The following is a 141,935-nucleotide window of genomic DNA, read 5'->3' as shown; positions in this document are numbered from 1 at the left end:
AGTAAATAAAATAAGGAAAACCTCTCTTTTCTTGTCACACTCAGTATCACAAACTTTCAACTAGCAACTTTGTAGAGATTATTTGCCCTGAACTTCAAATTGAATAAGAAAAACAAGAAAGAAATAAGAAGGAAAGAAAATACAGCCTTTTGGGGGATTTTGTTTTGTTTGTTTGTTTGCATTTTGCAGGTGAACATTGTATGTACTTAAAACTTTTGTATGAGAATTTTTATGATTAGGGAGATATTGATGTCCCAGGCTAGATAGTAAGATAGGGAGGTGCATTTACTTGGATTCCAGTAGCCAGGCTCATGAAGAGAAAGTCTCAGATGCGAATAAAAGACTGTGAGGTTGTCACCTGATTGATTAGAAGCAAAGAACTGTCAGACGTCTGGAGTGTGCAAAGCGTAAGACTGGCCTGTGATTTCTCAACTTTGGCAGTTTTGATGCCACTTGTACTTTAAATTAGTATTAATACTTGGGGGGAAAATGCAACCTTTCTCTCTTTAATCTTTCTCTCTTTAACAAACAGTTTATAACTGCAGTAGCACATTTCAGATTCAGTAATGTATTTTTATCTGGCAATTGATTAATGTGCATTATAAGATGGATAGGCCTGTGTGCTGACGTTCAGAACAGTGACACACAGCATAGTGCTGCTTGAAAAGGAAATAATCTTTTTTTTTTATTATTATTTTCATTAGGTCTCATAGCTTTGGATATCTATGAAAATTAATAGCTGCTCTTAGATGGATACGACGTATTTCACAGTTCTAGTACCTGTAACTTATGTAGGTATTTGTTTCTGATTATTTTTGAGGAAACATCGTTTCTATGCAGGATTAGCTTTACAATCAAAGCCGGTGTTGAGAAGAACACCTTGCTCAGGTTACTAAGCAGCCCGTGAGGGCGTGGAGATTAAGACAGGAGGTGGCAGCCTTGAGTAGTCGCACTGCTGTCTGTGCTTAGTTAAGCTCAGATCCAAATGGAGTCAGAGCTGGGCACAAATCACTCAGCATCTCAGCCCTTTTTCTTACATATCACAACGGCAAGCAGCCTGGATAGTGAAGATGGCAACAAGTAGCTTTGTCCTTTTTGCCTGGTGATTAAAAATGTAGCTAATTAATATAATATTTTAACGTGAAGCTGTACGAGTTTTCTTAGGTTTTTTTTTAATATTTGGATCAGTAGTTGTAGCAGGAAAGACTGCAGCACACTGCAGAGGCAGAATTTAATCTGGGTCTTTTTCTTCTAACTAGGAAAATCACGTTGCAGACAAGAATAACTAATAAAATGTGGAGTTGATTTATTCAAATAAAAGTTGTGCCTAATTCTGGTCTCATTTTTCATATCCTGGAATGTTGGGTGATTCTTTATCCCTTAACTGTGGTGTACAAGCAGGTCATGAGGTACTCCTATCTCCCTCATAAACTACCACACAGTAACGGCAAGATAACCTACTTTTATTAGCAATATCACTGAAATGTTCTAATCCCTAAATCAACAGAAAACCTTGCAACTACACAGTCTCAATAGAAAGAGGAAGTTGATGACATCATTGTTTTTCCCCTGTGAAAATGCTTAGTTGGAAAAAGACAAAAAAAGATTAAATTAATCAGAGTAGCTCCATGCAACCTCCCACTTCTAATCTTTCTGAAGAATGTGAACAGTACCATTCACTGGTAAAAAATGTAACCAAGAGAGTTCTGCAGTGTTGTTCATTTCCACTGGATATTCATAGTAGGAATTATACTTGTAAATTTTATTATTGTAAATTTTGTGTATGTATTGATTGATTTTTCCCTACAGCTCCACATTTTAAAAATATGTACTTTGGGCCAAATTTCAAGTTACAATTTTTTCCTTCGGATGCATATGAAAAGTCTTCATTTGAAAGTTTGATAAGCAACAAATTCTTCAAATAGAACAAGTTGCAACTCTGCTCTGCCTGGAAAGTACACATGCATGTAAGTCCATAACAGAACCAATTTTCTGAGCTTGTTTTTTGTCACAGTCTGTAGGCAAAAAATAGCATTTTCCTCTTTTTCCCCTGTGGCATGAATCCTGCAGTTAACCTGTGCATGCACAGATCTGTCTGCTGCACACAGACACCATAGTTTGCCTGGATGGCTCTGAATGAGAGACCACATTTTCTGTAATAGTCTGGTCCTGTTAGGCACAGTAGACATTGTCAGGGAACTTTCTGTTTAATCTTTTTAGTAAGCAAATATTTCCTTAAGTTTGCATAAGCAGTCACCCAGCCGTGGCTTCCACACAATCATTTAATAACTGGCAGTGTGGGGTGATTACATTTCCTCAGAGGCTTCTCCTCCATCTGACTACCAAAAGTCATTTATTCGTCAGTTAACACCATCACTTACTCGTTTTATTTCTTCACTTCCTTTGTCTGTCACAGGAAGGCAGATCAGGGAGTTAATAGCTATCTTTTTAGTGCAAAAAGTGGATGGGGGATGATTTTTTGAGCCATATTCCCTAAAGAAATAAGGCTTGTGTTATCATTGTCTGCTTATTCCAACACTAAATGTGCAACACTAATAACATGGAACCCCATTGGCCATTTCACTTCATGTGGAAGAGAAAGAGGGGAATTCAGTCTTCCAGCTTCTTAGCAATTTTATGGAAGTGGATGGCTGGGGGGAGGAAAGAGAGCCTACTATTACCTTCTAATATTAAGGTACTTGTTAATTTAGGAGATACATGCCAAGTTTTGAATATCAAAATACAAAAAAAATATATTTATTTGGAGTTAAGATGAGCACCTCCCTTTTTGTGTGTTTGGTTTTTTAATAGGCCACTGAAACTGAAAGAATGTGCAAAACTTGCTTGATATAGATGATCAGTACTGGTCACTACTTTTAAGTTGAAGGCTGTCATAACAGTTGTTCTATGCCTTAATTTAATTTTCACTCCTTCACGGCATTTATGGATTTGGAAAATGTGTCAAAAAGCGTTTTGTTCTATGAGGAAGCGCAGTAAACTTGGGCCTTATCATGTCTGTGTTGCTGGAGAAATATGGTTTTCTTTTTTTGAGTAGGTAGTTTTGGAGTCTTAAGTGCTCTCCTTCTGATTGTTGCTTTCTTGGAACAACAGTAGCTGCAGCCGTGGCTGGATTAGGACATGGACAGATGTTTCATTACAGATGCAGCTGTGCAGAGGAAAGAAGTTTTCCATCCACAGTCACATGGATGCTTCCAGCTGCTACAAACTGGCCTGTCATGGAGAAGTTTGTATGGGTTCTCCCTAATTCATACTAAGCACAATTAGGTGTATCATTTTAAGCAGTGTAACATCCTGATCTGAGGTATGGCAGCTGGCTCTGCTTCACCTGAGTTAGCAGTACTGCCGTGCACTTCTGTTAGCACCCTCAAGAGTGGTTAGGAACTTCTGAGGTGGTTAATCCCATCCACTGGCACTGCTAGATGTCGAAGAAACCATCTCTACATAGCCTGAAGCCCTTTTGGTAATTCACAAGCATGTGGCATCATGGGCAGGACTTCCACCGGCACAAAAGGTGAGTGAATACCATTTGGGGATTTGAATATCTGAGCTCAACAAACAGAAAGAAAAACACTGACTCCTATGCTTTTACAAACCAGTTCCAGAATAGAGCCATTTTAAATTGGGCCACATGTGAAAATGGCTTCTTATGCTGAGAAAAATTGTAGTTATGTGGAAAAGATATTTCAAGAACTATTTAATGGTTTGGGGCACTAAGAAGATCTATTCTGAGAGTATAGCTTGGACTGTGAATGGCATGAACAGATTTTTAGGGAGCCCTAGCCATGTGTAGGGTAGAAAAGTCTAAAAGAAATGAGCAAGAAGTCTATGAGCAATGGAATCATTGAAGCCTGGTTTCCAATGGGTTTGTTCTTCATGCAACTTCTCCCCCTGGCCTGCATGGTCTTTGTCTTAGATGGATTGTCTGACGCCTGGTAAGAATGAGGCTTTTGCTACACTTTTCCATGGCTAGAGACACCATCTGGATCTCCTCTTTTTCCCAGCTGGCTGCTGACTTTCACTAAACTTGGGATGATTTTGTGTCTTGAAACCTGTGATTCATTTTCAAATTTAGCTGAAAATCAGCATTGGATTATGAAGTTACTCTAACAGGAAGTGAAGACAGCAGAATAGGCACTCACACACAAAATACAATACACATACAAAGGCCTTTTTTTCCTTAGAGAATCAGAACAGTTAGAGAAGGCACTTCCTTCATATTTGCTGATTTCCAGCATTGGCAAGGTCACCTCATTGGGACATAGAAAGGGCAAATGGAAGCAGCTTTCTAAACTTGAACTTGTTTTCATCTTGCAGCCCTGTTTTATAGAGAACTGAGGAACAGGTTTACAATATTGTACTCTTGTGGATCTTGTTGGCATTTATTTGGAACTTGGTTATTCATTAGGTGAAAATGTGCTAGAATTCCAGGAGTTGGTCTATATCTATATGTAGATTGCATTTTTTTAACTGTTTCTTACATCAGTATTACTGATATGATTAATTTTGCTTGTCACTCCAAAATTACGTTATTTGTCTAGTGGGGATGAATGAGAAAACAAAATCCATTAGTAGGTGCACAAAGCAATCTACCTGAACATGTAGTGAAGTTTAAGAAGCACATTTTGTGAACCAGAACAATTTTCTGTAGTTCTTATCAACATCTTCATCTTTGATCTTCATCTCAGTATGTAAGAACTCCATTGTTTTGCTAGTGCTTTGGCTGACTTGAAAAATAATCCTCCTTTGACTATTTGAGAACATGTAGCTACAATATCTGGTAGTGGCAAGCTATGCTTTTGTCCCAGGGAAAAAAACCACAGAAGCTTAAATGGAAAATGAAAGAGGAACCTATCAGAAGAACTGTTCTGAATAAACAGCTGTGTGCATATCCTATCTGTCTCTGAAAATTTCATTTAGCTCCAGGCATGGGCTTGAATAATGTACCTCATGTTTACTAGCACCAGCTAAAAATTTATTCTACACAGAGAATATACACCTTTTTATTTTACACAGGGAATGTATACCTTGTATCAACCTTAGTAAAAAAGAAAGGTGAGTTTCATGTAGATTATGTCATTGCCTGTAAAAAAAGATATATCTTGATGGCAGAAAACAAAAGGGCTTTATCTAGGTTCTTAGCCAAGTGCAAACATATTTCCACCAAATAGAAAATATCTGTTGACATAACTAGGATGGAAGAATCTGTATAGAAAGGTGTGATGAAAAACCTTCCTTGCCTCACTGAAATTCTCAGTAAAAATGTACCCTTCAGTAGGGCTTGTAATAGAATAATATTTCAATTAAACAAACTGTAACTTACGGTTCTAGAAATTAATAAAGCTTCTACAAGTACTATATGTACAGTACAACCTAGGATGTGTTGTCTAACAGCACAGCTCCTATCCAGGGTTAAATACTTTTTGAATCTAAAGAAGTTAATTCCTATTCCCCATTTTTATTTTATTTCTTGCTATTACTCTATGATATAGCAGACTTCGGCATTAAATTCCTGGCTGCTTGCCAATTTTAATAGGCAATCAGTTTTCAGGGCATGAGGCCTTCTTCCAACAGTCCCAGTTTATAATATTGAACAACACTGAGGCAGTGAGATCAGTATTCCCCTCTGTAAGGAATTCGGGGTGGTATCAAACGTGCCAAATGACTTTCACAACACTGGTACAGGTGGTGTGACCGGGGTGTTTGAGTGACTCCTGCCTGAGCCGTCCTGGCCTTGTAAACTAGCACAGGTATCTTGATTGCTCAGACCTGCACTTACATAACCTTAGCCAACATCTGAATCGGCTCCAGGGCCAAGAAAGGCAGTAGTGGTGGGTTTCCCAGGCTCTTTAGGCCATTTTCCTGCACACAGTGTTTGGCAGCAGGTTAGAATTGAGCCTTGTGTATCATCTATGAGTGTTGGGTATGCATGGGAAACAAGAGCTGTCTTCCTAAACAAGAGCTGTCTTCCTACAAGGCCTCCTTTAGATTTCATGAAGCTTAAGTGCCTTCTTTCTCTTAATACCAGCAGGTCATCTACTACTACTGCCTGAATCGAAATGATTAGTTTGAGGTGATCTTCGTACCAATTAAAGTATGCAAATAAACTGGTTCTTTTGACTCTGTGAAGGGAAGGGGTTTGTTTGTGCGACCCTAGGAGCAGACATGGGTGTGTGTTCCTGGCTGCAGGAGGAACAAATGGTTGTGGAATTTGGAGACTGGGAGACTGCTTATGAGAAGTATTACTACATGTTCATCCTATCCTGGATAGCCATTCTTTGGAACTTCCACTGTATATTGGAAGTGTCGTGGAAAACAAGTTTTAACCACAAACGCTGTGTGGAGTGTGACACTGCTGCCTGACAGCAGAGACCATACCCAAAGCAGCTGTGGTCTTCCTCTTAACATGCTCAGTGTAAGTCACAGCACCTCAGGTCACATTTTCCAGTGCTGTTTTCCATGTTCCTTGGGTAGTATGTAGAATATTATCAGCTTAAAAATTAACTGTTGCCCAAGAATATTTCACTAATTTCACTGGTGAGTATCTAAGAAAATCTGAAGGCTACAGGGCAGTCTTTCATTTAATTTCTTTTTTCTTTCCTCCTTGCCCCATTTTTTTCCCCCTTGAAGCTGGCACAGCCTCAAATATAGAGATTTTTAGTCTCTGATCTCATGCCCTGTATGGATATGTATTATGACTTCATCACTCCAGACCAATTTCTGGTAGTCATTTAGCAGTACCTCTTCTAAATGGGGACATGTAAGTTAACTGTGGGGACAGTAAAGTTAACAAAAAGCATGTAGTTTAACTTAGAGAACCCAGCTAAAACTTTGCCAAAGCATGAAAACTTTGGGTTTTTCCTAATGAAAATGAAGAGACTGAATTATTGAGACAATAAAGATGGAGTCTCACAATCTTTTCACAAGCTTTGCTTTTCTTATTACACAGATTCACTTTTCTTATTGAAGAAAATAGAAGTAATTGAGAAAGTAAAATGAACCACCCTCTAAAGTCCAGCCAGCTTCTCTCACCAAATGGTCAGTAGGCAATAAAGAGAAACAGGCAATTTAGAAGATAATTCCTTCTCTCTTCCTTTGATATCTGTTTCAGGAGAGAGGAATTCATCCCTCAGAAGAAGAAAGGGATGCAGTCTTGTATGTGCAGCTATCATTGCTTAGCTTTCAAATTAACACTAACAACCTTATCCAACCTGTTTTTGTGACTGGAACCTAATGAAAATGCAGTCAATATTTGCAAATGCAAAGCTCTGCAACTCTACTATATTTCACCCTGCTCCACAGAGCAGCAGAGAAGATTTTTAATTTACCCACTAAGAACGAAGTGCTGATTTGGCTCTGTGTTTCTTGGAAACTGTCTTTGCTCTGCTATTTCCTGTTATTTTCTCAAGTTTTATATTTCAGAAGAGAACGGGAACCAACTCAAAATCTCTTTATGTTTGTGGCAGTGTGAGGTGATTCCTTGGACAGATGTAGATGGATGCTATTTGCAGGTGAAAAGGGAATGAGGGGCAAAAGCACAGCAGAAAGTTTTCTCCTTTAAGTTGTGAGGCTTTGATGCCCGGCTGCCAGCATGCCATAGCAAGCAGCCGCCCACAGTGCTGACCTTGCTTTACACGTTCAGCAGACACTGCTAAATCTCGTTTCTTCAGACTTCCAGCATTTTTCATGACTGTTCCTCCTTTCATGCCAAGACATGAGCCATGAGCCAGGTCGTGCTCGCTCTGGAAGCTCCTGTGACAGCTCAGCTATGTAAGTGGCCTTATTTCAAACCTTTCTGGATGCAAAGTTGAATAAAATACTTCCAGAATCTGCAGATGACCTGGCAGGAACTGAATGAGTGTCCATAAAACCATTTGCACTTTTTGTTTTGTGCCCTTGACAGACCAGTGGTTGGGAAATTTGTTTGCATGTCTGCACCTGCTAGCCTTGCCATGCAGGAATAGGTCATTTCCTTTCCAAACATGACTGGCTTCTGATATCAGTGGGAAATTGGCAGCTCTTACATGAAAACAGTAGATTCCAGTTCCTCTTTTGATTTTCACTGACATAGGAAAGGAGTTGTTATTGTTATGGTCTGAGTGCACTGTCCAAGTTCTCTTCCCCACATAACTGCTTTTTCAGTTATTCAAAACCAATTTGTCAATAGTATACAGCATCATATCTTTTGCTTTGTATGAGATTGTCACGAGATCATTTTTTCCCCAATACCACAGGCTTCATTCTAAACAGAACTGCACAACCTACAGTGAAAATACGTCCTTTTTTTGTCTCTTGGTCTTTCTTCCTCATTTCTGTGAAAGAATAAGAGAGTGAAGAATAAAGTGTCTATCTGATACTGGTGGTAGGGCTTAAAAAACATAGAATTGGAATCATGGAATTGAAGTGTACTTTTTGTCCTATTTCTTTGTCATATCAAAGCATCGATGTCAAGTGTCACTCACAGTGCTTTCAGTTTTCTCAAATGGCAGAAAGCTGTTGCAATGACTTCTTTGTAAGGGGTGTTTAAATCAGCAGATACAGAACCAGTGGTGCTGGACAAGACGTGGGCAATTGCCTCATCTCCAGCCTCAAGTATCACCTTTGAAGAGAGTTGCAAAGGAGTTTTGTTGCTGACAATGAGATGGTGAATTTTGTTGCTACTCTAAACAGCATAAAGCAGCTGCATTGGCTTTACAAGTGATTCAAAGGTTTGCTCTCCGTTAAAGTTGGGGTAAATTTTTTGAGCATCCAATACGTGCCACGTGTCTTTTTCCTCCTGTCAGTTACTGGAGATGGAGACAGAACTGTGGTTTTGTCTGTGTTTTCATGTAGCATTATTAATGAAACAGGTAATCCTATTTTTCTAAAAATCAAGGCAAAGATCTCTTGTGTTCTGTCCATCTGTTCCAGACACCAACAGCATGCTCATCACCATGGTATTGGAACAGCCTGGTACACAAATAGCAATCAGCAGTTATTAACATAATATTGTTACTTGGTCCATAAAGCTAATATTGGCAGAGATACAAGACATCACTCACTGTGAGACAGTTTCTTGGGTGATGTACTTGGTTCTGCCAGAATATGATAATATTCTGTATAAAAATCAGTAAAGGGATGTGGTTTTTTGTTGCTGTTTCATGCAAGCAGTAAAAATTGCCAGTATCATATAAATACATCAAAATTTTGTCTTTACATCCAGTAATTTACAATCCATTGTTATCTAGTTGTAGAGCAGCATTCTTTAGAAAACAAAAGGGCTTTTCTTTTTATATATATTAAATCAAATCAAACCACTGAAAGTTCCCCTTTCCTTCCTTTCTTCCCCAACTGCTGATATAGACTGATACAGAAGTGGCTTTTTGCATGCAGAACACCATTTATCTCAAACTGGACCTAGACAAGTTCAGGTCTATTCAGCAGGTGATCTGTAGTACTGAAGGAGTGGCACATGATTGCAGCCCACCAGGAATCTCCAAGTCTCCCAAAACATCCTGAACACCCACAAAATTTGGATGTTCCTTATTTGTTCTTACTCTCTTTCATACATTTCATTTATACATGTTCAAAAGCCCAACTTCAAATGCTTCCTTTTTGTTTGGTCACTTTTCCCTTTGATATAACGTAAGGACTTTTTCCAGAGTTGAACAGACCCACCTTTAAAATCCCTGGTATTTAAATTTCTGGTTGAAAGGAGTATATTCCTCTGAAGTGGTATATTTGTGCCAATCCAGTTAAATTAATAGCCCATCTATCATTCTTCTTCCCTTCTGTTTTGGTTCGAAAAGAAAGGTGTTTGCTAAGGAAGGCAAGAGTCTCTCTTGAAATGGAAAATGTAAACCACCTCCCTCTGAATTATTATAATTTTTAAATTAAGGCGCTCTTAGGCAAAGATATGGGAATAGGAATAACAGTTCTTTACTAGGAAAATTAAAATAAAAATACAGTAATACAAAAAACCAAAACACTGACAGAATCAGAATACTACCTGACACCCTGTTGGTTAGGGTGCTGGTAGCAGTCTGATTAAATGGTGGCTGCAGTCCTCCTGGAGTGACAGATGTGGTTCTGCTGAAGCAATGATCCTGTAGAAGGGTGCAGTTTTCTTCTGAAGGCCTAGTGGTGGTGTAGATGGGCCTGGGGTTTTTTGGGAATTTAGTGGAAAAAGGTTGCCTTGGTGTGTCAAATTTCAGATTTTTATCTAGGTAGGAACTGCTTGGCTCCTCCCTCTGGGTAGAGCATCTCACAATGGGATGATGTAATTTTATCAGTCATGCAGTGAGACTAAATGGCCTATTAACAGAAGATATCTTTCTGGACAGAGGACGGGTTGTGGAAGAGATAAAGAAAACTGCCCTACCTGGTTTTAATAGCTGGTTTATGAACAGAGGTTATTCTTTCCAGAGTTATGAGGGATGGGTTATGAAAGACATAAAGAACACTGCTCTACTTGGTTTTAATAGGTGATGATAGAATACAAACTTCTGGTTACATCTTGCATTGTAACCTAAGACACCTCCTTAATCAGAATATATTCCTGGGAGACCTATTTTGTAAGCTTGTCTACAGAGACTTCTGTATCACAGCAAGATGGAGCTTTTTCCTCCTGCATCTTCATAGTTGTACTGTTGCAACCATGAAACAAAAGTGAAACCAAGGCATTATGGTTCCTGGGTTTTATACACAATAACTTTTGCTCACTCTAGAAGGCAAACTGCTGCTAAATTAACATTTCTGTAAGCACTATAGTGCCCATACAAGTGCTGCTGTAATGAGAGGGAATATCTTTATCTGAGCTGGTTGTGATGATGTCAGTAGGAATGAGCAGATTGTGTCAGCAATTACTACTCTTTCAGGGAACATGAAATTTAAATTGTTCATGATGTTGGTTCAGTCTCCATTTTTATATCAATAGCTTCTTTTTTTAAAGTTAACTATAATAACTAACTACTATTAATAATTAACTATTAACTATCACAATAAACTAATTAAGAAATGTAAATGGAATCTTAAGGATGTTGTTGCCAAATGGAGCCATCCCTTTGTTTGGAAAGGCCAACGGGATCTTGTTTTAAAAAAGAGGATCATTTTCTGCAGGTCAGCTCTGTCTTGAACACTTTTTGTGTTTAAAATTAATGAAATTAATAAAATTAATAAAAACTAGCTTTTGGCTCAGCTAAGGGAAGGAGTCTAAAGTACTGAGTGATTCTAATACATGTCTAGATGCAATGAAGGGCAGAGGGCAGCATTTTTATCCCTGTTATCACTTTTTAAGCAGTTATTAAGCAAGTGGTGGGTATTAACATCAACTTTGCCTCAAACATTTAATAGATATGACTTACTAGACAATGTGCATGTGCCCCATGATATTTCTTTCAAGGCCTGTCTCTGACTGGATACATGCCAGATTGTCCTTTGGGATATAGCCCAGTGAGAAGGAGAAATGGGGTTGAACTTGGCAAAATGGCAATAAGCATAAAGGTACAGTTGGAACTTTCTTGGAATACTCTCTCCTATCTTATTATCCTAGGCCAGTATCTCAGTTCTCTGCAGCCAAATTCTTCAGAGCAATGTTATGGAGAAGAATGAGTAATTTCTGACTCAGTTTACTAGACTTATCAGGACTGAAAAAGCTACAGCTGGACTAAATGCCGTGTCCGCAGCTTGTTTCATTAGCTCTTTTTGTCAATGACCAGTGACTGCCCACCAAAAGAAAATGAAGATGCATTGCTTCAGCTTTTATAAGAAAGATCTGTGGCAGGTTGTACCCCTGAATAAAAAATGTTTCCAGGGGCTGTTAGCTCTCTCTGCTCCTGTGCCTGCAATGAACATTGCAACAGTAGATGTTATCACTGCAGTCTCTCCTTGTCCTCTTCATTTGAGATAGGATGCATCCTCCTTAGTAATCTTGGAGATTAGTGATTTACAGCATAAAATGTAACGACTAAAATAGGGCAGATGGTTTTTCTGTACAACTCTGAATGACTAGTCAAAGCAGGATTTGGGGATAATGTGTCATAGTTTTGTAGAACTGGGTGCCTTTCAAAATAGCTGCTCAGAGTGGGGTGCTGATTCAACTCACCACGTGTTACATTGGCACACTCTAGAAAAGATCAGACACTGCTTTGAATTAACAAGGAAGGCTGGGATCTCTGATATTGTTAATTATGTGTTGATGGAAAGCATAGTAGCCCATTGTGCTTTCTGAACTAGAGTATTAGAACAAAAAAAAGCAGCGAAAAGTCATCACTGCAGAAGTTGTTACCCTTGTTCCCTTGTGTGCTCTATCTCTTCTATGGGGAGGTCTCATGGATACCAAAGAGGAAAGCAAATGTAGTTGTCCTGATTATTTCCTTTTTCTTCAAATCCCATCACACACAATAATCCTCTGTGTCTTTCTGCCCCACATGATGTTTTAATGCTCTTGATTTAGGTATGATGTTGCTATGTCTTTTGAACCATGCATTTTAGCAGATTTTGTATTTGGACATAAAAGCGTGGATATGGAATTCATATTACACGGGGCAATATAATGCTAGAAGACAGTGAATTTAAGTAGTTAATCTCACGTAGTCAAACTGTCACCCTTTTTAGCAGGGTACAAAAGGAATCTTGTTAATGAATATAGGCAATGCATGCAGCATGTAGGGAATGACTGCATTTAACTATGAATTACTTGAGCTTTGAAAAGCTTTTTTTCTTAGGGTAAAAGAAAGAAATAATTTCAGTACCTTATCTCAAATAATATTATTTGTAAATATTTTTCACAATAGCAAATGGAATGTGAATAGGTAATGGTGAATTTATAGGTCCTGAAATTATATCTGTTCTCTCTCCTTTTGCTTGCTTTCAGGAAGAAAGTGGAGAGCTGCTTCATCAGTGCCAATCCATACCATGGCTGGTGTCATGAAAAAGCTCATATTGATGAATTAGTGCATCTACCCTCCCAGCCATGGAAGAATACCTCATACAAAAAAATCCATAGGTGACTAATAGATGTGGTAAGCAACCTGTGAGACTTGGGAGAAACATTCTGGTGTACCTGGAAATCAACCTAGATCTAAATTACCTGCCATTGTGAATATTTTAGACTTAATTCATGTTTTTCCACCACAATTCTGAACATGTCCTTTATCTGAACAGCTTTGCTTTCTTGTTTGTTTTTTATGTTTGTCAGTCATTACACAGTGCTATTTAGAATCAATTTAGCACCCTTCTGTGTGTTAAGTAGTTGTGGTGAGTGATGATCACAGGATTAGCCTGCTAGTAATTAAATGTTGCTGCCTCTTAGCTTGAAAATGAAACATCTCTATGGAATTTAAGAATTTTTTACTTTATTTAGGTTGGGTGTTTCTAAATAGTATGGGTAGGTTTACCAAGTCAGTGCAGGCACAGTGCAATCATTTAAAAAAATAAATTTAAAAAGCAAAAAGAAGGGGAGGAGTAGAGAGAGAGGAAGAAGAGAAAAAGAAATTGAGAAAGGGAAAGAATTCGTTGATCATTAAAACTTTGAATTGCATGGGAAATTTTCCACACTTTGCTGAATCTTGGGTACAATTTCCTAATTTTGGCTTTGTACAATCCAGATAAAGGTTTCCTGTCTGGACTAATTTTTACTCACAGATGGGTCTTCAAAATTTGCAAGTGTTAAATTGTGTTTGTTGAAACCTAGAGGGGTACCTGTCTCAGTAAAGCAGAGGCTGGGTTCCTTACCATTTGTTGACCCAATTAATGCTTGATTTTCATACTGGCTTTACCACTATTAAGAGTTTTACCGCTCGAATTCACTGATTAATGTTTTAAGCAGAATGAAGCCCTTTTTAATTTTTTTTCAAAATCTGCTACCAAAAATCACATTATTTCACCGTTCAAAGACAGTTCTTTTCTTCTTCAAAGACTTATTAGACTGATCTATCCCATGCTCCTCATAGGAGTGTAGCAGTGTAACCTCATATGATAAAAAAGATGAGCTTCTGTTTGAAATAATAGGGATGATGCCTAATCCTAATTCCTTCTGATGAACAGACATCAGAAGGATTTTAAATCAAGGTTGTCACTGAGAGGCCTGTAAGCTACCCTCACTTTGTTCTGCCTGGCCTATGTTAGGGTGAAGATGAAGGCATTTTAATGTCTTAATCAAAGCAGAGTGTGAGCTTTTTACCTTGAGCTCTTGTTACATTTAAGGATTCATGCTGAATAACAATAATAAAAATGAATCCCATCTGGTTTTCTGTTTACTGTTAGTTTAATTTAGTGTATGACGACTCAAAGTTTAGTCTGCCAGCTGACAAAGGTATGCAGTTATCAACATTACTGATAGGATAAACCAATTATGTAAGCTTATTTTCAAATCTCCCCAAATCCCATAATACTTAACAAAGTAAAACCCTTGAGCTAAAATGTACCTGTTTACAGAAAGGTACAACATCAAATAGAGGTTTCATTCAGAATTTTGGGTAGACTAAGTGGCCTTGTTGGCTGCTTTTTTTTTTAATCTGTTGCAATTTTTAGGCATAAAATATATAAAACTAAAAAGAAAGTATGGACAAGAAAAACACAGTTGTAAGAAAGAATTCAGAGAGTTTTCAGAAAGACTCCTTTGTTTGCAAGGCTGTGGAAGCCTAAGCCCTGAACAATATGTTCTGTGCCTTGAGTGTCTAGCTAGTGCTGCATCTTTGAGCTGTAACAGTATTTCCCAAACCCTGTGTCTAACCATCACCTTGGCAGGACTCCAGATTAATCCTGTGGGGAGAGGAAAGTGCCTGTGGAGCTTGGCAAAAGTTGCTTGTCCTTTCCTCCTGAAGATATGCAATTGTTCCTGGGTAGTGTGGGAGGTGGCTCCTCCTGTCTGCATTTGTAGCCACCATGGAAACAGCTAATTTCAGAAGACGGTCTAATAATGCAATTGCAGACCCAAATGTCATTATAGAGGTCTGAGACTCTCTCTTCTGACACTAAATTGTACATGAATGTGCAAGCAGTGGCCCAAGTCTGCTCATAAATGTCCCAAACCAAGTCTCCCTCGAAGACTCCAAGGGATGAATGGGGTGAGAACAAAATGCCAAGGGCCAAGAAAGACAAAAAGGCACAAAGAGATTCAAAGTTTAGGTCATGGAAAGTGTGAAATAATATTGTCAATGTCAGGCCATGAGACAAGGGAGGCATTCTGTTGTTGAATTGTACGTTGTAGGCCCCTGTAAGCGTGCAATACAGAAAGTATTGATGCTGTGCAAGGCAGGTGTGGATGAGCAAATAGAGGAGGATCATGAGCAAAGAAAAATTGAGAAGAAAGTTTTTGAAAGAGCAAGAGGTCAGAAGAGATCCTGGTGGCACAAAAGCTGATAGGGAAGAAAAGCAGTATGGCAGTAGAATGAAGGCTGAAAGAAAGCACAGCCATTGATTAAATTTCCTGCTTTTCATTATAAATTTATCCTTTTGCCAGTTCTGGATGCTATGCACATGTGTAAGAACATATAAGCTTTGCAGCTTACCAGAGTGAAACTGCCTTCCAGAACTCTGGTATCAAAGGCACCTACAAGACCCAATAAAGCCACCTTCAGTATTAAATCAATGTCAGTGTTCAATAACATCCAGTGCCAGGCAGGGAGATGCCAGCCCAGCTGGGTGAGTATGTGCCAGAGCATTTGGATGGTAATTGGCTGATGAATCAAACTCTTAAGCAAATAGATACCTAGGCAAAGAGCAGAGGGCCAAATTCCAGGGAGCACTGCCCTGCTATCTCCCCTGTCTTGCAAAATCTGTGAGTCAGAGAGAAAAGATAGCCCTGGGCAGTACCTGCAGGGAGTACTCTGACCCCCACTCCAGCAATCCTTGTGTTTCTGGGCCTTTTTCAAGTGTGCTTCCAGGCAGGACTCTGCCCCAATGTCTGTGAGGAGGTGAACCAAGGTCTGCAGCAGGAGCAAATGGTTCATTAGCTGAAAGGAGGCGAGTGTTTCGAGCAGATCAGGAGACAGCACTCTCAAGGCCCAACCACCTGTTACAGAGTTGTGGTCCAGAGTCTGAGCTGCCATTATAAAAACAAACAGGCCAGATCCTCAGCTGGCACAGAGCCACAGAAACTCAGCATATTAACTCAAGCTGTGTCTTCTTTATTGCCTGGGGCACTGAAGGTTATGATTGAAAAGATGGCCAGGATGAAACAGATGAAGTTAAGTGTACTGAATTTACCAGCAGTCTTAAGTAAAAGCCTAAGTTGCTTAATTTATCCTTGGAATCATTTTAGCTGTGAGCTTTTTTTACCTTTCTTGTGGGTGCTGTCATAAATGGCCTGTGGGAACAGTGGAATTGTCATATCTGGATGTTTTCAAGAATATCACTATTGAGATTCAAATAGATGCAGCTGAAGCAGAGGAACTACGTAGATCATCTCTTGGAGTCTCTTCCAACCTACTTTTTTGCATGATTTTAGCAAGTCTGTTCAGTTGCTGTCCTGAGGCAGCAGTATTACCCTGCTTCCTGAGCTTGTGCCCCAGAAACTCCAGCTCCCAAACCCCTCTACTTCCTCCATGGCTACTCATACAGTACAAAATGTGGTTTTGTCAGTTTCACAAAATATTGTGAAATCAAGATCTGAACCGTGGCAACAGTGTGAAGTAAAAGAGAAAGATACCAAAGTTAATAGGTAACCTGCTTATTACAGTGCTTCATGTCCTGCTTAACATAATTTTCTACTTCAGATTTGACTGACGCCCTAAAAACACAAGTATGCTCACAGCAATACTGAAGCCAACTAGGCTTGAAGAAAGGAACCAGAACAAGGTGCTAGATCTCTTCTAGGAGTTTCCCAGAAGAGATGTAGCTCACCGGGATTGGACATCTGCTCCCCGAGCATCCTGCTATCACTTCACATCCAAGTGCTCTTGACTCTCTCCCCTGCCGGTACCTCTTGTCTCCTGCCTGTGATTGGGACCAATGAGAAACGTTAGGCTCCATTCCTCTCACTGTAGGAGGTGAAAGCACAGGCCAGATGTCTAGCCAAAGTGAGAGAGCTGGACATCAGCTGCTTCCTGGTGATTCACAGATCAGTAAATTCCCTTTAGTAATGTGTGATAGTGGACCAGCTCTGTTAAACAGTTCCAGAATACCATTGTCATCTCCATGATTATGTTTTGGACATCTTACTACATCGGAGTATGTGTACATTTGCACTTTCCCTCCCAGGAGTACCATAGGTCCATCAGCGACTTTATTTTCCCTTGCCCTTTACTTTCTAAATCCTAAGAATTAAGAGAAATAATTTGTTGACACCATTTTAGGTGTGCTGCTAAAACATCCAAAATGGTCTAGTTATATTGTCTAAAAAACACCGATAGCTGACAAGTCCTGCAGAGGAATTATGCAGATGGGAGGACTGTGAGCGAGGCAAGAGAGGCACACTGCTATTGATAAGCTAAAATCAGTGTTTGTTCCCCAGCACTCCCAGGATCCAAACAGCCAGTTGCAATGTTGTGTGCTCCTGGTGCCTGACCTTCTCCCGAGGCTGCTGTGCATCTATTAGCCTTTGAGCTTCCCACTCCATGGACCAGACACTGAGAAGGGGGAGGGGAAAGGAAGGGCAGAGAAAGGCAGAGGAGGGCAAATAAATAACTGTATTATTTTTTTTCCTGATTTTACACACAGTCCAGGGAAAAGGACCTAGCAGAGGAGGGCAAATGATTTCTGAGCACTGCTGTGCTAACATGACAGCTTTATGGGGAGGTAGTTCTGGGTCAGGAGCCCAATTCCTCTTACCTTTGGTTGAAGAACTGTTACACAGGGGAATGAAAGACATTTCCAGAGTAAAATTGTGGTAGAGTGCCAGATAGCACCCCTGAAACCTTCCTTTGCCCTGTGACTGTTTTCCTAAAATAATAAGGGCAGAAAAGAAAGGCAGAATGGATCCCATGCAGGTTGCTGCTCTCTGCAAGGAGGTCCCATCCTAGTCCCACTGACAGCTCCTGTGCTCATGCAGCTGTGACATTTCTCCTCCACCATCTGTGCTGTTTTTCCTCCTTCCTTTCCCTTCTTACACCTGACTGCAGCCACTGAAGTTTGCTTTTTCATTCCCTCCCATCCTCTGTCCCCTTGTCCCCTCATTCCCCAGAGTTCCTCTGGCACAGGCCTTTTGTGGCCTGGGAAGGAGAGAGATGGGAGCAGGGGAGGGAAGATCACCTGAGTGGAACCAGGAGCCAGCAGAGTTCAGCCTCAAAAACGTGAGTTAGTGGGTCAGGATGCTACTCCAGAGTGGAAAGGACTGAGGAAGTTGGTTACAGGTGGAGCCAGTCTGTGCTCATGGCTTGAACACTACAGCTCAAGCCGAAGGAAATTCTGCAGCTGATTTTACTAACAGGATAAAATAAACCTCTCTTTTCACGGGCAGAATTCAGCCCTGAAGGTACATGAATAATGTCTCCCCAACTGGCATCTGATACTGCTCCCTGCACTTAGCTCCCGTTAGCAGGGAAACAAGCAAGGCCCCTCTGACCACCCAGTGGTTCGTGGTGTTACAGACGAAGCATGAATAACCCCTGAAGGCAGGAGGAGGGACAGGACAGAATGTGATAGAGGGTTATAAATAATTGCTGCGATCCCAGATAGAAACCAGGCAGGGGTCCTGAGCCTGCTCATCCAGTCAGACGGGTGGGTACACGTGAAGACACTCAGCTGCAGATGGTGACACAACAGCACCAGGTGACACCACAGCAGCAGGTGACCTCAGCCCACCACACGGGAAGCAGAAAGCACTTCCTGCACCTCCTGCAGAGCTGGAGGAGACTCATTTCTTCCCTCTGCCCTTACATTGCAGCTGCTATGGCTGCCATGCTGCCTGGACAGCCACACAGATTAAATACTCTTTTAGACATGGAAGCTGTTATTTCTCTGAAATGAAACAGCTTCCCACACTCTTATTAACCTGTGCCCTACTTCAGAATTAAATCTAATTTGCAATTTCCTAGTTAGCTGGTGTTGGTGTTGGTTTGTCCCTGCGTCTTCTCTGATTTGGCTGGGTACATTTATGCAGCACCATATGTGGCAGAGTCCTATTTATTGTGGCTTGTGAGCATTATTGAGTAAGGAAGTGGGGTGGTTGGAGCTTCTTGTTTCACTGGGGTAGAGAAAAGTTAAAGCACAAATATGAAAAATATCCCTGCAAAACCAACTTTTGTATTCAGCAGAGAATGAATTGCTGTCTGCTAAATGAAGTTTGTCATCTGGGCTATTCCTGCACATCTCATCACCTTCCATGGAGTGCCATGGAAGAGAACTACTGTAACAGAGAGGAGAGCACATTTCAAAGGCTTCACAGGATTTCTGATGGCAAACATCAAACAAAACGGGCATTGTTTCACAGATGCACAGAGTAATAGAGAAAGGGAAGTGGAAACTTCAGCAATGACCCCTACAGAAACAACAGAATGTACAGCAAGTTATGTAGTAGATTCAACTGCAGATTGTGTTACCTAACCAGCAGTGCGAGAGAGCAGAGGAAACCCAAACCCTGTGTAACCAGTGCTCAGTGTTTCCTATTGCAGCCAGCACACTTTATCGACTTTTTGTAAGGAACTGAACATAACTAAAACCTCTAAGATGTGTGCAGCATGAGTGGCGTTTCTTCATTTTATTTTGGGGAGAAAAAAGGACAAGAGCACAATTTCAGTTCCTCTGGGGCTTTAGCTCTTTTCTGATGCTGTCCAAGTGAGAGACACCCATTTCTGTCAGTTATTCCAGTAGTCCCTGGGCATGGAGCACATTTAACATCTAGACGTCTGCAGTAACACCTCCCAGCTTGTAGCCCAAGTCCTGCACACACACCCCTGCTACTGGACATCTCAGTGATCTCACAGTCAATTTGCAGATTGTTTCTTCTGTCCTTTGAGCTGGTTGGAAGATAAACTTTGGTCAGTGTATTATACTATGCCCCTTATAATGAAATATCATCGGATAATATGTATTTAGTGGTGGGATTTAAATTCCCGGGCTGATTACAAGGAGCTGTTAAGACTTGTGAGGTTCAACAGTGCCCCGTGTGCGAGTCTGGAATGATGTGTACTGTTGCAGCACTTGTGCTCTCACTGATGCTGTTGAAAAGGCTTTGCTAGGAATAAACTTGAGAACATCAACAACTGAAGTGTCAGCAATACAATTCGATATTCGGTGAGACTGTTAAAAGTGGTTGACTAGAAAACCAGTCTCCCGTACTGTGAAATCTTCCAGCTTTAACAGGTTGCTTGCTCGGAGATCCCAGGCTTGTGGCAGTCTCTCCATGCCTGCTTCCCAGCCGTCACTAGAGCGTAGAAGTATCTACTGTGCCTAAAGAATGTAGTGAAATGTGATTGATGCTTGTAAAGAGGTTTTGATAAAAGATGCGAAAAAGGACAGTGATGTATTCATGCAGGTGAAGAACACAGGCCTTAGAGGAGCTAAAGATGCCCCGTACTGCTCCAGATGCGCTTCCCACGTTCAGTGCAAAGTCTCATCGCTGCCCGCCGCCGGCGCGGAGGGGAGCGGCTGAACGGGCGCCAGAGCGAGGTCTCCCTTTCCTCGCTGCCTCCCAGCAGCCGCAGGCCTGCCCGCATTCCCAGCGAGCCTTGTCCCGCACCATGTCCCCTCCGGGGCTGCCTCCCCCGGCCCTCCGCAGCCCCGAGCACAGGCCCTGCTAAGGCAATGACAGCCCGACCGGCCGTGGTTCCGGACCCTGCCGGGCCCCGAGCGGGGCTGGCGCTCTCCTTGTCGCCCGCGGGGCGCGGAGCAAAGGGAACCATCGGGAGAAATAACGCCCTGCCCAGGCCGCACCGGGATGGACCGAGGGCTGCTGGCAGAAACGGAGGAAGGGACGGGAGGGGGTACTGAAGTAGCGACGCAGCCCGGGATGGAGCACAGCCCCGCCCCGCTCCGCCTCGCCCGCCGAGGCCCCGCCCCCGCCCCGCCCGCGCGCTCACTCGCCCGAGCTGCCACGTCTGCTCGCTGACGTCACCCCCAGCCGGTGCCTCCAGGCCAATCAGCGGCGCCAGCCGCCGCTCCGAGTCGACGGGGCCGAGGGAAGAAAGGCCAGCTACTGCTCATGCGCCGTCGCTGCCGCCGTGACCGCCGGGAGAGCGAGTCCACAGGAGGGGGCGCGGCCGGGAGGAGGCGGCAGTGCGGACTCGGTTTCCCGTCGCACCCCTCGGCCGCCCCCCTGCCGTGTAAGTGCTGCTCGGCGAGCGGCCGCCCCGTTTCCTGGTCGGGCTCCGGCGGCCATTTTGGGCTGAGGCGCAGCGCGGAGGCCGCGGAGCGGGCGCGGGCGGACGGGCCGAGCCGAGCGCCGGGCGATCGCGGCTCCCTCGGACCAGCGCACCGCGGAGCGCCTGCCTCGGCGGCGGGAGGTGCCGCCGCACCGCTCCCTCACAGCGTGCTCGCCGTCCTCGGGCCGCGGGCCCCACGGACATGTCCAGCATGAACCCCGAATAGTAAGTGCGGGACGGGGCGGCCCCGGGTTCGTGCTGGAGGTGCCGCGGGGCGCGCGGGGGCCGCTCTGGGCCCGAGGACCCGAGTCCCCCCTCTCCCCCCCACCCCCGCGGAGCTGCGCCCCGGCCTGGGCGGTGGCGGGGGAGGAGGGGGAGTGGGCGGCGGGAGGCAGCGCGGCCGCCCGGGGGTGGGTCCCGGCGGGACCGTTGGGGGTTAATGGTCTTCCCGGTGGGAACCGGCATCCAGCACCCCGGCAGCGCCATCGGGCGCAGCCGTGGCAATTTTCCCGAACCCTAGGAATGCACATCGGGGCCTTGACTCCAACAAGTGATCGAGGGGACACCGGCGCCCTGTGAAAGCCAATCCCCCCGGCCGGTGGCGGCTCCGTAACCAGGGGTCCACCCTTCGCTTTTGCTGCAAGTCATGTGTGTGTCACATGGCTCTTGCAAAACACTTCTTGCCTATGTAGATTTTGCAACGCTGTGACTTGATAATAGAGCCATCTTAGGGCTATTTCCAGCTGAAATAGCACTAACTTAGAAAACCTAGTGACGACACAAGGGGGTTTTCGGGAGGTCGTTGTGTCGGTATGGCCTTTTTCTTTAGTTTGCCTGCTCGGGCGTCGGGCTGTGTGAGCTCTCTGCCCGGGGGTTGTCTATATTCTGGAAACTCGGGGAACTGTGTCCTGCCCACCAGGCCGTCGGGAACAATAAACTTTATTTTGTTAATGACTTTCTTGTGTGAGTTAGAGGAGGGATTTAGGCTTAGTTTAGAAAGCAGTTCACAAAATCAGCTACTGTGCTTCCAACCCTTTAGCCTTGTAGGGTGTGTTTAACATCCTTTCACAGATGCTGGTTTTGCTGGCACTCCAGTTTGGGGTGGTGAAGCCACTGCCCCATCTGATGCCACTGGAGTGGTTCTGGTTCTAAAATGCACGTGTGGTGTGACATTGTGCTCTGGATATCCATTGACACTGCTCTTGGAAGACACCCACAATTTTGTCCTCTCAGCTGAGGCTCCTGACTCATGTGGCCATGGCTCCTGTGCTTTCCACTTATGTCAGTGGGGTTGGTTGCAAGCACTCTGAGTCCACTAAAATCACCTGAGGAGCAAACAAGTAGTCATCAGCTAGTGAAGGAGTTGGTGACACCCAAGAGGTACAGCCAGGAACTCGAGTTACATCTTGGCAAGATTACATCACAAACTTCCTCATGTAGCTTTGGAAAACACCAAAACAATAACTGGAGTTGGGCAGTGGATGAAAAACCAAGAAACTTCTGATGCCCCATGGTCCTAAGGGCTCTCAAGAGTTAAACTCAAATTTACCTTGTAGACTGTTGAGTTTGGTAGTGGGAGAACCGCCTGTAGGGTGTTAGGTCACTAAGTGAAATGAGTTGGAGAGGGCTTTTTACGTAGTTGTTTTTTTTTTTCCCCTTTCTTGCAGTCTGTCAGTCCTCTAGACTGATGCAGAGGGTAGTTCCCTGCAACGAAGTACTGGGTGCTGAGGACAATGTTTTCAGAGAGACTCATTTTCAGTGAAGAGTGCTTGGTCCTGGTGAGCACAGCCGTGTTCTTGAAAGTGAAACAAAGAGGAAAAGCTGTAGTTTTGAGATTAACTTGCAGCGTTAAATTGCCACTTCCTCAGAGGGTGGCAGCAGGATGAGGGGAGGAGATGGGGGAAGGGTGTGGTGAGATGGACAGAAAATACCTCACTGTGATGTGTGTACTTGGATCCCTGTTAAAACAGGAATAAGACTTAAGGGATTATGACATTGCTCCTTCTAGTTCACTGTAAGAGATACGTCTGTTTTTCCTCTCAGAAGTGCCTTACTTTTAATGTAACACATTCTCACTTCCCTATCACAGCTTCAGATTAGGCTGCAGCTGCAAATCCTCTCTCCTGGGCATGCCAAAACTCCGTCAGAAGTCAGTAGGAGAGCTAGTTAAAATCTCTAACAGAAGAATACTTCCTTCAGCTTTCCTGATAAAGCTACAGGGTTAGGTCCTACTCATGCAAAGGCTTGAAGGGGAGTTGTGCTTCTGAAAGCTTCCTTGAAGCTTTAGGGCTCTGGGACAGTTGAATGGACTGTTAGGTTTTCGACTGACTGAAGGAGCTGAAGAGGGGTAGATGAGATAGTAAAATTAGTGTTTGGAAGCTAAATTCTGAAAACACCTGCCCACCCAGCACTGGGATGTCTTCCCTCTGTTCCTCCCTCCCTGCCAGCGTTTGAGTGAGCAAAATGTCAATATTGACTCTGTTGTGACAAGATCATGTCAGGTTCAGCATTTCCTGCGCTTCTGCAACTTGCATGTAGCATAAACATGCTGGTTGGGGTGCATGGTCCATAGCAGCAAAGTGGTGTCAGGAGTTCATCTCGATCAGATCAGTGTTCTGCCTGGATCTTGTTCCGGGTACCTTCCAGCACAGATGAGGAATCTCAATGGGTTTTTTGCATTCTTCAGAAGTGTTTGGGAATACCAGTGAGGTGGGTTTTGGTCTTGGGTAATGGTGGTTAGTAGATGACAATTGCGTGACAGCTCCTGGGTTGCTGGAATCATCTGAAAGTGTTTGTGTTCTAACCTTTCTAAAAAGTAATCTTCCATGCAAAGTGGCATCGTGTCTTCTGGATTCTGTTTACTTACACAAGCAGTGTGTAATCAGAGTGACAGTCATGCTCCTCTTCAAAATTTCTGGGGTGGTAGAACAAAGAGTGAGGATTGAGGCTGCCGTAAGTACCTGTTTACAGTAAACCTGCAGCTGACATCAGTGATTAAAGCCAATTCCAGCAGTTACTTTTTGCAGATGACTACCTAGCCTTGTCTGTTTTGGCATAAACCATTCCTGGCATTTAAAAAATCCCCACATGCCTCCTTATATAAATTAGATAAATAGCAGTATCTTAGAGGCCCACAGGTTCCACAGCTTTGGCTAGATCTGTCCTCAGCTTGATTTCCTGGTTTTCTGCTGAACTCGCTGACATGGGACATGTGTGTATCAAGAGAATGCTGCTCTGCTCAAAGCATCAATCCAGATGTTTTGGAGGTGCCTTTTTTTCCCTCTTTTAGCAAGAGTCAGTTACATTTAACATCTTTGTCCTTTATCTCTCTGCTAAGAGGAAGTTATGGGGAAGATTTGAAAGCCTCGCTCTTACTCACTGTACCCACCTGCCTTGCTGCACATGCTCTTCCAGAGTACTTTTTTTAATGACCCAAGTATGACTGGCTTATGTAAATGGTAAGAAATAATTGAATGATTAACCTGAATTCGCACTGTTTTCCAAAGAGTGTGGAGAAGGCTGTGCTGCATAGCTCAGCCAGCTTTATGAAGGCTCCCTAAACTGGAAGAGCCTGATGAGTTTTAAGTCTCCATGTCTTTATACATGGAGATGTAAATTCTGTGGCTTCAGAAATGTGGCTCTTCAGGAGTAAATACCAAATAACCTGTGTGGCTTGTTGGATTCATTGCTACAGTTGAACTCTTTTACCCAAATAGTCTATTGTTGTAGCTCAGCCTAGAAATAGGTTTCTGCAAATTTTTGTAGCATTTTAAAATTTTATTTGATTTAAACTGGTGCTGTACCCAAGAGCTGTCTCAAGCATCACACTCTAACAAACTCCACATTTGGTTCTTACGGCCCTAAATAAGTACCTGCTATATTTTAAAACGTCTTGTGAGCTGTATCTTTTAAAGCTTTAAGCTGTGCTTGGAGAGGAAGGCACTATAATATTGGAATATGCAGTGTTCTAAAAAATTAAAAACCCTAAGTTCCTAAAGTCTTACTTACATTATTCCCAAACTGATGAAAGTCACCAAAATTGGGTTTTTGTGACACAACACCCATTTCTAACGTCAGAGACAGAGCTAACTCAGTAAAGGCTGGCCCTGGTTTTGGGGGGCTGAGGCAGGTGGCTTAAGACCACTCTGTCTATGGTTGTGGAAATACTGAAGCCTAAAGTGAGGGGACAGCTGAATAGCAAAGATACCAAACCCAGTATTTAAGACTTCTGAGTTCTTGTTGTGTTAGCTTAGCATTTGTTCTGTGTACACATTGTTACTGTTCTTGTTTGCTGCTGAAGAGTAAGAGATTTAATGGGTAGGTTTGGCTGGGAGCTGTTCTTAGTGCGAGGAGTAACAGAGGAAGACAAGTTTTTGCATATTTGGGACCTGGGGGCACCCAAATTACTCTTGGAAGCAAGTAGAGGTTTTTAAGTGGATCTCACAGCTGAAGCCTTACCTCTACCAGGAAGGAGTTACTTTTTTCCCCACTAATTTTAGTGAAGACAATACAGTGCTAATATTTGTGTGTTAATATTCTCAAGGAGATTATTACATGCTGCAAGTAATAATCTGACTACAGGATTGCTGAAAATTCTGTGTTTGTAGGGAACTGAACAACCCAGACTTCCTGCTGGAGTTGGAAGGAGCTGAGTGAAAGGTGAGACACAGTGGTGGGGAAGAAGGCATAGGGGTTAACGGTGGTACTTTACCTTGGTCTCCAGGTTACAGAGTTTCTGCTGCTCTTGGGGGTGAGAAGTTTTCTGGTCTGTAATAGTGCTTCAGCTAACTCGAACCTACTGAGAAGTGTAGGTTGAGGGGTAATGTAACTTATGTCCCCTGAACAGTTTAGATTAATTGTCATTCTCCTAAAGCCATCTTGCCTTGTGGTAGTACATGAACTGACAGGTCGAGTAGTGAATTCTGTGACTGTCAACTGCTCTGTATCCTCTGACTTTTTTTTTTATGCCTTTAGTGGTTTTAGCTGAACACTCTTAAGAAAGGTTGCGTTTTTAAGGATTGAGGTACTAGTTGCTATATTTAGCACTTCTGACTCCTCTCTAAGCCTGGCAGAAGTGCTGCAGAGACTGGAGGTTTCAGCTGGGTGTGTTTTGCAGCTTAGGCCCAGCCAGGTGAGAGGCACTTGGGCACTCAAACAGAGGAGTGGTGAGAAGCCGTGGTTGGCCGTCTGCTTGGCTGTTATCAGCTCGGGATGGATGCAGTTTCCTGTCTGGATTCCTGCCAGCCAGAGGCAGTGGCGATTCTAGGGAAGAATAGGTGGGGACAATTGACTCCAGGCACTTCACATATCCTTAATCTTTACTCACCTTGCTTAAGTGGGCATAAAAATATGGCTATTGAACTGTTATGGTTAAGTCAGAATAGGACTTAGTTCTTAGTTTGGCCATTACAAGGCCAAAGAATTTGTGAACTGAGAATGAGTTAGTGTAGCACTTGAGAAACAAAATAACTTGTGTAAGTGGTGGGTTGTTGTTTTTCTCTGTTACTTGTTCTCTAGCATGAAATTTCCCCATTAGTTTTAGGACTAACACATAAGCCTCATATTTTGCTAACAGTGAAATCTTCACTACTCTTTGAAGTGTAAATATAGGCTGGTCGGTGACACCATGCTCGTTCTTTAATGTTGGGAAGGCTCAACATTAAGCACAAGATTTGTCAATTCTTGCAGTGTATCTTGAGAATTACTAATACCACACCTGATATCCCGCAGAGATGTATCCTCATCTAGAAATCACTTGAGCTTTGCTTTAATTCCTTGGAGGCATGTGTGGTATTGGTCACTGCTCATAGTCTGTGGTGCAAGGTGGGTATTCAGTTGTGCTGTTGCATTCTGCTGGAACTGAAATATGAGTAACTTGAACTGAGGAAAGAAATGGCTGGATTTGGCAGCTCCCTGGTGTTGATGAAGTGGGGCAGTGGAATCAAACCTCTGAGTCCAGAGAAGCAAAGATAATGACCCCGGAGGGCAGCAGGCTGTTACCACCACCTGTGTGTTATTTGAGTTACTCAACTAAACAAGGGGGCTTGCACTCAATTGCAAAGCACGATTTTCATCTTAGCTAGACTACAAAGGGCTGAGGTAGGTAGAACTGTGCTACTCCTGCTGATAGTCCCACTATTATCCTCAGAGTAATTTCGCAGGAAGGCACAGTTCCACACAACAATGCTGTGTTCAGAGCATCTACCTCGCACTTCCCTTACCAAGTAAATTGTGAATTTCTAAACTGAATAGAGAAGCTTGGAGTTGTAGGTGATTACCCTAGCAGTGAATTAATTTACCCTTCTCAAAAGTCATAATATACTGGCTATAAGGAGCTTCATTGTTGACAGTGTTTTTCATTAAGTGACCTAATTTTTTTTCCTTCTGCAGTGACTATTTATTCAAGCTACTTCTGATTGGAGACTCCGGTGTTGGGAAATCTTGCCTTCTACTTAGGTTTGCAGTAAGTGATCATGCTTGGCAGCTATGTAAAAGAGGTACTTAGCAAGAACTTCCCTTCAGGTAGCAGGGCTGATGTCTGACAGGCCTGGTAATACCAAAGAATAAGTATAGTATTGCAAACTCCTCCTGTCTTCTGAAATTTGTCTATCTGATGTAATTGTTTGACTAAATTGGAAAGAAATAATATCAATAATATGTCCAGCTAAGATTAATTCTAATTTTCCTGTTACTTGAGAACAAGATACCTTAATTTAACTTCCATCATTACAGTAGTGGTAGAATGCTGAGGATGGAAGGAATTCTGGTGGTGTCCCCTTAGGCATGAGAAGTACAGACCTTGATCAGTTACTACTTGATAAGAACATTTCAGCCACATGAAGTTTGATATCTGCAGTAAAAAGACCTATCAGTTGTTTAGTCAGAGAAGTAATGTAAATAATATTCTAGGAATAATAAGGCCTTCTGCTTTTTTTAGTCAATGTTAAAATTGCTGGTGAGCTGTTCGGGCTCTAGTTTTCCTGTCAACAAGAAAATGTAAAATGGGTTTGACAGCTCTTAGTAGAAAAAGCTGAAGTCCAGTGAACTTCTTATCTCTGTTAATGCCAAAGTGCAGCTTTACGTTGCCATGGGAGGAGAGGAAGGGAAGCAGGATATGGGACATGAACTTAGAAACTTAAGTGTGACACTACTGCAAGATGATGGCTTTGTTTTTGCAACCTGAGCAATTCCTCTGGGCACCTCTGGAACGAGCCTGTTGTACCTGATCCTATTAATATGAAATGGTGATCTGGGTGTACAGACAGCCTCAGTTAAAGCCATTATGGCTGCTGTTGGTACTAGGACAAACAGGAGGATGTCACCTGCTCTGCTCACAGTATGGAGGCAGTGGGTTGGAAGTGATGCTCAGCTGGAGCAGCCCTCCTAGAGCAGTCTAGCCTGCTTCTCTTGCAGATATTTTTGACTTCATGTGAATAATCCAACTCCTCTTTTTTGATAGCCAGCTTAAGTTTGTGCTCTGTTATCGGATGTTCCTTCAACTGAGTAGCCTTTTTCCTTTCGAGATGTGTTTTTCCAACTAAGCTGTTTTACCCTGACATAAGGAATTACCACAGCATACCACACCTGTGTTTTCTTGCTGCTGTAGTTTAAATTTCTTCATGCTTTTTAAACATACCCTTTGGAGTACTGAAATGTTAAGGAAATAAATGTCATGTCATTCTGAAAGGCTTAATACTTTATTCTTACTTAGATGTATTACCTGAGATGTCTTCCATTCACAGCCCAGAGGAATCCTTTGCTTTTATGATACGTACTGGTTGCATAAAGCCTTTTGTGGTACATTGTACGTGAAGTTCTATCCTTTGGGTACTTTACGAATAGAAACTTCCTTCATGCTGACAAGCTGACAATCACTAGAAGGTAGCAAAGACTGACCCAGCAGTTTCTGTGTGCCTTAAGGCTGTTGGAGACTGCAGTTAGGTTCCTGCAAGCTGCTGAAGCAGTATTTTTCCTCCTGTATCAACACAGGCTGCAGAGCAGAGGCCTCAGCACAAGTACTCCAGCTGTAACTCTAACCTGCCTTAGCAACCAGCTGGAGCAGCAGAGGATCTGACACTCATGTGTGACTGAGACAGAGCCTCTGACTTGTTCTGGGTACCTTCTGTGTAACACAGATGAAAAACCATCAAAGGAAAATAAAAATGTCACGTGCTTCAATAACCTTAGTGGTTATTCTAAGTACCTCTTCAGTCTCCCAACACGAGGAAAGACCATTTCTTACACTGCAGCTCACAAGGACTTGACACTACAGGATTTCCCGAAAAGAGGCTTTTTTCTGATGGGTTTTTGAAACACAAGTCTGGTTGGTGCTTTTAAAAGCTGCAGAATTTTTGAAAAGTAAATACTTGGTGGAAATGTTTGGCCACCTCCTGGACTTTGCCATGAGAGATCAGGCTGGTTTTACAAGGAAAATAAGTACCTTTGTCTGACTGGTGCATAATGAAGTAGGTGACTGCAGAAGAGGCGCAGCTGGCTTGACTTATGTTCACTCTCTCTCCTAGGATGACACGTACACAGAAAGTTACATCAGCACGATTGGTGTGGACTTCAAAATCAGAACTATAGAACTAGATGGGAAAACAATCAAGCTTCAGATAGTAAGTAGTATTTCTCAACTCCTGTGTGCTTCAGTCTGTTGGATCACATAGTTATATCCATAGCTATTGGTGGTTATCTTTGTACTTTAAAATATATTCAAATTCAAGGGGTATTTTCCCTGTTACAAGAGGCGAGGCAGTTCTCGCAAGATTTCCTATGACCTGTCATTAAAGAAGGGTGCTTATTATCAAGGCTATTTGCCTGGAAGAGGAGATCCTGTGTGCTCTTGTATCAAAACTGGTGTAGTTCTGCAGTACTTAGCCAGGATTTAAGTGCAGGAATACCACACAGTTGTCCAAGATGCCCAAATTCCACAGCAGCTGTTACTACCAGGCTGTACTGTCTTAAGTGCTGGAAACTGCTTTTGCTGACCTGAATGGAAAAACTGACACACAGGCTTGTAACTAACTGGCCTGGCTACCTTAGCACTTGCCAGTGTATTCTGGCTATGCTTTTGGCCTTTCACTTGGAATAAACAGGGGGAGAGACTTGGCAATTCTTTAATCTTGAAGCACACTAAAAGGGTGACTGGTGTGATGAAATCTAATATCTGTGCAAGGTCAGACACTCCTTGTCAGCTACTGCTTCCAGCTCAAGCAGACTCTCAGAACTTGAAGGCAATGACTCAGGGATTCAGTGTTGCGGAGCAGTCCAGCTTACAGCCAGAAGCCTGAGCCTCCAGACTCTTAATGTAACTGTCCTGAGTACAGAGTAGTCCACTAGGAATGCTGTCACTGCTCAAATCTGTCTGAGTCTGTTTTTAATACACAGCCAGCCCTCTTCTTGACACAGCTCCAGGGAGAGAAATATTCAGGCGAGTTCTGTTCCCGTCCTGGGTGGGAGAAGAGGTCAAACACCTTATGTCCTTTCTTAACTCTCCCAGCAGGACAAGGGAACCAAGTTTGTTACCCTGAAATACCTTTGCTGAAGCCTGTGTGCCAAGGAAGTTGGAGGGAGTGGTCATGTTAGAGACCTGCAGCTCTCTGACCTTATTCCTAGCAGGTTTTCAAGTCCTGGGTTGTGTTTGCTCTTTTGACCACTGAACTGTGGCTTCTTCATGGGTCAGAACTGCTTAATGTTTCTCCCAGAGACATCTCTTGACTATGCCTGGCTGAAACCAAAGAAATGAGAACTTACAAAAAGTACCTACAAAGTGCTATTCTCAGTTAAAATATGTGATCTCCTTGAATCGTGTTTCATGTATGCAGCTTCAGAGCCACTGCTGTAGCTGTGACGTGGATGTGGTTGTAGTTGGATGGCTGCTCTGCTGAGCTGTGTTTCTGGAAGCTAATGTAGAGCACTGGCTCAGCCACGCTGCAGGAGCTGACACTGTCACTTGTTTTGCAGTGGGACACGGCAGGACAGGAGCGGTTTCGGACTATCACTTCCAGTTACTATAGAGGAGCTCATGGCATCATAGTTGTGTATGATGTTACAGATCAGGTACGTGCTAAACCTGTGCCTGCACAGTTTCTCCAGGCTGATGAGTAAATGGGGAATTTAACAGCTGGGCACATCTTAAGGAGACAGTGACAGTTCTAAAGGCTGTGTTAAGGCTTATCAAGCTACATGTATATGTTTGCCTCTGGTTTGGCAGAAGTAAGACATAGAAATAAATAGAGCAGTGGGATTTTTGGCTCCTAAGCCTAAGATACAATTGCTTAACCTAAAACTTAGTGAGCAGGTAACTGATTTTTCTGTGTGAATACATCTCATCATGCCTTTGGTAGTAGGAAGTTGGAGTTACTGATGAAAGTTGTTGAAAGATTTCTGAATGTACTTGAACTCTGGTCTACAGTAAAGACCAGCATTTGGAATAGAAAACTGTCAGCCTGTGTGCGGGATACAACTGAGCCAGTGTTTTCTCTGAAAGGATCTCTGAAGAACTGGTGCAGTTGTTTGAAGGGCACTTGGGAAGTATAGAGTTTCCTGAATTAATAGAAAAAGAACACTTGTGTTCAGTCACTAACTGGAATATCAGTCCAGCATTTCTGGAGTCAGAGGTTGTTCCAGCGTATCTACAACAAGGTGGCTTGCACCTAATACCTGATGCTTTTTAAATATGTGGGATTCATCTGGTTTCAGCTGTGTGCCATGTCTCTTATCTCTGCTACAAGAGGAGGAGGAAGAGTCCCAGATGGTAAATGTTGAATATTCAATATATGGAGCAGGGAAAAATAATAGGGGGAGGAGTGCAGGAAGGGCTGATTGTGTAGGACTGGGAACAGGAGCTGTATGGCCCCTGTGGTGACCAGCCTGTCCCGAGGCCATAGGGGAGCTAGGCAGCATTAGAGAGTCCTGTCCCATGGTTGTGAATCACATGGATAAGTGCAGTGCTTCATATTCTTTCCTGGCCATGGCCAAAGGGATAGTGCTGAACTTTCCTCTTTATCTAGGGCCTTGCTTACAATTCTCTTCTCTCATAGGAGTCTTTCAATAATGTCAAGCAGTGGCTGCAGGAGATAGACCGTTATGCCAGTGAAAACGTCAACAAGTTGTTGGTGGGGAACAAGTGTGATCTGACCACAAAGAAAGTAGTAGACTATACAACAGCAAAGGTATGTTGGGGCTCCAGTGCTTGCTTGGCTGAGTCCAGGTTCTGGTTTGTCATGCACAGAAATTCCAGTGCAGGGATGTCCTTGTACCACAGATGGGGGCAGTTTAATGACCCCCTGCCCTGCAAGTCATCATCAAACTGGAGATGGGGTGTGGGGTGGGATCCAGGAACTTGCAGGTTATCCAGTGGTGCTCCAGGAAATAAGGTGAGGTATGAACCTGTGTATGAGCTTACTGTTCACCGTTTCTCAATTTGCAGGAATTTGCAGATTCTCTTGGAATTCCGTTTTTGGAAACCAGTGCAAAGAATGCCACAAATGTAGAACAGTCTTTCATGACCATGGCTGCCGAGATTAAAAAACGAATGGGTCCGGGAGCGACAGCTGGTGGTGCAGAGAAATCCAATGTTAAAATTCAGAGCACTCCAGTCAAGCAGTCTAGTGGAGGTTGCTGCTAAAACTTGCCTCTCCCCCCTTTTGTCTCACAACAATGAATTTGCAATCTGAACCCAAGTGAAAAAAAAAATTGCCTGAATTGTACTGTATGTAGCTGCACTACAACAGATTCTTACCGTCTCCACAAAGGTCAGAGATTGTAAATGGTCAATACTGACTTTTTTTATTCCCTTGACTCAAGACAGCTAACTTCATTTTCAGAACTGTTTTAAACCTTTGTGTGCTGGTTTATAAACGTGTAATCCTTGTTGCTTTTCCTGATACCAGACTGTTTCCTGTGGTTGGTTAGGATGTATTTTTGTTTTGATGTTTCTATTGGCATGTTTAGATGTCAGGTTTAGTCTTCTGAAGATGAAGTTTAGCCATTTTGTATCAAACAGCACAACAGTGTCTGTCACTTTCCATGCATAAAATTTAGTAAGATACATGTAAGATCTGATTTGCTAGTTCCTTCTTGTAGAATTATAAATTGAGAGATCACACTATCTGATTAATAGTTTCTTCATACTCTGCATATAATTTGTGGCTGCAGAATATTGTAATTTGTTGCACAATATGTAACAAAACTGAAGAAATGTTTAATAAATATTGTACTTATTGGAAGTAATATCAAAACTGTATGGTGATAAATATTGTCTTAATTTGTATGGCTAAGGGGGAAATCAGGCTTGCATTGTGCACAAAACAACCTATCTGTGTGTGCAGCCATGGCTCTCAGACCTTCCCTGCAACTTGCCCAGTGACTGTGGCCCAAAGCCTGAGCTGTCATGGTGCTTAAAAGGCATGAGTGCTGTACCAGAAACACCCGGCCAAGGTTTAGGAGGCATAATGCACTCTGAATGTACAACAGTTCCCTAACTTAGTCTTGGAACTTTAATTTATTTCTCAAGGACTCTATATAGGGAATTCCTGTCAGCTTTGCATAGCAGGGGAGAGAACAGTATTTCCCTAACATGAACGATTTCAGCAAAACCTTGAGGAGGTATAACTTTCTACCAGTATATTATGTCTTTTCTATATACTGCTAATTCCATCCTCTTTTAATCAATATCTTCTGACTTAGTGCAACAGCTTAGCTTCTATTCCCTTCTGCAGCAAGGCACCAGGAGGGTGACATGGGGAGAGCAAGGCCCCCACTAAACTGTTGCTCAAAGTAGGCTCTTTTTCAAACAATTTGGAACTAACCAGCAGCCAAGAGGTTTTGGATAGTGTGTGATTCTTTGTACAGAGCTAATCAAATCATTAGTGCCTGATGTCTAGCTAAAAGCCACAGGAAAGCTAGCCTATAACACTTCCTATACATGTAAAATTGTTCAGCTCTATCTAAACTCAAATGTTCAGCCTATTCTGTAAATAGTCTCATGTTTGAAAGACCATGTAACATTCCCCTAGTAGTAAATATACCCTGTGATAGTAAAAATATAGCCTAGGTATGTTGTGAGGTATAAACTAAAACTGGTGCAAATATCCTCTGATTTTTTTTGGGGGGGTGACTTTGGCTAACAGCTTTCTTCAACATAGTTGCATAAATCAACAGGCAATTGTAATACATAAAGTATTGTCATGGTTAAGTTGAACTCTTCCACTTGAGACCTTCACAATAAAGTGATGTGCTTTCTAGTAGAGATGTGCTTGTTGGTATAATTCATTATAAATGTGATCTGCTGCTCCTCAGGAGCAGGAGGAGCAGTGAGTGCTGCTGAGATCAGGAACTAAAGCAGAAGGAGGTGTGTTGAGGGTAAAACATTTTCCCTGCAGAGAGTGCACAAATGAACTTCAATGTCAAGATGCCTGCTACATACTATCCAAACCAATGTTAATATATACAGTAATAAAAGCATTGCAAAACCAGTTGGGCTACACCAGGTGTTTGGTGGTTCTTTGTTTCCCCCTCAGTCACAAATCGGTCACTGGGCTGGTGCTGTTCCGTGCTGAAGCCTGGGGTTGTCAGGCTGAGCTGACAAGGGTAGAGCAGGCCTAAAACTCCTGGCACTGAGTAAAGGCACTGTCGTTTCTTACCTGTGAGCTGAAATACTGAATACTTTTGACACAATGGGCCAAATATACTTGCCCTTCAAGCTGAGGATGTAGAAGATGGGAGAATATCAACCCCCGTCACAAACCCAGTGAATTATTTGTTGTAACTGCTTCAGTTTAATTTTGCTTTCACCTTCTACTTGTGCAGAACAGAAACTTCTCTGTGTTCTGTTCACAGGAATGGGAGGAAATTATGTATTCTGCACAAGAACATGACAATTAAAGCCAAGTACCAACATTCTGTAACTTTTTTTGGCCACTTACCTTATGCTGCTTCAGAGCTGCCCTTTTTCTGTTGGAGAAAGGGTTTGGAAACCGTTGAATGTTCTGAGCAGTGATTTAACTTCAGTAGCTGGAAGGGGAAAGGCACAACTCTTCACCCCGGGAAACCAGCACAGCACTAACACAGCTCCTGCCACCAGCAGCTTACAGAACCTGGCTCGTCCCTGCCTGAACTTGCTTGTTTATTATTTTAGATTCAGTATTATGGTTTTTTGTCTTTATGAATAACAAAATGGAAAGTTAAATAGGCTCAGTTTCAGCAGGGAGTGGTAATTATAAACAGGCCTTCAGTTTGCTCCCAAGAATCAGAAGGAGTTGCTATTTCTTGGCTTCTCACACCTATTTTTGACGAGCATAAACAAACCATGAGAACAGGGCTATTAAAATCACACGACTTTACTTAGCAAGCTCACAGCACACTATGGATTGCTCAGTTAAAAAACTCTGTTCCTGACGTTTTGCTAACACAGAACAGCCCACTTCAATAAAAAAAAAGGGACGCTATGTTTAAAAACCCGAAAAGGCCGTTCCTTACACAACTCTGGACATCCCAGCACATCTGCTGTAGGGGGCACCTTTCTCAAGCCATGGCACAAATCCATGCTGCAATCAGCCCCTTGGGCAACTGGACACAGACTTTGGCATCTCTGGAGAGATGATGGAGGTGATTTGGTGCTTGCTGCCATTCTTAGCCTTCTTGAGATGGGCTAATGCAGCTTAGGTCTGACAGATGCAGCACCTGAAATAAAAAGAGGTGTTAGGTGCTGTGCTTTATCTGTAGTCTGACAAAGAAAGAAACCCCCATGCTCTACTCCCTCCTCTCACCAGTGTAGAGGCTACGGCTGGATAGAGGCAGCAATTCAAAAACCACAACAAACCAAACACTACGTAGGACACTGTTTTTCCTCTTCTAAGAGGTTGGCACCTCTTAAACACTTGCCTTCAGTTTTCTTTGAAGGAAGACAAGAAATAAACAAGTTTTCTAGCCCCTATATTATATCTGAAATCACTTGCTTCTCTCCCACCATTATACAGCAACCAGAATGTTTCTGAGAAAATACAAAACCAAAAAATACCCATTCTTCATCTCCTCAGTGCTGTGCAAGAGATCTGGGGAGAGCAGGTGTCTGTGCTGGACTGCTGCCGTTGCCCAGCCCTGAGTGACAGGGACCTGCCATCGATCCCCTTGTGCTCTTGGGTTTCATCAGCTGGTTCACCCGCACTGTTCTTTCCCTGACATGGTTAAACACGACAGGGCATCTATTTTGAGTCTCCCTCCTGCCTTCTCAGGCTTTCCAAACAGAATCAGAGAAATAACAATGGAGCCTGATGTTCAGTGTTTGCTAATTCGAGTGTTCCTCTTCCTATGTTTCCCCCTGCTCTTTGCCTGCTGCAGCAAGGCTGGCTTGCCCCTGCTTACCCAGGGAGCAGCCGTTTGCCGCACCCCCCTTGTCGTGCCCCGCGTCCTTGCCCCGTACGGGGCCCACAGCAGCCAGGATGGACTTGTACAGGTGCTCCGCATGGCTTTCGAGCTCTTCCGACTGCTTGGCAATCAGACCCAGCGTGTCTTTCAGAGCTGGAAAGCAAAAATGTCTGAATGGAGGTGACAGGAATGTGATAATTGTCTCAGAGCTGAGAGTTCTGGTCATCCAGGCAGACTTTGGAAGGTAATCAAGTGTTAAAAATCAATAATGTGCTGTTCATCCCATCACCACTGTGATGCAGCATTTGCAGGGGGTGGGGACTGATCCAGGAGGCTTCAGGTTCATCACGAAGATGGAGAAATAGGAAGTCTTAAAGAAAACCTTCAGAATTCTATAAGAAAGCCCATCCATAATGCAGCACTCGACCTTTAAAGCCCCTTTGGTGCCTGCAGTTACAGCCCACCCTTTAGAAATCCCTTCTTCTGAGTCACCAGAGCAACCACTCCTTGTGTGCTGTGGTGATGGCCAGGCTGCGCCAGGGATTTTGGGGGCCAGATGCCATGGCCAGCATCACCTGTGTCCTCCTCCTCACCTGGTGAATTCGATGACATGCAGTCCAGGAGAGCTTCCCCCCTCTCCAGCACGCTCTCAGTCAAGCTCCGGTGGTTGGCCACATCCTTCCTGAACTCCTGGCAAGTCAAGGAGAAGAGCAGCGTTTCTTAGAAGGGTTTTTGAAACACATACCTGTGGAGGGTTGCCCAGGGAGCAGTTTCCTCCAAGCAGGTTCCTGGTGCTCCCAAATTTGGCTTTGCAAACCCAATGCACCCTGGACCATTCCTGTGACGCCTGGCTTCCCAATGCTTGTTGCCTGCAGCACAGGAGAAGGGAGGAAGCAGAGCAAGGGTGATACCCACCAGGTAGCGGTGCAGCGACGCCAACACGCTTTCAGCATCCGGCGAGGGTGGCACCCAGCTGCTGGTGACATCCACCACAGTGTACAGCCAATGGATCAGCTCCTCCAGCTGGCAGCAAAACATCTGCTCAATAAAGCATAAAAAGGTGTCACGGATCTACTTCTGCAACAGAGACAGCAAAGGGACATGAAAAAGTAAGGGAGTGGTGTTTTGGAAAGCACCTGCTCCCTGTTCCTCTCCGACCCCAGCAAACATCCCTAAACTTGGGAAACCAAGAATTAACTTAAGCTCCTGAACACTTCCAACACCCACTGTGTGGCAAGAATTGAGGGTCACCATGAAATGTCTGCATGGAGAGATGCTGGAGGCTGGTAGCACCCAGGCTGAAGGAAGAGGTTGGCCTCCACCACCTCCCAGCCCAAGAAATATCCTCATCCACCTCCACCTCACCAGAGCCATACAGTTAATTTTCAGTTGCACTTCCCCAAGGGATTGTCTTGTTCAATTAAATGTTTTCATTTATTTTAAAAGTGTCTCGGTAAGGGATTATTTTTGCAAGATGCTGCATGAAACCCAGGGGCCTCTGCTGGCACTAAAACCAGGCTCAAGACCTGCTCCTCAGGAGTTTGCCACAAAGCAGTGCTTTTCTCTGGGACTGCAATTTGGCATGACAAATACAGAGAAGATCCTTTTAAATCAACAGAGTTATTTCCATACCAGAGGAGGGGATGAGTTTGCAGCTATGTGCATAATAACGCTCTTGTGCAAACAGTCTGGCATCATTTTCAAATTCATCCCAGCACTGGGGTGGGAAGAAGATGGAGAGGAGGGTGAGAGCACAGTGCTGGGACAAATTTAATAATCCACAAAATAATCAGGAAACCCTTCAAGGTTGCTGCAGCTCCTGCCTCCTGCCTGGTGCAGCAGAGCTGCAGGACAGGTAGGCTGGGGGACCCAGCTGAGTGCCACATCTCCACCCAGCCTGGCCTGTGACACTGAGCCCCAGGGGAAAGCAAGATGGGCTCTTGCTCCATCAGAAGGAATTATCTGCTCTGGTGAGACCCCCTGCATAAATTACCACCAGCTGCCAGGCAGGACACATAATGCAGAAGGGAAAGCTTTAATTAATCGTGCCATAAAGACAGGCACATTTTATGCAAGATCTTCCCAGAATAAACGTTATTTCTGGTCTCAGCCTACCTTAACACACTGGATAAGGGACTCGCTCCCCTGGCTCTTGTTTGGACGCCCCTTGACCCGTGGTTCATTTAGGCACATCCCATCCAATGTGTCCCTGAGACCAGCTGGTAGATGAAGCCCCTGGGGAGGATCCCTATGGATCCAGCCGTACGATTCTGTGTTTTCCCAGCCGGGTTTTTGGGAGCTGCGGTGTTGCCACAGCCCAGAACAATCCTCGATATTCCCCCTGTCATCCCTGCCTCTCACTTCTCCAAAAGGAGCCATCCTGGATGAAAGGGGCTGCTTGCTGGTGCTGTGATGTGGAAGGTTATGGTGGTCATGCCCAGGCATCCTTATAGTTAAGGAGAGATTGGACAAAAACTGAGCCAACTGTTCCAGCTCCTGCAGTCTTGGAGGCAGGGAAAGAAATTCTTCATCACCCTCCCACTCCTTCCTCAGGGGGAGCACGCCTGTGGTGGGTAAAAACCTACTGGTGCTTTTCACCTGCCCTGTGTAGTTTGGGCAGGGGCTTCCTCTGGTATCCCAGCTTCTCCCATTGGCAGCGGGGTGCCCAGGTGAGCTTGGCCCAGATGATTCCATCCTTACATCCTTAGCAAAACCTCTGGAAGGATGAGAGGAAGCACTCCTTGCAAATGATGCTTTGGCAATACGTAAGGTTTCATAGGAAGAGCCACCTCCTGAACAGCCTCTTTTTCCAGGCCTTGGGGTGGAGAATCTCTCTGCAGAGGTCACAAACCCCCAAAGTCCGTTTTCTCTGCTTCCCCGAGCCTGCCCAGCTCGGCCATAGATGCTGGTGGACCTGGACATGCCCTCAGGAGAAGTAGAAAAGCTGTCCAGACCTATTCCTGAATCATGGAGGAAAGGCTCCGGCATCCTTCCCAGCCTGTACCTCGGCTTCAGCGGGTAAGCATAGTCCAGCAACTCCTCGTACTCTTTGTTGGGGTTCCAGTGGGGTGAGCTGCGGTCCGGAAATGGGAATAGTGAATCCGGAATGACACAGGCCCAGTAATCGGCTTGGTAGGAGGAGATCTCCCGGACGCGCCCCATGGTGCTGCGATAATCAAGCAGAGGAGCCGGGGGCTCCCGCCTCTGCAGGGCCCTGCTTTCCGCTCCCCCTCGGCAGCGCAGGTCCTGGGCAGCCGTGGTGGCCGAAGGAGAAGAGACATCCGTGCTGGCAGGCAAGCTTCCGGATGGCTCCTCGGAGGGGCCGTTTCCTTCTGAAGACAGAGCGGAGAGGCTCAGCATGGAGCGGCTCTGCAGGGCGCTCTCGGGGCTGGGCGGCGTTTGGGGTCGCAGGAGTTCTGGGGTTGAAGGACACGGGGACTGAGCTCCCAGACTTTGTCTCCGACGGCCAACATGGGCATCGTGGCGGCTGCCAGACAGGATGTTCTCCCTGGAAGAGCTGCGCTCGCTGGGAGGACTGGACACTGGGTCCCAACAGCCCAATGCCTTCACCTGCTCAAGGACAGGATAGAAAAGGAAAGGGAGAGAGAGACGAGCATGAAATGAAGCACAACACCCAGACAAAAGGCTCCTTTGTGCCGGGATATGGAGATAAAAGCCCAACCCTGGATCTGCCATGAGCTGAGGCTGGAAGTGGAACCCTGCTCCATCTGTGGGACAGCCTGCAGCTGCTCAGAGCAGGGCTTGTTTTTAAGGAAAGGCATCTCAAGGGCTTGGGAAGCTGCACGAGTCATTTGGCAGCAAGAGGCTTATTTAAAGAGCACTGTCCTGAGCAAGTTCCCAGCTCTGCACTGGCAACACGGAAATGGAAGCAACAGCTTGGGCACTGGAGCCCAAGCCCTTCCCCACGACACACCTTAGCCTGGGCAGGGGTGGAGAAATGGAAAGCCCTTACTGGGACAGCCCTGACAAACAAGTCCCCATCTCTCCTGGGACCTTCCCATGGTGCAGTAACACCTGCAGGTACAAACCGTCTCACCTGCTGTTCTGAAGAGAGGAACCAGTGGCCAACTCGACAAGGCACAGGGCTACCATCAGCAGCTCCATCCACTAGCACCCCTTTCCCTGCTCTTGCTCTGGGAAATCCGGATGCAGATGCTGAAGACGCTTCTGGGTGACAGCTTGAGCCTCCCTGGGTAACACCAGTGGCCATGTGACTGTGTCTGCTCACTGCCTCGCTCTCTGTCCCTTGCAGGCTGGGCTTAGTTTCCTCTGTCCCTAAAAGCCGGTGCAGGCTCCCTGCCAGCTCCGGGAAATCTGTCTCCATGTCTGCACTGTCCCACGTCTCATCGCCCTCAGTCTTCCTGCTCAGTGACTCTTCAGAAGGTGATTTTCCCACATCCACGGCCATCAGGACAGAGCTTCTTCCGCAGGACGATGCTGAGCACCGGGCTCTCTGGAATACACAGCACGCAGCAATGGCATCTCAGCATCCCCTCATGTCTCCATGACAAGAAACTGGGTTTGCCCAATAACAAAGAGGTTAAACATGATTAAGGTGAGACCCTAAAATTCATAAAGGAGCATTTTGGTATGCCAGGTGAGATGGTGGAAAGAGCAGACCCTCACATCTCAGCAGCATTTTCTGTTTTTGAGGATGTGACACACAGGGAAAATCTCATTCCAGCCCTAGCCATGCCAAGAACAAACCTGGGCTTTATACTAGGCACTGGAGTCCTGCACTGATGGCCAATGTCACCAACAACTTTGTGCACCATGAGGTCACTGGGCCCAAATGAGACATCATTAACTCAGACATGAAGCACCTCCTGGCATGACTGAGCCCTGAAGGCTGTTGGGGTGGAAAGCTGAGTGTTTTTCAAAGATACAAACCCAAAATCTTGGAGCGAGAAGCAAGAAGCAGCTATAAAAAGTTAGAGGGGGAGGTAGGAGGCTGTGAAACTCAAAACTGGCACTCGGCTTTGCAGCTTCTACCTCAATTAATGAAATTAACTCTTCGGGAAATTAATTAATGGAAATACTTGCACTGACTGGGCTTGAGTGAGGAGCTGGAACAGGATAAGCCATGAGCCAAATGAAGGAGATCCAACAAAGCCTCCTCTAGCAATTCCAGCCCAAACCAAGGTGCTGGCAGAAGGGAAATGTCAGCAGAGTGGTTTTGCTGGTACTCCCCTAGCTGGTGCCAGCAAAGAGACCAGCCAAGGGAGCATCAACAGCAAACTCAACTAAAAGGAAATTTAAATTAAAATAAAAAGAGGCGAAAAATAATTCCCAAACAATACTTGGAAGTGGGAAACAAGGTGATACTCACTCCCTCTGCCAGCTTTTTTGTCACAGTCTTGTTTTATGATCCACCCCTCCCTCCGACAAGCGGGGTTTTCCCGCACGGGAACAAAGAGCAGCGGGAGGACGCGCCGGGTCTCCAGGGGAGACCAAATTCCCAGCGCAGGCACAACCTGCGGCAGCCCTCGCAGCCGCCTGTCCCCTCCCCAGAGCCGGCAGTAGCTGCCGAGGGGACGAGCACAGCCCGGGCTCCGCCAGCCCCCACCCAGTGGCCCCCAGCTCACAGCTGGACCCCGCCCAGTCCACTCCTTAAATTGTTACCAAAGCCAACCCTACGCACATCGTCTGAAATGGACTGCGCTGCTCTCTTCTGCCCTAGGAAAGGTTGTATTTCCACACAAAGAGGTGCGGTTGCTGTAAAAAATGTAATCAATAAACCTACCCTTGTTACGTGACTTAAAAAATATATATAAAAGAAATAAAATATATTAACAAGGCATCAAAGCAGCCTCTAAAGTTTAAAAGTGAATGTGCTGTAACCAGAAGTCGACCTCAGGACAGCTTTATTTTTAAGATGCCACGTTAAATTCAAAGGGATTTGAACACCGTTATCTTCAGCAGATTTGGTGTTTTGAGTCAGGTGTCAGCCCAGTAAAAACAACTGTAAAAAACATCGAAGTTCGACCTTAAGTCTGAAAACCATGGGTTAAGCAACATAAAATAAAACTTAGAGGTCATGACCCATCTGTTATTCTCCTAACTGTCTGGAGAAGGGCAAACTTAAGATCACTTGTTACCTTATAAGGGCAGCATGATGTGATTTACATTTCTATGCTGGCATTGGTCTTTAAAAAAAGAGCAAGTGCTGGTTCACAGGTTCATTAAATCTCCAGAAGCTAATTGGATGCTAAAGAGAAACCAGGAAACCTGGCAATACACAGGAGTGAGAGTAAATCTGCTTACTGCAGGATTTCTAAGGGTATTTAAAGGGACACCAGAGATCTCACTGCATTTTCCAAAGTCTCTAATTCAGCTGATTTCAATTAACTTCAGAGAAAGCTGCACATCCAAACCACACCCGGACACAAACGAGATGGGGATGTCACACACATCCCACACAAAGAACAATCGGGCAAAAAGTCATATTTAACAACAAAGTGAGAACACTACCGCCACTAAGAGCAACTCCCAGCTACACGAGCGTCTAGGAAACAAGCTTTCTCACCATTTTCCAACAAGCCTAAAAAAATTCAGAGGTCAGGTTGCCTGTGGCAGCGACGCACCCAGATTAACCCTGGCGACGGGAAGAAGCAATCCCAAATCCTCGGGCAGGACTGAGGAGGGATGTACGACCACAGCTTTCGGCACGGTGGAAACTTTCCACTGGCCTAAAAAGCACGGGAAAATAGCCCAAACTCCCAGCTACACCCAAGCCCTCAATTGTCTCACAGAAACGATACCCGTGGCCATGTTTTTAGACAACAGAGGAAGACAGTGGGGCTGCTTCATTCATTTCAAAGGGAAGGTCCGCAGGGATCTCTCCTGAAAAGCGATCCCTGAGCTTTTTCACGCCGTCAGAAAGGACCTGCACAAAGGCCGGCGGACAAGTAGGGCTCTATCCAAGGAACGGCTCCCATCGCCCGTGTGGATCGCTTGGCTGATGGAATGCAGTGAGCGCAGCGGATGCTGATGGAATTTCCGTCTCCCGCCAACTCCGCTTTGGCTGGGGAGCATTTCCGAGGTTGTTTTGGGGAAAAACCCACACCGCTCTCGCCTCTCAGGCCTGCGGGATCTGAGGGTTGCTATTTTCAGCTCCTCTCCTTGCCCGCTTTCTGCCCCCCTGTCCGCCGCTGGAAAAAAAGGGCAACTAACCAAAAAGACAAGAAATAAAGGCAAAGAGGCCGAGGAGGCGCCGCACCCCGGGGTACCGGGATTCCAAAGGGAAAGCGGCCCAGGACCCCCCCTCACGCCGCGCCCCGGCCCTCACTCACCGAGCGCCGGCCCGGCCGCGCTCCGCCCCTCCCCGCCGACAGCCAATGGCAGCGCCCGGTGCGTCAGCACGCGCGCCCCGACGCCCGACAGCCAATGGGAGCGGAGCTGGGGGCGGCCCCGCCCCGCGGCCGGCGCTGACCCTGGCGCGGGAAGGGCGGGGGCGACACGTGCCGGCCCCGCCCCTCGGTCCGCCCCTCGGTCCGCCCCTCGGTCCGTCCCGGCCCGCCCCGGCCCGCGTCCCGCTGGGAAGCGGAGGAGCGTCCTGAGACGCCCTTAAGGAGCTTGTGTCAACAAGAGGGTGTTTCATTGTACCCCTATATTGACCTTCCCGGGGCTGAGCTGTGCCCTGGCAGCGTTACCGCGCTGCAAACCGACTAAAATTAGCCCTGCGCGAGCCGCGACTGCCCGTGCCATGGCCAAAGGATCCCGGTATCCTCCAGGCACAGCTGCAGGATGCGGTGCCGGTGCAAGATCTCCCCTAGGGGTGATCCCTGTGGGATGCCGGCCATGCCCTGCCCTCGGGACAGCTTTCTAGGAAGATCCCCAAGCCATGCTTTAAAGCAGGCTGCTCTGGGGTTTGTAACCTGACCAGACCTATCCTTGGTGGCTGGAGTGGACATATCCTGACCAGTGTCCATATCATGCAGAAATACAAACCTTTCTCCTTGTTGCTGTCCATTGGCTGATTCTGGCTTTTGTCCGTGTCACCTACTTCTGGAGATTATTTCTTGGCTAATGCTGAGATTTTCTAGAGATCAAGTAACTGATAAAGTGCTTTATGGACAATATTGTTCCCAGCTTTAGGCCAGGAGGGATCAAAGAGACATTCTGGGTTTGCTTATCAGTTTGACAGCAGGGTGAGGGGAACAGCACAGGTATCCCAAGTCCCTGGCTAGTGCTTTGGTCCTGACCACACTCCTTGGCCCTGCTCTACCATTGCAGTGTTATGGTCCAGATTTCCACTGGCTTTAAACTGGGTTTATTCTGCTGCACTCGGTGGAGCCAGCCCCATTTACATCCTGGAGGACCTTTTGCTTTTTCTCCCTAGAGAAACACAGTGGGAATATATTTTCCAGGGCTGCATCAAGAAGCGGAGCTGTAACGCTGCAGTAGGACATGGTGGGTGCTCTCAGAAGAACTCACAGCCAAGAAAAACTCAGGATCATCTCTGTTCCTGCGTAATATTTCTGTATTTTGGGTTTCTTTGATGAATGTTACAGTAAGTCATCTGGCAGGCTGCACATCCCTCTGTCTCGAATGCACACTTTCTAGAGTTGGCTTTTTCTTGGAATTCACACAGGCAAAGCCGTTGTGAAAGAAAATCCCTTTAAAATGTTGTTTATTGCTGGTTCTCCAGGGAGCCGCTTGCCTGCCAGTAGAGGCCGTGCTGATTTCAGGCCTCTGAGTGGAAAGGCGGAAGCAAACACGGATGCGTCATGATTCATCCCCAGGCTGGGCTGTTTTTAGCCGGTTTAAATTACTCGGGAGCTGCCAGGCATTGTTCTGGGAGCTGAATAGCACCGGCTGTGGCCTCGGTCCCGGCAGGAAAGGTCTGCGTCCTGTTCCACCCCTGATCAAACAAGTGCCAGGATGTCTGCAGGAACAGCCAAAGCATCGAGAAACCTTTCCCCTCCCCTTGGGCTTGGGCTGAGTGGGTGTCAATAAACAAGGGGGGAACCAGCTGGGGATCTAAATGAGAGGTTATTTAAGAAATTCAGGGGGACAATAGCGATTTTCTTCTGCTGGCATCTGGCCATATTTGTTAGGAACTTTGCTGAAGAGAAATTGGCTTATTTGATCTATAGAACAGGGTCAACCCAGCCAAACTCCCACCCAAAGTCACTAAGGCTGGCAAAGAACAACAGGATATTTTCTTGCTGATTTGAGACCTCAGGATTCTTCCCAGCAAAGACAATGGATTTCTCCACACCTATGGATGCAACAATTCAGCAGTAATCTCCATATCTATGATATGAACTAGAACTTCCTTACGATGATCAGATTTGAAAGCAGTGTACTTCTAATACATGAGAAGTTACCTTTTTGGTGAGAATATGCATGTTTTTTGCACAGAACTGGATCCACCATGAACACCAGCTGTATGTATTCAGAGTTTTAATATGCCCCTAACTGCAGTGATCTGCAGTTATCCAGTGTCTTTGGCACATCAGTTTCTTACTTCTTTCTACTCTGAAGGGTTTCATGCCACAAGCCAGTCATCTCTCTGGAATGAAACCTGAAGCCTGGAAGTGCACCATATGTTCTTGCACAGCATCTGCACTATCTTCAGCATCAAATTTCAGTCTTGCAATGCAAATGTTTGGCATGGATGAGATGTCAGCAAATGCAGGGCTTGGACCTAACCTATCTGTTCCCCGACTGATAACAATATTAATTAGTCTTTGTACAAACTGCTCAGGACTCTGTTTGGTCTGCCTAACCCTTTTCTGAAAGGTGTTTGCAGGTGTATGTCCTTCTCTTCTCAAAGCTAACAATCCATTTCCTTTCCCCAGAGGTCAGGCTTTCCACATCTTGGACCATTCTCTTTGTTCTCATATTGATTCTCATTCTTTCGGCCACATTTCTTTGAAGGTCAACACTGGTCCAAAGCTCCAGCATGGGCTTGGCTGTACTTAGGCAGAACATGTGTGGTAGTCCAGGCTGTGATCCTGCTTACACACCCTGGAACAGGATCTACCTTATTCACAGCACAGGACTCCTGCTTTTGACTGCCCGTAACTTCCTGATCCTGCTCCTTCACCTACGGTTTAACACCAGTATAAGTGCAGGTCACTACTCTTACCTAGATTAATTCTTTCCAGCTTCTGTTTCCCAGACTTTCTCTCAATTTTTCTGATGTTGCTGTGAATTTCAGCCCTGCACTTTTCCATTCTTTCAGACCTTCTTCTCCAGGTAAGGCGTGCAGATTTTCTCAGTTCTGAAATTTGAAGTCACTAATCAGCTACTTATGGTCCTGGAATTACAGCAAGCTCCCAAGGAATCCAGTCATTCAGCTGGACAGCTGCTCTGGTAATGCCTACATAAGCAGGTTCAAGCTCAGTCATGTTGCTTTAGCTTCTTTATAAAGCCATGAGAAGACTTGCCTGAAGCCTACACACTTTCAATCGCTCCTCTTGATCATCACCGCACTATTACTGAATATTTCCTAGAAAATCTAGCTGCTGCTTTTTCTTCCTAACTTTGCAGAACCACGTGAAAATATGATTTAAGCACACCCGTGGCAGCTGACAAATGAAATATGTAAGGCAAGATTAAGGAAGAACAGAGGGAAAGCTGGAGTGACAAGTATTTTAGCGTCAGCATAGAAGCACGGAGTTGGGTGTGTTTTCCAGTGCTAGCATCTGGGCAATTTGAGTCCTTTTACCGTTTGTTTGCACAACTGGACCGAGTGGCAGGATTTAGCTCAGGGAAAAGATCAAACAGAAACTGCACTTCTCCTTTCTGGCCACACGATGTGTCCATCACACCACAAACACAGCCTGGTCAGCCCGCCAGCAACAGCAGATGTAGCCACAAAGGTGGGGAGGTTCCAGGGCTCTGTATTCCCTCACAGCACTTCCTTACCTCTAGCCAGGCCCCCTAAAACACTCACACAGCTGCAGATCAGGGCCAGGTGCCATGGAGCAGAAGGTGGTGAATGAGATGGAGATGGTGTGGTCCAGATGCTTTGCTTTTGAGGAAGGTGACAAGTTGCTGTGAAGGAAATAGGAGCCAAGTGGTCAAGAGGCAGTGGCAACTTTTCATTAATGTGAATTATAATGGACAGTGAATATTTGGAATTAAGTTTACTTACTAAATGTGTTATTTTACTTCTGCTTTTGGTGGGGAAATATGAGCAACTTATTTTTCATTCTAATTGCTGGGATGTCTTGACTCTCTGTCATTTGTATGTTCTCCTGGGCAGAACCAAGAGGCTCTTCAAAACCAGAGCTGGCATCTGCAGGAACCAGTCATCAGGACAGAGATTTGTAAAAGAAATATTGGGATTAGTAGAAATTAAAATCTGTTTATGTAAGGGCCAAAGTGGCTTGAATTTATAACAAATGTCACGAGAAAAAAAATTGGGATTGATAATTTGAGTCATTGCTAAGACCACAGGACACACAATTCACTTGAGGGAGAGCGTCCTCTCTGACAGCAGGAGGATAGGCATGTCCCATTCCCCTCCCTTGCACCCAGGCAAGAAGAGAGACTGCAACAAAGGATCATCACAACAACTATTGATTTTTAAAGATTACTAAACACCTGCCCCAAAACTGGGAGGTTTAGGGAAGAATTCACAGGCATCATCCCTTGTGGTGTATGTCGCACATAAGTGATTGGGGCTGGACAGAACTTGTTGCTTTAGAGTGAATGAAATCTGTAAAAGAACCAGTGCGGGTGGCTACAATGAGCTTAAAATGTAAATAAATACCATATTCCCCTTCTGTAAGATCTCCTACAATGGTTCAAAGATACTTCAATGCTCATAATGGGGACATAACAGAGATCTGACTTTCAACAAACCTACACATTTTAAAGGTGACCAGTTAGTGAAGCTGTACCACACAACCTGTGTGAATCAAACCATTCATGTCAGGGCAGAACAAATGGTATTGTCTTCTAGTTAACTCACAAAACACTTCCCTATAATTCTATCTACCTTAATCAGACAAACTGAGGATTAAAAAAAAGAACTAATCTGCTCATTGGCCATAATTGCATTTCCTCTGCAAATATTAAGTTAGAAAATAGCAGTGGCTTTTGTAATAAATTTACTTTTAAATGCTTTTCATGTGAACAAGAGAAATGCGTGTTGCCTGCCTAGAGCTTAGAAGAAAGAAGTGAGGAGCATTTTCCCCAAAATGCTCTTTTTTCCTCTTAAAAAAATAAAACAAAACCCCAAAACAAACAAAAACCCAAATAAAACAAAAACAACCCCCTGCAAAACCCAACAAAACTAAGAAGTTGTAAAGCAGGTGGTCAGATTTGTAGGTGGTGGTGGTAGAAAACCAGAATAAAATAATTAAAATTTAATTAGAACTTATCCAACTTTTATCTCTTTGTTGAAATATTATAGGAAAATATCTCTTTATCCATAATAATGCCTAACAAGTGCTAATAATGTCTGGCTGGAGGCAGCTGGGACTCAGTCTAAGGCTTAGCTCAGCTCTCATTAAAGACAAGCAATCATTCCACCTTTTACATGAGTCTCACAAAGCTTCATGGGTTTCAAATAGCAAATCACTATGGCTATGACAACCACCCCAGAAGACTTCAGAAAAGCTGTATGCAAAAGTGACATGGGAATGGCTCCAGACTCTGGTCTCAGAGGATGTCTCCCTGCCCTAGCATTCCTCCAAGTATCTCCTCAGGGGTTTAGCTAGGAAGTGAGAGGCCAAAGACACAACCATGAAGTCAGACAGGCTCTTTGGAAACCACCACATTGATGGTTTTGTAAGATTCACATTCCAGGGCATAACACCAGTTACAATTTTAAGTCATAAATGGTAAGGTCTTTCAAATTGTGGTTCTTTCTTTTGGTGTTTTTGCCCCCTTATTTGTTCTGGGAGTTTAATGCTTGAAACTAACTAACCTACACTTACATAGTAGATGTTTTTCCCTGATTTGTGACATTATCCGTGTGCATCTCAGGACAGACTACTCCCTTTGGAGCTATATAAGCTTTTAATAGAAAAGCTGTATCAAACCCAGTTAGATGGCAAACCCAGGCCCTCAATTCTGAGACCAGCACACAGCTTAGATGGGCTCTGTGGCAAATCTAAAAGTACCCTGAACTTACCAGCCTGGCTGCCTACTGAAAAGCATTTCCTAATGATTACTCCCATTTCCCAATCCCTCTCCAAGGAACAAAGTCAGTTGGCTTGGCAGAAGGGCAGCAGATGTGTCTGTCAGCCCTTCTATCTATCCCACCACTGCGTAACTGCTAATCCAGGCTCGCCCAAAGACCCTTTAGAGCCCACTACCTGTGCAGATGGCTTGGAGAAATGCCAGTAGGGAAAGGGTTAAATGCTGACAATCAGTGATGCCAGCATGCAAACAAAGGGCAGGGTCTGGGAAAGTGGAACCAAACACCAAACTGCACCATTCTCATCCAAGGACATTTCCTAAGAGTCTTTGCTCAGGTGGCACAGCCTGATCCAGCAGGATGTCCCACTGCCTGTGCAAGGCTGACTAAAAGGCCGGGTTTTCCCCAAACAAAGACAGAAACGTGACTTCTTTTTGGGGTTGTTTTTATTTCATAATGAGAAGCTACACAAAGAGAGAACAAATATACGTTTCCATGAGAGAAGGGAAAAAATAAGTATCCCATTGTGTCACCCTCCTAATACAACAAACCATCCCAACCTGAGCCACAGGACTGGTTGCACCCCAGGCAGGCAGGGAGTTCTTACTCCAAAGGCTACAGCACACAACAAACATCTGTAACATCTGCCCCAGGGTCACACACCCCAGACACAGCAGTACGGTCTTTTTTTTGCATATGTACACATACATCTGTTCTTGGGAGACAATGGAAAGGCTGATACAGAGTCACATGGGTGAAACCCACAGCTTTAAAGGAGGAACAGCTACTGATGTGCACAAGGATCAACACACCCACATGGCACAAACACTTCCTCAATGGAGTGGTTACTCTAAGCACAAGGTTTTAACCTGAAGGCAGATACATTTGTATCAGTGATACTGGATTGTACTGGAGTGGATGGCAGTGAATTTCAAGTTCATCTTTCTTTTTATTAAAGTAATTAATCAAATGGTTCAGCATATAAAAATACAATAATCCTCCCTCCTAATTACAGCAATTTGTGTTCAGGTAGAAATAAAAGCACACACACACACATACACACCTTAGGATTGCTGCCAGAGAGCTCACAGGATAAAGAAAAGAAAACCATTTTCCTTGTCTCACACCAGGACATGACATTCTCCCTCCTGTCTCCAGGGATAACGGAGTCTTTCAGCTTTGGCGCATATTTGAAATCCAAACATAAACTTGGAATTTGTCCTGAAGGGAACCAGAACAAGGCACCTTTAAGTATAATAAGGCAGAAGGGGACTCATCATGTGCAGGGGTGGTCCTGCTATCCCTGAATCTGTGAGATTAATCAAAATCTAATCAGTCTCTACCCTCACAAAGTGTGAGTGAGTCAGCCTCAGTTTGCTGTAACCAAGAAGCAGTTCAGGAGCAGAGGTTTGCTCAGCCATTTGCAGTGCTATATATGGTCTCCATCCTATACAGCACAACCTTACAAGAGTGCAGCCAGGATAGTAACTGAGAAAGTCTAAGTAAGATTCTGTTCTTAAAATAATGGAATTCTCATGGATGGCAAACACATCACCTCCACAGTGGCCTTCAGGAAAGACAAGTCAACAGAGCATCTGCTGTGGAGCAGAGCAGGGAGGCAGCAACGGCCGGGCCTCCTTATTTAACTAATTAAGTGTAAAATGTCATTAAGGTATTGCCTTAATGAAGCAGGATTTGTTCAGTCCAGATGCTCTCCAAAGCTCTCCAAGCACGTCTTTGTCCCCTCCTAACAGGATAGGAAACAGTCCATGTCCTCACATGGGGCCAGAATATCTTTAAGCTTGATCTATGTACCATAGGAGCCTGATCCTGGTGGGATCTGGGCAGACTCCAAGGAGCACAACAGACTCTGCAGGAGGGATACAGAGAAGGCAAACTGAACAAAACATGAAGAAGTTTCCTCCTGCATCAACACCAACGACTAGGAAAATACTTTTTTATTAGAGGCACCACATCATAAGAATGCTCTGAGCATGTAAAATGCCTTTAGTTACAGCCAAGAAGTTTTAAAAACATTGCTTTACTGCTGCTTTGTTGATCATGATAGTCTTAAAAGGCCCACACCATTCCTCTATGCTGCTATGACAGTATCTCCATCAGAAATCCAGAAACCATGGAAAGCTCCGGAAATTACATCATTGCACATCAGTGAAGGCCCTGGCCTGTCCTTTATGGACACCAGCAATCCTTCCGGTTCTTAAAAATGCTGCAATCCAAACCAGTTAATATCTGGAGTATTTTTTATGGTTAAGCACAACTCTTTCTGTGGGAATGTAATCTCGGGGATTCAGACGTGTATAAACAATTCCTTGAGAGAAGAGCTCCCTTAGCAATTTCCTTCTGCAACATGTAACTGCAATTAAGTTGCACGCACATGCCATATGCAGTTTAGTTTCAATAACTAAATACATGCTTGGCAAAGAAGAGCATTACTTTCTCAGTGTTGTTTTACCAGAAAGAGCAAGTGAAAGCTATCCTAAGGAACATCTAATACTGAATTTCTTGGTCTCTGTGGCTTAAAACCACACTCTCAACTTTGCATTACAACAGAGTTGGCTCAAAATCCATTTCCTCATGCTAGTTCCTGTTGGTAGCCCTGCTTGCCTTGCAAGCAACATTTGTGGCCTTGGAAGATAAGTATAAATGTTTCTTGAGCAGGATTTTACATAAAAGCTGTTGGCCTGCTGAAATAACCACAGTTCTCACCTCCTGCTGGCACCGAGATCTGAGGTTAAATCCAAATGGGATTTGATAACTGTTAAGGATGATACATCTGCTGACACTGAGATAATTCGGTAAGTAACCACACTGTGAACTCTTGAATGAAAGAGATTGTTTTTCCTCTTCTATTAAAATCTCTGTACAGAATCAAATATGCTTATAAACCCTCAGATGTGGATTTTTTAAAGGAGGTGACAGTTGTTAGCTAACAACGAACCTGGCTTTGGGACTCAGAGTCTGCTCCTAGCCGGATTGGCAACTCTTCATATGATTCAAGAGTTCTTTCACCTTTTTCTGTATTCATTCACTTGTACAGCTGTGAACTGATTCCTGCTGGTCACAAATGTCTGTAAAGACCCCAAGCGGAAAATGAATTCTGTGTTAACATTAATTTCCCAAGATAGTGCTCATACGTGAAGACCTATGAGAGCCAAATAAAACTCTTGATCACTTATTGTCAGAGTTAAAATATTCAGGGCTAACTGTCACAATGTGTTGCCCAAAGTCTGGAAAAAGTTTCAGATTATTTGTTAAACCCTCTTCCCTCCTGCCAGAAACTGAAGCAGCAAGTGAGCATGGCTTTCATCAATATGCTCCCGTAGATAACAAGTTGGTCTTTGTCCTCGGAGAATAATGGTCTCCATGCATTTATCTGAGGAGCATTGTCCTAGCTATCCTGCAAGGAGGAATGTGGGTCAATCCCTGATCCAGAACTGTACCGCTGTTCTCTGATCATGGCCAGTGGCCAACAGTAGTTTATTAGAGCTCCACGCCAGCCCTCTGTGTGCTGCCTCGTTGCATTTCAGAAATGTCACCACTCCTGCCTCTCCCTACAAATCCCACCCAAGCAGCAGGCAGGGATTTGCATTGTCTCTGCTACATGCCAGACAAATGCCTGCTGCCTTTTTGATCCTATCCTATCAAAATGCCAAGGAAAAGACGCTTCTTTATCCTCTTGCTTACCCTGTCTTCTGTGATGCTGCCCCTGCCACCTTCCAGCTCTTCCTTCTTTTCCTTTGTCACCCATATTGACAAGTCAACTTGTTCTTTGAGTTGAAAAGCTCTTTCTCCCACTGAAACTAGTCAGGAACTAAGCTGTCAAGACTTCCAATTTAGATGTTGAATCCATGGTGATGTCTTAATTTACCTGGGCCTAAGCTTTCATGGCAAGTCAGGTAGAGATGGAAGGAGGCAGACAGAACAGGGCACTGTGTTGTCCTTGACTAAATCACATCCCTTTTCTGAACTGCAGCTCACGCTGACACCAGCTCCCCTGCTCCCCTCTAATTAGCCCTGCAAATGCATCCCCCTGATCTCCTTTCCATCAGTCATTCCTCCTCTAGCACAATGCAACTCTGCACACTTTCATTATTTGATTCCTTTCAGATTTTTGAAAAATTCATTATTCTTCAAGATTTACTGCTCTGTGTTTTAAGAGTGCTTTCCAAACACTGTAACTCACTATCTTCCACAGTATGGCCTGTGAAAGACACGTAAATATCTGTAAACCTAATTTACAGAAAAGGAAGCACAGGTATAGGACTTATGCAACCTGCCTCATTCTGTGCTGTTCATCTGTCACCAGATCAGTCATGACAAGCAACTCTGGGATTATGAAGTGCCACAGCTCTGTTAAAATCAGTAAAGATGTGACAATTTTTCTTCAGTGAGAGTTTATCTTTTGGTCTTTTGACTTGGTACCTGAGGCCCACTGCTCACTCTCTGTGGGCGGGTCAGGATTAAAAGTTATCATTTCCAACAGGATGATGCTTTACAGTGGCTGCAGAAATGCACTGTGTTAGCAGAGGACTAGAGTGAAGATTTAGCCCAGAGTGTTGACCAACGCTGCAAATCTTTGCAGAAGAGGTGGTGGATTTGTCCCTTTTGCAAGTTCTTGAGGACACAACCTACAACATATGGCTGGGTGGTCAGTCACAGAGACAACAGGGACTTTTGAGGAACTGCATAAACACCTCATATTTCATTGTTCTTGCTGCAAAATGAGGAACCACAGGAGAATAAGAATGGTGACACTGGGTCATGTCCGTATCTGGCACCAGCCACAACAAATGCCCAGGGAAGAGTATGGGAACAGAGCAAGCACCAGAAAATCTCCCTGCCCGTCACACTCTCCCCCCAGTCTCTCACCACCTCCAGCTCAGGGCCATTGCCTCCTCAGGGCTGCCCAGAAAAGACAAAGCAGAGATTGTTTCACCAACTGGTGTGGTACTTTGGCCAGTTCCACATCTCTGTTACATCCGAAGGACATCTCATTGTGTCCCAAAGGATCCCATTTGTCGCATCCTGGCACGGGAAGCCCTGGGATTGGCTCTAGTCCTTTCCCAACACAAAAGCCATCCCGATTGCAAGAGACATCCCCAGAAGGGCTTAAAGGTCTTTGCAATTACCAACACCAAGACTCAGCAAAAGCTCAGTTCTAAGGAATATAAGATCTTTACTGAAAATATCCTAAAAGCAGTCAAATCCTGGCACCTTCCACGGCTCACTACAGTTTTTCAGGCATCTACAGCCACATCTCACAGCACAGAACAAACGCCTTTCTCAATGTGAGAGACATACTGCTCTGCACTCTTAGAGCGACTCTAAATTACCAAGGCTCACAAACCTCTGCTCAGCTCAGGACAGGAGCAAGACAGAATGCAAACTGGAGCCCTCAAAACTGTCCACTCTCCCATTTATTCCTGAGCCACTGAAACATAAAAAGAACATAGGGTTTTCCAGCAAACAGGATGAGATCACACTGATAAATAATGCATGGAGTGGAAAGTCAATCCTAGAGAAGACATAAAAGATGGTACAAAATGGTCAAAGAAACTTCACTGAAAATAGGCTTGCAGACTCTTCAGTATTTCATAGAATCCACTGAGTTGGAGGGTGTAGCCGTGGAAAGGGGTTTTAACCCTTTAAGTGCAGCAGAAATAAGATGCACAGCTACATGGTCGTCTTTCACAACAGGAAGAAAGAGACAAGTTTATTCAGAAACACACTTGGTTTTATAGCATGACTCGCAACTCCAAGAGTAGAGAAGAGGTGATTGGTTCAGAGAGAAGACACCCCATTCCCAGGGCCTAGTCACGCACAACAGGTGTTCTATCTTTGTTATTAATTCCTTTTTATTTTGACCAAATTATCACCCTGGGAGAAATTCTCCCTAGCCTTGAGCTGGACCAGCTTATTGGCTGGGAACAAAGCTGAAAAGCTCCAGCCTGGAATATTTTTCAGGCTGTAATTTTCTTGCTTTCTCAAGATGTGTCCCACAGAGGGGACCCATGAGGATCACCGAGTCAACTCCTGGCCTTGCACAGGACACCCCAAGAAACACACCATGCAATTTCCATATCTTTCTCTCAAAAAGAAATTCCTGTACAAGAGGGTAGGACATGAGCTGAGAACTTGTACCTTCCAGAAAAAAAACTCAAAACAACAAAAAAAAAATCATAAAATCAAATAGAAAATAGTTTTTTCTACATGGAATTTATTTTCTCTTAAAAAAAAAGGCAACTGACTAAAGGTTTCCAATCTGCAGTTATGTCAGGAGAACAGAAATATGTCAAGAGACATTGTAGTTAAGTACCACACTGGCACCAGATTTGTGGAGTGCCTGGGTGAGAGCAAAGCAGAGCAGGTACCCTTGGCTGCACCTGCAAGGCTCTGGAGCACCTTCTCAGCTCACAGCCGCCTGGAACAGGAAGCTCCCAGTGTAACACATTACACTGCAGGTCAAGAACAGCATCTCAAATGTACCTTCCTCAACCGCCCTTTCATTTTTCTCCCAGTGCCTGTACCTGAAGGCCCTGATCACTTAGAGCAAATGGCAAGTCTTCTATCTTACCAGGCTTACCACCAGGATCCACATCATTAAAGTGGTGGTTGTTGGAATGTATCACTTTTTTTTTTTACAGTCTCAGAGGGTGCAATACTGGATCTTTCATATTCCTACCTTAAGAAAACAATCCAGGTAAAGAGTTCTAGAATGCATCACAGCTATTGTGAGGAGGGAACATGACAGAAAAACAAGAAATGTAAATTCTAATACAAATGATAAAAAAATACCAAGAAGATGTTCTGATAAGCAGTAGTTACCCAGCACTCCTGCCTCCATAGATTCCTTTTGTTCTGCACAAACAACAAAAACTGGCACATTTTTAAGTTTGAAGTAGGTCTTCTGTAAGACTACAGATTTCTGGCAGGTTAAGAGCTGAATGCTCATGGTCCATATAAATCCTCTGATACCTGTTTCCAAGAGAAGGAACATCAGATTTCCTTGATTAAAGAATGAGAATGATTTGACGTCCTTAAATCCAACTGCTCTAACAAGCTTTACATGAGACTAGACATTCACACCGATGCAAAACATGGCAATCCACTAGTGGGGACTGGGAGAGGCATTCAGTGAGGAGTCTGAGTTTCTGCATTGCTTTCGGAAAATATTAACACGGGGGTATTTGCTTTAATTTTCCATTTCCTGGGACCCCCTGCCAGGAACAATGTGCTACAGCCTATGGCACACTGCTACAAGGATGAGGCATGCTCCAGCTGCAGCACCATAGGAAAGAAGGATCATATGGCAATGACAAGGTGCTGCCTTGCAAGGAAGCTCAGCCTTTGGGTTTGCCCAGAGCAGTACTTTCACCTGTGGGCAACAACAGCTTCAGGGTGAAAAAAAAATAAAATTGAGATGTGTTCTTCTCTGACATGGTCCTGTGATGCTTCACGAATTGTCAGTTTAGTGTTGCCCTCATATCCTGATCCAAGTTGCACACGTCACGGTGAGGGAGAGCATCACAGAACCACAGAATGTTAAGGGGAACGACAGAATGAAATGATCTTAAAGATCATCCAGTCCCAAACCCCCTGACATGTGCAGGGACACCTCCCACTAGACCAGGTTACTTAAGACCTTAAGGCCTGGCTTTGAACACTATCGGGGTTGGGGCATCCACAACCTCCCTGGGCAACCTGTTCCAGTATCTCACCAAATTTCACCTCCTTCAGTTTGTATCCATTGGTCCTTGTCCTACCGCTACAGTTCCTGACAAAGCCACTCTCTAGCTTCCCTGCAGGTCCCCTTCAGATACTGGAAGGTTGCAATGCAACCTTCTCTTCTCTGGGCTGAACAGCCCCAACTCTGTCAGCCTGTGTTTGCAGGGGATGTGCTCCCATTCTCTTCGTGGCCCTCCTCTGGACTTGCTCCAACAGTTCCATGTCCTTCTTATGTTGGGAACACCAGAACTGTACACAGTATTCCAGGGGGTCTCACAAAAGCACAGGAGCTAAACGTCTGATGAGGGATAAAATGCAACTACAGAACCCAGCCCACAAGGGACAGTCAGGATTTTCAGCTTCCTTGAGGCATCCATATACTATTTTAAAATCAAAGTATTTGGGGTTCTGCTGCATTCAGATATTTCAAAGAGAGACTTAAAAACATGGTTTTGGCTTCCTGATTTGAAAGGCGTCTGGATGATTCTAACAGGAAGAAATGCAAAGTTGATCTGGGCAAAAGACATCCCTACAGAATTGTCTCCTTCAATTTTGAAGATGAGCCAAGGAATGACCGAATTTTGTGGACATGGTTACAAATAAGCTGGTTAAAAAGAAACTCCACCTGCAGTTTCCCAGCGGGCTGACTAATCCTTTCCTACTTGGATTGTCTGCATGGCTCCAGTGCACAGGATTAACCAGCCAGTCATGACTGCACTCACTGCGCTCTCCCTCAGGGGTGGCCATATCTCATTCTGTGCGTCTTTCTGCAAAATTCATCGTATCCCTTAACCAGGAGGGATGCTCTGCAAAGGAAGGCAGCTGCTGCTATAGAACTGGAGTTGCCTCTTCCTAGTGCCGCTATCTTTCCAAGACAGATTCCTCTGAAGTAAGAGAAAAGAGAGAAAAAGGGAGACTTTTGCATTATTTTATATCAAAGCTAAGTGTGAATACATATTGCTGAGTTAACAGTGTGGAGATGGACCACATGAAATCTCTTGCTGAAGTAGCCAAGGGAAAATATCACAAGTCCACGCAAATCTTGGCACGTGTAGTCATAATGTTTCTTTAACCATTAGCATCCAAAGAGCCAAGATAAATCAACAGGATCTTTGTAATGAGTTTGCCAGACTTTGTTCAGGTTTGGGATGCAAATTCAAGAAGGACACTGTAAAGGCAAAATGGAGGAGTAAGAATCCAGAAGCATTTGGCTGAGCTTCAAGCAAAGGTAACCATCTACCATTAAAGCATTACCATGGCCCAGCACTACCCAGAATTACTAAAAGTAAACTGCTGCCAGAAGAATATCTATGGAAGGACCAAACTCCTAGCAGGAACAGGTAGCCAGCTCCCACACAGAGATTATTTGGGTTATAAACTCACCTCTTCTCTTCCCCTTTCAAGCCAAGACTAAGACTTTCCTGTCATCAGTTTCCACATGATGTGTGTTCAGAATTTTTCCTCCCCTATTCAATTTTGCTGGAAGAGAGTATGACTAAAGTTGTTTGGATTGACCCATTAAATAAACATGAGCAGGATGTGGTGTGCTAGCAGAGGATCATGTGTGTTTTCATGAAAGAAACTGATTTCTGGATTTATGGGTATTGTCACAGGCAAGCCTCTTTCAGACATACTAATGCTGGAACAGACTCTACATTTTTTTCAGCCTCAAAGGGATTACTTCAACAAAATTTGCTCTTCCTCTGGATTTTTTCCTTAACAGCTTGGTTAGAAGAAAGGAGGAACCCAATCCTTGAGCTGCACGAAGATCTTTTCTGTTTGGGAGTTACTCACCAAAAGGCAGGAAAACTATTATGAGCTGCAATGCAGTGGGAGAATTAAACAAGTCCCTATAAGCTACTAATTTAGGCATGAAACAAACAAAAAAAAAATTAAAAATGGAAATCAGCTAGTTTTAAGGACGTATTCAATGTTTTTAATGGATTGGAGAACATGAGAAGAATGGGAGTGGGAGAAAAATGTTTCTTCATATCATGGCTGTAATGGTGAGTAAATGTTTCCAGGCTAGAAAGCAAATTTAGACAACATTTTCACCCACTGGAGTTTCTAGACTGCTTCTCCATTCAAACAGCAGCAAATTTTTTTCTCTACAATAAGCACGTACTGGGTTTGTCTACCTTCCTATTTTCAACCCACCTAAGCCTTCACTAATGGAAGTCTTGTTACACCAGAAGCCTCAATGGCACACATGTACACATATAAGCTATCAAAATACTATTATAAAGTGAGTGTTCCTTCTCAACACTCCTTCTCTGCCCACCCCACCTCCCCCCCCCTTTCCCCAGGCCAGCATATTTCAAAAGAGACTGGAACTGAGTACTTCCAGCTCCCAGTCGCACTGCAAATGTCTGGGTGCGTTGACAAATCCCTGGGCCACCTCTAGGACTGGTCTCGATGAGCAGCCTCGAGTTCACAATACTGATTCCTTGGATTCAGGGTCTACTGTGCTGCTTGTGTTGGAGACTGGGTTTTTATGGGTTACCAAAGGTGACGTTTCCGCTTCCGACTTGCTGTTTGCAACTGCTTCTACGGTGACTTCCTTTAGCTCCTGCTCTCTCTCTTTCTTGTCTTTTTCATTCAAGCAATTAAGGATGCCTGCTCCCAGGGCATCCCCTTCCACATTCACAACTGTAGTGGTTCGGTCCCTGGTGGAGGGAAACAAAAACCAAAGCAGCAGGCTTTTAGTTTTAAGAGAGTTATGACACAATAAGGGGAGCTGATTCACCCCTGCTGAACCACTAACATCAGTGAAGCTAGACAAGGTTATCACAGGTGTTTTCCACAGAAGTATCATTCACTATTCCAGAACTAAAAATGTACACCAGAGCAGGTTTAAGGTCAGTCAAACTGTTAGTGTCAGCAGCTTCTGGTCTCTCTGTGGATTGCAGCAATGGTACTACTCTTTCTCAGGCATCCTGCTTTTCACAGATCACCTCCTTCCTTTTCTCTTTCCCCAGGCCAGCATTTTTCAAATGCATGTTCAGAGCAGGAGCTTACTTCGGGCTTATCCAGAAAGTAACTCAGAGCACCCAGCTCTCTTTTTTCACTACTCTGACTGGTATCTTAAACCAAGCACCTACTTAAGGGATCCTTCCAAAAGCAGGGAGAACGACTTGTGTTCTCTGCATCTGTTGCCTGTAGCACCTGCCCTAATTTTTGGCCCTACAACACAAAACTAGTGTGCCAGGGTGTAATGGAAGAGCATTATGGGTCACAAAGATGAACAATGTTTTCATGTGGCTTTTGAGACTTGTTAGTCACTCTGCAGCTTAAGTTTAACAGAGGTTCAACTTGCAGTTGTGGTGCTCTCTGGTAACTAAACAGCGGGCATTAAAGCAAGATATGGGACTCCTTCCTCCCTCCTTTCTCCTTTTGTTACCACAAGGCTGAGCTTCTTGATTAGAACACTGTTGACCACAGAGTGACACTACCTATTTTAAACGGAAGGTAATCAGCACAACACAGGCCGAGAGCAGCCCAGAGTCAAAGGAAGGGCTAGTTTTTCACTCTTGCCTTCAATCACTTGCAAGTACAGGTGTGGAACACCCAGCGATTGCTGTACTTCCTTAGGAAGAGACAGGATAAAAAGGGCTAGCCACTGCTTTGCCTGTCTCTTCTGTCCTTTGGAGGTGGCTGATCCCCAAGAGGTTGCAGTAAGAAAGAGTGTGATGACCCTGAGGAAGCTGTAGGAATATGATTATGCTCCACAGACACGTGGTGTGAGGGAAGGCAAGATAATACAGATGCCACCTTCTCTAGTCTCTGAAATTCAAGGGTATCCTCAGGCATCCTAATTTCCACATCTTTTGTGGGAATGCACCATCTATACAGAGAGGCTGGTGTTTCCAAAAAGCAATGCTGAGGCATTATGTGCACTCTAAACCAGCAACTGCCCAATAACCTACCAACTGGAAACAAATTACCTAAGCAGGATTCAGATCATTTGACCCATACTGACCTCTTACTTCTTTCCCAGAAGATGGAAAGGAAAGGTGGTAATACTGCCTTTTAAACTTGTGACACTCAGCAGTGTGTTCCAGCCATAGCACTGCCCACAGTAGTGGCAAGCGTCGCAAACCCTCTGTGTCCCTGCCCTGCCAATGGACAGCACCTCTCTGTGATACTTGTGTTGGTGCTTTGACCTGTCTTGAAACTATAAAAAAAGTTCAAACAATAGCTGGCATGTGGGAAACTACTTCCCACATGTGACCAAGGAAGTTTTCCACAAATGATGTTCAGACTCAATTTCCTTTGTCCTCCTCTGCCCTTCTAGTGTCCAATTAATTTCCAGCAATATCAACACCTTCTAAATGGACTTTTAACAACAGTTCTAATTGGAATTGAAACCAAGAAGAAAAACATTTCTAAAAAGGCTGAATAAAAAAGCTGAAGAGAGATTTTAACATACTGACTGCTTTAACTGGGAAGGCACCACCACTTTTTCCATTCCCCATCACAAGTTACCTGTCCTGTTGGCAGACATCGTGTAGGGTCTTATTTTCTACTGGGTTATATTCTGTACTCTGACCATGTTTCCAGCTAAACATGCTACAAGGATGCTGTAAGTGAGGTGGATGTCTCACTCTTCTCCCACGTAACAAGGGACAGGATGAGAGGAAATGGCCTCAAATTGCACCAGGGGAGGTTTAGATTAGATATTACGAAACTCTTTTTCCATGGAACGAGTTGTGAATCATTTGACCAGACTGCCTAGGGAAGTGGTGGAGTCCCCATTACATGGCTTAATGGTGAGCATGGTGGTGGTGCTACACTGATGGCTGGCCTTGACAATCAGAACAGTTTCTTTCCAGCCTTAGCCATTCTGTAACTCCATGTTTCTATGCCTTACAAGCAGGTATGTGAGGCCTGCAGTACTCACACAATCCAGTCCACAGCCAGTATGAGGGACAGGTCGTTGGTGGGCAGCCCGATGGCCTCCAGGATGATGGCAATGGTGAGGACGCCTCCGGCAGGGACCCCAGCTGCTCCCACACTGGACGCCGTGGCTGTCACGCTGCAAATCAATGTCCGTGCCCAGTTAGAGAGGCTCCCAGCTCTCCTCTGCTGCACTCTGTCATGTGCTTCCCTGCTATGGAAATTGTAAACAAACGCTCCAGCATGGGACACATGGAGCATTTGCTTCCCAGGCAAACCCCTTCCTACCTGCTGATGCAAAGGAATGGGTACAGAGGACAGGGGCTCAGCAGGGATCTGCAGCAGTTACCATGGCTATGGCTACGGGTTCAACACCAGGACTGCCTTTTCAGGGTAAGAAACAACCAATACAACTGTATCCTCCTGCCTTACTAACATTCCCAGCTCCAGTATGCTAAGTGACTTACATCTCCTGACCCCACATGTAAAGGCAAACTCTGCCATGCAGGGCACAGCACCTTCCCTGTGTCTCATTTGCATCCCAACACAGATCCTAAATCAGGAGCTGGAAACCTGCAGTGCGTGTGCTCAACACACCTTTTTTGTGTGCAGATGTCTGCAACTGAGCTCTCCTTGGGCTACCACTACATTATCCTCCGACTTGTCTTCACACCTGAGTCAATGAGAGTACTTGAAAAGCTAATTTGGCTACCCACCAAATAAAAAAACAGTGCCCCAGCCCTGCCTTAAATAGACAAACAACATACTGGGAAACACAATCAAGAAGGAAATAAAACCTGGACAGGAAGGGTAAAAGAAATGCCAGGAACCAGCCCTAGGAGGCATCTGTTGGATGCAGCTGTGGCTGCTGGGCACAGTGGGGAGCCAGAACTGCTTGTAGTATCCTCATTTAAGGGATTTTAAGGAGAGAAATGAAGACAATGACACTTCATGGGATATAGGACATCATAGGTTATTCCAGGCATAGAGGGGAGAAAGTCTTAGAGAAGGACACAGGACTGAGATGGTGGAAGGGACAATGGAGCAAAGTGGTTAGGAGGGGAACAGCAAGAGATCTGATGAAGAAAGCCAGTAATGTGGTGGTAGGAAGGACAGAGGTAAGCAAGAACTGAGTCTTTAGTGTAAAATAGATGCATAAGGAACCAAGTAGATGGCAGGAGAATTTTCTAAGACATCCAGAGGAGGAATCAGGGGCTGGTTTCTGGGCAGTGCAGAATGCCTCAATTACCTAGCCTAATGGTGACTGGAGGATGGAGGAGTGAGATGCTTAAGGAAGGACAGGAATTTCATGTGTTCAATTTAAACAGCTCAAAGACTGTTTCAGAATTCAATTACCCCTCCCAGGTTCCACCTTTTATTAAATCGAGAATCTTGTAAAGGTTTAAAGACTCTATCCTTTAATCACCCTATAATTATGTTACATAGCAGTTTGCAGGCTTTAGGTCAGAGATGTGGAATGCTAACTGTTAGTTATTAACTGAGAGACCACAGCTTGAATGTGTCTGGGGGCCAGAAGGATGTGGCTGCAAGCAACTTACAGAATTGTGAAGATCTGCCCAGGGTTGAGGTCGACATTGTTCAGCTGAGCAATAAACACAGCTGCCATGCACTGGAAAATAGCAGCTCCATCCATGTTTACAGTGGCCCCAATGGGAAGGATAAACCTGCTGATCCTCTTGTCGACTTTGTTGTTCTCCTCAATACACTTGATCATGGACGGGAGCGTGGCTGAGCTGAAAATAGAACAGGGAGAAATGAAACACAGAGCACCAGGGTGCCCATCACTGTCTCATGGCTTTCATGTTTCTAACATACAGCAGACAGGACTGTCAGGACAGCAACGCCATTTTATAGTCCCTCTCTGTCATGAGGACCCCTCCTTGTTGAGTTTAGAGCAGAGGTATTTAATAATCTGCTTTCATCCAGAAAGCTGATAAGGACTTTAATCTCCCAGAAGCAAGAACTCATGACTTAGCATACTATGCAGCATTACATGGCTATAGAATGAACAAGTCTCAGACTACAAACATACAGTAAGAAATTCAAATATAGCAGGGGAGGTTGGAACTAGACGATCTTTAAAGTTCCTTCCAACCCAAACCATTGTATGATTTTATGACAATATAAACACAACAGATGCAACAGCAACCTCTGTTAATGCTGTATTAGTACCTTCTCAAATGAACAGAAAAATAATTAAAAATATAACATCACCCTTGGAATTACTTCTTGATTTATAAATTACATGGTTTTATTCATAAACCGTCTCCTACTATGCAGAAGGAGAGAGTTTATAAATAGCACTTCAGCTCCATTGACAGACATGCAACTGCTTTTGGGGATGACCTGAAATGATTTTATACAAATGTTATTTGATCTAGCGTTTGTCTATGACGAAAGTGTAAATGACACACTCAATCATTTGGTTATGACAAATAAAAGCTGATCAGGTCAGATCTTTGAAATAAGCAATGTTAAATGCCTTTTCTCTAGCAACCAAGTCTGCTTTGCTCCTACAAAACTAGTCTGAATTTTTTCCAGGTCCTTCTGAACTTAAAAAGTAAACTTCTGAGGACAAAGTCACTCACTACTGACCTTCACTTCACTTAAAATTGAAAGGACTGCTGGCAGGATCATTTAAAGACAATAATTTCCCCCCCACCACCCCAAGATATTTCCAACTCAGCATCATGCTATGGCCCCAATACTTTGAGAAATTCTTTTCAACAGCTGATAATCAGCATGTGCTGTGTGGCAAGCTGACAACAGCAGTGAGACTCTCTATGCTTGGAAGACACTTTCTGCAATCTCAGGAACAATATTCACACCTAAAACTAAAACTGGATACAGTCAGTATCACACTGGATACAGCCAGGTGTCAAACAACCAGGTAGTAGTCCCAGAAGTGGCACAGAAACCCACCTGGAGCAAGTGGCAAAGGCAGTGGCAAATGGTGTGATAAGTCCTAAGAGAAAACGGTACGGATTTTGCCGTGTGGCTGCAAAATAAATAAGCGGCAGAATGATTCCTCCGTGGATGACGTGGCCCAGGATAGAGGCGAAGATGTATTTTCCCAGGCTGGTGACCAGAAGCACAATATCTTCCATTTCGACAATCTTGCTCCCAACAAGAAACATAATGCCAATAGGTACATACCTGTGTAAATGCAATATTGGCTGTCATTAAGTACAAACAAAAAGCCTTGGAAAACATGACATTTTCCATCCTGGAGACAGAATTCTGCTAAAGAATCTGCTGCTCCTACTGAAGGGTGGTTCCTTATTCACCACACATTCAGGTTAGGTAAATTTGGAAGGCTTTTCTAAGACTCTTGTTTGGTGGATGATAAGCAGTCAAATTTTACAAGGTCTGTTCACTTATGCCCTCAGACACGGAGCTAGGAGAGTGCCAAAGGGAAGGTGAGTGGGAAACAGAAATGCTGTCAGGACTTACCAGGGCAAGACACCACTGGGGAGGAGAAGGGAGCAGCATCACATCACTGGAGTAGACACAGGGGTCAAAGAGTTGGGTCTTACACATGCAGAAACTCCCAACAGAGTCAGGTCATTAAAATTACAGACACACTGGGTGCCAACTCTATGCAGGTTAAGAAAAAGCTGTGTACATACCAGAGAGCTCAGCTAAAGGCTGCTGAAGCATGAGCCAAAGACAGGAATTAACTCTGCTATTTGCCTAAAAAGGACTAAGTTAAACGATCAGGCTTCCAGAGCTTCCCCCAAGTGAACAGCCAGGAACACACACACATCTATGCCTGTTATCTAGAAACATGCCACGTCAGCATTTGTTTTAAGTTTCCTTTGTCAAGAGCACCCGGAGCTGCTCCAGGGGGAAGGGCCACCTGCAAGCCACAGCCACACCTCTGGTCCCAGTCGCCCTGAACTGCCTTTGCACCAACAGCACAGCAGCTTTAAACAAAGTGTGTGAACAGTGCACTGCAGGCCCAGGGCCAGCTCCTTCCTAAGCTTTACTGGAATGTTTGTGTCTGAGTACCTCTGCTGATGCTGTCCATGCTTGATCCCTTTCTTCTAAGATTAGGAAATACTAAAAGATCACCCAGCTCCCCAAAAGCCTATCCCAGGAAACCGTGTGACTACAAGACATTTGCCTGTACATCTCAGAATAAAAAATCCAATGCCTGCGTTCAGAAAAGCTGATTTGTGGAGTCAAGACAAACTTCAGAAGGTTTGGTTAAACATACAAGGGTCTGGAAAGGTGGGCAAGCCTTAAGGCTGCTCAGATCACTCACTTCTTCCTGGCCTGCCATTCCCTCAGTGGTTCTGCAGCTCCTTTGTTCCATGCAGCAAGCATCTCCCTATGTCCCAGATCCATGTAAGCATCCTCTGTCCTCCCTTGACCAAACCTCTAGGGAGGCCTGTGGAACATTCCCCACTTAGCCTCTGCAATTCTGCCTTTGAACTGTGTTTCTGAGGACCCTGATTAGTCAGATCCAGCTGAGTCCTGGTCCTGCCCAAGCACTGCAAACATGAAAACTGAATACCTCCCCTTGAAGAGGGAGGCCAGAGAGGAAAGAACTTAAAGTTGAGACCCAAGTGCTGCTAAACACAAGAGTAGCTCTTGAACAGGAACAGATACTAGCTCAAGCTGCCTTTGCTCCTCGTAGTATGATTTCACCAGCTGCCTTTGCTCCTGGTAGTATGATTTCACCATTCCAAAGCATCCCTTGGGAAGCACATGCAGCTTGACAGATTTTGAATAAATACAGGACTACACAAGACCTTTAAGAAAGGAAAGAGAACAAGTAATGGCTTCATTGTTAAAGGTCAGCAGTGGTCCCCATAATCCACAAAATAAAGGATTACATACCAACTGATTAGCTTGAAGTGCTAGCACTGTAATAAGCTGAATACATGAACTGCCTCTTATCAGTATCCACTGTCCAAGGAATTACACCCAAGAGCAAAAAGCTAAGCTGCTTGGAGATGAATTTTTTAATCCCTTATGATAGCAACTAACACAGAGATCTGCCTGTGTAAAATGTGTTTTGTTAAAACCCTTCTACATCTTTGGGAGAGGAAAACAGTAGGAATGAAAAATGCAGAATGAAGGAAGAAAAAAAATACCCCTGCTAAGGTACATTTACAACTTTTTCACCAGTTCTGGAAAGGAAGTGAGAAATGTCCCACTGTTAATTTGTTGGCTAGCTATCGTCATGAATATTTTTAATTTTGTACGTGAGATATTAGTACTGTTGGCTTCACAGGAGCAGCCTAACTCCACACCCAAGCACAGCCATGATACTGCTCTGAGGCCCAAGTTCATCCTGTCTGATGGAAAACCCAGCCAGGAGGTTGCTCCTACCCCAGCTTAGGTGGTCTGAGCCACTCTCTACAGGTGCCTCCTCCAGCGCTGGTTTCTTGCCTAATGAGAAAGTTCAGTGTGCTCCAATTCCTAACTAACAGGCTATTTTGGTGTCAAAAGCTTTGTGGGATTGATTAGAGCACTATACAGCCCATAAACTTTTCCAGACTCCAAGGAATTAAGTGAAATAATGTATTTGCTCATTAATAGTCAAGAGAAAAAAATAAAGTCGGCCTTAGGAAATACTGACTTTTCTTTCCATTAAATAATCAAGGAGTCCTGGAGAAGATATATAGCAACCCTTTGAAGTTCTCCAAGTCTGATACCTTAAGCTACTAGTGACTGTCTGGTTACAGGGCACAAGTAAGGACAAAAGCCCCCATCGTGTGACATCACAACATTCACTTTTGCTGTGATGAGGGATCTCACAGGAAAAATCTGGACAGAGAGATGAAATGTGAGTTTGCTGATCTGAGTATAAGACTGCAGTGCAGATATATCTGCAGCCATACACTTACCACATAATCCAGGTAACCAGGACCATTGTGGCTTCATTGAATGAGTTAAAGAAGCGAATAAGATCTTCCCCCTCTGGGCCAAGCTTTTTCAGTGCCACTCCTAAAACCAGAGCAAACATCACCAGTCCCAAGATGTTCATCCCTTTGATCTCAGTACCAACAGGGATCTGCAGAGACAAAAAAAAGAAGGCTTGTTACATGTGATAATAGGACAAAACCTAACAAAAGGTCATTTTGTTGCTGTCTGATTGATCTGAAATCAACAAGCACAACCTATTTTGTAAAGGAAGAGCCTATTTTGTTGAAGGGAATCAAAGACATCTGGACACAATTCAGGTACAAACCTCCCTAGTTATGAGCTGGCATGGATTCACTGGAGAAGGAAAGGGCCTGCTACTACCTCCTCATATGCCCTCCAATATAATAGTTGTGTTCTCAGTGTCCTGAGCAAGAAAACTCCCCACTTTACTCAGGACTTTAGTGCAATGATGATACCAAGGAGAAAACAACCAATATTATGCAGTAGAAAGAGGGGAGAAAGGCAGAGAAAGGCAGCAAACTGTGGCAACCTACTCCTTCATCTGTCCATGTCAGATGTGGGAGATAGAGAACAGAAGAGAGATACCTGTTCCCCTTCTCAGAAATCTGTCACTGCCTGGGAAAAAAGTAAGAGGACAAAAACCAGGATCCATCTATTGACAAAAACTAGTCTACCCACAGGTCTGCTCTGTTAGTCCTTCATGGTTTGTTTCTCAAAGAGAGCCAGACCTCTCTTTGGCAATGCAGTATCATATGAACTGAATGAGTGCTCTTGTGGCTGCGTAAAAATATAATTGTTTTGACAAACTGGGGTTTTTTTCTCTCCAACTTGGCAGTACAAACATGTCAAATTGTTGTTTTATTTGGAAGAACTTCTATAACAGATGAAGTTTGTGTACAAGTTTTGGTCTTTTGGCTAGTTTAGGTGGACACTAGCTCAACACTAGGAAAAAAAAATACATTCTGAGCTAAAAGTTTGAAATTAATATTGACTAAAGAATTCAGGATACTGATCACCTAAATCTGATAAAATCAGCCTGCTTAAGATCAATGTTTTTGCTGGAAGTACACGGCTGAACTGGACTATCTCTCAGTGGCAGGTAGAAAAAAAGTCCTGCAGGGAAGGGGAGAAAATGTAAATTAGACACAAAAGCAGGAAGGTTAAATTGTTGTTAAGAGAACTGTTTATAAACAGTGAAGGTGCTGGCTTTTTTTATTCACTAGATAAAAATAATTAAATATGGAATCTGCAATTTTATGGTAGTTGCTTGTTCAGGGCTAAGCTGCCACTATTTGTTTGATTCCTGATTGAAGGAACTGAGAACATGGACAGATATTAAGCATGAAGCACAGTATATTTCCAGAGATGTCTGAAGAAACATGCTGTCACACACACTAACACTCTTCCATCTGGATAGTTTTAGCTATATTGCTTTTTGTGACTGAAAGCTCTAAACTCTTCTGTAGTTAGAAAAGTTAAGAAAAAACAAATTACATCCTCATATTAATTAAACAAATCACCTGTGTACATGGGATGTTATTTTACAATATATATCATTTTATATTGGTTCATTTGATACAGGGGTAATACGAAAAGTTCAGCTGGAACATAATTTTGCCATAATGGGCCCAAACCATTAAAAAAAAAAGAAAAAAAAAGGCACTAAACCCAGTGAATATTCTTTTGAATATTCTTTTTTTTTTAAAAAAAAAGGTATAAAACTTCCCTATGGAACAGAAATCCAGTGTTTCAATGCTGTAAGAGCCCAGCATTCTGACCTGGATGTTGCTGGGAGAGAAACTCTGTACTCTCCAGAATGACACCCTTGGAGAGGTCTCTGTCCACCTGGCTCCCAGCACTGTGGTAACTGCTGCTGCTGTTCTCCAAGTGCTCACGCTCTCCAGCACTTCAAGCCCAGATTTTGTGATCTGGGGACCTCCTGACCTCTTGGTGGCCAAGGATGACTGTGTCTGCCACTGCCAAGAGTGTGTGAGCTGTCTCCCTCTATTTGCTGCCATCCTGTCCCCACTTTTAGGTCTTGCTCTCTCCTTGTCTCTCCCTCACCAATTTCTTTACAACACACAACATTCACCATCACCTCCCAACACTGCAGATGTAGGCAGAAGATGCACCACTTGCCTAGAGCAGCAACTTATTGCTAGAAATTTCTCCCTGCAAATCCAGAGGATGACCTGCAGCATTCAGGGAATTCTACCTCGTTGTGACACAACATGGAATGAGTCCAGCAGAAAATCTTCAGCGGAAGATCCTCACCATCCCAGCCTCTAAAACTGGCAGATGCTGAACAGCCTTTTTGTACTCTCACAGAAGAGTGCATCACCCCAAAGGGGCAGCCAAACCAAGCAGCATTATGGACACCAAACAAAAACAGCTTTAATGAGAACTTTGTTCCTAGACAAACTATGGGACACATTACTGTTTGCCTGATTATGAATTCTCTTAGGAAGATTCATGGAGCTCTTCTGGTCCTTGAATCTCTCTGAAGATCCATTGTCTTTTAGCTCTTGAAACAAAATGCTTATCAAGGAAACAACTGCTGACATTGAACAGTCCCAGTAGTAGGTGGCTGAAAAGAACATGCAGCCATGTGGTGTGAGGAAGAAGAGGAACCACTGGTTTGTGTATTTTTACTCCAGTCCAAAGAGGAACTGAGCCCCCCCAGGCTCCCTGTGCTGCAGATGGTAAAGTGAGATAGTCTGTGCCCCAGGAAGTCTTGCTGCCAAAGAGACAGAGAGGATGTAGCCATAAAAGCTGGGTAAACATAAGGTGAGCATGTGAAATAACAAAAAAGGACAGGGCTGAGCAAACAACTACGTGTCCCACTATTCCTCTCATCAGTGAGAGAAGACAAGGCCTATTAACCAGTGGGGGGGAAATATAATTAATGGAAAATTTTGCTCTACACTATTCGTATGGGAAGTTGAAGGAAAATATTTCTCCTCTTCACTCAAATACTGTGCTGATGAAAGAAAAAAGAAGATAGGGATATGATTTTATTCCCCTGGAACCAAACTTCTGTCACTAGGATATCCAAAAATTATACTCTTCTTTCCAAACTTAACTCTCATCTATCCATAAATACTATGGTAAAACCAATACTGAAACTGAAGTAACAAAACTGAGACGATGCTGTCTTTTTATTTGGTCTGTTCTTCCCTAGAGACAGTAGGGCGTCTTCTGGAATTAAAAAAGTTCAGTCTGGTTTTGCTCCAACAACTTAAAAAAGGTTTTGGAAAAGTAATAGCAGAAGTAACCTTTACATCATCACAACTGTTGGCAAAAACAGACATCAGTGGCATATTCAGAATATTTTTTCTGATGTTGCATCAAACAAGAGACTGATAAGCAGGAAAAAGAGAGAGGAAAAATGAAAAAAATAATGTTGCATTTTAAAAAGCCAAAAGATGCATTCTTATCTCTTAAGGAAAAGTGATAGTGTTGAACAAGCATTAAAAAAATACTTGACATCCAGCACTCTGTCCAACGGGTATGGTTAACCTTAATCTGTGCTTGGCTGCTACGGAGCCCGTATCAAACTTGACAGTGAAGATAAATAAAAGATTTACATTTTACTCTTGCTTCAATGTCTGCATTTAAATAACTGCACTCTGCAACAAACACACAAATCTAAGTGCACGTTGCCACAGCCTTTCATACCAAAGTTGTTTCAGCAGCACGAAGCTGCAGGGGCATGCCCTGCCCAAGGACACGAGGCCATGGAGACAGAAAGTGTTCTTTTGGGATTCCGCAGTCACGGACTGCATCCCTGTCACATGGGGTGACCGCGGATGTGGGCTAACGCAATCCAACAGGAATGGGCAGGCGGAGCTGCCTTCCCCGGGAACTGCTCAGCTGGTGATGCCAGGCTCTCAGGCAAGGCATAGCTTTGCCCCTGCTCAGTTCATGTGTCATCCCAGTCACCCGGCACCCTGTCTCCAGGGCTGGTGAAAGTTCAGCCCAGGGCTGGAAGCAGAGTTCACAAACACTGTTCTGCATCACCTGCTCACACACCATGCATGGGGAGGAGAAGGTAATCAAGCCAATGCTTCCTGTGCTCAGGGATAGGCTCCAGAGTCCCTCTGGGTTAGCATAAACTGCTTTTTCTTTGATGGTTTTACAAACTGGTGGGCAAACTTCAGCTGAGCCCTTCCATGACAAATGCAAACGTTGCAAGTCTCTTGCCCTAGGGAATTTCAAATCAATTTAAAAACATAGTAACCCAACATCTGATACTGAGTTCAGACAGCTAGAATGAGCTTGAGGAAGAGAAAATCACCTTGAAAGTAATTTCTCAGTAATTTCCCGAAAATCCCATGGCAGCACATGAGGCACTTTATTTGGAGCAAGGTGACACCTTGCAGGCTGAGACCCTGGGTCTGTTTCATAGCACGCTGCTGGTTAGACAACAGTAATTATTGCTGGGCCTGCAACATGTTGGCTCTGGCTAATAATAAACACGTTTGATAGCCTTGTCTGAAAGAGAAATGACATTCAGTGGGATACAGAGCCTCTCTAGAAGCCCTACCATCTACATATGGAAGACACCACTCACTTTCTTTGTCTACACCTACACATCAGCTCCCTTTTTGATACCTTTGCAACAGTAGCCTATTTGTAATGTTGTCTGTCATTTTTACTCCTTCAGACCACTTGTTACTGCTTCAAACAAAACTTCAGTAATGAGAAAAAATTCTCAAGCCAACAAATCCTTTTTTTATAGAGAGCCATGGATAGAGAAGTAAAAAAATTCATTCTCTCCAAACTCTTAATGAAGAGTAAGGTTTAAGGGATATACTCAGCCAGCCTGATTGCTATTTACTTCCAAGTCTACAGAAAGTTATTTGGAAGCATTAGGTAGACTGACTAAAATTTAGAACAAGACACCAGGTCTAGGAAAGCATGGCCTAAAAAAAAAAGTGTCAAGGGTCACATTCAGCTGAGCTCAACCTTCCTCTCGATCACAGCTTTCTGTTGTGGCTCTGGATATTCATTCAGCTTGTGTGTGTCTCAGCTCCAGGCAAATAAAAGTATTTGCTTCTTTTTCAAGACTACTGGAAAGTATTAAAGACTGTGAAGTAGTGAAATATTACTGACAACAATTTGTTTAAAAACCTAAGAATTGACCTTACCTTTTCCAATGTGGCATTTCCAGAGGTGTTCCTAAGCAGCATCTTATAGTCTGTCGCATACTGCAGGTAAGAAAAAAACCACAACCAAACAAAAATGGTGCAGCAGGCATTAAAATTGTCAGCAAAATATCTAAAATCTAGGGCAACAGCTTACTTTGATAAACAAACCAAACACCTCCCAAAAGGAGGGCACTTCTTTGGGCTTGTTTTCTTTAAGTACAAAAGGAGGGAAGGAAAAGCTTCTGTCCTTGTCAATTCCCTGTGACAACAGCAGCACAGAGGAAAAGAGTACTGCTTTATTTCATCCCTGAATACTCACAACCCTGACACTAGAGGCATCACAAAATGTCCTTTTCATAGTGTTATTTTTGTACTACTTCTGTTTTTACTCATGGAATATTGACTTGTACTGTATATGATATATACTATGTGTACTCATGCAAAATGGAACTTGATTTTAAGAGTTTGTGCTTGGTTTTGATACAAAAGCAAATCCACAGAACACCACGAAGGCAACAGCTATTATTCTGCTCCTGTATCATAATCATGCTGGCCCATGACAATATTCTAAACTCTCTCTATCCTGAAATATAAAATTAGCATTGAGAACTAAATCAAGATCTTTTTGGAGCCCTACAGCTCCAACCCATCAGTTTAAACCACACTATGTTCTGGTGCCAGTTATCATCCCATCACACAATAGTCTCTGTTTGAAGAGAAACCAGGCTGAGTAATTAATCCAGCAAGGGATCCAATGGAAACTACAGAATAAAACCATCAGGCAACAGGTAATGCTTATATAGATGGGAGCCTAAAGGTCTTCAGCCTTGTCTGTTCTGAGCTCAGCTCTAAAACTACGCAACCAAAGGATTCTTAGCTAGCTCCTGCAAAATGGTAAGCAGCCTGGCACAAAGCAGGATTGCCACTGCTGCCCAACATGGCACCCAAAATTTAAAGAATATTTTTGGTGAACGTAGAAAAGATGGGCTTTGAATATGCTTTTGTTTGAGGAATATTTTTCAAATCATTTGCCATGAAAGCTGTATGTCTGACTATATAGTGTTTTTAAAAACCCTACCTTCTATAAGTAAATTAACTTCTGGTATTTTCTACACCATCTTTCTTGTCCTCTTCCAATAAAAGAGCCTATGCACTGTAGCTCGTGTCCAAAGTCCACATAGATCTTACCGTTTCGAAAGCTGCAGCAACAAGATTTGCAGGAAACAGGTTTCTGTAAAAGACAAACAAGAAAATGAAATATGTCAAAGAGAACTTCTTAAATGAATGCACCAATGTATCTTACTCTCAGAAACAGAATTTCTTTTTCAAAGGCAAACCCATTGGCACTGGTGCGGTGTGTAGCACAGAAGATACTCCGGCAGCATGGAGCTTGCTATGTGTCCAGAGGTGTGGATCTTCCTTGGCTCACAAGAAAGAGATGACAAATGCTTGCCACCACACCTCACCTTTTGGGCAGGGCCACCAGAGGCAATCACACACAATGCTGATTACACACACCCATAGCCCAGTGGCTACAGAAACTGGTTCAGCCACACCAGCTGCAGCACCAGTTTATGGCCTCCAGTGTCAGGCAGGTTTTTAACACTGCTCATGTGATTACACTTCCCTCACAGTATCAACATGAAGGACAATCCAATCAGCAAAATCCACTTACAAGAATGGCTTAACCCTTCAACACAGCAAGGCCAGCTTCCCTGACCACCCAGGCAGTGCAGAACAACATCACAGGTCAGACTTCTCTGCAAGGACTTAGGCAACACAGATGGTAATCACAGGCAAATCCTATGGAACATCTGAATCCAGTAGTGCCTTCACACAGGAATGCAAATCTAGCATCAGGTTAATGCAGAGAGGACAGTATTCAAAGTGGTGTAGACTCTTTCTGACCATCCAGGATGTATCTGCATACAGGATTGCAGACAGGAAATTAAAATGGTGAACTGGACCAAGCAGGCATTCCTTCAAGCTTCTTGTGGTATCTAATAGTTGGTTTTAATGCTATAATTGCTTTCCCCTCTTATGGGCAAAGAACACGTGTTCCCCTAGCCAAATGAAAACTCTTGGTTTTCAGAAAGGAAAACATGAATAAAAGTTTATCTCTGGGGTCATGGTAGGACCCCAGTTGGCAAGGGCAGGAACGTGATGAGTATGATCTGAAAATATTGCCAGTAGAAGGCATCACAGAGGCACAAGAACTCTTATGGTAAGGAATCAGAAGACTTTACCCAGAATCAGTTAATTGTGGTAAAAAACATCTGGATAGCTGCTCCCCATCCTTTGCTCTTTGCACTGCTCAGAGGAAGCTGCAGCTCTCTCCAGGCTGTGCCCTGCTAACTTCCCCCATTTTTGCCATAGTTACCCAGAAAACATTAAACCAGGCTGTGGTCACTTCATGAATGGCATGGAATGTGCAAATCCAAACCAGAGCAAGAAAAGGAGCAGCAGAGTCAAATCTTTGACAGTAGGAGGGAGATTTAAATACAGCCCAGTTAAGGACTTTGGCCTTTTTGGTTACATAGCTCTGTTCTCCTGCCACATAGGGCATTTTCCCACAGCCTTGATAACAACTGTAAAGGACACTGAACTTCATCAAACACCTGTCTGCTGTGAAATGCCTCGGCCTCTCTATCTCTCTCTGATGCACTGCAAGTGTATTAGGAAGATTGCTGCAAGAATAATTTGTCTTCTGGAGTCTATATTCCACCAAGCATGAAAGAAACAGCAACTTTTTCTCCTCAAAAGTTGGCAATACAGCTGTCTGTCTGAAAGCAGGAGAGCAAGCTCTCACTCAGCAAAGGGGCTAAAAAAATTGGTCACGTAAGATCAATGGAACAGCTAACATGCATCAGTTCTTGCACAGCTGGAACTCTCTGGTGGACAAAAACCTTGAGTAAAGTAAAAGCAAACTTGCTTTTATCAGGAGTAAAATATCACATATACAAATGGGCTCATGCTGTTGGGAAAAGGAGGATATTTCTTTTCAGCTTTTCAAAGCAGGATGATTACTTTTTTAAAAAAAAGAACTGACTGGACTTTGAAGAAGCAAAGAGATGAAAAAAGACTGAAAACCAACCAGAGACTGATTCTTTTTTTTTTCTTTAAATCAGCTTTTCCATCCTGATGAAACCAAAACCAAAGGAAGCAATCCTAAAGCCTAAACAGAATGGTTCTCCAATGTTTTAATGTGGCCAGGAAACCAAACCCTCCATAATTTGCACAGTATGTCAGGCATGGGCCTCAGTAACTAAACATTAACTTATCTCCAAGGATATACTTAAAGCACATAGTTAAGTGATGCCAGCAACCCTGTTAGAGCAAGGCAAGGGGCAGGCTCTTACTTCAAGTGTGAATAGGGCTAAAAAAGAACCTAGAGTAGACACTTTGCTTTATTCCTCCAGCACCAGTCACAGGACTTGACAATTCGCCAAGTAAAAATTTTGGATCTCAAGCAGCTCAGGAGTTATATGTTCTGTTCAATCCAACTTCTAAGTACACCTGACTGCAAAATACCAAAACCACATAATGTTTTGCTCCTCTGTTTCAAATGTCAAAGCTTAATAACAAAGTATATCAGGCCATAAAAAGCAATCTACAAATAAACATGCAGACCTCACGCCTCTAAGATAAGCCATACTATACTTATTGCTCACCTAAAATCAGTCAGCATGTGAATTAAATTCATCTTTAATTACAGGTGGGTTAGATCACAAGTTCTTACCTTTGGATGGATTTGCGCAAGAACACCACTGCGGTGCCTAAAAAAAAGGGCAAGATGCTGCGTGTTTCAGGGAGAGATAAAAGTTGGCTGCTGACCTGCCTGGGCCCATCATGGACTTGTGCCTGCAGGGTTTGCTCCTCATGCCTGGTGAGGTAAAGCTCACTCAGCACAGAAACACAGACACAGCTCTGTCCCTGTGTGCAGAGGAGCTGCATGGGGAAGTATGGACATCCCTCCTGTGAGGGTAAACCAACAAACAGGAAAGCTGATTGAGCAGGGTAATTAGGCATGCAAATGAAATCTGGGTGTCTGCCCATTGGTTTTTCTGTGAGGACCAAAGGTTTTTGTGCTCTGAAAGCCTGTAGCAAATGTGAGCATGGAGTTTAGGGTAATCACCCTAGTTGTATGGCTGGATTGTTGACTGTTTCTGGTGGCCCCATCCCCATGCCCTGTGCCAGAGAACACAGTCGCCTTTCTGAAGTAGATGTGGATTATCACAAGAACACGGAGCTGGCCAAACCCTGGGTCTGGGTGATAAGGAGCCCGGCACAGCACTGTGGGATCAGACAGCCTTGGCTCCAAATGCAGCGAGACAAAACTTGCTGCACATGGCATGAACGAGACAGGCCAATAACACACCACGGCAGAGGGACAGATGTGCTGCCTGGACCCCAGGTGCCCCACTGCTACCTCGCTACACACGAGCACAGACCCCAACTCCTCTGTGCCATAAAAGTGAAGTAAATGGCACAGAGATACTTTACTTCTCTCACCAAGCACCAGGCAGGAAAGCCTCTCTCTGCCTGCTGCAAGTTCCTCAGACAGCCCTAAAGAAAGCCAGATCAGAAATCCATCAGACAGCTGGCAAGGGGGACATCTGTGTCCTAGGGCTGAAGCAACAGCTGGGCTGAGCCAGGAAACCTCCATGTAACTGCACAATACACAGAGTGAGAAAGCACCCCTCTCAGATCCTCTCAAAATAGGAACAAGAAAATAGCAGCACCAAGGGTGGGTGTTACAGTGTGTATTTCCTGCTTGAATACTGCACTCATCACACCATCTTCCCATGCACAGCTGGATAAATGCATCTTTCTTCCCGTGAAAAGCTGCTCCTACCAGTCAAAATCAGACCACTACTCCCCAGGAAAATCCCACTGTATTTCTGCTGTAATAGAAATCTTAGTTTAGCTGCAACATCTACTCTTGGGAATCCCAAACAACTAAGGGAACGTGGAGCTGGCAAAGGGATAAAATGGGGCGGTAACTCTCCTCTATTTTGATATTATGGTCAAATTGCTCTCTTCTTTACAGGCCTGTATCTTTCCATCAGCGGGATGAGGATTACACTGGAACTCCTCCATTGTATATGTAAGGGATTATTATTAACAACTGTTTCTAAATTATTCGTTTGCTAGAGCTCTGCAAAAAAACTTTGCTCTGGCAGCAAAAGTGTGAAGGGAAATCCAGGCAAATGGAATGAAACTCTAAAATACTACTCATTCCTCTCACATTGCTTCTTACAAAAAGGTTCCATTTCTGAGGCCAAAAACTTTGCTGTTGAAAAACATTCTTTTTTTAAGAAGTCTACAAAAAATATTCAGTGTTGGTTATGCCCAGTTTTCAGGTTTTTTTCAAATGGTATGAGTCAACTCATGGCAACTTTATTTCCACCTGTGGGAAAATGCCAGAGCCCAGCTCAAATTCCTCCAGTACCTTCATTTTCCTTTCTGTCCCAAGATTTTAATTCAGTATCACAGAGCAATTTTCCTCATCTGCTTTTTGATATGTGGATGCACAACACATGCCCTGTACATACTCATATTTGTGAGTGTGTGCATTTGTTTTAACACAGAGAAAATTGAAAATGTGTTTACTTATAGCAGATATTTGATGGTCCAGTCTGTATTTTTGATGCTTGGAAAATAAAATGTGTAATTGGGGGGAGTCAGTAGTAAAAGGCAACAAATATAAGGAACAAATGAAAGGAGCAGAAATGTTCAGAGGCTTACCAAAAAAAAAAAAAAATCTCCCAGAGAGTGCAGGCATATAAATGAAAACACTGAGTTCTTCCTACAAAACTCAGTCAGCAATCCCTGCACTTTGAGAGAGATCCCAGACTCAGAAAGTGACACAAGCAAAGCAGAACAGTTACCTTCACTTTAAGAACTACCCATCAGCTTCAAACCCAGAGGTCAGCCTGTCTCTTGGTGTAACTGCAGCCATTGCCTGGACGCTTTTTATTCTATTTAAGATTTCAAAGGTGGCATCTCCTCCTCTTCTAACAGTCACATTTTAATGTCTTTCCACATTGGGATTTCAGAGATGGCCTTGATGGTTGCTGGTTTTGGGTGACTCAGAAGAGGGTCACTGCTGGAGTGGTCTACTCTGGCCACCTGCTCTGCAGCCTGGCCAGCAAAACACAAATGATGCTTCTCCCTGCGCTCATGTCTGCCTTCCCTACAGCTAGGAGCAAAGGCATGAGCTTGCTGTGGGTGCTCCCTTTGGCAGCTCAGCTGGTAACATCGGGCAGAGAGACAGAGAGGACATTGAGAAGAAATAAAATTTAATTAGCTTCTTCAGACCTTACTGCTTGGGGCAGATGTATGGACCTCTGTGCACTCTTCCTATAAAAGAAAAGGGATTACCTCCTTCCCTTCCCAGACTGTTAGAGCTAGGGTTGGATTAAAAACAGAATTCCCTTCCCCAAAGCGAATTCCACAGTTGCAAAACATGTTTTCATCCCAAAATTAGGCAAAAAAAGCCTGTTTCAGATCCCTTTTTCCACAAAAAAAAAAAATTGGAAAATACCCTGTTGAAATGTTCCTTTTTTGATGAGTGAGATTTTTTACTTAAGTCCTTTGTATAAAATGACAGCAAAACACTGACCTCACTGAAATGAAATGCCACAATCCCCTACTGACGGAAATTTTGACAGGATCAATAGATTCCTGTGAAGCTGTTCAATTTTGTTGAATCAACAAATATAAATTAGAGCTAGAACAAAACTCTGACCTTATTGAAACATTCAGTCATGACAATTGCCCATCAAAAGTGTGAACAAATCAATAGATTCTTGCAAAACACTTTATCCTGCTGTTCCAACTGCTTTCCAACAAGCTGCAGGTAGGCTGTGTGAGCAGGCAGTTGGAGTCCCATCCTTGGGACTCCCTCTCCCTGGTTACATGCAGGGCACAAGCAGAGCTGGCTCTCTACAGTGTCACCTTCTCAGGTGGGGGCTGAGCCCCAAACCCCACCACATCCCAGCCAGCCCCTTCCTCCAGCTGCCAACCACTTCACAATCAAGCTCATAAGCTCTCTTTACTCTGTTGCTTTGTCTTCCCCACCAAATAAATGAGTAAGGGAAAACCCTAGAAATTCTAAAACTTCCCTCATCTTCTGTTGACAGATTTAAGAAATTCGTAGATCCTGCCTTGAGTTTAGGGAACACTCCACTTTCTGGGTGCTTTTTTAAAAACCATCAGCCTTGCGGAAATAGCTGTGAACTCTTGGTGGATCTTCTCCCATGATCACTGCCTTTGGCCATGCTACTCTTTAGGAAGCTCCAAGGAGTTGCCCACATAACAGACCTGAGATGAGCCCTGCTGCAGGGCACAAAAGCACCTTATGACAGCTCTGCTGTCCCCACCCCATGTCCTGGGGCAGAGGACAGTGTGCCTAAGCCCTGACTAGACATGCTCAAGACTTGCTTGCCTCCGGCACTTGCCAGAAGGGAAATCAGGAGGGTGCTCCAGCACATCCAGCCAGACAAATCAGACCTGGAGGTTATGGTCAATGGACAAAATAAAACAGAGGCGGCCTCTGGGCCCACCAGTGAGTCATCATTCATCTGATACCAAAGCACAAGATAAATCTTTTTTCCAGAGGTCATTTCTCCATGCCTAGATACATGTTTATAGGGAAGCTTTAGACTTTAAAAAAAAAAACAAGAACTAAGCTGGCCTCCAGACATCACTGCAACAATGAAAAGCAACATCTTTGGTCATTACCAAATAGACTTCCCAAAGGCAGAAGTAATCTGCAGAACCAAATAGTGACACACAGCTGTGATTTCCTCTTCACTGTTTTTTCCTCGGGTGATGTTTTACATTGGTTTTCAGTGCTGTAGGGCAACTTAGTTTACCCATTTGCAACTCAATTTTACCTCTCCTCTGAAAACCAGCAGCAGTGACACAGTCAGTCTTGTGCCACAACTGAAAACAGAGTTTTCCTGCATCTAATAGGAAGTTTCATGGCAAACGAGATAAAAGGAGAAGCAAAGAGCAGGATGCTGCAAGACCCACCCACACAAAAAGCAATCATTTCAACGCTCCAGGCCCTACAGAATCAAGGCTTTGTTATCTCAGGATGAGGTTACTCTACTAAGTTCCATCACAGCAGGGACCAAGTTCAGTGCTCAAACCAAAATACCCACATTGTCAAGAACAGTTAAAGAAATAACATTACATAGCAGAGAGAGAGAGATCTTATTTCCTGAAAATCATATACTCTCTCCATCCCTCCGTCTGTCAGGGATTTGTGCTAAGACTGAAAGTTTTAGTGATGGCTGTGTCCAAACACAACTTTTCTGGACTGGATTTCACTGTCACTGCTGTAACAACTTACTGTCCAACAGTGTGGCTGCAATCCCTTCCCTGGGATTCCAAGAAAAAGCTGTATTCACAGCCCCTCATACATGCATTGGGGGAAGATCCTATCCCCTCAACTCCTAGAAGGAAATTCCTCTGCAACCCCCGTGCTTTACCCATGTATCATCATTATGAGCCGTACTTTAGAATTAGGGACTCAATCCCATCACCATCATAATCCCTTTGAAGATGAACTCTACACCTGCATTTACAGACCAGACCAAGAAACAGCTGTCTGCTTTGAACTTTAGATACTACCCACAGCCTGAAGCTCACTGGAACATCCCTGGCCTGTTCCTCAACTCCACCCTGCTCCATGCTACCAGGTGACACAGGGATGTAACACTAGGTACAGCAGCCTTGCCAGGGTGCCCTGGGGCAGCCACCACTACAGGAATCTTCCCAACTCTCCCAGGCATGTCTGCTCCTTTTTTTCAGCAATCTTCCTTCACCTCCTTCCCCTCCATTCAACAGCATATCACCACCACAGCCAGACTACCTTCTCTCATTGTCCTACTATTCCTTCTTAACATGCTGTCAGGAATTGCTGGTCCTTAATTGTTAGTTCTTAAGAGAGGGAGAGGTGAGCTGAGGACACTGACTACATGGCTGTCAGAGGAACAAACCAGACTTACTTTCTATCCAAAGGGAACATACTTGTCTCAGGGGGAGAAAAGGACATTAACTCGAATTTGTAAACACAGTTCTGGGTTTAGGGTTGATTTTTTTTTTTTTAAAAAGTCTTTTTATCTTTGTTGCCACATTCACTTGTCCAGAGCAAAAACGTATCTCAGCTGAAAAAACTGGACTCATAAAAACATCAACAACAAAAAAATCAACAACCAAGAAACCACTCAGGTTTGTAATTACCAGGATATCCACTAAGCTCAACTTTCCAGCCACTTCACTGTGACACAGGTCACCTCCCTTATTCTTGTGTTTGTACCTCAGTGCAAAGCACAAGGAAATGCAGTTGGAAGTGGACGAGTAAAGATACACTAAAACACTATCATCTGATTGGAAGTGGAAGCCTTATTTCCAGATAGATTTGGGGAATGCAAGTCTTGTCTTTGCAAGATGCAGAGGTAGGAGGGGAAGCTCACAAACCGACAGAGCATCCTCAGACTGCACGATATTTAGGGTACGTCCTCCATGGAATTACAGAGCTGTGTTTCCATGTCCACATCTATGGGAGGGCCCTCTAAGAGGCAGGTAGGCATGTGGGTGAGGAGACTGGGTAAAGTGTTGGAGAATTAAAGAAAAAGGTGTCTGTGAGGGATGAGAAGAGCTGCCCAGCCCTGCCCTACCTGCAGGAGACAGGCAACAACAGGCAGCAGGGCAGGGGAAAGTGCCAGGCAAAGCCTGCCCTGCAGCCCGCATCCAGGAGCCGCTCTCCCTCCAGGCAGAGCCACAAACAGGCCTAGGCATCCAGAACTCTGAGCAAGCCTCGACCCATCCTTGCAGCCACTCAGGCAAAATTTAAAAAGCAGGGAGAAGCAGAGCACCATGAAACCCTACACACCCGACCGGGCTGCGGATACTTGGGCAGGTACTTCTGGAGAAGCCAGGATTAGGATGAGAAGGATGGTAAGACGAAGGAGATAAAGAAGGAGGTTGAGGAGCAAGAGAAAAATGAGGGGAAGGTGCAGGAAGGTAAGAAGATGAAGGAGGAGGAGGGCTCCCGAGCCCCGGCTGCGGTGTGCAACACTGCCGGGTCTGTCATCATCCTCCAGTGGCGGGAGGGCGGGGGAAGGAGGGGAGCGGGGCGGCCTCACCTGACGAGGTCGAGGAAGGAGTCCACGGTCTCCTTGCTCGTCGGGGGCAGCGCGCCCGGCAGCCCCAGCTGGGTGTTGAGAGCGGAGGCCCCGGCTCCGGGGCGGACGATGAAGCCGAGGGCGACGGCGAGGCCGGAGGCGAGCAGCGTAGTGCCCAGGAAATAGGCGAGCGCGATGCCACCCAGGCGGCCGAGCGAGCGGGTGTCCAGACTGGCGGCGCCCGACACCAGGCTGCAGACCACGAGCGGCAGGATCACCATGCGCAGCATCCGCAGCAGCAGCTCCCCGGGGAAGGCCAGGTAGGCAATCTGTGCCGGGCCCAGCGCCGCGCCGCGCACGGCCGCCCCCAGCGCCACGCCGGCCACCACCCCTGACACCGTCAGCAGCACCAGCGCGTTGCTCCGCAGGAACCCGCGGCAGCCCCGCAGCCGGGCCCCGCCGCCCCGCCGCTCCTCCGCCGCCGGGCTCTCGGCGTGGCCGTTCCGGCCACGGCCCGCCTTGCCCTCACCCGCTGCCGCCGCCTCCTCCATGCTGCTACGAACAGCGGCTCCGCGTGTGCCCCTACCGTGCGGCGCTCTCAGAACGAACTGAGCGGCGGCCCCGCCCCGCCCTGGGGAGGGAGCGCGGTGCCCACGGCCCGCCCCTGCCCGCACGCCGGGCCCGGCTCGGCTTCGCGCCATCGCCGCCCTCAGGGTCCGCACTGCCCTCGCGGCCGCGGCCCGCGCATGGGTGGTGTGAGGCGCCTCCGTGGCCTGGAGGCCTTCTCCGTGTCCCGGCGATGTCCCAGAAATCACGCGTGTCTCCCCACGGTTTGCACACATGGGGACCATCGGTGTCACAGAGCTAACAAGTGCCCCACAGCGTCCATCTTCATGTCCCTGTGGCTCACGTTTGTTCCTCCATTGTCCACTCAGTATCCCCGTTGTTCGTACGCACCGCCGTAGTGTCCCCATAGGTCGCATGTGTCCCCTCAATCATGTCCCCTCAGTGTTCCGTTCAGTGTCCCAGTGCTCACACGTGTCCCCTTTGTTTTCCTCCATGTCCCCGTGGCTTAGACGTGTCCCCTCGTTGTCCCTGCTCAGTATCATCATGGTTCGTACCCACCCCTGCAGTGTCCCCATAGGTCACACTTACCCTCTCAGTGTCCCTACAGCTCACACATCTCCCCCTCCATGTTCTCGTGGTTCAGTCACGTCCCCTTAGTGTGCCTGTGGCTCACACATGTTATAAATGAGAGACAAAAGTCTCGATATTCAGCAAAATTTTGATTGCTCTATTTGATATAGAAAGAGCAAGCAGCGCGCTGGGGAAAGTCACTGGTCACCGCCCACTCCACGCTCCACCGAACCTCGGTTTGCAGCCTCTTCTTATACTGTGGTTTCTCATTGTAGTCAACAATTTTTTGGATTTTTGTTGTCATAAGCAGTGGTGGTTGAATAAACATCTTTACACAAAGCCTTTGGGTGATAATCAGTCACAGATAGCCATCTGGTCCTTGTAGATAACCACCAAAGAAGTTCTGGGAGTCTGGTTCTTGAGATAGGCAGTATTGATTAGACAAAGGCAGGAAGGGCTTTTTGGGAAGTCTGATTTTGCAACCTGGTAGCTGATACAACTTATTTGGAAAACATAACATAACATATTATAATGTAACATAATATAATAAGGTGATTTTAAACAGAATTATTTTATCATATAATTTCCATTATCTAGTGTCCATGCTTCACTTCAGAGCTTAGTATTCTGGTTTATACAAACCCCAATGCTTTTGTGATTAACGCGAATCTTTTATCAATTATCACACACATATCTCTCTCAGTGTCCCCATGATTTGCATACATCCCCATCAGTCTCCCACAGCTCACAAGTCCATTCAGAGACCCCCTCAATGTCTTCGCAGCTCACACATTGTCCCTATCAGTGGGGTTCACATGTGCCCTCAGTGTCCCCCTCTCCTCTCCAGGACCTCTCATGGAGGCAGGAGCCATCTTATGCACCAGGACAGGTTGTGTCTGTGTCCCCTGTCCACACGATGAAAGCCATTCAGAAGGTCCATGGGTGACATGGACACGGGGACTCCGAGCACCCTTCCTTGAGGAAACCCATGCCTCACCACACAAGCTGGTTGTCAGAGGAGCAGACGATGTCTGTGACAATACATGGGGCTGATAAAGGGCACTTGGGGCTTTCAAACCCACAAGAGCCTCACGGGTACACTACTGTCATGTTTGCTCACAAGGGCACTTCCAGGACCTCCAGCTGGTGTTTGGACTCAGGGGCTCAATTTCAGTTCATTCCCTTGACATCAGCAAAGCACAGCCTAGCAGAAAACACTCTGTGAAAACAACCAGCCACACATCTGCTTTTCAAGTAGACTGTGCTAATTAAAGAGGCTGACAGGATGTGATGGGAAATAACCCCAATTTATTAAGACTTTTCTATTTTCCAGTCTCATGGATAGACCTGAAGATGGCCATACCATGACTGGAGCTCCTGGGAATTGTCTGTATGTAAATAGTTAACAACACTGACAAGCAGTTGTGTCCACCACCATCCACTCCAGAGCTTGATGAAAATTCTTGATTCTCTCTTGCACTGAAATTAGATTCACGATACCAGCATATTCTTATTGATTTTGTATTTTTTTTCCCTGATAGCTTTCCCTTTGAGTAACAGGTGGTTTGTGGAAGTCTGTGAATCAATGTCCCATCAAATCAAGAGATAGGAAACAGAGACTAAACAGTGAAAACAAGTGTCTGCAAGCACTTTTAAAAACATTCAATTCTGCATACCTAGAAAGGAACAATTTTTTTTTTTTTTGCAAAAAGGTTTGTGAATAATAAACAAGTTACCGTCCAACGTAATTGTTTCTTTCTCCATCAGAAGCATTTCTAAAATTGTTTTTTATTTATATTTTCAGAGCATTCCTTGTGAAAATGTCATGCTTCATTTTTTCCTTGCATTTTTCCCTGCCGTTCTTTCCTGATCTCACCCTTTTTTCCTTCCATTTACCCATGAAAAGGGGAAGAGAAAAGCAGAAAAGAAACTACAACAGAAAATAATAAAATAAATATAAAAATACAGAAATCTTGTTTCAGTTGAGAAAAGATTCTAAAACCAAACAACAAACATAAATGCTGTTCCCTTGTACAAACTGAAAGCAGGGGGAGAAATTCAGGAAAGTGTGAACAAGAATAATGTATTAAATCAAAAAACTCATTGATGAAAGAACCAACACAGAACCTTTTCCACTATATGACAGTAGACTCCTCCTCTCTTGGAGTATCTCCCCATGTCCTTGTGGGACTGACTTTGCTCAGAGCAGTGCCATGAGAACAGCCAGGTGACCTGCAGGAACACACCTCCAGAGCTACAGATCCCAGTGGAAGTTCTTTAACCCGTGCTGAGGCTGCTTGGTGATAGCCAACCCTTCAAAACAAACACTTTGACATAGGGATGCTGGTGTCAAGCTTCCTGGTCAATGACACCATGAGAATTCCCCCCAGTTTCCCCTTCCTTTTTTCCCAGCCTCTTGATTTTTTAATTCAAATACTGATCCAAACAGTTATCCGTCCTCTCTTGACATATCTCCAGATGACAATGCTTTTGCCAGCAAGAAGACGACAGAGCATGTGAACCTCCCACCATACAAATGTAGATCATCCCAAAGATGTTCTAGCCAAAGCTAACTGTTTTTCCACCCTGTGAGAGTTCATGGATGGCTGCAGTGATTAACCCTGAAGCCTGCTGGCTTATTCAGTAGTAATCGTTGACTGATCCATTGTGTCATGTTTTCATTTCAACGCTTGTAGATTTTGGGAGCTTTCCAGTGAGTGAGTCTGCATGTCCAGACTCCAATGTCCACTGCGCTGGTGCTTCTAAATTAGGGATCTTGACTTTCCCTATTGGAACTTGAAGATTCTTCTTTTTGCTTAAGTGGCTTTCACCTGCATAGGGCTTGGGTGCTTCCTCCAGAAATCAGCAGAGGGATCATGAACAGGCAACAAAACTACAAAAAAAATCCAGTTACTTTTAAATAAAATTTTTTAAAATTCTTTTGCTTTCAGTGAAAAAACAGCCAATATAGTTTTTACCACTGGCCCAGGAAGGAAGATGTCATGCTGTTTTCTAGTCAGATTCAACTTAATACCAGTTTTTGGTGGTAGGCGTTGGAAATTCTGGCCTCAGTGGAAGGAATGAAAAAACCTTAATGGCTGTAAGGGAACCGTGTTCTTCCCTTTCTATATTTCACCTGCACATCAGCGCAGATGGATGCTTATAAATAGGATCTATGTAATTTAGCTGTTGACTCCTGGAAATGTAGGATTTTAATGCCTCTTGGAAACAGAGGTGATTATTTTCCACACAAAGACTGGAAGAAATCAGATTTGAGTTTCTTTGCTAGGAGAGGAGAGGAAGGCCTTCAAGGAGCTGTGTGCAGCTCCCTGAGTCTCACACCTGATACATACAAGTCTCAGCACTTGGCACAGGTTAGAGTAGCCCTCAGGGCACATTTCCTATAAATCTGCATAGCAGCAGGAGTGCAGAGAGCACTCATTGTGCCAACTCCACTTCCTCAGTCTTCCTGCTGCTTATTTCCCTCTTCCTAAGACTGGCAAGGTCGTCTGCAGCTTTTTCCTTGGGTCTGGCTGGTGTTTGCTCTCTATTCTTGGGAGACCCAATATAAGCATCAGCAGGCTTCAAGGTAAGTCATCCATCAGTCATCTCCTGCAACTGCTTTTATCTGAAGTAGTTTGAAGACTGATGCTTCAAAGGCATGGTGGAGAGGAGGGAACAAGATGAAAGGGAAGAGGGCAGGAAGGGGTTGCATTTTATAGTCATGTTTTTCAAGAGAAGCTTGAATAAAGGTGCTCCCAAACATCCCAGCAGAGATGCACTGGATAGCCTGCAGTGTCCTAAGGGGCTGTGTTACAGTGTGGCCTTTTTCTGAGGAGGATTCATGGGAGCACATGGGAGAGCTCTTGATTTCTACTGAGCAAAATGAAGTCCTCAGAAGAGCCACAGCACATGAGCTGAGGCAGGAAGACCTAGAGCACTTTCTTGGTATGCAGACTTTAGTTTGGCAAGAAGACTTTGTTGGGTCTGGGATGCCAAGCAATTTGAACAGACTCCAGCCCTGTTGCAGAAATCCTTTCTGCCTGCATCTGGGAGGAATATGTGTTCCTCGGCTCTTCCCAGTGCCCCTGGCCTGCTCACCTCATTGCAAGCTGGATGCAGGACCAGCCACCCATGCATAGTTACCTGGATTTACCAGAATGAGACAGATTTCAAGACATCTGAAACCACAGAAAGAAACCTCCCGGCCTCCTGTGATGACAGAGCCAAAGAATATTGCTCTGGTCCTGCTTCATTTAGGCCACCATTCATCCTAGCCACCAGCTGAAATAATACAATCCCAAACACAATCCTACCACACGTCACATGTTGATTCAGCATTTCTCCAGGCTGGGTAAGTGCTCACACCTGATCAAAAATATTCTGAGTAGGAAAAAAAAGGCATCTGTAAATGCATTTTCTAATAGCAGAGGCAGGTAAGGAATTTTGCAAATACCACTTGCTTGCCCAAACTCCAACAAAATATAAACTCTGCAGACAGGCATCGTTGATTTAGGGTAAATATTTAACTTTATCCTTCAAAGGCACATGCAGTTTTACCAGAAAGAAGATGAAAAATATAGAATAATACCCACACATACATACCTTGTTTACTCTAAGGATCCTTTAATGGCTCTGGAAACAAATTCATACTGAGGCAGGAGAAATTTTTAAACTGTGTGTTGTTCCCTTTTTCAAAACCATTGCAATATAAAAACATGAAGAAAAACCAATCACCCCTGAAGAAGAGCAGAATTTTCTCCTTTATAAGCTCTCCCTGAGGTTTTTCTTTTAGTTTAAAGCAAGGGAAAGTAGGGAAAAGTAGGAAAAAAGGGTAAGAACAAGCACAGGCATTCAAGATCTTGGATATGTGACAACCTGTCCTAGCAGGGGACATTGCCTTTAGCTGGTGGGGGAAATTCAGGGTCAGGCTTTTCAAAACAAGCTGGACTGATCTGAAAACAAGCTGTGTGATGTCCCCTTGCAGTGGAGCTTTGCTACTGAAGAAGCAAGGGAAGCGACTGGAGCATCTCAGCCATGGGATGCATGCTTGAATGAAGAGCTTGAAAATGCTCCAAGTGACTGCTGATTTCTCCCATGGTAGAGGGTTGATAAAGTGCCCTGTCACTGGCAGGAGGTGGGTGAGTTGGACTGAGGGTTTGCCTGGCATTCAAGGATACATATGCAAGGAGAGCATGTGTTGATTTACATCAGTTGTATGGAATATGCTATAAAAGCTACATTCGGGGGGGGGAAAAGTATTAGCAATTTCTGAATTGATTGTGATTCAGTGGCTAGAAGCAGCAAGGGGAATCTCTATCCCTACATATTTTATCCCTGATTACAGTATGAGAATGAATACTATATCCCTGATTATGGGTGACAGTAAACTGGGATGACAGCGAACAGGAATGACAAAGCTTCTGCCAAGGAACATAGGGGACCAGGCAGTTGCCCTTTGCCCACTGTAGGGCTGTCTTTCCATGCCCCCTGCTCACTGCAGGATGTGACAGTGGCCACACCAAAGAGCTGTGGGAGCCAACATGGGGATCAAACACATCTCTGAGAAGTGACCGGAAAAGAATATAAGGGTAAGCAAAGCAAGAATGTAATATTTTCAGAGAATACTTTCCAATGATCTGCAACTCAGATATTTCCAGGTGGTGCTTTGATTTAAAAGCCTTCCATTAATTTTCCAGATGGAAATTTGTCCGCCATGTTTTTAACTCCATCATCTCTTTTCCAGAGAAGTGGTTAGTCCTCTGCAGAGCTCACTGCATGCTGATGTCACCCTCTGCACCTCTCCTGGTGGAGACAGGTAGCTACCAGGACTGCATCCACTAAAAATCTCCATGTTTGCTACAGTCTGTGAGATAAAGATTTAAGAAGGCGTTACAGCCTTTTGCCTCTGTCCTCCAAAGCTGCTGTTCAGCCACCAAGTGCAATTCCCTCCTTCATGAGGACGGGAATTTGGCATTCTGGCTCAGGAGACATTATTAGGCTTATGAGTCTAATAAGGCTGTAGGTCTCTGAGACCATCAGTCCTTGAATTTCTGCTCAGAGGTAATCTCAGGCAGCTCCTTAGCAGAGGTTTCTCTTCAGCCAACCTGCCTACTTTGTGAAACTCACAGAAGTACACTTGCTGTGAGATTTCCACCCTTCAGCAAAATGTTCAATGGAATTGCATGTTGGAATCATGCAATTCAAGTGCTGTTAATGAGGGATGGGTGGATGGAGTCAAGTAGAGACACATCTCCCAGTGCATGTGCCAATGTACCTGGCTAAAACTTACCTTTATGTTTACTGTTGTCCCAGCTCTCCATGTGATTCACAAAGTAGTTCTCCTGATATGGGAGAAAGGGCTGATGCAGATTTTCTCTTTAATCCTGAAAAGAACCATAAAAATATGTGGAAATACAGGGCAGTCACATATATCTAAGGAAAATGGTAAGTGCATACTCAAAAGAAGAAACGTGCATGATGAGTCTGCAGGTTAGTGTGAAAATAACCCCAAAGTCTTCAAAGTCACAGCAGCATGTTACATTGCTACTCTCTCTCTTTCCTCCCAGCATGTTTGCATCATGGAAAATGAGCTTTTTGCTGCCGAAGCACACAGTTTCAGACACATATCTTAGCTGGACCTAGGGAAGTACATAGGTACCTGATGTTTTTCTGGGGCTTACAGCTCTCAGTAATCTTAAAGCCTTTGAGAATCTGAGCTTAATCTATTGTACAGTTTTCAAAGCTGTCTGGGCTACTGTAGGTATTGAGATACCTGCTGGGAGCTCCAAAGGCCCATTTACTCGCCTGAACTGAAGCAATTTTAGCTCTCTAATAAAGCAGCATCATTATCAAAACCAGGTGAAACAAAACAAACAACAACATACCTGTGCAGGGTAGAGTACACCACTGTGGCTGTGTAAGAGTCCTGTTACTGCAGGTTTTGGAGTAATAGCGCAGCTGAGAATTAAGATGAGAAAAACAAGGAGGAGTGTGAACTTTCCACCTGCCTGAGGTCAGAGCTAGGACCTCCTGCATCAGGGAGTGCAAGTCACCTCTGGCACGGTGCAGCCATAGAGCAGGGAGTCAGCCCCAGGGTGAAGCCTCTGATCCTGCACTGGGGCTGCTGATCTGTGGGCACATGTGCTTCTTGGGGGCGAGTGAAGAGGCCCTAACTCAGCCTTGTTACCCCAGCTTGCAAAGGAGCTTTGAGAAAAGTGAAGAGAGGCAAAGCTACCCTCCACCCTTTGCTCACACGCCACCTTTTTTCAGAGGTGACAGAGTGGCTCTATCGGCAGCAGAGGATATATATGCTGAGCAGAGCTACCACATCTTTCTGGTGGATAAAGAGAGGCAGCAGAGCAGGCTGCTGGAGCAGACTGAAACTTTTTTCTGGGTGCTGCAGGAAAAGAAACCGTTATGAGGGTGTGCTAAAAGCCTATTCATTGCTAAGGAAAGGGCTGCTGAAGAATGTGGGATGCATGCCGAAAACTGCCAGCCAGAGCAACAGAGAGATTATTAAAGCCCTTTGCAAAGACCCCTGTCTCCTTCCTTTGGCAGTTCTGGACATGGAGTTGTTTCAGCCATACCCATTGAGATCCTGTAAATAGCTGTCTGCATGGAGGCAGAAGCTGGGTTACAGCTGAAGGGTTTTTCATGTGGGAACCGTAGGTAGCAAACGTGGCTGTTCTCAGCCGTGCTCCTCAGCAGAGAGCAGTGCTGACCCTTTCCAGGCTGGCTGCTTGTGCAGGGGCTGTGCACACAGGAAGCTGGGGCTAGGAAGACTTTCAGTCTTCCAGTAGGAACATCTTGTCCTGAATCAGCAACTACCTATTCTGGCAAACCTGAGAGCTGTCTCCTGCTTACTGTGTCCCAGTTTCTGCCTTCCTTTCCTGCCTGCTCTTACATTTCTTTCTCTTACCTCGCATTAGCTTTTTATCTCTTGGGTGTTGTTTGGGATGAGTGCCTGTGAGACAAACCCTAGCCAAGGGGAACCCATCCAAGGAGCAAAGCCCCGGAGCAATGGCTCCTACAGGACAGGCTGTCCCCTTTGCTCTCTAAGGTGTAGCTGATCCTGTGAGATTGCTGTGCCCATAACTATTTTTTTTTAGGACCTGGTGCTCTCCCTCCCTGCACACTCAGCCAGGTCAGAACCCTGTAGGAGTAGGAGCTGTACAGGCACATCAGGGAAATCCCCACCCCATGAAGGGTTTCTGCAGGATGAGTAGAGAAGTGGAGGCACGGGGAGCTAAAGAGACATGCCCAGGATTACCCAGTATTTCCAGCTCTTTCATCTGCTTTGTCCCATGCTGTCTCCTCTGGCACCTGTATCACATATTCATACTCAATAGCACAGCTCCAGGCTGGGAGCATTGCTTTCCTGCCTCGAGGAATGGCATGGCAGGGAACCAGCAGGAAGGAGGAGGTGAGGCTCTACCCTCCGGGGGTTGAGACGGTCTATTAACTAACTATTAACTCCTGGCTTCAAGGAGACTCCAACATGACCGCTTCCATACCCAAGGGTTTAAAAGTCATGAATCAGGTCGCTCCAAAAGCATGAGGTTTAAAGAAAAATAAGTGCATGCTCTTAACTTGCCTTTGGTACTGAAACCCTTTGATTATATTTTTGAGTTTTTAGCCCAAAAATCAGTGTTTATTCTGCCTTTTGGTTAGGCAACACAGAGCACCTTCCTTGCCTGCTCACTCAGACATATTAATGAGACTTTTCAGAACCTGAAGTCTTTGAGCCCTCTGACCCTCTGTCCATTCATTAAATTTGGTTGATGAGTTCAAGTTATGCGGGGATCAGCAACTATGCCCACACATAGTCCCCTTAACTAAACCTTGTGTCCTTAGAAAATGGGACAGAAATAGAGATGTCCAAGGTTACTGTTACCTTTTTAAGGATACAACAAAATCTTCTTGGAGTGGAGGAAAGACATGGAAACACTTCATGTGTTGGAAAAGCAGCTCAGAGGCTGGATCAGGAGTCTCCCTGGAAAGAAGGAAGCACATTTAATAACCAAACTCAGCTGAAGCAAAACCATAGAAAACAAGCTGCCTGCACCAGGAATTTGGGGGAAGGGCCAATGCTGGGAAAGAGGGAGAAAAGAGCACAGAGTATTATTTAGTTCAAGTAAAAACAGAGCAGCACATCTGAAGAGCATAACAGGGAGGTGCATGTTACAGCTGGCCAGGATGAAAAGAATCAGAAAAGAAAGAAGGAGAGGCAAAAACAGCTTTAGGAGTAATAACAGGGAGATCAGATTTTCAGGCAGAGCTCAGACATGTCAGCTAAGTGGAGCCTTGTGAGTGCTGCATCATGCTTAATCCGAAAGGCATCCCAAATTCCAGTTAACAATATCTACTTCAAACCAGCAGATGCTTCACTGCTTCACCTACACCCCTGGGGCTCAGAAAAATACTGCTGTTTGGAGGTTTGCCCTTCCTTCTCTGCATCCATCCTGAATCCTGACTTACCTTTGCAGGGGCTACAGCTCCTAACAAGGCAGGAAGGGAGATGTTCAGCTGGGCTCAGCTAATGAAGGGTCAGAGATCTGCCTGTAAAAGACTCAAGGCATTTTCACCCCAGTGCAACCTGGAGTTGAATGGCTGAGATGGGAGTACAAGTCACTTTGATCTCTCTGGTTTACCTCCCCAAAATCAAATGATGGTGTTCTTATAATTTCTTCTCCAGGGGATCGTGTGTACTGCCAGGAAAGGTTCAGATACCCCCAGTGCTGGAGCACATTTATGCAAGTGGTGACTGGTTGGTATTTGGTCCCAGAATGATCTGGTACTGAGCAGAATGACCAAGGAGCAGCAAGGGTTCTCCAGGATGTGCACAAGAATGAGTTATCACTGTGAGTCCTGTGATGGCAGACTGGCCACCCCTTACTCCCACCTGGAAACAGAGAAAGTGTTCAGGAAAAATTTTGAGATCCTGCCTGAGCTGAAAAGGGGAAGCTAATGGGGACAGGAGGTCACTTTGGTGGGTCCTGCAAGGTAGGTAGGAGGTAGGAAATTACACCGTGGTGAAACACCACTTCCTCCGACTTCTGCTCAATCCAAAGTGCAGCATGAGCAGCCAGGCACTGCCGTGTCCCACCCTCAGCAGTGCAGTTGCCTGTCTTGTTGATTCAGTTCATTGCCAGTGGGACAGGATGGGGCAGGATTTGGCCCTTTGTCTCTAGATGTCTGTCCAATCTGTGGGCTTTCAAGCAGTGAACTGTAAAAAGAGAAGAGTTGACAATTAAATGCTTAAAATCTACTAGGACTTTGTCCAGAGTGGGCTAAGCAAACAAGTACAGATGGAGCAACCTATGATCTGCAGAGTTACATGAGCTGTACAGTTAAGGGTGTACTCTACACTACTTAATTTGCTTTAATTATACCAATTCATGGCCCAGGTTTCTTGCTTAATTAGTGAAATGAAGAATGAAAAGCAAATATACAGAATTAAGTCTTGACTTGTTAATCTGGTTTATAACCTCCATTGCTGAGCTGGGAGAGCTGTGTTCATTTGGTGTCTGGATGTTTAATGTGGTTGTTCACATGGTGCAGAAAATGGTGAGGAATCAGCAAAGAAAGGGACTGAGCTGATCAGTAGCCCTCAGCACCAGGGCCTCTCAGTGAAGGCTGAGTCAGTGACCATATGATGTCCTTGGAAGGGCCATTTTGGATGAAGAGGAATGCAAACTTTGGAGATGCTGCTGCTATGCATGACTCAGAATTTGTCTGCACATTTGGAGCAAAGTTCCCACTTCATCCCCAAATAGTTCCCCCAGAACTCAGCATCTTTCATGGAGAGCATCACCAGCCAGCTCCAGCAGGTTCTGGATGCATTTTTCTTCACAGGACGTTGACCACTGTTGTTCCCACTCACATGGAACAAGGCAACACTGACTCTCATGCCTCCAGGGCCCTGAAGAGGACCTCAGGGAAAATCTTCCCTGCATTAGCATTTTCAGACAGGAAACTGTTTTCAAATAATTAATTCTAGTGATAAGGCAGGATTGTTTTTTTCCCACTTTGAAAACAGTCTTTTTCTAGCTGCAGAGTGTTGTTCCCTCCCTACAGTCAAATAGGAAAATTAATTTTAAAAAAATATGATGCAAATGCTTCTGTTTTCTTTTATTCTCCCCTCTTTTTGCTTTCTGCTGCCTTTAATTTTTGGACTTATTCTATTATTGGATAATTATATTAGCTAATTGCATTTAAACAGTTTTAGCAAGATTGGGTAATTAAATTCAGAGCAATTGGGCTGAAAATGCATAAAATCTGATAGAAGTATTTCACAAGAGGCTGAACTAGATAAACGAGAAGGGATGTGTTAGTTTGTGTGAGGGCACACACACATACTTAGGGTATACGGGTCCAACGGCCAGACAGGAAATGCCATATTCATGACTCTGGGCCGTCCCCCAGGACCTGGAATCTATGGAAAACAATTCTGACTGGCAATGGAGGGAACTTGTAAATATAGCCTAGATTTTCATTAACACCAGATAAACCCATTCCAGAAGTGAAAACCCCGCAAATATCTTAGGAGCATGTCTTGTCACTGTATCAGAAGCCTCACTGACAAATACAGCTATTATTTCTAAATGCATCCAGGGAAATTCAAATTTTCAATAATTCAAATTTCCAATAATTAAATGGTTGCAACCAGGTGTGTAGCTGTATTTTTGGCTCTCTTGTAGCCAGCAGGCAAACAACAATTCTCTTTTAACCTTGTGCATATTCTGAAATAATTTCCTGGGAGTTTTTCACCCACCATGTGTAAAGCAGGTATCCAGCAAAAAGGGACATGGGACACATGAAGTTTCACCCAGCTTCTTGTTGCTGGCTCCTTCCTTACTCCTCCCTGCAGCTGCTTACATTATGCAGTTTCCTCCTCCAGATCTCAGGCATGTGGGAAGGCTGGGGGAAATGCAACAGATTTTGATGAAGGTTTCCTGGGCAAACCCAACAGTCCCAGTGATAGAGCCCTGTGCATTTCTCATGGCTATGTTGCTTCTCAGGCCCCCACAGTACAGAAGCATGAGGAGTCATTTCCCCTTCCTAGCACTGTGCTTTGGTCCTGGTGAGGAAGTGAAATCCTCTCATTTTCTGCTCAGAGGGAAGGAGCAGGCAGGAATTGCTCGTCTAAAGCCCACCAACAACATCTCTGATTAGCTAAAGTAATTTGCAGAGCCTGGAATGAAACTTGTACCAGTCTGCTTATTTACCCCATCCTTCCTCTATTTCTCTCTCTCATCTGAAAGCAAGACACAAGTTTGTGAGTCACAAGCAGACTGATTCCAGAAAAGCCACTTCTGAGAGCCTCTGGCTCCTGGATGAGACACTGGCCCTGCTGGAGCAAATCTCCCACCAGTCTCACCGAGGCATCTGACTGAGATAAAACAAGGCAAAACACTTCTCATTAAATGACCCTGGCAGAAATTGTTTCATAAAGGGCATCTTGTTGATAGCAAGGACTTCAGGCCAGGGCTGTGATTCTGCCACACCAACCACAATGTCCACACTTGGCATGATGAGGAGTGATGGAGGAGTGATGGTGAGCAAAGCCAGGAGAGCAAGTCTGAGCCAAGCTCTTTTGCCTGGGGATTTTCCAAGCATTGCAGCCTATGTGGGCACTGGACAGGCACAGGTCTGGGCAAAGCTTGACATTTCCCAGCTACAAAGGCAGAATTTAATTTTGCCACTCAAGGCACGAGGAACTGAGGCACATGTTGTATGGGAAGGAGGTGGTGGAGGCAGATCTTGGGCAATGAGCTTCTGCTCCCATTGGAGTAAAAAAGATGTGGGGGGGAATCTCAGGGGAAACTCTAGAAAATTACAAGACACCTCCGGCTCTGACATAGATGACAGGGCCATAGTTGTCTGATTTTTCATAAAACCTCACAGATTTCACTACCAGTGCAGATTTTGGCTTTTCCACCAGCATGTACAAAACCCATAACCATATGGACAGCAACCACAGCTGCAGGTGTTATCACTCAATGCTCCCCTGCTATTGCACTGCCCACCCAAGCAGAGAAGATGCTGTGAAGGAGAGAGTGAAGGCCTGGCCCATGTGATTCATACCACTGAGCCCCAGGTCCTCTGCAAGAGGGAGCAGGGAGGCTGACATTGTGTTGAGGTCTTTGCCAGTTCACAATCTGTGGTGTACAAAGTGAGTGTGCCTTGGGGAAACTGGTGTTTCCTCACACCCAGGCATCTCTCCTGGGACAAGAGTCTCTTGTTTTCCCCTCCAGTCCCACTAAGATGAATCTTTCTGGAGCTACACTACATCAGAGTATAGACATGACTGATGTATAGACACTGTAGAATCTGAAGTCCTGGCATAAGGACTCATTTACTTTAAACTAAAGAAGAGCAGGTTATGACTGTGAAAGGAAACACACACTGTGTGCACAAATGGTTTGGAATTGGTCACAGGCCAGCATCATAGCAGCTGTCATCCCCTGAGGTGGACACAGTGGTACCTAGAGACAACAGCCACCTGCTCTAGCCTGCAAAAGTAGTGTATGCTTTGCAGTTGCCAAAGAGGTATCTTCTGGACATGGAAAAAGCAGGACTCTCCCAGCACAGTCATGTCCTTTTGGTGGTATAGCTCTCCTGGGGTCTGCAGTGAGTGTCCACCATGTGGCACCAATCCTGTGTATGCTTGCCCAGCCTCTCACTGCATCTCAGAGGGATTTGATGACCATCTGCTACACTCCCTGCATGTACGGACTGGGTTTCTGAGTGCTGTGAAAGTCTTTTCTCTAGTCTGGGCCCTCAAAAGAAGCACTGTTATTCTTCCAAAGGCTTCCTCCAAACATCTAAGAGAATCATTAGCTGCTGCACAGCTCCAAGGTAAACTATAGCTTTCTGAGGTCCCGGGGGTGCTCTCCTTGGGAAAAGAAGCTTGATCCCATGTCACCACCACAAGCAAAGTTACCCTAAGTCCTCCTGGCAGCCAGCACCAATACAGGCCCCATTGCATGACAGTGAGCATTTCCAATTCAGCAGTTTCACTTTGTTTGCATTTTATTGCCCAGGCATGACTTACATCCTTGCTGATGGATGTGTCCACAGTGTGCCAGTCTGGGCACATCCTGTCCCCTAAACTGAGCCTGAGGTGCTGCAGGCACAACCAGCAGCTCCTGGGGTCACACAACATTTTTGGCTGAGGAGATGTTTGTGCTGCAGACCTCACTTGGGTCCTCATCTGCTTCAGGGAAGGTGAACTGGACAAGACTGACAGAATGGAAGGGCTCTCGGGTAAAATACCTTTCAGAGAGATGATGCATTGTTGTTTTACAAACCCTCCTTCAGCAGGGTACCACAGTAACTTAGGCCGTCTGACTAAAGTGTTTTGCTTCTATTTAGGGATCGTTTTCAGTAGGGTGAATCCAGGACTTGCATCCCCACCAGGTGGGTATCCCCCTATTCTATTTGAGGAACCAAACAGAAGTTTTAATTCCCCTACTGACCCCTATAAACTGCTGCTTTTCTCTGTGGACCGTGCTGCTGTTGAAAGCTGGTCCTGTTCCTCTGCTTAAGGCAGGGGCAGCTTTCCATTGAACAGATCTCAGAGTCCCAGCTACAAATTCTGAGCAGCTCCTACCATAAACTCCCTGCAAACGCACAGAGCAGAGGCAGGCGACAATGACACCTCCTGGTGTAGTGTATCACTGGGAAATTACTCACCAGCCATTGTCTGAGAAACTGCTTTGGTGTATACCAAACATGACACACTGGGTTTTGCTCTGCTGCATGGGCCACCCTGGGACCTGGTAATGCTTTGAGGTGTCAGGAGATTCTGTAATTTTGTCATGAATATGTGGTTGTTTTCTCATTGTTTCTTTATCAACGCATGGTTTCCATGCAAAGGTTGTGGTTTAGCTTTTAAAGAAATCCATTCAGCTTTTAAATATAGTTTACCATACAGCTCAGTGTTTGCTAATATTGTCGAAATTTTCTTAATTTTTTTTAAGAACAACATATTCATACAAACCCAGCCCAGCTGGTGAGCCTAGCAATCTGGGCAAACATTTCTATGTCCGTTCCCCTCATGATAACTCTGACAGTGCCATTGCTCAGGGACTCACAGACCACACCATCTTACTGTTGTTCACTTGAGGTCCATTCAATTTGGCAGAAATTTTGCAATGGGAGTTAATTAGGGAGAGTTTGATGAGAAAGTACTAGGGCAGATGAAAGTCAGGCTCAAGTACCTCCCTTGCATCTCTAACAGAAGCGAAACACAAATAAAAATTATTGCAACAGATGCCAATCAAGTTCCACATCTCCCCAGAATTCAACCCAAAATTCACCTGGGACTCCAGGCAGGTCGGTATGATACCCCTTGTCCCTCCAGAACCGCAGGGCTCAAACCCCAGCGGGCTGGAAGATGAAGGCGGTGGAATAAAGGGAAAGCAAAGCTATTTTGATTGCACAGTGCCACCCGCTGTCGGAGAGACAAACGACACCGGGGCCGCGGGTCCATGTCCACGTTTCAGTGAACATGCTTTATTTGTCGTTTGCAACAGATATGTATTTTGAGTATCAGCTACTTATGTGTATCAGGATGGATGAAATTATGTGATGAATTTCCTCTGTCCCGACATCAGGGGGAAAATATTTCACCCAAAGCATCACATCACTCTCTGGGTTATGCCATTGTGCATCTACAGAAGGGAAGATATTTCCAACAGTTTGATGAGGAGCTCAGACCAGAGCATCCCAAGACCTTCCAAGCCTACAAAACCGTGTATCCTGGAAAAAGACGGAGCTGTATTTTTCTGTACATCCACCACCCATAGCCAGAGGCAATTCAAGCAGCTGGAGAGCAGGGCGTGCTCTGGCGAGCTGAGTTCTTGCAGGATGGTGTTCTCTTCTGCTGAGATGCCCTTGGAGAAGAGATCTTTCATTAAGATTGTCGTTTGCTACCGTTTCAATCCCCGCAGAGGCGGCCTCCTCCTCACAGGGAGCATCCCTGGGGAGGAAGCGCTTGTGAAATACTCATACATCACAAGAAATAACATTTGTAAGTGTGGACTGCAAAGCGACAACTGGCTGGAGGGCCGTGCCATGCCAAAATTAAAAATAATAACGGGACCTACGGGTATTTCAGTGGGAAAAGGAAGATGAAAAGAAACCTATCACACCTCCCCTATTCCCCCCACCCCCATAAGCCAGACAGGACTAGTGACAACAGACAAGGAGAAGGCTGAGGTACTCAACAAGTGTTGGTCTCAATTTTTACTGCCAGTCACTATTTCCACATCTCTCAGGTTATTGGACTGGTGGACTTGATTCTAACCCATAGTAGCAGGTCAGCTTTCAGACCACTTGAGGAACCTGAGCATGCAAGACCATGGGACCCACCCAGAGGCATGTCAGGGCCCTGAGAGAACTGGCAGCTGTAGTTGCTAAGGTGCTTTCTCCATCATATTTGAGAAATCAAGGTAACCAGCTGAAGTCTCCAGACACTGTGTTGTATTGACTCCAGTCCTCTTGGTCTTTTTTGTAAATCTTAGAGCTCTGAGTCAATTTCTGCAGAGGATTCCCAATGCAGTTTCAAAAATGGAATCTTTGTTACTGGTCCTCATGTTGATCTTGGATATTTCCATTTTCTGCACTCCTTTATTTTCGAAACATTTGTAATGACTGAAAAGAAAGCTGAGACGAGGCATTATGCTCTTTCCAGTGATAGAAATGGACCAGTATTCTTTTCAGACAAATATAATTTTTGCTGTGTCTAAGCACATGTGCATACCTGTGTTTGATTTATGTGTCCAGGTTTTGGCAATGGGGCAGCCACAGGGCCGTCCTGAGACAATGGCCCAGGTGCTGCCCTGTCCCGCTTTCTTCCAACTGGCTCCACTTCAGGATGTCCTCCCTGCTGAGAGAAGAGGCTGGGACAGCACCTTTAGAAATGTGACTTTCTGGGGTTTTTTTTGTTTTGTTTTGTTTTGTTATTTTTAAAGTTACTAAAAACCTTCACCCTGATTTTTTGTGTTGGGTTTGGGGTTTTTTTTCAGTTTTGGGTGGGTTTTTTGGTGGGCTTTTTTGGGGGCTTTTTTTGTCTCTTTGGGGATTATTGGTTGGGGGGTTCTGTGTGTTTGTTTGGTCTGCTTTTTTTGTTTGTTTGTTTGTTTGTTTGTTTGTTTGTTTGTTTGTTTATTACGGTTTTGTAGAGTTTTTTAAGCAAATTGATTGGAAAACTGAATAGTCCTCCACTATAGTCTCCTGGATTCACCTGAGACTCTTCCTAGGCATCTCCCTGATCCTTTTTGCAATGAGTCTCACATCATTCTCCTGAAGAAACTGTCTGCTTATGGTTTGCATGGGTGGGCTGTTTGCTGGGTGACAAACTGGGTGATGGCCAGGCCCACAGAGTGGTGGGAAATAGAGTTCATCCAGCTGGTCCCCAAGGCTCAGTCTTGGGCCCAGTCCTGTTTAATATCTTGCTCAGTGTTCTGGACAAGGGGATAGAGTACACGCCCAGGAAGTTGACAGATGATGCAAAGTTGGCTGGTAGTGTTTTTTTCTTCTGGAGGACAGCAGGCTCTGCTTCTTCTTCCTCCTGTTCTGAGGTCGCTGCTCCCTCTTCATCCCTCATTAAGTGTGCTGATTTTGTCACTTGGATGAGAAAACAAACAATTTTAGCAACAATACTAGTGGCAGGGTACAAGAAAGGAAGAGTTCACACGAATCCCTCCCCCCCCAACAACAGAAAATACCTGATGGCTCCTCTGCCCAGCTTACTGACTACACCGGAACCCATTGTCCCCCAAAGATACTCCCTTCTCCCTGCCCCCAGCCATGATGTGAGATGGAATAGAATAACTAAGATTAAGATTCTCCCTATGGAACTCCATCATACTTCGATTCTGGGAAAAAAAATTTCTTGAAGTTCTATCATTTCAGATCATTTGAATTTGAATTTGCATACTAAAAAGTCTAGCCAGAAACTCATGACAATATTAATAGCACATTCTAGAATGTCCGAGATGATAGACACTTCTTTCAAGAGAATGTGATACCTCACGTGATTTCTCCAGAATTTAAATGAACAGCGGGAGTAGTCTACAAGATTCTTGCTGCCATCTGGATTTCCTGGTATTTGACTGGTCTATGTAAGCCAACCAGCTATTCAGCAGAGGGAATATTAGTGTGATACTTGATGGTATGTGAGATGGAACACAGTAATTTATGGCTTTTTGCATAGTGATGAAGCTGTAAAGAAAGCTCCGTAATGCTCAGACAAGGAGGCTGCTGGACTTCAAGCAGCAAAGGCCCAAAACGAACCAGTGAAAAGGTGTCATTGAAAAAAAAAAAAGCCAGGTGGGGAGCAAAGTGATACTTAAGGGCAGTTTACTGAAAGAGGGAATCTAGTGAAAAAAAAAGTCCAAGAGTGAAGGAATAACAGAGAAAATGAAACTAAGGAAGGAAATCAATCTCAGCTAATCATTTCAGAAGCTAACAAGTTGTCATTGCAATGATGCATAAAGTGAGAAAAAATAAATATGTCTGCGCCAAAATCTGAAATATGAACTTTATTGCATTCTGTCTTTCACGGAATCATACAACAGTCTGTGATTAAAGATCATGTAGTCCAACTTCCTTGCCAGGTAGATCTTACAGTAGATCAAATTGCTCAAGACTAGCCACACTGATACGGAGCACTCTCAATGATGGGGCATCCACAACTTCTCTGGAACACCCGTTTGAGTGTCTCACCAGCTTCATTGTAGAAAAGTTTTTCCTTTTAGCCAATCTAAACCTAGTCTCAGTTTGAAAGCATGGCCCCTTATCCTGTCTCTGCAAACTTTCCTAAAAAGTCTTTCTCCATTTGTCTTACACCCTCTTTACATATTCAAAGGCCACAATACTGTCTCTCCAGAAACCTCTCTTCTCCAGGCTAAAAGATCCTACTTTTCACAAGAACCAGGTCATAAACTGAGATGGAAGACATCTCAGGAGATCAGATCATCCAACAGCTCAGCGTAAGAATAGCTCTGAAGTCAGATCAACTAGCTTAGGGCTTTGTCTGTTTGAATTTTGAAAATTAGCAGGATTTGAAATGCTTCAAGGAAGAGAACTCTGGGTGGCTCCAGAAACAGCCTGAGAAACTCGAGCAAACTCGAAACCTCAGAAACTACCACTGCTTTCTCTCCCTCAGCCCAAGCAGTCCCAAAGAAGAAGTGTTCCCAGCAGGCTGGGACAGCACACATATACACTACATATACGTGACAGGCATCGCCAGCAGCCACATCCTGCTCCTTTCTGTGGCTGGCAAGAGTGAGACTGGATGTTTACATGTGGGCAACCTGGGTCCCTCCAGCAGCTCACACACTCAGCCTGCCCAGTGACCCCACTGAATTCCAGTATTAGCAGTGTGCCAAGGCCACAGCACTACTCCGCTTGCTGGCACAGACCATCACACGCCTCCTAAATCAGTCAGGACTCCCCTGGTCCCACAGCCAGCACCCCACTTGCCCTCCGCCAGGCCACTGCCATTGTTCACCAACTTCTCCACTTTGATCTTTGCTGGTGCTCTCAACACTGGCACACCCAGATGTTCTGCAGCTGTTGTCTCCTGGTGGAAAGGACTTGTAAAGCCATGGTTCCTAACAGGACTTCCACAACCTTTCAAAGCAACCTTTACTGGGGTATGAACAATCTCATTCAAATGTCAACATTTCTTTTCCCGTATGTGAAATCAGAATTTCCTTCTTCCGGGCATGCCCAAAACAAGGCACAAACTACATTGTGCCTTCTGTTTCACATGCTGACTCGTTTGTAAACAATGCTAGGAGAATACCTGTTTTGATCCAAGCTAATCTCTGGCCCTTATAGTGCTTTCGGTAGTTAGTTTTGCTTTGTTATTTACTTGATGTCCCATTGAATTGTTGAATCATAAACAGACTACCTGTCTGTATAGCAGCATAGCAGTGATGAATAAATGCAAGAGAAGGAGCAAGGTGATTGTTTGCTAGACTCTTCCTAGAAACTGAGAAATCTGTTACTTAATGCTGACCACAGCAGATGGAGGAAGCATCCTACATGATGTCAAAGCAATGAAGCTGTAATCACTTTTATGATTACAGTCAAGGCACTGCTTTTGCCACCATAAGTGGAGTGCAGGGAATCTTAAAAGACGACACTCTAACTGTTGTCCATGCTCACTGAGAAAATAATGCTTTTACAGCAGAGCAGGTCTCACCGCAGCTAAATCATGGCTTCAACTGTACACCGCCTTCAAAAAAGCCCACAAAAACACAAATGAAAGGATTTGGAACCCAAGGGAATCTCGGATTGTGACATCAGCTCACTCTGGATTCTTTCCAAATTCTCAATTCCATTTTCTTCCGAGCCAATTATCCCACCTAACTTGAGATGTAATTTATGGATTTCCAACACATCTAGTTACCTTAGAATTAGATTGCCACTAGCCAAAAAGACAGAAACAAGCAGTTAAGTGAAGACTGAAACCATGGGTGCTTAGAACAGCAAAACTTGGGCGAAACTATTCTTAAGAAAACCAAAACTTTTAGGACTTACCCATGTATTTTTGGAGGTGGAAAAAGTTTTACATCGAAAAGTCCCTAGGGAACTCTTTTCAGTGCCTGGAGAGCCGCTGTCGCTCGCCTTTCAAGGACCTATTCGTCACAGCAGAGGCAGCAGAGCACAAGATGGCCGACGAGAAGGGGCAGTGTAGAACTCTCTGTCTGTCTGTGTCTCTACTCAGTGTAGAACGTCTCTGTCCTGGCACATTTTCGAGTGCGATACTTCCCTCCGGGTCTTCGGTCCTTGCGAAGCTCTATGTACTGCGAGCGCTGCTACTTGCAGCTGAGAAAGACCGTGGAGCTAGCGGCGAATTCGGAGAGCGCTGAGCACGTAGTCAAGAAGCGAGACGTGTCCCTGCAACGCGGTGCTAATAGCAGCTTCCTCGCGGCGGGGGCGAGCTCCGGCCACAAGGCATTCTCGTCCTGGCAACGGATCTCTGTGAAGGGCGTAGGCGAAAAGCTTTCGTTTTCCATTCGAACTGCGAGAGAGGCAGACTGTTGCACGGAGCTCTGAGAACAAAGGTGCACGCCCTAGGCGGGCTTGGGCAGAAGCAGCGTTCTCTAGCTCTTGGCTGCCGGCGCACTTGTGGTTGTGTGGCGCCCTTGCAGCGGCTTCTGGCCGCCGGCAAGTGAAAGCGGCTCCACGCTTGGGCGAGGGCGGTGAACGAAGCAGCACTCGTCCCGTGCTTGTGTGCACCACGTTACAGGCTACTAGGAGAGGAAGGTGGTTGACTCTCGCTTGCCTTCCCAAGTGCCCTTAGCAGTCGGAAGGAGCAAGCTGAAGCACTGCTGCTTGTGCTGCTCCTTGGTTCCCTTGCAGCCCGCTGTGAAAGCATTGGCGGTCACTTCTAGGCGCCGAGTTGCACACAGCACCACTGTAAGTGCCGCGGAGAAGGGAAATCCAGAGTGCAGCGAGGAGCTGGACGTGGCTTACGTGCAGTAAGGAGAAGGTGAACCTAGGCACTGCCTCTTCAATCTGGCCGCCTCTGCTCTGGTAGCAACTTTTGCAAGTCGGCAGAGGGAGCCGCGAGTATGTAGAACGGAGGGCAGCGAGACGCCGTGTGTTATGCGCCCTTTCAGGGCTGCTGCCAGGGGGCTAGTTTAAGTACGCTTTTTTCTTCCTCACGTCCTTCTCGCTTCGCTCTAGCTGCATGGAGTACAGCACAGCGAAGGAGCGAAGACGGGCACTGCCGCAGATTTTACCCTGGCGTGCAACGGCTGTGTGCTGCTTTTCCAAGCAGCAAGAGCACTGAGAAGTCAAAGCGATTGTGAAGGAGCTCTTTGGCTGCTCGTGTGCTCTTCGCTGCACTGCGCCGCTCGCAAGCGGCTTCGTTCTTCGCCTTCTGCCGTCCGGCGAGAGCTGAACTCCAGCGGTCAGTTGCAGCTCTGCCCAACAGCGTGTTCTCAGTTCTGCGGGCAAGCACGCCCTCTTGCCTTGGCCCAGAGAGCAAAGTCCCGAGCGAGCACTCGACTCAGTGCAATGCACCCAGAAAGACGCTCTCGCTCGCCTTTCCAGGAGCGATTCCTAACAGCAGAAGCAGCAGAGGCACAAACTGCATGACGAGAAGGGACAACGTAGAGCACGTCTCTGTCCCGGCACATTCTCGTGTGCGATACTTCCCTCCGGGTCTTCGGTCCTCGCGAAGCTCTGTGTACTGCGAGCGCTGCTACTCGCAGCTGAGAAGGACCGTGGAGCTAGCGGCGAATTCGGAGAGCTCTTCGCTGCACTGCGCCGCTCGCAAGCGGCTTCGTTCTTCGCCTTCTGCCGTCCGGCGAGAGCTGAGCTCCAGCGGTCACTTTCAGCTCTGCCCAACAGCGTGTTCTCAGTTCTGCGGGCAAGCACGCCCTCTTGCCTTGGCCCCGAGTGCAAAGTCCCGAGCGAACACTCGACTCAGTGCAATGCACCCAGAAAGACGCTCTCGCTCGCCTTTCCAGGAGCGATTCCTAACAGCAGAAGCAGCAGAGGCACAAACTGCATGACGAGAAGGGACAACGTAGAGCACGTCTCTGTCCCGGCACATTCTCGTGTGCGATACTTCCCTCCGGGTCTTCCGTCCTCGCGAAGCTCCGTGTACTGCGAGCGCTGCTACTCGCAGCTGAGAAGGACCGTGGAGCTAGCGGCGAATTCGGAGAGCTCTTCGCTGCACTGCGCCGCTCGCAAGCGGCTTCGTTCTTCGCCTTCTGCCGTCCGGCGAGAGCTGAGCTCCAGCGGTCACTTTCAGCTCTGCCCAACAGCGTGTTCTCAGTTCTGCGGGCAAGCACGCCCTCTTGCCTTGGCCCCGAGAGCAAAGTCCCGAGCGAGCACTCGACTCAGTGCAATGCACCCAGAAAGACGCTCTCGCTCGCCTTTCCAGGAGCGATTCCTAACAGCAGAAGCAGCAGAGGCACAAACTGCATGACGAGAAGGGACAACGTAGAGCACGTCTCTGTCCCGGCACATTCTCGTGTGCGATACTTCCCTCCGGGTCTTCGGTCCTCGCGAAGCTCTGTGTACTGCGAGCGCTGCTACTCGCAGCTGAGAAGGACCGTGGAGCTAGCGGCGAATTCGGAGAGCTCTTCGCTGCACTGCGCCGCTCGCAAGCGGCTTCGTTCTTCGCCTTCTGCCGTCCGGCGAGAGCTGAACTCCAGCGGTCAGTTGCAGCTCTGCCCAACAGCGTGTTCTCGGTTCTGCGGGCAAGCACGCCCTCTTGCCTTGGCCCCGAGAGCAAAGTCCCGAGCGAGCACTCGACTCAGTGCAATGCACCCGGAAGGACGCTCTCGCTCGCCTTTCCAGGAGCGATTCCTAACAGCAGAAGCAGCAGAGGCACAAACTGCACGACGAGAGGGGACAACGTAGAACACGTCTCTGTCCCGGCACATTCTCGTGTGCGATACTTCCCTCCGGGTCTTCGGTCCTCGCGAAGCTCTGTGTACTGCGAGCGCTGCTACTCGCAGCTGAGAAGGACCGTGGAGCTAGCGGCGAATTCGGAGAGCTCTTCGCTGCACTGCGCCGCTCGCAAGCGGCTTCGTTCTTCGCCTTCTGCCGTCCGGCGAGAGCTGAACTCCAGCGGTCAGTTGCAGCTCTGCCCAACAGCGTGTTCTCGGTTCTGCGGGCAAGCACGCCCTCTTGCCTTGGCCCAGAGAGCAAAGTCCCGAGCGAGCACTCGACTCAGTGCAATGCACCCGGAAGGACGCTCTCGCTCGCCTTTCAAGGAGCGATTCCTAACAGCAGAAGCAGCAGAGGCACAAACTGCACGACGAGAGGGGACAACGTAGAACACGTCTCTGTCCCGGCACATTTGCGTGTGCGATACTTCCCTCCGGCTCTTCGGGCCTTGCGAAGCTCCGTGTACTGCGAGCGCTGCTACTCGCAGCTGAGAAGGACCGTGGAGCTAGCGGCGAATTCGGAGAGCTCTTCGCTGCACTGCGCCGCTCGCAAGCGGCTTCGTTCTTCGCCTTCTGCCGTCCGGCGAGAGCTGAACTCCAGCGGTCAGTTGCAGCTCTGCCCAACAGCGTGTTCTCGGTTCTGCGGGCAAGCACGCCCTCTTGCCTTGGCCCCGAGAGCAAAGTCCCGAGCGAGCACTCGACTCAGTGCAATGCACCCGGAAGGACGCTCTCGCTCGCCTTTCAAGGAGCGATTCCTAACAGCAGAAGCAGCAGAGGCACAAACTGCACGACGAGAGGGGACACCGTAGAACACGTCTCTGTCCTGGCACATTTGCGTGTGCGATACTTCCCTCCGGCTCTTCGGGCCTTGCGAAGCTCTGTGTACTGCGAGCGCTGCTACTCGCAGCTGAGAAGGACCGTGGAGCTAGCGGCGAATTCGGAGAGCTCTTCGCTGCACTGCGCCGCTCGCAAGCGGCTTCGTTCTTCGCCTTCTGCCGTCCGGCGAGAGCTGAACTCCAGCGGTCAGTTGCAGCTCTGCCCAACAGCGTGTTCTCGGTTCTGCGGGCAAGCACGCCCTCTTGCCTTGGCCCCGAGAGCAAAGTCCCGAGCGAGCACTCGACTCAGTGCAATGCACCCGGAAGGACGCTCTCGCTCGCCTTTCAAGGAGCGATTCCTAACAGCAGAAGCAGCAGAGGCACAAACTGCACGACGAGAGGGGACACCGTAGAACACGTCTCTGTCCTGGCACATTTGCGTGTGCGATACTTCCCTCCGGCTCTTCGGGCCTTGCGAAGCTCTGTGTACTGCGAGCGCTGCTACTCGCAGCTGAGAAGGACCGTGGAGCTAGCGGCGAATTCGGAGAGCTCTTCGCTGCACTGCGCCGCTCGCAAGCGGCTTCGTTCTTCGCCTTCTGCCGTCCGGCGAGAGCTGAACTCCAGCGGTCAGTTGCAGCTCTGCCCAACAGCGTGTTCTCGGTTCTGCGGGCAAGCACGCCCTCTTGCCTTGGCCCCGAGAGCAAAGTCCCGAGCGAGCACTCGACTCAGTGCAATGCACCCGGAAGGACGCTCTCGCTCGCCTTTCAAGGAGCGATTCCTAACAGCAGAAGCAGCAGAGGCACAAACTGCACGACGAGAGGGGACACCGTAGAACACGTCTCTGTCCTGGCACATTTGCGTGTGCGATACTTCGCTCCGGCTCTTCGGGCCTTGCGAAGCTCTGTGTACTGCGAGCGCTGCTACTCGCAGCTGAGAAGGACCGTGGAGCTAGCGGCGAATTCGGAGAGCTCTTCGCTGCACTGCGCCGCTCGCAAGCGGCTTCGTTCTTCGCCTTCTGCCGTCCGGCGAGAGCTGAACTCCAGCGGTCAGTTGCAGCTCTGCCCAACAGCGTGTTCTCGGTTCTGCGGGCAAGCACGCCCTCTTGCCTTGGCCCCGAGAGCAAAGTCCCGAGCGAGCACTCGACTCAGTGCAATGCACCCGGAAGGACGCTCTCGCTCGCCTTTCAAGGAGCGATTCCTAACAGCAGAAGCAGCAGAGGCACAAACTGCACGACGAGAGGGGACAACGTAGAACACGTCTCTGTCCTGGCACATTTGCGTGTGCGATACTTCCTTCCGGGTCTTCGGGCCTTGCGAAGCTCTGTGTACTGCGAGCGCTGCTACTCGCAGCTGAGAAGGACCGTGGAGCTAGCGGCGAATTCGGAGAGCTCTTCGCTGCACTGCGCCGCTCGCAAGCGGCTTCGTTCTTCGCCTTCTGCCGTCCGGCGAGAGCTGAACTCCAGCGGTCAGTTGCAGCTCTGCCCAACAGCGTGTTCTCGGTTCTGCGGGCAAGCACGCCCTCTTGCCTTGGCCCCGAGTGCAAAGTCCCGAGCGAGCACTCGACTCAGTGCAATGCACCCGGAAGGACGCTCTCGCTCGCCTTTCAAGGAGCGATTCCTAACAGCAGAAGCAGCAGAGGCACAAACTGCACGACGAGAGGGGACACCGTAGAACACGTCTCTGTCCTGGCACATTTGCGTGTGCGATACTTCCCTCCGGCTCTTCGGGCCTTGCGAAGCTCTGTGTACTGCGAGCGCTGCTACTCGCAGCTGAGAAGGACCGTGGAGCTAGCGGCGAATTCGGAGAGCTCTTCGCTGCACTGCGCCGCTCGCAAGCGGCTTCGTTCTTCGCCTTCTGCCGTCCGGCGAGAGCTGAACTCCAGCGGTCAGTTGCAGCTCTGCCCAACAGCGTGTTCTCGGTTCTGCGGGCAAGCACGCCCTCTTGCCTTGGCCCCGAGAGCAAAGTCCCGAGCGAGCACTCGACTCAGTGCAATGCACCCGGAAGGACGCTCTCGCTCGCCTTTCAAGGAGCGATTCCTAACAGCAGAAGCAGCAGAGGCACAAACTGCACGACGAGAGGGGACACCGTAGAACACGTCTCTGTCCTGGCACATTTGCGTGTGCGATACTTCGCTCCGGCTCTTCGGGCCTTGCGAAGCTCTGTGTACTGCGAGCGCTGCTACTCGCAGCTGAGAAGGACCGTGGAGCTAGCGGCGAATTCGGAGAGCTCTTCGCTGCACTGCGCCGCTCGCAAGCGGCTTCGTTCTTCGCCTTCTGCCGTCCGGCGAGAGCTGAACTCCAGCGGTCAGTTGCAGCTCTGCCCAACAGCGTGTTCTCGGTTCTGCGGGCAAGCACGCCCTCTTGCCTTGGCCCCGAGTGCAAAGTCCCGAGCGAGCACTCGACTCAGTGCAATGCACCCGGAAGGACGCTCTCGCTCGCCTTTCAGGGAGCGATTCCTAACAGCAGAAGCAGCAGAGGCACAAACTGCACGACGAGAGGGGACAACGTAGAACACGTCTCTGTCCTGGCACATTTGCGTGTGCGATACTTCCCTCCGGGTCTTCGGGCCTTGCGAAGCTCTGTGTACTGCGAGCGCTGCTACTCGCAGCTGAGAAGGACCGTGGAGCTAGCGGCGAATTCGGAGAGCTCTTCGCTGCACTGCGCCGCTCGCAAGCGGCTTCGTTCTTCGCCTTCTGCCGTCCGGCGAGAGCTGAACTCCAGCGGTCAGTTGCAGCTCTGCCCAACAGCGTGTTCTCGGTTCTGCGGGCAAGCACGCCCTCTTGCCTTGGCCGCGAGAGCAAAGTCCCGAGCGAGCACTCGACTCAGTGCAATGCACCCGGAAGGACGCTCTCGCTCGTCTTTCAAGTAGCGATTCCTAACAGCAGAAGCAGCAGAGGCACAAACTGCACGACGAGAAGGGACAACGTAGAGCACGTCTCTGTCCTGGCACATTTGCGTGTGCGATACTTCCCTCCGGGTCTTCGGGCCTTGCGAAGCTCTGTGTACTGCGAGCGCTGCTACTCGCAGCTGAGAAGGACCGTGGAGCTAGCGGCGAATTCGGAGAGCTCTTCGCTGCACTGCGCCGCTCGCAAGCGGCTTCGTTCTTCGCCTTCTGCCGTCCGGCGAGAGCTGAACTCCAGCGGTCAGCTGCAGCTCTGCCCAACAGCGTGTTCTCGGTTCTGCGGGCAAGCACGTCCTCTTGCCTTGGCCCCGAGAGCAAAGTCCCGAGCGAGCACTCGACTCAGTGCAATGCACCCGGAAGGACGCTCTCGCTCGCCTTTCAAGGAGCGATTCCTAACAGCAGAAGCAGCAGAGGCACAAACTGCACGACGAGAGGGGACACCGTAGAACACGTCTCTGTCCTGGCACATTTGCGTGTGCGATACTTCCCTCCGGGTCTTCGGGCCTTGCGAAGCTCTGTGTACTGCGAGCGCTGCTACTCGCAGCTGAGAAGGACCGTGGAGCTAGCGGCGAATTCGGAGAGCTCTTCGCTGCACTGCGCCGCTCGCAAGCGGCTTCGTTCTTCGCCTTCTGCCGTCCGGCGAGAGCTGAACTCCAGCGGTCAGTTGCAGCTCTGCCCAACAGCGTGTTCTCGGTTCTGCGGGCAAGCACGCCCTCTTGCCTTGGCCGCGAGAGCAAAGTCCCGAGCGAGCACTCGACTCAGTGCAATGCACCCGGAAGGACGCTCTCGCTCGCCTTTCAAGGAGCGATTCCTAACAGCAGAAGCAGCAGAGGCACAAACTGCACGACGAGAGGGGACACCGTAGAACACGTCTCTGTCCTGGCACATTTGCGTGTGCGATACTTCGCTCCGGCTCTTCGGGCCTTGCGAAGCTCTGTGTACTGCGAGCGCTGCTACTCGCAGCTGAGAAGGACCGTGGAGCTAGCGGCGAATTCGGAGAGCTCTTCGCTGCACTGCGCCGCTCGCAAGCGGCTTCGTTCTTCGCCTTCTGCCGTCCGGCGAGAGCTGAACTCCAGCGGTCAGTTGCAGCTCTGCCCAACAGCGTGTTCTCGGTTCTGCGGGCAAGCACGCCCTCTTGCCTTGGCCCCGAGAGCAAAGTCCCGAGCGAGCACTCGACTCAGTGCAATGCACCCGGAAGGACGCTCTCGCTCGCCTTTCAAGGAGCGATTCCTAACAGCAGAAGCAGCAGAGGCACAAACTGCACGACGAGAGGGGACACCGTAGAACACGTCTCTGTCCTGGCACATTTGCGTGTGCGATACTTCCCTCCGGGTCTTCGGGCCTTGCGAAGCTCTGTGTACTGCGAGCGCTGCTACTCGCAGCTGAGAAGGACCGTGGAGCTAGCGGCGAATTCGGAGAGCTCTTCGCTGCACTGCGCCGCTCGCAAGCGCCTTCGTTCTTCGCCTTCTGCCGTGTGGCGAGAGCTGAACTCCAGCGGTCAGTTGCAGCTCTGCCCAACAGCGTGTTCTCGGTTCTGCGGGCAAGCACGCCCTCTTGCCTTGGCCCCGAGTGCAAAGTCCCGAGCGAGCACTCGACTCAGTGCAATGCACCCGGAAGGACGCTCTCGCTCGCCTTTCAAGGAGCGATTCCTAACAGCAGAAGCAGCAGAGGCACAAACTGCACGACGAGAGGGGACACCGTAGAACACGTCTCTGTCCTGGCACATTTGCGTGTGCGATACTTCCCTCCGGGTCTTCGGGCCTTGCGAAGCTCTGTGTACTGCGAGCGCTGCTACTCGCAGCTGAGAAGGACCGTGGAGCTAGCGGCGAATTCGGAGAGCTCTTCGCTGCACTGCGCCGCTCGCAAGCGGCTTCGTTCTTCGCCTTCTGCCGTCCGGCGAGAGCTGAACTCCAGCGGTCAGTTGCAGCTCTGCCCAACAGCGTGTTCTCGGTTCTGCGGGCAAGCACGCCCTCTTGCCTTGGCCCCGAGTGCAAAGTCCCGAGCGAGCACTCGACTCAGTGCAATGCACCCGGAAGGACGCTCTCGCTCGCCTTTCAAGGAGCGATTCCTAACAGCAGAAGCAGCAGAGGCACAAACTGCACGACGAGAGGGGACAACGTAGAACACGTCTCTGTCCTGGCACATTTGCGTGTGCGATACTTCCCTCCGGGTCTTCGGGCCTTGCGAAGCTCTGTGTACTGCGAGCGCTGCTACTCGCAGCTGAGAAGGACCGTGGAGCTAGCGGCGAATTCGGAGAGCTCTTCGCTGCACTGCGCCGCTCGCAAGCGGCTTCGTTCTTCGCCTTCTGCCGTCCGGCGAGAGCTGAACTCCAGCGGTCAGCTGCAGCTCTGCCCAACAGCGTGTTCTGGGTTCTGCGGGCAAGCACGCCCTCTTGCCTTGGCCCCGAGAGCAAAGTCCCGAGCGAGCACTCGACTCAGTGCAATGCACCCGGAAGGACGCTCTCGCTCGCCTTTCAAGGAGCGATTCCTAACAGCAGAAGCAGCAGAGGCACAAACTGCACGACGAGAAGGGACAACGTAGAACACGTCTCTGTCCTGGCACATTTGCGTGTGCGATACTTCCCTCCGGGTCTTCGGGCCTTGCGAAGCTCTGTGTACTGCGAGCGCTGCTACTCGCAGCTGAGAAGGACCGTGGAGCTAGCGGCGAATTCGGAGAGCTCTTCGCTGCACTGCGCCGCTCGCAAGCCGCTTCGTTCTTCGCCTTCTGCCGTCCGGCGAGAGCTGAACTCCAGCGGTCAGCTGCAGCTCTGCCCAACAGCGTGTTCTCGGTTCTGCGGGCAAGCACGCCCTCTTGCCTTGGCCGCGAGAGCAAAGTCCCGAGCGAGCACTCGACTCAGTGCAATGCACCCGGAAGGACGCTCTCGCTCGTCTTTCAAGTAGCGATTCCTAACAGCAGAAGCAGCAGAGGCACAAACTGCACGACGAGAAGGGACAACGTAGAGCACGTCTCTGTCCTGGCACATTTGCGTGTGCGATACTTCCCTCCGGGTCTTCGGGCCTTGCGAAGCTCTGTGTACTGCGAGCGCTGCTACTCGCAGCTGAGAAGGACCGTGGAGCTAGCGGCGAATTCGGAGAGCTCTTCGCTGCACTGCGCCGCTCGCAAGCGGCTTCGTTCTTCGCCTTCTGCCGTCCGGCGAGAGCTGAACTCCAGCGGTCAGTTGCAGCTCTGCCCAACAGCGTGTTCTCGGTTCTGCGGGCAAGCACGCCCTCTTGCCTTGGCCCCGAGAGCAAAGTCCCGAGCGAGCACTCGACTCAGTGCAATGCACCCGGAAGGACGCTCTCGCTCGCCTTTCAAGGAGCGATTCCTAACAGCAGAAGCAGCAGAGGCACAAACTGCACGACGAGAGGGGACACCGTAGAACACGTCTCTGTCCTGGCACATTTGCGTGTGCGATACTTCCCTCCGGCTCTTCGGGCCTTGCGAAGCTCTGTGTACTGCGAGCGCTGCTACTCGCAGCTGAGAAGGACCGTGGAGCTAGCGGCGAATTCGGAGAGCTCTTCGCTGCACTGCGCCGCTCGCAAGCGGCTTCGTTCTTCGCCTTCTGCCGTCCGGCGAGAGCTGAACTCCAGCGGTCAGTTGCAGCTCTGCCCAACAGCGTGTTCTCGGTTCTGCGGGCAAGCACGCCCTCTTGCCTTGGCCCCGAGAGCAAAGTCCCGAGCGAGCACTCGACTCAGTGCAATGCACCCGGAAGGACGCTCTCGCTCGCCTTTCAAGGAGCGATTCCTAACAGCAGAAGCAGCAGAGGCACAAACTGCACGACGAGAGGGGACACCGTAGAACACGTCTCTGTCCTGGCACATTTGCGTGTGCGATACTTCGCTCCGGCTCTTCGGGCCTTGCGAAGCTCTGTGTACTGCGAGCGCTGCTACTCGCAGCTGAGAAGGACCGTGGAGCTAGCGGCGAATTCGGAGAGCTCTTCGCTGCACTGCGCCGCTCGCAAGCGGCTTCGTTCTTCGCCTTCTGCCGTCCGGCGAGAGCTGAACTCTAGCGGTCAGTTGCAGCTCTGCCCAACAGCGTGTTCTCGGTTCTGCGGGCAAGCACGCCCTCTTGCCTTGGCCCCGAGAGCAAAGTCCCGAGCGAGCACTCGACTCAGTGCAATGCACCCGGAAGGACGCTCTCGCTCGCCTTTCAAGGAGCGATTCCTAACAGCAGAAGCAGCAGAGGCACAAACTGCACGACGAGAGGGGACAACGTAGAACACGTCTCTGTCCTGGCACATTTGCGTGTGCGATACTTCCTTCCGGGTCTTCGGGCCTTGCGAAGCTCTGTGTACTGCGAGCGCTGCTACTCGCAGCTGAGAAGGACCGTGGAGCTAGCGGCGAATTCGGAGAGCTCTTCGCTGCACTGCGCCGCTCGCAAGCGGCTTCGTTCTTCGCCTTCTGCCGTCCGGCGAGAGCTGAACTCCAGCGGTCAGTTGCAGCTCTGCCCAACAGCGTGTTCTCGGTTCTGCGGGCAAGCACGCCCTCTTGCCTTGGCCCCGAGTGCAAAGTCCCGAGCGAGCACTCGACTCAGTGCAATGCACCCGGAAGGACGCTCTCGCTCGCCTTTCAAGGAGCGATTCCTAACAGCAGAAGCAGCAGAGGCACAAACTGCACGACGAGAGGGGACACCGTAGAACACGTCTCTGTCCTGGCACATTTGCGTGTGCGATACTTCCCTCCGGCTCTTCGGGCCTTGCGAAGCTCTGTGTACTGCGAGCGCTGCTACTCGCAGCTGAGAAGGACCGTGGAGCTAGCGGCGAATTCGGAGAGCTCTTCGCTGCACTGCGCCGCTCGCAAGCGGCTTCGTTCTTCGCCTTCTGCCGTCCGGCGAGAGCTGAACTCCAGCGGTCAGTTGCAGCTCTGCCCAACAGCGTGTTCTCGGTTCTGCGGGCAAGCACGCCCTCTTGCCTTGGCCCCGAGAGCAAAGTCCCGAGCGAGCACTCGACTCAGTGCAATGCACCCGGAAGGACGCTCTCGCTCGCCTTTCAAGGAGCGATTCCTAACAGCAGAAGCAGCAGAGGCACAAACTGCACGACGAGAGGGGACACCGTAGAACACGTCTCTGTCCTGGCACATTTGCGTGTGCGATACTTCGCTCCGGCTCTTCGGGCCTTGCGAAGCTCTGTGTACTGCGAGCGCTGCTACTCGCAGCTGAGAAGGACCGTGGAGCTAGCGGCGAATTCGGAGAGCTCTTCGCTGCACTGCGCCGCTCGCAAGCGGCTTCGTTCTTCGCCTTCTGCCGTCCGGCGAGAGCTGAACTCCAGCGGTCAGTTGCAGCTCTGCCCAACAGCGTGTTCTCGGTTCTGCGGGCAAGCACGCCCTCTTGCCTTGGCCCCGAGAGCAAAGTCCCGAGCGAGCACTCGACTCAGTGCAATGCACCCGGAAGGACGCTCTCGCTCGCCTTTCAAGGAGCGATTCCTAACAGCAGAAGCAGCAGAGGCACAAACTGCACGACGAGAGGGGACACCGTAGAACACGTCTCTGTCCTGGCACATTTGCGTGTGCGATACTTCGCTCCGGCTCTTCGGGCCTTGCGAAGCTCTGTGTACTGCGAGCGCTGCTACTCGCAGCTGAGAAGGACCGTGGAGCTAGCGGCGAATTCGGAGAGCTCTTCGCTGCACTGCGCCGCTCGCAAGCGGCTTCGTTCTTCGCCTTCTGCCGTCCGGCGAGAGCTGAACTCCAGCGGTCAGTTGCAGCTCTGCCCAACAGCGTGTTCTCGGTTCTGCGGGCAAGCACGCCCTCTTGCCTTGGCCCCGAGAGCAAAGTCCCGAGCGAGCACTCGACTCAGTGCAATGCACCCGGAAGGACGCTCTCGCTCGCCTTTCAAGGAGCGATTCCTAACAGCAGAAGCAGCAGAGGCACAAACTGCACGACGAGAGGGGACACCGTAGAACACGTCTCTGTCCTGGCACATTTGCGTGTGCGATACTTCGCTCCGGCTCTTCGGGCCTTGCGAAGCTCTGTGTACTGCGAGCGCTGCTACTCGCAGCTGAGAAGGACCGTGGAGCTAGCGGCGAATTCGGAGAGCTCTTCGCTGCACTGCGCCGCTCGCAAGCGGCTTCGTTCTTCGCCTTCTGCCGTCCGGCGAGAGCTGAACTCCAGCGGTCAGTTGCAGCTCTGCCCAACAGCGTGTTCTCGGTTCTGCGGGCAAGCACGCCCTCTTGCCTTGGCCCCGAGAGCAAAGTCCCGAGCGAGCACTCGACTCAGTGCAATGCACCCGGAAGGACGCTCTCGCTCGCCTTTCAAGGAGCGATTCCTAACAGCAGAAGCAGCAGAGGCACAAACTGCACGACGAGAGGGGACACCGTAGAACACGTCTCTGTCCTGGCACATTTGCGTGTGCGATACTTCCCTCCGGGTCTTCGGGCCTTGCGAAGCTCTGTGTACTGCGAGCGCTGCTACTCGCAGCTGAGAAGGACCGTGGAGCTAGCGGCGAATTCGGAGAGCTCTTCGCTGCACTGCGCCGCTCGCAAGCGGCTTCGTTCTTCGCCTTCTGCCGTCCGGCGAGAGCTGAACTCCAGCGGTCAGTTGCAGCTCTGCCCAACAGCGTGTTCTCGGTTCTGCGGGCAAGCACGCCCTCTTGCCTTGGCCCCGAGTGCAAAGTCCCGAGCGAGCACTCGACTCAGTGCAATGCACCCGGAAGGACGCTCTCGCTCGCCTTTCAAGGAGCGATTCCTAACAGCAGAAGCAGCAGAGGCACAAACTGCACGACGAGAGGGGACAACGTAGAACACGTCTCTGTCCTGGCACATTTGCGTGTGCGATACTTCCCTCCGGGTCTTCGGGCCTTGCGAAGCTCTGTGTACTGCGAGCGCTGCTACTCGCAGCTGAGAAGGACCGTGGAGCTAGCGGCGAATTCGGAGAGCTCTTCGCTGCACTGCGCCGCTCGCAAGCGGCTTCGTTCTTCGCCTTCTGCCGTCCGGCGAGAGCTGAACTCCAGCGGTCAGCTGCAGCTCTGCCCAACAGCGTGTTCTCGGTTCTGCGGGCAAGCAGGCCCTCTTGCCTTGGCCGCGAGAGCAAAGTCCCGAGCGAGCACTCGACTCAGTGCAATGCACCCGGAAGGACGCTCTCGCTCGTCTTTCAAGTAGCGATTCCTAACAGCAGAAGCAGCAGAGGCACAAACTGCACGACGAGAAGGGACAACGTAGAGCACGTCTCTGTCCTGGCACATTTGCGTGTGCGATACTTCCCTCCGGGTCTTCGGGCCTTGCGAAGCTCTGTGTACTGCGAGCGCTGCTACTCGCAGCTGAGAAGGACCGTGGAGCTAGCGGCGAATTCGGAGAGCTCTTCGCTGCACTGCGCCGCTCGCAAGCGGCTTCGTTCTTCGCCTTCTGCCGTCCGGCGAGAGCTGAACTCCAGCGGTCAGCTGCAGCTCTGCCCAACAGCGTGTTCTCGGTTCTGCGGGCAAGCACGTCCTCTTGCCTTGGCCCCGAGAGCAAAGTCCCGAGCGAGCACTCGACTCAGTGCAATGCACCCGGAAGGACGCTCTCGCTCGCCTTTCAAGGAGCGATTCCTAACAGCAGAAGCAGCAGAGGCACAAACTGCACGACGAGAGGGGACACCGTAGAACACGTCTCTGTCCTGGCACATTTGCGTGTGCGATACTTCCCTCCGGGTCTTCGGGCCTTGCGAAGCTCTGTGTACTGCGAGCGCTGCTACTCGCAGCTGAGAAGGACCGTGGAGCTAGCGGCGAATTCGGAGAGCTCTTCGCTGCACTGCGCCGCTCGCAAGCGGCTTCGTTCTTCGCCTTCTGCCGTCCGGCGAGAGCTGAACTCCAGCGGTCAGTTGCAGCTCTGCCCAACAGCGTGTTCTCGGTTCTGCGGGCAAGCACGCCCTCTTGCCTTGGCCCCGAGAGCAAAGTCCCGAGCGAGCACTCGACTCAGTGCAATGCACCCGGAAGGACGCTCTCGCTCGCCTTTCAAGGAGCGATTCCTAACAGCAGAAGCAGCAGAGGCACAAACTGCACGACGAGAGGGGACACCGTAGAACACGTCTCTGTCCTGGCACATTTGCGTGTGCGATACTTCGCTCCGGCTCTTCGGGCCTTGCGAAGCTCTGTGTACTGCGAGCGCTGCTACTCGCAGCTGAGAAGGACCGTGGAGCTAGCGGCGAATTCGGAGAGCTCTTCGCTGCACTGCGCCGCTCGCAAGCGGCTTCGTTCTTCGCCTTCTGCCGTCCGGCGAGAGCTGAACTCCAGCGGTCAGTTGCAGCTCTGCCCAACAGCGTGTTCTCGGTTCTGCGGGCAAGCACGCCCTCTTGCCTTGGCCCCGAGAGCAAAGTCCCGAGCGAGCACTCGACTCAGTGCAATGCACCCGGAAGGACGCTCTCGCTCGCCTTTCAAGGAGCGATTCCTAACAGCAGAAGCAGCAGAGGCACAAACTGCACGACGAGAGGGGACACCGTAGAACACGTCTCTGTCCTGGCACATTTGCGTGTGCGATACTTCGCTCCGGCTCTTCGGGCCTTGCGAAGCTCTGTGTACTGCGAGCGCTGCTACTCGCAGCTGAGAAGGACCGTGGAGCTAGCGGCGAATTCGGAGAGCTCTTCGCTGCACTGCGCCGCTCGCAAGCGGCTTCGTTCTTCGCCTTCTGCCGTCCGGCGAGAGCTGAACTCCAGCGGTCAGTTGCAGCTCTGCCCAACAGCGTGTTCTCGGTTCTGCGGGCAAGCACGCCCTCTTGCCTTGGCCCCGAGAGCAAAGTCCCGAGCGAGCACTCGACTCAGTGCAATGCACCCGGAAGGACGCTCTCGCTCGCCTTTCAAGGAGCGATTCCTAACAGCAGAAGCAGCAGAGGCACAAACTGCACGACGAGAGGGGACACCGTAGAACACGTCTCTGTCCTGGCACATTTGCGTGTGCGATACTTCCCTCCGGGTCTTCGGGCCTTGCGAAGCTCTGTGTACTGCGAGCGCTGCTACTCGCAGCTGAGAAGGACCGTGGAGCTAGCGGCGAATTCGGAGAGCTCTTCGCTGCACTGCGCCGCTCGCAAGCGGCTTCGTTCTTCGCCTTCTGCCGTCCGGCGAGAGCTGAACTCCAGCGGTCAGCTGCAGCTCTGCCCAACAGCGTGTTCTCGGTTCTGCGGGCAAGCACGCCCTCTTGCCTTGGCCCCGAGTGCAAAGTCCCGAGCGAGCACTCGACTCAGTGCAATGCACCCGGAAGGACGCTCTCGCTCGCCTTTCAAGGAGCGATTCCTAACAGCAGAAGCAGCAGAGGCACAAACTGCACGACGAGAGGGGACAACGTAGAACACGTCTCTGTCCTGGCACATTTGCGTGTGCGATACTTCCCTCCGGGTCTTCGGGCCTTGCGAAGCTCTGTGTACTGCGAGCGCTGCTACTCGCAGCTGAGAAGGACCGTGGAGCTAGCGGCGAATTCGGAGAGCTCTTCGCTGCACTGCGCCGCTCGCAAGCGGCTTCGTTCTTCGCCTTCTGCCGTCCGGCGAGAGCTGAACTCCAGCGGTCAGCTGCAGCTCTGCCCAACAGCGTGTTCTGGGTTCTGCGGGCAAGCACGCCCTCTTGCCTTGGCCCCGAGAGCAAAGTCCCGAGCGAGCACTCGACTCAGTGCAATGCACCCGGAAGGACGCTCTCGCTCGCCTTTCAAGGAGCGATTCCTAACAGCAGAAGCAGCAGAGGCACAAACTGCACGACGAGAAGGGACAACGTAGAACACGTCTCTGTCCTGGCACATTTGCGTGTGCGATACTTCCCTCCGGCTCTTCGGGCCTTGCGAAGCTCTGTGTACTGCGAGCGCTGCTACTCGCAGCTGAGAAGGACCGTGGAGCTAGCGGCGAATTCGGAGAGCTCTTCGCTGCACTGCGCCGCTCGCAAGCGGCTTCGTTCTTCGCCTTCTGCCGTCCGGCGAGAGCTGAACTCCAGCGGTCAGCTGCAGCTCTGCCCAACAGCGTGTTCTCGGTTCTGCGGGCAAGCACGCCCTCTTGCCTTGGCCGCGAGAGCAAAGTCCCGAGCGAGCACTCGACTCAGTGCAATGCACCCGGAAGGACGCTCTCGCTCGTCTTTCAAGTAGCGATTCCTAACAGCAGAAGCAGCAGAGGCACAAACTGCACGACGAGAAGGGACAACGTAGAGCACGTCTCTGTCCTGGCACATTTGCGTGTGCGATACTTCCCTCCGGGTCTTCGGGCCTTGCGAAGCTCTGTGTACTGCGAGCGCTGCTACTCGCAGCTGAGAAGGACCGTGGAGCTAGCGGCGAATTCGGAGAGCTCTTCGCTGCACTGCGCCGCTCGCAAGCGGCTTCGTTCTTCGCCTTCTGCCGTCCGGCGAGAGCTGAACTCCAGCGGTCAGTTGCAGCTCTGCCCAACAGCGTGTTCTCGGTTCTGCGGGCAAGCACGCCCTCTTGCCTTGGCCCCGAGAGCAAAGTCCCGAGCGAGCACTCGACTCAGTGCAATGCACCCGGAAGGACGCTCTCGCTCGTCTTTCAATTAGCGATTCCTAACAGCAGAAGCAGCAGAGGCACAAACTGCACGACGAGAAGGGACAACGTAGAGCACGTCTCTGTCCTGGCACATTTGCGTGTGCGATACTTCCCTCCGGGTCTTCGGGCCTTGCGAAGCTCTGTGTACTGCGAGCGCTGCTACTCGCAGCTGAGAAGGACCGTGGAGCTAGCGGCGATTACGGAGAGCTCTTCGCTGCACTGCGCCGCTCGCAAGCGGCTTCGTTCTTCGCCTTCTGCCGTCCGGCGAGAGCTGAACTCCAGCGGTCAGTTGCAGCTCTGCCCAACAGCGTGTTCTCGGTTCTGCGGGCAAGCACGCCCTCTTGCCTTGGCCCCGAGAGCAAAGTCCCGAGCGAGCACTCGACTCAGTGCAATGCACCCGGAAGGACGCTCTCGCTCGCCTTTCAAGGAGCGATTCCTAACAGCAGAAGCAGCAGAGGCACAAACTGCACGACGAGAGGGGACAACGTAGAACACGTCTCTGTCCTGGCACATTTGCGTGTGCGATACTTCGCTCCGGCTCTTCGGGCCTTGCGAAGCTCTGTGTACTGCGAGCGCTGCTACTCGCAGCTGAGAAGGACCGTGGAGCTAGCGGCGAATTCGGAGAGCTCTTCGCTGCACTGCGCCGCTCGCAAGCGGCTTCGTTCTTCGCCTTCTGCCGTCCGGCGAGAGCTGAACTCCAGCGGTCAGTTGCAGCTCTGCCCAACAGCGTGTTCTCGGTTCTGCGGGCAAGCACGCCCTCTTGCCTTGGCCCCGAGAGCAAAGTCCCGAGCGAGCACTCGACTCAGTGCAATGCACCCGGAAGGACGCTCTCGCTCGCCTTTCAAGGAGCGATTCCTAACAGCAGAAGCAGCAGAGGCACAAACTGCACGACGAGAAGGGACAACGTAGAACACGTCTCTGTCCTGGCACATTTGCGTGTGCGATACTTCCCTCCGGGTCTTCGGGCCTTGCGAAGCTCTGTGTACTGCGAGCGCTGCTACTCGCAGCTGAGAAGGACCGTGGAGCTAGCGGCGAATTCGGAGAGCTCTTCGCTGCACTGCGCCGCTCGCAAGCGGCTTCGTTCTTCGCCTTCTGCCGTCCGGCGAGAGCTGAACTCCAGCGGTCAGTTGCAGCTCTGCCCAACAGCGTGTTCTCGGTTCTGCGGGCAAGCACGCCCTCTTGCCTTGGCCCCGAGTGCAAAGTCCCGAGCGAGCACTCGACTCAGTGCAATGCACCCGGAAGGACGCTCTCGCTCGTCTTTCAAGGAGCGATTCCTAACAGCAGAAGCAGCAGAGGCACAAACTGCACGACGAGAAGGGACACCGTAGAACACGTCTCTGTCCCGGCACATTTGCGTGTGCGATACTTCCCTCCGGGTCTTCGGTCCTCGCGAAGCTCCGTGTACTGCGAGCGCTGCTACTCGCAGCTGAGAAGGACCGTGGAGCTAGCGGCGAATTCGGAGAGCTCTTCGCTGCACTGCGCCGCTCGCAAGCGGCTTCGTTCTTCGCCTTCTGCCGTCCGGCGAGAGCTGAGCTCCAGCGGTCAGTTGCAGCTCTGCCCAACAGCGTGTTCTCGGTTCTGCGGGCAAGCACGCCCTCTTGCCTTGGCCCCGAGTGCAAAGTCCCGAGCGAACACTCGACTCAGTGCAATGCACCCAGAAAGACGCTCTCGCTCGCCTTTCCAGGAGCGATTCCTAACAGCAGAAGCAGCAGAGGCACAAACTGCATGACGAGAAGGGACAACGTAGAGCACGTCTCTGTCCCGGCACATTCTCGTGTGCGATACTTCCCTCCGGGTCTTCGGTCCTCGCGAAGCTCCGTGTACTGCGAGCGCTGCTACTCGCAGCTGAGAAGGACCGTGGAGCTAGCGGCGAATTCGGAGAGCTCTTCGCTGCACTGCGCCGCTCGCAAGCGGCTTCGTTCTTCGCCTTCTGCCGTCCGGCGAGAGCTGAGCTCCAGCGGTCACTTTCAGCTCTGCCCAACAGCGTGTTCTCAGTTCTGCGGGCAAGCACGCCCTCTTGCCTTGGCCCCGAGAGCAAAGTCCCGAGCGAGCACTCGACTCAGTGCAATGCACCCAGAAAGACGCTCTCGCTCGACTTTCCAGGAGCGATTCCTAACAGCAGAAGCAGCAGAGGCACAAACTGCATGACGAGAAGGGACAACGTAGAGCACGTCTCTGTCCCGGCACATTCTCGTGTGCGATACTTCCCTCCGGGTCTTCGGTCCTCGCGAAGCTCTGTGTACTGCGAGCGCTGCTACTCGCAGCTGAGAAGGACCGTGGAGCTAGCGGCGAATTCGGAGAGCTCTTCGCTGCACTGCGCCGCTCGCAAGCGGCTTCGTTCTTCGCCTTCTGCCGTCCGGCGAGAGCTGAACTCCAGCGGTCAGTTGCAGCTCTGCCCAACAGCGTGTTCTCGGTTCTGCGGGCAAGCACGCCCTCTTGCCTTGGCCGCGAGAGCAAAGTCCCGAGCGAGCACTCGACTCAGTGCAATGCACCCGGAAGGACGCTCTCGCTCGCCTTTCAAGGAGCGATACCTAACAGCAGAAGCAGCAGAGGCACAAACTGCACGACGAGAGGGGACACCGTAGAACACGTCTCTGTCCTGGCACATTTGCGTGTGCGATACTTCCCTCCGGGTCTTCGGGCCTTGCGAAGCTCTGTGTACTGCGAGCGCTGCTACTCGCAGCTGAGAAGGACCGTGGAGCTAGCGGCGAATTCGGAGAGCTCTTCGCTGCACTGCGCCGCTCGCAAGCGGCTTCGTTCTTCGCCTTCTGCCGTCCGGCGAGAGCTGAACTCCAGCGGTCAGTTGCAGCTCTGCCCAACAGCGTGTTCTCGGTTCTGCGGGCAAGCACGCCCTCTTGCCTTGGCCCCGAGAGCAAAGTCCCGAGCGAGCACTCGACTCAGTGCAATGCACCCGGAAGGACGCTCTCGCTCGCCTTTCAAGGAGCGATTCATAACAGCAGAAGCAGCAGAGGCACAAACTGCACGACGAGAGGGGACACCGTAGAACACGTCTCTGTCCTGGCACATTTGCGTGTGCGATACTTCCCTCCGGCTCTTCGGGCCTTGCGAAGCTCTGTGTACTGCGAGCGCTGCTACTCGCAGCTGAGAAGGACCGTGGAGCTAGCGGCGAATTCGGAGAGCTCTTCGCTGCACTGCGCCGCTCGCAAGCGGCTTCGTTCTTCGCCTTCTGCCGTCCGGCGAGAGCTGAACTCCAGCGGTCAGTTGCAGCTCTGCCCAACAGCGTGTTCTCGGTTCTGCGGGCAAGCACGCCCTCTTGCCTTGGCCCCGAGAGCAAAGTCCCGAGCGAGCACTCGACTCAGTGCAATGCACCCGGAAGGACGCTCTCGCTCGCCTTTCAAGGAGCGATTCCTAACAGCAGAAGCAGCAGAGGCACAAACTGCACGACGAGAGGGGACACCGTAGAACACGTCTCTGTCCTGGCACATTTGCGTGTGCGATACTTCCCTCCGGGTCTTCGGGCCTTGCGAAGCTCTGTGTACTGCGAGCGCTGCTACTCGCAGCTGAGAAGGACCGTGGAGCTAGCGGCGAATTCGGAGAGCTCTTCGCTGCACTGCGCCGCTCGCAAGCGGCTTCGTTCTTCGCCTTCTGCCGTCCGGCGAGAGCTGAACTCCAGCGGTCAGTTGCAGCTCTGCCCAACAGCGTGTTCTCGGTTCTGCGGGCAAGCACGCCCTCTTGCCTTGGCCCCGAGAGCAAAGTCCCGAGCGAGCACTCGACTCAGTGCAATGCACCCGGAAGGACGCTCTCGCTCGCCTTTCAAGGAGCGATTCCTAACAGCAGAAGCAGCAGAGGCACAAACTGCACGACGAGAAGGGACAACGTAGAACACGTCTCTGTCCTGGCACATTTGCGTGTGCGATACTTCCCTCCGGCTCTTCGGGCCTTGCGAAGCTCTGTGTACTGCGAGCGCTGCTACTCGCAGCTGAGAAGGACCGTGGAGCTAGCGGCGAATTCGGAGAGCTCTTCGCTGCACTGCGCCGCTCGCAAGCGGCTTCGTTCTTCGTCTTCTGCCGTCCGGCGAGAGCTGAACTCCAGCGGTCAGTTGCAGCTCTGCCCAACAGCGTGTTCTCCGTTCTGCGGGCAAGCACGCCCTCTTGCCTTGGCCCCGAGAGCAAAGTCCCGAGCGAGCACTCGACTCAGTGCAATGCACCCGGAAGGACGCTCTCGCTCGCCTTTCAAGGAGCGATTCCTAACAGCAGAAGCAGCAGAGGCACAAACTGCACGACGAGAGGGGACAACGTAGAACACGTCTCTGTCCTGGCACATTTGCGTGTGCGATACTTCCCTCCGGGTCTTCGGGCCTTGCGAAGCTCTGTGTACTGCGAGCGCTGCTACTCGCAGCTGAGAAGGACCGTGGAGCTAGCGGCGAATTCGGAGAGCTCTTCGCTGCACTGCGCCGCTCGCAAGCGGCTTCGTTCTTCGCCTTCTGCCGTCCGGCGAGAGCTGAACTCCAGCGGTCAGTTGCAGCTCTGCCCAACAGCGTGTTCTCGGTTCTGCGGGAAAGCACGCCCTCTTGCCTTGGCCCCGAGAGCAAAGTCCCGAGCGAGCACTCGACTCAGTGCAATGCACCGGGAAGGACGCTCTCGCTCGCCTTTCAAGGAGCGATTCCTAACAGCAGAAGCAGCAGAGGCACAAACTGCACGACGAGAGGGGACACCGTAGAACACGTCTCTGTCCTGGCACATTTGCGTGTGCGATACTTCGCTCCGGCTCTTCGGGCCTTGCGAAGCTCTGTGTACTGCGAGCGCTGCTACTCGCAGCTGAGAAGGACCGTGGAGCTAGCGGCGAATTCGGAGAGCTCTTCGCTGCACTGCGCCGCTCGCAAGCGGCTTCGTTCTTCGCCTTCTGCCGTCCGGCGAGAGCTGAACTCCAGCGGTCAGTTGCAGCTCTGCCCAACAGCGTGTTCTCGGTTCTGCGGGCAAGCACGCCCTCTTGCCTTGGCCCCGAGAGCAAAGTCCCGAGCGAGCACTCGACTCAGTGCAATGCACCCGGAAGGACGCTCTCGCTCGCCTTTCAAGGAGCGATTCCTAACAGCAGAAGCAGCAGAGGCACAAACTGCACGACGAGAGGGGACAACGTAGAACACGTCTCTGTCCTGGCACATTTGCGTGTGCGATACTTCCCTCCGGGTCTTCGGGCCTTGCGAAGCTCTGTGTACTGCGAGCGCTGCTACTCGCAGCTGAGAAGGACCGTGGAGCTAGCGGCGAATTCGGAGAGCTCTTCGCTGCACTGCGCCGCTCGCAAGCGGCTTCGTTCTTCGCCTTCTGCCGTCCGGCGAGAGCTGAACTCCAGCGGTCAGTTGCAGCTCTGCCCAACAGCGTGTTCTCGGTTCTGCGGGCAAGCACGCCCTCTTGCCTTGGCCCCGAGAGCAAAGTCCCGAGCGAGCACTCGACTCAGTGCAATGCACCCGGAAGGACGCTCTCGCTCGCCTTTCAAGGAGCGATTCCTAACAGCAGAAGCAGCAGAGGCACAAACTGCACGACGAGAAGGGACACCGTAGAACACGTCTCTGTCCTGGCACATTTGCGTGTGCGATACTTCCCTCCGGGTCTTCGGGCCTTGCGAAGCTCTGTGTACTGCGAGCGCTGCTACTCGCAGCTGAGAAGGACCGTGGAGCTAGCGGCGAATTCGGAGAGCTCTTCGCTGCACTGCGCCGCTCGCAAGCGGCTTCGTTCTTCGCCTTCTGCCGTCCGGCGAGAGCTGAACTCCAGCGGTCAGTTGCAGCTCTGCCCAACAGCGTGTTCTCGGTTCTGCGGGCAAGCACGCCCTCTTGCCTTGGCCCCGAGAGCAAAGTCCCGAGCGAGCACTCGACTCAGTGCAATGCACCCGGAAGGACGCTCTCGCTCGCCTTTCAAGGAGCGATTCCTAACAGCAGAAGCAGCAGAGGCACAAACTGCACGACGAGAGGGGACAACGTAGAACACGTCTCTGTCCTGGCACATTTGCGTGTGCGATACTTCCCTCCGGCTCTTCGGGCCTTGCGAAGCTCTGTGTACTGCGAGCGCTGCTACTCGCAGCTGAGAAGGACCGTGGAGCTAGCGGCGAATTCGGAGAGCTCTTCGCTGCACTGCGCCGCTCGCAAGCGGCTTCGTTCTTCGCCTTCTGCCGTCCGGCGAGAGCTGAACTCCAGCGGTCAGTTGCAGCTCTGCCCAACAGCGTGTTCTCGGTTCTGCGGGCAAGCACGCCCTCTTGCCTTGGCCCCGAGAGCAAAGTCCCGAGCGAGCACTCGACTCAGTGCAATGCACCCGGAAGGACGCTCTCGCTCGCCTTTCAAGGAGCGATTCCTAACAGCAGAAGCAGCAGAGGCACAAACTGCACGACGAGAGGGGACAACGTAGAGCACGTCTCTGTCCTGGCACATTTGCGTGTGCGATACTTCCCTCCGGGTCTTCGGGCCTTGCGAAGCTCTGTGTACTGCGAGCGCTGCTACTCGCAGCTGAGAAGGACCGTGGAGCTAGCGGCGAATTCGGAGAGCTCTTCGCTGCACTGCGCCGCTCGCAAGCCGCTTCGTTCTTCGCCTTCTGCCGTCCGGCGAGAGCTGAACTCCAGCGGTCAGCTGCAGCTCTGCCCAACAGCGTGTTCTCGGTTCTGCGGGCAAGCACGCCCTCTTGCCTTGGCCGCGAGAGCAAAGTCCCGAGCGAGCACTCGACTCAGTGCAATGCACCCGGAAGGACGCTCTCGCTCGTCTTTCAAGTAGCGATTCCTAACAGCAGAAGCAGCAGAGGCACAAACTGCACGACGAGAAGGGACAACGTAGAGCACGTCTCTGTCCTGGCACATTTGCGTGTGCGATACTTCCCTCCGGGTCTTCGGGCCTTGCGAAGCTCTGTGTACTGCGAGCGCTGCTACTCGCAGCTGAGAAGGACCGTGGAGCTAGCGGCGAATTCGGAGAGCTCTTCGCTGCACTGCGCCGCTCGCAAGCGCCTTCGTTCTTCGCCTTCTGCCGTCCGGCGAGAGCTGAACTCCAGCGGTCAGCTGCAGCTCTGCCCAACAGCGTGTTCTCGGTTCTGCGGGCAAGCACGCCCTCTTGCCTTGGCCCCGAGAGCAAAGTCCCGAGCGAGCACTCGACTCAGTGCAATGCACCCGGAAGGACGCTCTCGCTCGTCTTTCAAGGAGCGATTCCTAACAGCAGAAGCAGCAGAGGCACAAACTGCACGACGAGAAGGGACAACGTAGAACACGTCTCTGTCCTGGCACATTTGCGTGTGCGATACTTCCCTCCGGGTCTTCGGGCCTTGCGAAGCTCTGTGTACTGCGAGCGCTGCTACTCGCAGCTGAGAAGGACCGTGGAGCTAGCGGCGAATTCGGAGAGCTCTTCGCTGCACTGCGCCGCTCGCAAGCGGCTTCGTTCTTCGCCTGCTGCCGTCCGGCGAGAGCTGAACTCCAGCGGTCAGCTGCAGCTCTGCCCAACAGCGTGTTCTCGGTTCTGCGGGCAAGCACGCCCTCTTGCCTTGGCCCCGAGAGCAAAGTCCCGAGCGAGCACTCGACTCAGTGCAATGCACCCAGAAGGACGCTCTCGCTCGTCTTTCAAGGAGCGATTCCTAACAGCAGAAGCAGCAGAGGCACAAACTGCACGACGAGAGGGGACAACGTAGAGCACGTCTCTGTCCTGGCACATTTGCGTGTGCGATACTTCCCTCCGGGTCTTCGGGCCTTGCGAAGCTCTGTGTACTGCGAGCGCTGCTACTCGCAGCTGAGAAGGACCGTGGAGCTAGCGGCGATTACGGAGAGCTCTTCGCTGCACTGCGCCGCTCGCAAGCGGCTTCGTTCTTCGCCTTCTGCCGTCCGGCGAGAGCTGAACTCCAGCGGTCAGTTGCAGCTCTGCCCAACAGCGTGTTCTCGGTTCTGCGGGCAAGCACGCCCTCTTGCCTTGGCCCCGAGAGCAAAGTCCCGAGCGAGCACTCGACTCAGTGCAATGCACCCGGAAGGACGCTCTCGCTCGCCTTTCAAGGAGCGATTCCTAACAGCAGAAGCAGCAGAGGCACAAACTGCACGACGAGAGGGGACAACGTAGAACACGTCTCTGTCCTGGCACATTTGCGTGTGCGATACTTCGCTCCGGCTCTTCGGGCCTTGCGAAGCTCTGTGTACTGCGAGCGCTGCTACTCGCAGCTGAGAAGGACCGTGGAGCTAGCGGCGAATTCGGAGAGCTCTTCGCTGCACTGCGCCGCTCGCAAGCGGCTTCGTTCTTCGCCTTCTGCCGTCCGGCGAGAGCTGAACTCCAGCGGTCAGTTGCAGCTCTGCCCAACAGCGTGTTCTCGGTTCTGCGGGCAAGCACGCCCTCTTGCCTTGGCCCCGAGAGCAAAGTCCCGAGCGAGCACTCGACTCAGTGCAATGCACCCGGAAGGACGCTCTCGCTCGCCTTTCAAGGAGCGATTCCTAACAGCAGAAGCAGCAGAGGCACAAACTGCACGACGAGAAGGGACACCGTAGAACACGTCTCTGTCCTGGCACATTTGCGTGTGCGATACTTCCCTCCGGCTCTTCGGGCCTTGCGAAGCTCTGTGTACTGCGAGCGCTGCTACTCGCAGCTGAGAAGGACCGTGGAGCTAGCGGCGAATTCGGAGAGCTCTTCGCTGCACTGCGCCGCTCGCAAGCGCCTTCGTTCTTCGCCTTCTGCCGTCCGGCGAGAGCTGAACTCCAGCGGTCAGTTGCAGCTCTGCCCAACAGCGTGTTCTCGGTTCTGCGGGCAAGCACGCCCTCTTGCCTTGGCCGCGAGAGCAAAGTCCCGAGCGAGCACTCGACTCAGTGCAATGCACCCGGAAGGACGCTCTCGCTCGCCTTTCAAGGAGCGATTCCTAACAGCAGAAGCAGCAGAGGCACAAACTGCACGACGAGAGGGGACAACGTAGAACACGTCTCTGTCCTGGCACATTTGCGTGTGCGATACTTCCCTCCGGCTCTTCGGGCCTTGCGAAGCTCTGTGTACTGCGAGCGCTGCTACTCGCAGCTGAGAAGGACCGTGGAGCTAGCGGCGAATTCGGAGAGCTCTTCGCTGCACTGCGCCGCTCGCAAGCGGCTTCGTTCTTCGCCTTCTGCCGTCCGGCGAGAGCTGAACTCCAGCGGTCAGTTGCAGCTCTGCCCAACAGCGTGTTCTCAGTTCTGCGGGCAAGCACGCCCTCTTGCCTTGGCCGCGAGAGCAAAGTCCCGAGCGAGCACTCGACTCAGTGCAATGCACCCGGAAGGACGCTCTCGCTCGCCTTTCAAGGAGCGATTCCTAACAGCAGAAGCAGCAGAGGCACAAACTGCACGACGAGAGGGGACAACGTAGAACACGTCTCTGTCCTGGCACATTTGCGTGTGCGATACTTCCCTCCGGGTCTTCGGGCCTTGCGAAGCTCTGTGTACTGCGAGCGCTGCTACTCGCAGCTGAGAAGGACCGTGGAGCTAGCGGCGAATTCGGAGAGCTCTTCGCTGCACTGCGCCGCTCGCAAGCGGCTTCGTTCTTCGCCTTCTGCCGTCCGGCGAGAGCTGAACTCCAGCGGTCAGTTGCAGCTCTGCCCAACAGCGTGTTCTCGGTTCTGCGGGCAAGCACGCCCTCTTGCCTTGGCCCCGAGAGCAAAGTCCCGAGCGAGCACTCGACTCAGTGCAATGCACCCGGAAGGACGCTCTCGCTCGCCTTTCAAGGAGCGATTCCTAACAGCAGAAGCAGCAGAGGCACAAACTGCACGACGAGAAGGGACAACGTAGAACACGTCTCTGTCCTGGCACATTTGCGTGTGCGATACTTCCCTCCGGGTCTTCGGGCCTTGCGAAGCTCTGTGTACTGCGAGCGCTGCTACTCGCAGCTGAGAAGGACCGTGGAGCTAGCGGCGAATTCGGAGAGCTCTTCGCTGCACTGCGCCGCTCGCAAGCGGCTTCGTTCTTCGCCTTCTGCCGTCCGGCGAGAGCTGAACTCCAGCGGTCAGCTGCAGCTCTGCCCAACAGCGTGTTCTCGGTTCTGCGGGCAAGCACGCCCTCTTGCCTTGGCCCCGAGAGCAAAGTCCCGAGCGAGCACTCGACTCAGTGCAATGCACCCGGAAGGACGCTCTCGCTCGCCTTTCAAGGAGCGATTCCTAACAGCAGAAGCAGCAGAGGCACAAACTGCACGACGAGAGGGGACAACGTAGAACACGTCTCTGTCCTGGCACATTTGCGTGTGCGATACTTCCCTCCGGCTCTTCGGGCCTTGCGAAGCTCTGTGTACTGCGAGCGCTGCTACTCGCAGCTGAGAAGGACCGTGGAGCTAGCGGCGAATTCGGAGAGCTCTTCGCTGCACTGCGCCGCTCGCAAGCGGCTTCGTTCTTCGCCTTCTGCCGTCCGGCGAAGGCTGAACTCCAGCGGTCAGTTGCAGCTCTGCCCAACAGCGTGTTCTCGGTTCTGCGGGCAAGCACGCCCTCTTGCCTTGGCCCCGAGAGCAAAGTCCCGAGCGAGCACTCGACTCAGTGCAATGCACCCGGAAGGACGCTCTCGCTCGCCTTTCAAGGAGCGATTCCTAACAGCAGAAGCAGCAGAGGCACAAACTGCACGACGAGAGGGGACAACGTAGATCACGTCTCTGTCCTGGCACATTTGCGTGTGCGATACTTCCCTCCGGCTCTTCGGGCCTTGCGAAGCTCTGTGTACTGCGAGCGCTGCTACTCGCAGCTGAGAAGGACCGTGGAGCTAGCGGCGAATTCGGAGAGCTCTTCGCTGCACTGCGCCGCTCGCAAGCGGCTTCGTTCTTCGCCTTCTGCCGTCCGGCGAGAGCTGAACTCCAGCGGTCAGTTGCAGCTCTGCCCAACAGCGTGTTCTCGGTTCTGCGGGCAAGCACGCCCTCTTGCCTTGGCCGCGAGAGCAAAGTCCCGAGCGAGCACTCGACTCAGTGCAATGCACCCGGAAGGACGCTCTCGCTCGCCTTTCAAGGAGCGATTCCTAACAGCAGAAGCAGCAGAGGCACAAACTGCACGACGAGAGGGGACAACGTAGAACACGTCTCTGTCCTGGCACATTTGCGTGTGCGATACTTCCCTCCGGCTCTTCGGGCCTTGCGAAGCTCTGTGTACTGCGAGCGCTGCTACTCGCAGCTGAGAAGGACCGTGGAGCTAGCGGCGAATTCGGAGAGCTCTTCGCTGCACTGCGCCGCTCGCAAGCGGCTTCGTTCTTCGCCTTCTGCCGTCCGGCGAGAGCTGAACTCCAGCGGTCAGTTGCAGCTCTGCCCAACAGCGTGTTCTCGGTTCTGCGGGCAAGCACGCCCTCTTGCCTTGGCCCCGAGAGCAAAGTCCCGAGCGAGCACTCGACTCAGTGCAATGCACCCGGAAGGACGCTCTCGCTCGCCTTTCAAGGAGCGATTCCTAACAGCAGAAGCAGCAGAGGCACAAACTGCACGACGAGAGGGGACAACGTAGAACACGTCTCTGTCCTGGCACATTTGCGTGTGCGATACTTCCCTCCGGCTCTTCGGGCCTTGCGAAGCTCTGTGTACTGCGAGCGCTGCTACTCGCAGCTGAGAAGGACCGTGGAGCTAGCGGCGAATTCGGAGAGCTCTTCGCTGCACTGCGCCGCTCGCAAGCGGCTTCGTTCTTCGCCTTCTGCCGTCCGGCGAGAGCTGAACTCCAGCGGTCAGTTGCAGCTCTGCCCAACAGCGTGTTCTCGGTTCTGCGGGCAAGCACGCCCTCTTGCCTTGGCCGCGAGAGCAAAGTCCCGAGCGAGCACTCGACTCAGTGCAATGCACCCGGAAGGACGCTCTCGCTCGCCTTTCAAGGAGCGATTCCTAACAGCAGAAGCAGCAGAGGCACAAACTGCACGACGAGAGGGGACAACGTAGAACACGTCTCTGTCCTGGCACATTTGCGTGTGCGATACTTCCCTCCGGCTCTTCGGGCCTTGCGAAGCTCTGTGTACTGCGAGCGCTGCTACTCGCAGCTGAGAAGGACCGTGGAGCTAGCGGCGAATTCGGAGAGCTCTTCGCTGCACTGCGCCGCTCGCAAGCGGCTTCGTTCTTCGCCTTCTGCCGTCCGGCGAGAGCTGAACTCCAGCGGTCAGTTGCAGCTCTGCCCAACAGCGTGTTCTCGGTTCTGCGGGCAAGCACGCCCTCTTGCCTTGGCCCCGAGAGCAAAGTCCCGAGCGAGCACTCGACTCAGTGCAATGCACCCGGAAGGACGCTCTCGCTCGCCTTTCAAGGAGCGATTCCTAACAGCAGAAGCAGCAGAGGCACAAACTGCACGACGAGAGGGGACAACGTAGAACACGTCTCTGTCCTGGCACATTTTCGTGTGCGATACTTCCCTCCGGCTCTTCGGGCCTTGCGAAGCTCTGTGTACTGCGAGCGCTGCTACTCGCAGCTGAGAAGGACCGTGGAGCTAGCGGCGAATTCGGAGAGCGCTGAGCACGTAGTCAAGAAGCGAGACGTGTCCCTGCAACGCGGTGCTAATAGCAGCTTCCTCGCGGCGGGGGCGAGCTCCGGCCACAAGACCTTCTCGTCCTGGCAACGGATCTCTGTGAAGGGCGTAGGCGAAAAGCTTTCGTTTTCCATTCGAACTGCGAGAGAGGCAGACTGTTGCACGGAGCTCTGAGAACAAAGGTGCACGCCCTAGGCGGACTTGGGCAGAAGCAGCGTTCTCTAGCTCTTGGCTGCCGGCGCACTTGTGGTTGTGTGGCGCCCTTGCAGCGGCTTCTGGCCGCCGGCCAGTGAAAGCGGCTCCACGCTTGGGCGAGGGCGGTGAACGAAGCGGCACTAGTCCCGTGCTTGTGTGCACCACGTTACAGGCTACTAGGAGAGGAAGGTGGTTGACTCTCGCTTGCCTTCCCAAGTGCCCTTAGCAGTCGGAAGGAGCAAGCTGAAGCACTGCTGCTTGTGCTGCTCCTTGGTTCCCTTGCAGCCCGCTGTGAAAGCATTGGCGGTCGCTTCTAGGCGCCGAGTTGCACACAGCACCACTGTAAGTGCCGCGGAGAAGGGAAATCCAGAGTGCAGCGAGGAGCTGGACGTGGCTTACGTGCAGTAAGGAGAAGGTGAACCTAGGCACTGCCTCTTCAATCTGGCCGCCTCTGCTCTGGTAGCAACTTTTGCAAGTCGGCAGAGGGAGCCGCGAGTATGTAGAACGGAGGGCAGCGAGACGCCGTGTGTTATGCGCCCTTTCAGGGCTGCTGCCAGGGTGCTACTTTAAGAACGCCTTCTTCTTCCTCGCGTCCTTCCTCCACTATAGTCTCCTGGATTCACCTGAGACTCTTCCTAGGCATCTCCCTGATCCTTTTTGCAATGAGTCTCACATCATTCTCCTGAAGAAACTGTCTGCTTATGGTTTGCATGGGTGGGCTGTTTGCTGGGTGACAAACTGGGTGATGGCCAGGCCCACAGAGTGGTGGGAAATAGAGTTCATCCAGCTGGTCCCCAAGGCTCAGTCTTGGGCCCAGTCCTGTTTAATATCTTGCTCAGTGTTCTGGACAAGGGCATAGAGTACACGCCCAGGAAGTTCACAGATGATGCAAAATTGGCTGGTAGTGTTTTTTTCTTCTGGAGGACAGCAGGCTCTGCTTCTTCTTCCTCCTGTTCTGAGGTCGCTGCTCCCTCTTCATCCCTCATTAAGTGTGCTGATTTTGTCACTTGGATGAGAAAACAAACAATTTTAGCAACAATACTAGTGGCAGGGTACAAGAAAGGAAGAGTTCACACGAATCCCCCCCCCCCGCCCAACAACAGAAAATACCTGATGGCTCCTCTGCCCAGCTTACTGACTACACCGGAACCCATTGTCCCCCAAAGATACTCCCTTCTCCCTTCCCCCAGCCATGATGTGAGATGGAATAGAATAACTAAGATTAAGATTCTCCCTATGGAACTCCATCATACTTCGATTCTGGGAAAAAAAATTTCTTGAAGTTCTATCATTTCAGATCATTTGAATTTGAATTTGCATACTAAAAAGTCTAGCCAGAAACTCATGACAATATTAATAGCCCATTCTAGAATGTCCGAGATGATAGACACTTCTTTCAAGAGAATGTGATACCTCACGTGACTTCTCCAGAATTTAAATGAACAGCGGGAGTAGTCTACAAGATTCTTGCTGCCATCTGGATTTCCTGGTATTTGGCTGGTCTATGTAAACCAACCAGCTATTCAGCAGAGGGAATATTAGTGTGATACTTGATGGTATGTGAGATGGAACACAGTAATTTATGGCTTTTTGCATAGTGATGAAGCTGTAAAGAAAGCTCCGTAATGCTCAGACAAGGAGGCTGCTGGACTTCAAGCAGCAAAGGCCCAAAACGAACCAGTGAAAAGGTGTCATTGAAAAAAAAAAAAAAAAGCCAGGTGGGGAGCAAAGTGATACTTAAGGGCAGTTTACTGAAAGAGGGAATCTAGTGAAAAAAAAAGTCCAAGAGTGAAGGAATAACAGAGAAAATGAAACTAAGGAAGGAAATCAATCTCAGCTAATCATTTCAGAAGCTAACAAGTTGTCATTGCAATGATGCATAAAGTGAGAAAAAATAAATATGTCTGCGCCAAAATCTAAAATATGAACTTTACTGCATTCTGTCTTCCACGGAATCATACAACAGTCTGTGATTAAAGATCATGTAGTCCAACTTCCTTGCCAGGTAGATCTTACAGTAGATCAAATTGCTCAAGACTAGCCAAACTGATAAGGAGCACTCTCAATGATGGGGCATCCACAACTTCTCTGGAACACCCGTTTGAGTGTCTCACCAGCTTCATTGTAGAAAAGTTTTTCCTTTTAGCCAATCTAAACCTAGTCTCAGTTTGAAAGCATGGCCCCTTATCCTGTCTCTGCAAACTTTCCTAAAAAGTCTTTCTCCATTTGTCTTATACCCTCTTTACATATTCAAAGGCCACAATACTGTCTCTCCAGAAACCTCTCTTCTCCAGGCTAAAAGATCCTACTTTTCACAAGAACCAGGTCGTAAACTGAGATGGAAGACATCTCAGGAGATCAGATCATCCAACAGCTCAGCGTAAGAATAGCTCTGAAGTCAGATCAACTAGCTTAGGGCTGTGTCTGTTTGAATTTTGAAAATTAGCAGGACTTGAAATGCTTCAAGGAAGAGAACTCTGGGTGGCTCCAGAAACAGCCTGAGAAACTCGAGCAAACTCGAAACCTCAGAAACTACCACTGCTTTCTCTCCCTCAGCCCAAGCAGTCCCAAAGAAGAAGTGTTCCCAGCAGGCTGGGATAGCACACATATACACTACATATACGTGACAGGCATCGCCAGCAGCCACATCCTGCTCCTTTCTGTGGCTGGCAAGAGTGAGACTGGATGTTTACATGTGGGCAACCTGGGTCCCTCCAGCAGCTCACACACTCAGCCTGCCCAGTGACCCCACTGAATTCCAGTATTAGCAGTGTGCCAAGGCCACAGCACTATTCTGCTTGCTGGCACAGACCATCACACGCCTCCTAAATCAGTCAGGACTCCCCTGGTCCCACAGCCAGCACCCCACTTGCCCTCCGCCAGGCCACTGCCATTGTTCACCAACTTCTCCACTTTGATCTTTGCTGGTGCTCTCAACACTGGCACACCCAGATGTTCTGCAGCTGTTGTCTCCTGGTGGAAAGGACTTGTAAAGCCATGTTTCCTAACAGGACTTCCACAACCTTTCAAAGCAACCTTTACTGGGGTATGAACAATCTCATTCAAATGTCAACATTTCTTTTCCCGTATGTGAAATCAGAATTTCCTTCTTCCGGGCATGCCCAAAACAAGGCACAAACTACATTGTGCCTTCTGTTTCACATGCTGACTCGTTTGTAAACAATGCTAGGAGAATACCTGTTTTGATCCAAGCTAATCTCTGGCCCTTATAGTGCTTTCGGTAGTTAGTTTTGCTTTGTTATTTACTTGATGTCCCATTGAATTGTTGAATCATAAACAGACTACCTGTCTGTATAGCAGCATAGCAGTGATGAATAAATGCAAGAGAAGGAGCAAGGTGATTGTTTGCTAGACTCTTCCTAGAAACTGAGAAATCTGTTACTTAATGCTGACCACAGCAGATGGAGGAAGCATCCTACATGATGTCAAAGCAATGAAGCTGTAATCACTTTTATGATTACAGTCAAGGCACTGCTTTTGCCACCATAAGTGGAGTGCAGGGAATCTTAAAAGACGACACTCTAACTGTTGTCCATGCTCACTGAGAAAATAATGCTTTTACAGCAGAGCAGGTCTCACCGCAGCTAAATCATGGCTTCAACTGTACACCGCCTTCAAAAAGCCCACAAAAACACAAATGAAAGGATTTGGAACCCAAGGGAATCTCGGATTGTGACATCAGCTCACTCTGGATTCTTTCCAAATTCTCAATTCCATTTTCTTCCGAGCCAATTTTCCCATCTAACTTGAGATGTAATTTATGGATTTCCAACACATCTAGTTACCTTAGAATTAGATTGCCACTAGCCAAAAAGACAGAAACAAGCAGTTAAGTGAAGACTGAAACCATGGGTGTTTAGAACAGCAAAACTTGGGCGAAACTATTCTTAAGAAAACCAAAACTTTTAGGACTTACCCATGTATTTTTGGAGGTGGAAAAAGTTTTACATCGAAAAGTCCCTAGGGAACTCTTTTCAGTGCCTGGAGAGCCGCTGTCGCTCGCCTTTCAAGGACCTATTCGTCACAGCAGAGGCAGCAGAGCACAAGATGGCCGACGAGAAGGGGCAGTGTAGAACTCTCTGTCTGTCTGTGTCTCTACTCAGTGTAGAACGTCTCTATCCTGGCACATTTTCGAGTGCGATACTTCCCTCCGGGTCTTCGGTCCTTGCGAAGCTCTATGTACTGTGAGCGCTGCTACTTGCAGCTGAGAAAGACCGTGGAGCTAGCGGCGAATTCGGAGAGCGCTGAGCACGTAGTCAAGAAGCGAGACGTGTCCCTGCAACGCGGTGCTAATAGCAGCTTCCTCGCGGCGGGGGCGAGCTCCGGCCACAAGGCATTCTCGTCCTGGCAACGGATCTCTGTGAAGGGCGTAGGCGAAAAGCTTTCGTTTTCCATTCGAACTGCGAGAGAGGCAGACTGTTGCACGGAGCTCTGAGAACAAAGGTGCACGCCCTAGGCGGACTTGGGCAGAAGCAGCGTTCTCTAGCTCTTGGCTGCCGGCGCACTTGTGGTTGTGTGGCGCCCTTGCAGCGGCTTCTGGCCGCCGGCAAGTGAAAGCAGCGCCAGGCGTGGGCGAGGGCGGTGAACGAAGCAGCACTCGTCCCGTGCTTGTGTGCACCACGTTACAGGCTACTAGGAGAGGAAGGTGGTTGACTCTCGCTTGCCCTCCCAAGTGCCCTTAGCAGTCGGAAGGAGCAAGCTGAAGCACTGCTGCTTGTGCTGCTCCTTGGTTCCCTTGCAGCCCGCTTTGAAAGCATTGGCGGTCGCTTCTAGGCGCCGAGTTGCACACAGCACCACGGTAAGTGCCGCGGAGAAGGGAAATCCAGAGTGCAGCGAGGAGCTGGACGTGGCTTACGTGCAGTAAGGAGAAGGTGAACCTAGGCACTGCCTCTTCAATCTGGCCGCCTCTGCTCTGGTAGCAACTTTTGCAAGTCGGCAGAGGGAGCCGCGAGTATGTAGAACGGAGGGCAGCGAGACGCCGTGTGTTATGCGCCTTTTCAGGGCTGCTGCCAGGGTGCTACTTTAAGAACGCCTTTTTCTTCCTCGCGTCCTTCTCGCTTCGCTCTAGCTGCATGGAGTACAGCACAGCGAAGGTGTGAGGAAGGGCTCTGCCCCAGCTTTTGCCCCGGCCTGCCTGTGCTGCGCCTTTAGCTGCACACGAGAACAACGGCATTTCTTACCCGCAAGGTAAAAAAGGCTTTAGTGTAGCCTTAGGAATGGCAAGTGCCTAGGCATTAAGTTGAGCGACCACGTATGAGGGAGTCTTTAGAGGTTTCCTCCCCCATGGCGCAGGTGTATTCTCATTCTCGTGCTGAACTGAAAAGTCCGGGCATGGCAAGACTGGCCTGCCTTGTGCAGAGACGAACACAAATGTGGGGCTATGATCCTCTGTGTTCGGAGCTCTGCTTCCGGGTGTGTGGGCCGCCATGAGCCCGCAGCAGCCGCCGAGGACAGTGTGGATTGTGGATGAGTCTGGGCTGGCCCCCCGCCCCCCCGTTGGTCTGACAGCGGCAGAAGTGGCGTAGGAGCGGCATCGCCTGAGGGCCCCATGGGGGGCGGGAAGAGAGCCGGGAGTGACTCCGAGCGACACCGGAAGCGATATCCGTAGGGCCCGGAAGGCCAGCGTAGCCATCGAGTTTGGCCGGTAGGAGGCGTCTAAGGTGCTTTGAAAGGTGGAGCTTCTTTGCTCTAGGACAGTCTGGGAGAGCTGAGGGTGTCCAATCTGGAGAACAGAAGGCTCCAGGGAGATCTTCGAGCCCCTTGCAGTGCCTGCTGGGGCTCCAAGATAGCTGGGGAGGGACTTTGGAAAAGGGTCTGGACTCGCAGGACAAGGGGGAATAGCTTCAAACTGCCAGAGGGCTGGGATAGATGGGATATTGGAAAGGAATTCTTCCTTGGGTGGGTGCTGAGGCACATGTTGCTCAAAGAGGCTGTGTAGGAGCCCCATGGCAGGAAGCGTCCAGGGCCAGGCTGGAGCGGACATGGAGCAACCTGGACTAGTGGAAAAGTGTCCCTGCCCGTGTCAGGATGTGGGAAGAAGATAATTTGTCTCTAAGGTCGCTTCCAGTCCAAACCATTCTGGGATTCTAGGATTCATGGAAGGCCCTTTTCCAAGTGAAGTGTTGTATCTCTTGGCTCCCAGCTTGTAGTTGCCGGTTCTTCTGGAAGCAGGCGTGGCGAAGCAGCTGTGATGAGCCATGGGTTCTCAATAGGACGAGTGTGATATATTTGCAGAGAGGAAGGCTGCAGACAGATCTTCAAGGTCCAGGTAAAACAAGCAAAGGATTGAATAGAAGCCAAAGATTGGTTGTGTTAGTCAGTTTGCTGGCTGTTGAAATGGCCCCAGGTAATTTTCAACATTTCTAATTTGGATTTGTTTGAGTAAAAAATGAATGTGTTACCTCCAGCGTAGGCTCTCCAATGCATCTCCATGTGCTCCCATCTCTTTGTTGTATATCGGGTTCTATTAACTGAAGACAGAATCATAACACAGTAGTAAAACATTTAGAGGTGTAGTTAGCCAGCTTCAGGAGTTTTCAACTCAGCTGTTGACTTTTCTGGTAACTGTAGGCAAGGCAACACAATCCAGTTACTCCACTTTTCCTCTCTGAGGAAAAGATGATTTTTTTTTTTTTTTTTTTCTCATTTTGAAAATAGCCTTGAATGAAGAGAGTTATGCACGTGGCATGTAGGATTCATTATTTTACCTTTCTCTTCTGTTGTCTTTCGCGTACTAGTCTTTTTAAAATTTTTTTGTCGCTGTTCTCCATTCAGTAGGTTTGAAAGAATTCTAATTGTTGAGATGATGGTTCTTTGAAGGCTCACTTAGCCCACCTTTTGGGTGAAGGAAAGAAGAAGACAAGGTCCTCTAGGAAGAGTAAAAAGCATACTTTCAAGAGGCATTCAGAGATGTCTGCTGATGCCACGCAATTACCGTGTAATCAGCAGAAATGTGTTGGAAAAACACCCATCAGTGACTTCACAAGAAAGCCACACTCAAGACAGGTAAAGAACAGAAGCATAAACCCCCAAAGGTATGAAAT

At 48.2% G+C, this 141,935-nt stretch overlaps 3 protein-coding genes and 1 long non-coding RNA gene across 5 annotated transcripts; 1 reads left to right on the top strand and 3 right to left on the bottom strand.

The window, feature by feature from the left end:
* The first annotated feature begins 21,317 nt into the window (after window positions 1-21,317).
* On the top strand, window positions 21,318-34,720 carry RAB1A (RAB1A, member RAS oncogene family). The gene is made up of 6 exons (XM_014893160.2): window positions 21,318-21,464; window positions 27,630-27,702; window positions 29,762-29,857; window positions 31,206-31,301; window positions 32,285-32,416; window positions 32,674-34,720. Exons 1-6 carry the CDS (start codon window positions 21,442-21,444, stop codon window positions 32,869-32,871), a joined length of 618 nt encoding a protein of 205 aa, XP_014748646.1. The 5' UTR covers window positions 21,318-21,441; the 3' UTR covers window positions 32,872-34,720.
* Window positions 34,721-35,566: 846 nt separating this feature from the next.
* CEP68 (centrosomal protein 68) lies at window positions 35,567-43,968 on the bottom strand. The gene is given in 8 exon segments (XM_088160967.1): window positions 35,567-35,927; window positions 36,609-36,635; window positions 36,637-36,764; window positions 37,205-37,301; window positions 37,527-37,649; window positions 38,727-40,181; window positions 40,669-41,085; window positions 43,925-43,968. Coding segments are annotated over 7 exon segments (2,253 nt in total). The 5' UTR covers window positions 41,041-41,085; window positions 43,925-43,968; the 3' UTR covers window positions 35,567-35,876.
* A 6,194-nt stretch (window positions 43,969-50,162) lies between these two features.
* SLC1A4 (solute carrier family 1 member 4) lies at window positions 50,163-84,174 on the bottom strand. 2 transcript variants are annotated; one of them, XM_088160966.1, is made up of 8 exons: window positions 83,606-84,174; window positions 74,634-74,676; window positions 73,446-73,505; window positions 68,256-68,422; window positions 65,320-65,553; window positions 63,936-64,130; window positions 62,381-62,590; window positions 50,163-60,146 (listed from the first exon to the last, which is right to left on the bottom strand). In XM_088160966.1, exons 1-8 carry the CDS (start codon window positions 84,133-84,135, stop codon window positions 59,912-59,914), a joined length of 1,674 nt encoding a protein of 557 aa, XP_088017092.1. In that variant the 5' UTR covers window positions 84,136-84,174; the 3' UTR covers window positions 50,163-59,911. The 2 variants fall into 2 exon arrangements, with proteins under 2 accessions (XP_088017092.1, XP_014748648.2); XM_014893162.2 differs by having other exon boundaries at window positions 62,381-62,515.
* Window positions 84,175-86,009: 1,835 nt separating this feature from the next.
* On the bottom strand, window positions 86,010-92,103 carry LOC148224173 (uncharacterized). Its single transcript, XR_015802128.1, has 4 exons — window positions 91,777-92,103; window positions 91,609-91,681; window positions 91,014-91,107; window positions 86,010-87,614 (listed from the first exon to the last, which is right to left on the bottom strand). It is a non-coding gene; the product is annotated as an uncharacterized LOC148224173 (long non-coding RNA).
* Between the last annotated feature and the right edge of the window lie 49,832 nt (window positions 92,104-141,935).

This window comes from Sturnus vulgaris, chromosome 3, assembly GCF_052056855.1.
Source record: "Sturnus vulgaris isolate bStuVul1 chromosome 3, bStuVul1.hap1, whole genome shotgun sequence".
In the NCBI taxonomy this organism is placed as follows: Eukaryota; Metazoa; Chordata; class Aves; order Passeriformes; family Sturnidae; genus Sturnus; species Sturnus vulgaris.
Note: the sequence above shows the minus strand (reverse complement) of the source record. Positions and strands in the feature narration are given on the sequence as shown.

Excerpts from the sequence above, each read along its gene's own strand:
- RAB1A (XM_014893160.2), top strand. The coding sequence starts at position 21,442 with ATGTCCAGCATGAACCCCGAATA. Across the intron at positions 31,302-32,284 it reads TGTATGATGTTACAGATCAG|GAGTCTTTCAATAATGTCAA; the intron begins GTACGTGCTAAA and ends CTTCTCTCATAG. Across the intron at positions 32,417-32,673 it reads TAGACTATACAACAGCAAAG|GAATTTGCAGATTCTCTTGG; the intron begins GTATGTTGGGGC and ends CTCAATTTGCAG.
- SLC1A4 (XM_088160966.1), bottom strand. The coding sequence starts at position 84,135 with ATGGAGGAGGCGGCGGCAGCGGGTGAGGGCAAGGCGGGCCGTGGCCGG. Across the intron at positions 73,506-74,633 it reads TTGCTGCAGCTTTCGAAACG|TATGCGACAGACTATAAGAT; the intron begins GTAAGATCTATG and ends TCTTACCTGCAG. Across the intron at positions 65,554-68,255 it reads CTGGTTACCTGGATTATGTG|GTATGTACCTATTGGCATTA; the intron begins GTAAGTGTATGG and ends GCATTTACACAG.